Source organism: Muscardinus avellanarius (assembly GCF_963383645.1).
Source record: "Muscardinus avellanarius genome assembly, chromosome: 7".
NCBI classification, from domain to species: domain Eukaryota; kingdom Metazoa; phylum Chordata; class Mammalia; order Rodentia; family Gliridae; genus Muscardinus; species Muscardinus avellanarius.
This window is the reverse complement of record NC_137793.1, coordinates 24,136,485-24,242,976: the sequence shown is the minus strand read 5'-3', so window position 1 is coordinate 24,242,976 and position 106,492 is coordinate 24,136,485. Positions and strand designations below refer to the sequence as shown.

The 106,492-nt window shown below is 49.7% G+C and overlaps 1 protein-coding gene across 1 annotated transcript; it reads right to left on the bottom strand.

The window, feature by feature from the left end:
- Positions 1 to 31,719: 31,719 nt before the first annotated feature.
- ERGIC1 (endoplasmic reticulum-golgi intermediate compartment 1) lies at positions 31,720 to 83,927 on the bottom strand (the record flags this gene model as incomplete). The annotated part of the gene is made up of 10 exons (XM_080698636.1): positions 31,720 to 31,827; positions 42,478 to 42,600; positions 45,754 to 45,854; positions 50,585 to 50,645; positions 52,125 to 52,229; positions 58,715 to 58,839; positions 64,198 to 64,292; positions 73,981 to 74,053; positions 81,345 to 81,406; positions 83,776 to 83,927. 10 exons carry the CDS (start codon positions 83,925 to 83,927, stop codon positions 31,720 to 31,722), a joined length of 1,005 nt encoding a protein of 334 aa, XP_080554762.1.
- Between the last annotated feature and the right edge of the window lie 22,565 nt (positions 83,928 to 106,492).

Genomic DNA, 106,492 nt, shown 5'->3' with positions numbered 1-106,492 from the left:
ATCCACTGTGCTTTACTGTGAGTCAGCTCCCTGTAACGGCCACCGTTTCCTACTTGGTTCCTGTCTTCAGCAAGTAGAATAGGTTCTTGAATTAAATGGGATTTAGACCAACAGTCTTCAACATCTGCACCAACTTTTCAAACATGATTGTACATCTTTGGCTGACCACTGATGCAGGAAACTTGTCTTTATGATCTTATTGCTTAGTGAAAAACTTAGCTCAGCAGAAATACCATTGTCCTTAAATTCCCGTCCAAGAACTACCTTCTCCAAGACCCATTTCTTCCTGTCAACATATCTGAGTTTGTGTGTACAACTTTTTTTTTTTTCAGTACTGATAAGCCCAGGGGCATTCTACCTCCAAGCTATACCCCCAGCTCTATTTTTTTTTATTCGTGTGTGTGTGTGTGTGTGTGTGTGTGTGTGTGTGTGTGTGTTACTGGGGATGGAACTCAGGGGTGTTCTACCTCTGAGCTACACACCCCAGCCCTATTTTTTATTCTTTATTTTGAAACTAAGTCTCACTAAATTGCAGAGGGCCTAACTAAGTAGCTGCGGCTGGCCATGAACCCACCATACTTTTGTCTCGACCTCCCAAGTACTGGGATTACAAGAGTGTGCCACCATGCCTAGCCTTGTGTGCACATTTTACCCAAGCCTCTGCTTCTTGAGGACACTGTTTAACTGTGTTTTGCTTCCAAGAGCACATTATACGTATTATGTGCTCAGTAACCAAACACAGTGGCACATGCCTGTAATCCCGGCGACTCAGTAAGCTGAGGCAGGAGAATCACAAGCTTGAGACCAACCTGGGCAATTTAGTAAAAATAAATAATAAAAGAGCTGGGGATGTACTTCAGTGGTAGAGAATCCCTCGGCTTGATCCCCAGTACCTCAAAAAGAAAAATTTAAAAAGCAAGGTCAGCCAGAACTAAATTAGAGAAAGTTGACTCTTTCTCCCCTCTGTCTCTGTCTCTCTTTCTGTAACGGGAATTGAACTCAGGGCCTTGCATGTGCCAGGCAAGTGCTCTATCATTGAGCTTTTTTGTTTTAGTTTTTTTTTTTTTTTTGGATAGAACCCAGGGGCATTTGACCTCCCAAGCCACACACCCCCCATTTTTTTATTCTTTATTTTGAAACAGAGACTTGTTAAGTTGTGGAGGGCCTCACTAAATGGCTGAGGCTGTGGGCAAACTGAGATCCTCCTTTCTCAGCCTCCCAAAATGCTGGGATTACAAGCTTGTGCCACCACGCCCGGCTTTTTTTGTTTTAATTTTGAGACAAGGTCTTGTTAGGTTACTCAGGCTGTTCTTGAACTTGTGATCTTCCTGCATGACACCTGGCCCAGCCCGTTTTTTATTCACTTAAGTATGGTAAAATACACATAACCATAAAATCTGCCACCTTAACCATGTTTACGTATATAGCTAATTACATATACACGGTTGTGCAATTGATCTCTAGCACATTTGCACACCCACTAAGCAATGGCCTTTCATTTTCCTTAGCCCCAGCAACCACCATTCTACTCTCGAGCTCTATGAGTTTGACACACTATTTGCCCCTCTAAGAAGGGCCACAGCACTCGTCCTTGGTAACTGGCTCATTTCACTCAGCAAGATGTCTTCAAGGTTCATCTGCCTTGTGCTTGTGTCAGTGTCCTGCCCTTTTTTAAAAATTTTTTTGCAGTACTGGGGGTTGAACCCAGGGGCATTCCACCTCTAAGCTACACCCTAGCCCTGTTTATTTTATTCTTTTATTTATTTATCCGTGTGTGTGTGTGTGTGTGTGTGTGTGTGTGTGTATGTGTGTGTGTATGTGTTACTAGGAATGAAATCCAGGGGCATTCTGCCTCCAAGCTACACCTTCAGTCCTATTTTTTAATTCTTTATTTTGAAACAGGGTCTCACTAAATTGCAGAAGGCCTCACTAAGTAACTGAGGCTGTCCGTGACTGTGATCCTCCTGTCTCAGCCTCCCAAATGCCGGGATTACAAGCATGTGCCACTGCACCCGGCCTATTTTTTTATTTTTTATTTTGAAACAGGGTCTGACTAAGTTTCGGAGGGCCTCACTAAGTTGCTGAGGCTGGCTTTGCACCTGTGATCCTCCCGTCTCAGCCTCCCAAGTACTGGGATTATAAGAGTGCACCTCCACGCCCGGTTGTGTCCTTGCCTTTTAAGCTTGAATAATATTCCACTGTATGTACAGACCATATTTTATCTATTCATCTGTCTATAGACCTTTTGGTTCCTTCCACTTTTTGGCTATTGTGAAATATCTTCCACTTCATTGTTGTTGTTATTGTTATTACTATTCATATTATTATTTGTGGTGCTGGGAATTGAACCTAGAGGCATTCTACCTCCAAGATACACCCCCAGCCCTTTTTGTTTGTTGGTTTTGAACAAAGTTGCTGAGGGTCTTTCTAAACTGCTGAAGCTATCCTTGAACCTGTGATCTTCATGTCTTAGCCTTCTAAGCACTGGGATTACAGGAGTCTGCCACCATTCCCAGCTTATTATTATTATTACGGTACTGAGAATTGAGCCCAGGGGCAGTCTATCTCCAAGCTACACCCTCAGCTCTTTCTTTAAAAATAACATTTATTTTGCTGGGCGTGGTGGCGCACGCTTGTAATCCCCGCCCTTGGGAGGTGGAGACAGGAGGATCGCGCAGGTTCGAAGCCAGCCGCACTGATTTAAGAGACCCTGTTTCCAAATAAAAATATAAAATAGGTCTGGAAGTATAGCCCGGAGGTAGATGGGTTTCCAGGAACCCCGGTACCACCAAAACAAAACAAAACAAAACAACAACAAAACCATTTATTTTGAAGCAGAGTCTCACTAAGTTGCCAAATTGCTGAGGCTGGCTTTGACCCTGTGATCCTCCATCTCAACCTCTCAAATACTGGGATTACAGGTGTATGCTGCCTGGCTCCATTTCTTAAATAAATGCAAATATATATTTTTTTTATCTCAAATTGATCTGTGTAAATAGAGTGTCGGAGTGTCTAACCCTAGCTTTGTTTTCTCTTCTTCTTCTTGGCATTTTACCTCTGAGCTAAACCCTTTTTATTTTGAAACGTGGTTTCACTAAGTTGGTGTGTGCTAGCCTCAAACCTGCCATCCTCTTGTCTCAGCCTCTCAAGTACTGGGCTCATAGCCTTCTTCCTTCCTTCCTTCCTTCCTTCCTTCCTTCCTTCCTTCCTTCCTTCTTTCCTTCCTTCCTTCCTTTTTTTAATTCCTTATTTTGAAACAGGGTCTCACTAAGTAGCTGAGGCTGGCCATGAACCTGGATCCTCCAGTCTCAGCTTCCCAAGTACTGAGATTACAAGGGTGCACCACCATGCCAGGGTTCATAGTCTCATTTTCTAGGCAGCCTTTTCAAGAAGATGCCAGGGAGCACAGGGATGGGGCTCTCCAGACACCAGTTCTACCTAAATCTCTGTCCCATCCTCTGTGAAATGAGAAGTCTTTAATCTCACTCAGTATTATATTTATGGGCTAGTATTGGCCAAGAGCTCCCCCTATCAGTTAATCTACCAAAATACTAGATCACACATTCAAAATGGAAACTGGGTAGGGCCGGACATTGCAACCCAGTGACCTACAAAAAGAACAAACACTGCCCTCGAGGTGCTTAAAGTCGTCAGGAACTAAACCAGGCTCTGGGCAGTGGTTCAAGGGCCCCTGGAGAGTCCCCAGACACTGCTGGCAGGTCTGGAGGACTTCCTTTCAAATGATGAATCTGTGTGCTACTCCATCCAAAACAACATACCACAACAGACGAAGGCAAAAGCACTGTGAAATAAAGTCTTCTATTAGGCCAGATATTGAGGACTTGGGCAAAATTGTAGCACACCACCATTCTTCCCACTACATTTTTTTTTTTTTAGAAAAGATACTAATTTTCCATAAAAATGTTATTTATGTTAACATGTTCTGGTTTTACCAGTCCCTCCCACCCCCGGTACTGAGGATGGAACCCAAGGGCATTCTACCTCTGAGCTATACCTCCGGCCCTATTTTTTTATTCTTTATTTTGAAACAGGGTCTCACTGAGTTGCAAAGGGCCTCACTAAGTAGCTGAGGCTTTCTGTAAACTGCAATCCTACTGTCTCAGCCTCCCAATGCTGGGATTACAAGCGTGCGCCACCACACCTGGCTCTACCCACAGTTCTTTTTATTTGTTTATTTGTTTTGTTTTGTTCCAGCATCCAAGAGGCTGAGACAGGAGGATCACGGTTTGTGGACAGCCTCAGCTACTTAGTGAGGTCCCTTGCAACTCAGTGAGACCCTGTTTCAAAATAAGGAATTAAAAAATAGGGCCGGGGGTGTAGCTTGGAGGTAGAATGCCCCTGGGTTCCATCCCCAGCACTGCAAAAATAAAATAAAATAAAATAAAATAAAATAAAATAAAATAAAATAAAAATTTTTTAAAATGAATTTAAGTTGGGCGTGGTGGTGCAAACCTATAATCCTAACACTTGAGAGGCTGAGACAGGAGGATTGCAGGTTTGAAGACAGCCTCAGCAACTTCAAAATAAAAAATAAAATAGGTCTGGGGGTGTAGCTCAGAGGTAAAACATCACTGGGTTCAATCTCCAGTATCACACAACATTAAATTAAATTAAAATGAACTTAAAATAACTTCATCAAATTGGAAATGGATCCACCAAATGATCCAGCCATTCCTGGCTACCTTTCCAATGAGACAGAAATCAGAGAATTACAGTAATAGATGCATACTCATGTTCAGAGCAGCACAATCCACAACAGCCAAACAATGGAATTCTACTCAGCAATAAAGAACAAAATTATGTCATTTGCAGGAAAATGGATGGACCTGGAGAGCCTTGCATTAGGTGAGATTAGCCAGTCACAGAACGTGGAGGGTCCTATGTTTTCTCCAATATGTGGAAGCCAGGGAGCAATGGGGTACCACAGGGACTCCAGATGATGGAGGAGAAACTGCAATGGAGCCAGGGAGGTGGGCAGGGGGAAGAGGAGGGAGAGAAGGGAGGATCATGAAGGAATGACCTCCACTGATATTATTTATTTATTTATTTATTTATTTATTTATTTATTTATTTATTTATTTATTTTTTGGTGGTACTAGGGTTCCTGGAAGCCCTTCTACCTCCAGGCTATACTCCCACGGGCTACACTCCCAGACCTATTTTTTAACTTTATGTGGAAACAGGGTCTCTTAAGCCAGCGAGGCTGGCTCCGAACCAGCGCGATCCTCCTGTCTCTGCCTCCCAAGCAAGGGGATTACAAGCGTGTGCCACCACGCCTGGCGACTTCCACTGATATCATATTTTGTACATGTATGAGAATGCCAATGTCAGTCTCAATACTCTGTATGTATTATGTGCATGTGTGTCACTATAACTGATTTACATATGATGTGAGACTACAATGTACCAATAAAATAACTTCGTCAAAATTTGTTTTAATTTCTGATATGGCAAAAATATATATATTTTTTGGTGTGGTACTAGGTATGGAACCTAGGGGCATTCTATCTCTAAGCTATACCCCCAGCCCTATTTTTTATTTTATTTTTTATTCTTTATTTTGAAACAGGGTCTCACTGAGTTGCAGAGGGCCTCACTAAGTAGTTGAAGCTGTCCGTGAACCGTGATCCTCTTGTCTCAGCCTCCCAAATGCTGGGATTACAAGCGTGCACCACCACGCCAAGATTGGCAAATATTGATAGATATAACCCACATAAATGTAAGCTCCTTGGTCCTCAATAACTTTTAAACGTGCTTGCAGTTCTCAGGACCAAAAAGTTCGAGAAGTGCTACTAGAGGAAAAGACTCAGAAGTAATTCTAATCATGTAGCAGTCAGTTGAAGAGTCCCCCTTCCCTAAGCTAGGTCCTGTCCTATAAGTAAAAATGGGCATGTAATAAATAAATGAAATAAAAATTTAAAAATCCAGGCATGCAAATCACAAAGCAATGGAGGCATAAAGCTCCTTTCCAATAATTTAGAAGATTAGATGTTTCTAGAGACACTGGAAATCTGGGCAGGAGTCACTGCTCATTTGCCTGCAACATGTGTGCGCCACGTGCTCTGTAGACGCCACCACAGCAGCCACCATTTCTTGAGTGACTGCCATGTGACAGACATTGGATGAGGTGCTCTGAATTACCTGTTTCATTGAATGCTCATGATGGTATAAAATAGAGATATTATTAAACCCCACTGGATGAACCAAGAAAGAGAGGCTGTGATCTGCCAGTCGCCAAAGTGTAGCTGCAGTAAACAAAGAGAACCAGAAGATGAATGTGGGTCTTTGTAGCTCCTGTTCTTCCCACCGGGTTCCTCCAACTTCAAACAGTAAGTGAGCATACCCAAAAGCCCAGATTATAGACAGCTTTGCCATACAGACCAGTCTACGGTATAAGGTGAGAGCTTTGTCAGCCTGTTCCAGAATGAGCTGCCCTGGGAGAAACATGCAGGTTCTCAGGCAAGCCTCTTTGAAATCAAGTACCATGACAATCATTCGATATTTGGGGTTCGTAACGTTTCACTTTGGTCACATAGCCCAATGGTAAATCAGCTGTGGGCACACTGTGTAAGTCTCTGAATCAGGTGACATTTAGATTAATTATGTTGTTCTAATTGATCTGGTCTACACGAACACTGGAAGTCTTGTTCACATAACTAAAAGGACAAGCGTGATTGACCATGCATGTACATATGGGTCTCCATCTACTATCTACTAAGAGTCTTTCTTCCTTTCTTCCTGAGAGCCCGCCTATCTTACTACAACTGAGCTACATACCCAGTCCTTATACTACTTATTTTATTTTTTTGAAGTACTAGGGGTGGAACCCAGGGGCTTTTCTACTTCCGGGCTATACTATGCCCAGGCCTCTTTTATACTTTATTTGGAAACAGGGTCTCACTAAGTTGCTGAGAGCCTCACTAAGTAACCGAGGCTGGCTTCGAACCTGTACGGTCCTCCTGTCTCAGCCTCCTAAGCACTGGGATTACAGGCATGTGCCACCATGACTGGCTATACTAATTTTAAAAACACTGATTAAGCCAGGCGTGGTGGCACATGCTTGTAATCCCCGCGCTTGGGAGGTGGAGACAGGAGGATTGCACTGGTTCGGATCCAGCCTCACTGGCTTAAGAGACCCTGTTTCCAAATAAAAAGTATAAAATAGGTCTGGGAGTGTAGCCTGGAGGTAAAAGGGCTTCCACGAACCCCAGTGCCACAAAAAATAAATAAAATAAAATAAAATAAAATAAAATAAAATAAAAACACTGATTAAAAATAACAATGAACAAGCTGGGTATGGTGGTGCATGCTTGTAATCCCAGCATCTGGGAGGCTGAGACAGGAGGATCACGGTTCGGTTCGGTTCATGGGCAACCTCAGCTACTTAGTGAGGCCCTCTGCAACTCAGTGATACCCTGTTTCCAAAAATAAAGAATAAAACATAGGGCTGGGGGTGTAGCTTGGAGGTAGAATGCTCCTGGGTTTCATCCCTATTACCACACACACACACACAAATGAACAAGTTGGGCGTGGTAGTACATGCCTATAATCCTGAGATAAAAATTTTAGTAACACAGAAGGAAAACTGAGCCATTGTTGGAGAAATGCCCCTGTTGGCATGTGGAATGGGCACCTTGTGAGCAACCCTGGAGCCACAGGATCCAAAAGGACAGAAACAAGCCAAGAAGTGCCAGCTGGGGACATGCCTTAAAGTACTCTGTAACTTGTCAGTTCCCTATTTCTGAAATGTAGCAAAGCAGAACAAGACCTCAATAGAGAGGGTGTGTGTGTGTGTGCGTGTGTGCGTGTGCGTGCGTGTGTGTGTCCCTATTTGATGGGATCATGACCCTCTGGCTGGGTCACCTGATTGCCTGACCACCCTCTAGCCAGAGACATTGATAGAAGCTGAGACATACATACCCGAACAGACCCCCTAACCGGGAAACACCCAATCCCAAGGAAGTCCAGCCCCCTTGGATTATACATATTCCACCTAATTGTGTACCTGAATAAAACCCCCGACCTCAAGCAGTGGCGGGTTGTCTTTCTCTCCAGATGGTCCACATTCTGCCCTGAGACTCTGTACCTTTATCTTTCACTATCAACTAGACTCTTTGCTAAAATCTGACACATTCTTGAATTATCTGTAACATGTTCAAAAGCCTGAGGTCAGAGTGGCAGCAGCTCCTGTGTCTGAGAGGTCTCCTTGGAGCCCTTACACTGACAAGTGCAGCCACTCGGCAGGCCCAGGCAGGAGGATTGCAAGCACAAGGCCAGCCTGGGCGGCTTGGTGAGATCTTGTTTCAAAATGAAAATTAAAAAGGGCTGGGATGACGCTGGGCGCGGTGGCGCACGCTGGTAATCCCCGTGCTTGGGAGGCTGAGACAGGAGGATCGTGCAGGTTTGAAGCCGGCCTCACTGGCTTAAGAGACCCTGTTTCCAAATAAAAATATAAAAAACAGGTGTCTCGGAGTGTAGCCTGGAGGTAGAAGGGTTTCCAGAAACCCCAGTACCACCAAAAAAAAAAAAAAAAAAAAAAAAAAAAAAAAAAAAGGGCTGGGATTAGTGGTAGAGAACCCCTGGATTCAATCCCCAGTACTGCAAAAAGTAAAAAATAGACAACTAATAAGTGAAATAAAATGAACAAAGACCCAAGTCAACACCAGATGGGAACTGCCTCGAAGCCTGTAGCATTGGCTAAGAATGGTGGGCGCCTGATTAGTATTGTTTGTTTCCTAGAAGATTGAATTACTTGCCTATCCAACTCATATCAAAAGCTCTGTAGCTGAATATATCATTCCTGAGTGTGATATGAAAAGCAGACATTCAGCCGGTGTGCTGGTGCACACTTGTAATCCCAGTACTTGGGAGGCTGAGACAAGAGGATGGCACAGGTTCAAAGACAGCCTCACTACTTAGTGAGGCTCTCAAAAACTTGGTGAGACTCGTTTCCAAATAAAATATAAATAGGTCTGGAAGTGTGGCCCAGAGGTAGAAGGCCCCTGGGTTCCATCCCCAGGGCCACACACACACACACCAAAAAAAAAAAAAAAAAGGAGGGAGGGAGGGAAGGAGGAAGGGAAGGAAGGGAACAGGCAGACAGGCAGACATTCAGAAGCAGTTATCTACAGTTCAAAAGTTTGGAGTCTTCCCAAAATAGCACAAAGAGGTTCACTCAAGGGAATGGACATTTGCAAATTTGATGAAAAGGGTAACAGGATACTGTTTAAGTCATTCATTCCAGTTAACGAGCTAATACCGCTGAGCATGAAACTTGCCAGGCCCTTCCATCCAGCCAGGTTCTCCAAGACCCCTTTCTAAAATCCTCTGTGCTCCAGGACCAGTATTTGTCTGAACTCCTCTGAGAAAAACTTTCCCCTCTGCTCCTGTGAACAAATTCATTGCCAATCTCCTTTAAAAGACAACAGATATATTTCTCGGAGCTCTCTGGACTTTACCCACAGTACTTTGAGGAATATGCCTGACAACTCCATGAAGTAGGTACTAGTTTTATGTCCATTTTATAAGAGATTAAAATGAGGCCCAGAAAGCCGGGCGTGGTGGCACACGCTTGTAATCCCAGCATTTGGGAGGCTGAGACCGGAAGATCACAGTTCGCGGATAGCTTCAGCTACTTAGTGAGGCCCTTTGCAATTCAGTGAGACCCAGTTTCAAAATAAAGAATTAAAAAATAGGGCAGAGGGTGTAGCTCAGAGGTAGAATGCACCTGGGTTCCATCCCCAGACCCGCAAAAAATCAATCAATCAATCAATCAATCAATACAAATAAAATAAAATGAGGCCCAGAGAGGTTAAGAATTTGCTCGAGAGTAACTTATTTTCAAGTTCCTCCCCTCCGTCCCCTCTGGTGCAGGGCTTCATTAACTCTGTCCCTATCTTTCTTTGTAATAATAAAATTGCTTATGTTTACAGCAAAAAAAGAAAAGAAGAGAATTTGCTCAAAGTCATGCAGCTTGGAACTGACAGACTTGAATTAGAATTGTTTGGGGTTTGTTCCTGCTCTTTGGAGGGGGTTGTGATCACACCCACTGCTCTACACATGCGCAGCAAGTGCTCTACCACTGAAGCACGGCCCTGGGTCCCTGCTCTTGACCAGTACCATTTATTACACACTTGGCTCAGCCTGGTGTGACCTAGATACCTGTGGGGGGATTACAGCTCTCAAAGCTGTTATCTATCACTCCTATCAGAATAAGTTGCTAAAAACCGGCCAAGTCTCATTCCTAGGCGACATGGTAATTCCAATTTACTGATGAGAGTAATGGCTGAACTGAACTCAGACCAGGTTAGGTTTAATCTAATACAAAATCTGACCTTTTTTGCAGCTTTATGGAGGGGAGTTTTTTTTTTTTTAATTTTGTACAGCGCCAGGATTCGAACCCAGGACTCTGCACGTGCTAAGTAGACATGAAATGGCTGAGCTACATTCCCTGCTCCTTTTATGCAACTTTTGGAGTGCTAAACCACATGGGCTAAAAATGAAGACAAAACTCAAATTAGAAAATACAAACTATAGAACTTACTGGTTGACCTACTTATTATACTCAGGCAACATATAGTTTAGCATGTTACAGAGCTGTTGTGTGGTAGGCAACCACTCTTATAAGCATATATGATTTACATACATCCCTTGTTTTTCAAATTTAGATGCCCAGAAGCATTACATAAAGCCCATGTAAGACATGCATATGCATGAGTCTTTCTTGGGGCTTACTGCAGTAGAGACCCTCTAAGCAAGAGGGTGGGGATTAACATTAGCAAGCACTCAAGGGCCTTGTAAAATCAGGCACACCTGGTGGACCCATGCCTCAATTTCCATAACCTCGAATATATGCAATTCTATCTTCTTACATAGACAGGGGACTGATTATCACAAATATGACTTAAAAGTATAGTTTAGTGGTGGAGTGGTTGCCCAACATGCGCAAGGCCCAGGGTTTGATAACCTATACTGCAAGGAAAAGAAAATTTGTATAAGCTGAGTATGATGCCACCTTTTGTAAGCCCAGTACTTGTGAGGCTGACTCAGGAATATAGTGGTTTTGTGGCCAGCTTGAGGTACTTAGTGAGGCCTTCTGCAACTTAGTGAGACCCTGTTTCAAAATAAAGAATAAAAGCCGGGCATGGTGGCGCACGCTTGTAATCCCAGCATTCAGAAGGCTTTGACAGGAGGATTGCGCAGGTTTGAAGCCAGCCTCAGCTACTTAGTGAGGCCCTCTGCAACTCAGTGAGACCCTGTTTCAAAGATTGCGCAGGTTTGAAGCCAGCCTCAGCTACTTAGTGAGGCCCTCTGCAACTCAGTGAGACCCTGTTTCAAAATAAGGAATAAGAAATAGGGCTGGGGTGTCGCTCTGAGGTAGAACGCCCCTGGGTTCAATCCCCAGTTCAGCAAAAACAAACAAAAAACCTTTTGTATAATGCATTTTAATCAATAGACAATCCCTCACAGGGGCAGGGGAGAATTTTAGATGTGATCCAGGAGCTAAATGCTGAAGTTAGACCTGGGGTCTAAAACTCGGATAACAACGGGAGGCTGGCAAGTTAAAGTCGCGTGGAGGCGGCGGCCCTCGGCGCCATTGCAGAACGGGGCTCCCGGCAGCCAGGCAGGCACGTGCTTCTCCGTGGAATCACTCACACCTTAAAAGCTGGTAAATGATGGTAACCATAAAAATAGGAGGACAACCAAGATCGGAGTGAAATCTTGCCTATTTTTCCACGTTGAAGGGCATTTTAGTTTAAACACGGAAGATGTCCTTGTGGAGTGAGGACCTTGGGAAGGGACCCTGGTCAGGGAGCCGTAAGAGGTCTGGTTTGGTGGGCACATGGCAGAGCGGACGTTGAGAAACACAAGTCAGGAGGCCAGAGAGAGACCTGTCCGGCCTGGGGAGGAGCGCGCAGAACAGCACCAGGACCTTGTGTGGCTCCGGTCGGTCACTGCTCTCCTGAGCAGGGCAGACCCTGGCTCAGGGGTCAGAGCCCTGCCCCCCAAGGCCCCGCAGGAGGGCCCAGGCAGGGGCCGGCTATCTTAATCCTGCTCCTATTTTACTGTTCCACAGGCTACACACATGAAAGGCTGACAGAGGAGACAGATTTCATTTATAAAATGATGCAAATACCATTTGGAGTTGGGAAACGGTTCCAATTTTTTTATTCACAAAATTATTCACTGAAATTGCCAAAGGAGGTTTACAGGGCCACAGAGAATAACAAAGCAGGAGGGGAATAAAATGTTCCAGAGCCATCCTGAGAAGTCCCAAGGAATCACACCCCAGGCCAGGCCTCTCCAGCTCCGCCCTGGCTGCGGGCCGGCTGGACTGACTCTAGCATTTTCCCTATGAGCTCTTCCTTGTATTTGCTTTTCTCTTTTCCGACTTGCCTAGACTTGGCTTTGCGTTCAAGAATTTTTTTTTTTTTAATCTTTTTCGAATTTTAGCCTGGTGATAACCACCTGTTAGGCATGCCAAAACAAACATCTTTTTTGTTGCTCAATTTTGGAGTACTGGGGATTGAACCCAGGGCCTTGCATATGCTTGGAGAGTGCTTTACCACTGAGCTATACCCTCAGCATTTTTAAAAATTTTACCTTCAGATACGATCTCACTGAATTGCCCACACTGGCCTCAAATTTGCAATCCTCCTGCTTCAGCCTCCGGAGCAGCTGGAATTACAGCCACCACTGCATGGCATCGTCTTTGGTTTTTAAGTGGAAAGGACTCATAACCACCATCATCCTGAGGAACAGAGCTTCCCTTGACAATCCACAGCAGCTTAAGTTCCTTCTGTTAGCCAGCTTCCCATCCCCTAATTCCTGAGGATCTCAGGAGGCCATTTGCATAGTTTAGTGGTATGTTATTGTGGGAAACAGTTCTAAGTCTAAAAAGCATTGGCTAAGGGAATTATGAGCGTCTTGCTTGCTTTGGCCGCCTTTCTTGAAAGGCAGTGACCTCGATGCATCTCTGCGATCTCCGGTCCTCCACTCTATTCTCTAACTGGGATGGCGTGCTTTGCTGAAGGATGTCAGGCTGCCCTAAGGAGAGAACTGAAGACAGCGATCTCCAACACCTTTGGAAAACTGCCAGACAAAAATTTACCTTTTAAAACATTCCTAACATAATGCTCTAGTTCCATAGCTAGAGACAGACAAGCACAGATGACCTGATCGTAACCTTATAAACATGAAATAAACGGAAGGGCTGAGTTTTGTTTGGTGGTTGGCTCTCTTGCCTTCTCCTCTCTCACCTGTTTGAGACCAAACATAAAATCTCAAGAGTATTTTATTTTTTCCATCACGTTGTCCTGAACACTGCTGACACTGGCTGGCTAGATGTATTGCTCAAAAACAGACAGACAAACAAACAAACACACAAACAACTGCATTCCCACCAGCTATGGGGAACACAGAGATTATAAGGATAAGTAAGGCCCTAACTATTCTATCTTGAAGGATCTGAAACTCAAGGAGAGGAAGAGCCAGGTGTGGGGCCACATACTTGTAATCCCAATACTTGGAGGCTGAGACCTGAGGATCACAGGTTTACAGCCAGCCTGAGCTACTTAGTGTGGCCCTCTGCAATTTAGTGAGGCCCTGTCTCAAAATAAAGAATAAACATGATGGCGCATGCTTGTAATACCAGCATTTGGGCAGCAGAGACAGGAGGATCACAGTTCATGGCCAGCCTCAGCTACTTAGCATAGCCCTTTGCAACTCAGTGAGATCCTGTTTCCAAATAAAGAATAAAAAATAGGGCTGGGGGTGTAGCTCAGAGGTAGAATGCCCCTGAGGGTTCTATCCCCAGTACCGAAACAACAACAACAAAAGAATAAAAAATAGGGCTGGGAGTGTATAGCTCAGAGGTAGAATGCCCCTTGGTTCAATCCTCAGTACTGGAAAAAAAAAAAAAAAAAGATAAAAGGAGAGGAAGACTCTATAACACTATATAAAATTAGTGCAAAGCAGACTGTCATGCCCTTCAGGATGGGTGTGAAGGCCCCAGGAGAGACATTCATTTCTCAACATCACTAGTCCACACTGACTAACAGGGAAGCAATGCTTGGAATGCTGGAGCCCTCCTATCACCAGTCTGTGGCAAAACAGACAAGTCTGGATCCTTGTGCCCTCTAAGCCACTGGAGCAATCGCCCTGCCTGGCCTACCTCTCTGTCCTTACTCTGCCCACCTGTGCAGATAGTACCAACAGGTGGATAACTAATAGCATTGCTGCACTAACCAGGTGCTTCACCACCCACTCGGGACACACCTTGCTTGAGGGAATGCCTGTGGGGACAGTGTGCCATTAGCCTCCTCACACCTGCTCAGTGTAGATTGATGGAGGACATGGACGAAGCCTGAAGAACGGAAGGTTCCTGAAAGAGTTAAAGGAGATTCTATGAAAGGTGGAATTCTCCAAAACTCTGGGCGTGATCATTGTCTTTCCGGAATTTGCCCCCCAGGACCCACCAGCAAGGTCAAGGGGCTGATCTTAGAGACCTGTAATCATGGGGCTAATCACAAGACCTGTGATGTCACAGGCCTTCCTTTTTTCTTGTTTATGATTAGTGATTTACTTGTCTTTCACTTAATGCCTCACTATTGTTCTTTGGTGTTTACACTTTTCTACTAGGAATTTCACTGGTGTAGGGCATAAAATCTTGGTTTTAATAATAAACTGGGTCAGTTGCACGAGAGGCAATTGTCCGAGCCCGTGCATTCATTTCAGGGTAGTTGCTCATAAGGCAATTACATTTCAGTACAGCTACTCATCAGGTAGCTGTTGCTTTCATTTCAGGACAGTTGGTCATCAGCCAACTGTCCGCTGTTCAGGGCAGCTGCCCATCAGGTAGCTGTTGATTTCCCCTCTCAGGTCTCTCCCTCCCAAGTCCCGGAGAAAAATCTCTACAGTAGATGACATTTCTTTCTGTGTGCCTGGACTACCTTGCAGATTTGCTGGCCCTTGCAGTGTCTCTAACCACCTAAGAGAAAGCACACAAAAGACCCCCCCCCCATTTCTAATGCATGAACACCTAAGAGAAAGCACACAAAAGACCCCCCCACCATTTCTAATGCATGAACATCACAACGAGGAACGTAATTATCAGAAACGTGTAGGACAAACATAGCTTTTTATACAACAAAGTAGTGTTGGTAGTAAAATGCCAAAGTATAAATTTGCTTCGTTATGCTAGGTCAGGCAGAAATTCTTCACCTGAACTTTTTCTTTGCTTATCTGAAGAACCACCAAAAACAAATGAAGATCCTTAGACTTTGATGGTCGTCACAAAACTGGTCCTAAGAATATAAGAATATATAACCAATCACAGCCGGGCGTGGTGGCACACGCTTGTAATCCCCGCGCTTGGGAGGCTGAGACAGGAGGATCGTGCAGGTTCAAAGCCAGCCTCAACTACTTAGTGAGGCTCTCAGCAACTTAGTGAGACCCTGTTTCCAAATAAAATATAAAATAGGTCTGGGAGTATAGCCCAGAGGTAGAAAGCACCTGGATTCCACCCGCAGTACCACCAAAAAAAAAAAAAAAAAAAAACCAATCTCAAGATCTAAAAAGAGAATGGTTCAATACCGTCACTACCATGCAACCAGTTAAAATCCATGTTTTCAAAGAAAACATTCCAGGTATGTGCTTTGAAGAAAAAAAATACAGAAATATATACTCACACTCTGAATTGCATATGTACATATATATAAACATACATATGAGACACTTATACGGCATATAATGCAATAGGATGGAAATATATATAAATATTGATAAGGTTGCCATCAGGCAGGAAGTAGGATTATAGGTGACTTATTAAAAACATCTAAATTTTGATACTTCTACAACACAAATAAAAATTAAAATTTGGAGTCAGGCATGGTGGCGCACTCTTGTAATCCCAGCACTTGGGAGGCTGAGACAGGAGGATCACATAGGTTCAAAGCCAGCCTCAGCTACTGAGTGAGGCTCTCAGCAACTTAGTGAGACCCTGTTTCCAAATAAAATATAAAATAGATTGGGAGTATAGCCCAGAGGTAGAAAACCCCTGGGTTCCACCCCCAGTACCACCAGTAAATAAATAAATAAATAAATAAATAAATAAATAAAATGTGATGGGTTGTTTTACTGTACTAAAGATATACTCTATTTTTTTTTTTTTTTTGGTGGTACTGGGGGTGGAACCCAGAGGCTTTCTACCTCTGGGCTATATTCCCAGACCTATTTTATATTTTATTTGGAAACAGGATCTCACTAAGTTGCTGAGAGCCTCACTAAGTAGCTGAGGTTGGCTTTGAACCTGTGCAATCCTCCTGTCTCAGCCTCCCAAGCGGGGATTACAAGCGTGCGCCACTACGCCCGGCTCCAAAGATATACTCTATTTAAAACCGAATTAGCTGGGTACAGTGACACATGGCTGTAATCCTAGACTTGGGAGGCTGAGGCAAGAGGCCTGAAAGGTTGAGGCCAGCCTGGACAACTTAGAGAGACCATGCCTCAGAATAAATAAACAAATAAATAAGTAAACACAGATAAATAAATAAGTAAAAAGGGCTGGGAGTGTAACTCAGTAGTAGAATACTCCTGGGCTCAATCCTAGTAGGGGCGGAGGGTGGCAAATTAGATAATGGTTTTCTTAAAGGTCTATTAAACAGCAGGTAGAGTATAAATGACACTGATGAATAAGCATAGAAGAACGCCTAAATTGTCTACCTAGACTCTTCAGCTTACTTTCCAAAGAGAGTGTTAGGTTGAAAAGACGACAGTCATGCCTTGGGTTGAAAAACAACCCGCGTCTACATGGCCAGAGACTCTCAGGACACACTTGAGTGGCTATGCCTCTCCCAGGGCATGAAGCACAGGAAACAGGTTTTAGGGGAAAATTATTTAACTTGGAACACATCAAATCTGAGGCATCTGAGGACACTGAGATGTTGAATTCAACACACTAGAAGGCCACACGGGCCAACCATGGAGACAGGGAAGTCATCCAGAGATGCAAATGGAACACTCTCTTGGCTCAGGGAGCTGGTAGTTTGGAAAGAGGGCAGCATGTAGAAACGTGAGGAAAGTCAAAACTCTGCAGGAGCTCACAGAAGAGACGGAATGGCCAGAGGGAAAAGGAAGCCACAGGAGTGGCGGTACTATAGCCAGGAGAGGAAGTCCAAGTTCCTTAGACTATGGTCATCACAAAACTGGTCCTAAGAATATAAGAATATATAACCAGTCTCAAGAGCTAAAGAGAATGGTTCAATACTGACCATCAAGCACAGAACAGACGAAACATTTAAAGATCTGACTCCGTGGTCGCTGGTGACATGGCCAAAGTACTGAGGGTGGGGAGGAAGCCCTTTAGAGGACGGTGGCCAGTGCACCACCCTGAAGGGAGAGGCGAGGCCATACCAAGGAGCTGGGCTCTCAAGGCAAGAGGAAAGATGTTTGAGGGGATGTGTGAAGTTAAGGGTAAGTTTTCTGTTTTCTTTTTGGTACTGAGGACTGAACCCAGGGATATTCTACTTCTGAGCTACACCTCTCAGCCCCCTTTTTAATTTTGTTCTTAGCTTATTTTTTTTATTATGGGGGTCTTTTTTTGTTTTGTTTTGTCTTTTTGAACCCAGGGCAGCGCACTTGCCAGGCAAGTGCTTTGCCACTGAGCTACATCCTAGCCCGCCCCCTTTTTTATTTTGCGGGTCTGGGGGTGGAACCCAGGGGCATTTGACCTCCGAGCTACACCCCCTGCCCAATTTTTTATTCTTTATTTTGAAACCGGGTCTCACTGAGTTGCAGAGGGCCTCACTAGGTAGCTGAGGCTGTCCGCGAACCGCGATCCTCCGGTCTCAGCCTCCCAAATGCTGGGATTACAAGCATGCGCCACCACGCCCGGCTCCCCTTTTTTATTTTGAAACAGGGTCTGGCTAAGTAGCTGAGAGTCTTGCTAAATTGCCAAGGTTGGTCTCAAATCTGTGATCCTCCTGTCTCAGTCTGCTAAGTACTGGGATTACAGATGTACACCACCACACCCAGCAAGTTTTTTTTCTTTTCCTTTTGTGTGTGTGTGTGTGTGGGTGGGTGGTACTAGGGATTGAGCCCAGGGGCATTCTACCTCCAAGCTACATCCCTGGCCCTATTTTATTTTTATTTTGAAAAGGGTTCTTGCTAGGTTGATGAGAAGCTCACTACTTGCTGAGGCTGTCCATGAACCTACAATCCTCCTGTCTCAGCCTCCCAAGTACTGGGATTACAGGTGTGCACCACCACACCTGGCTAATTTTTCTTATTGTTAAAGGGTAAGCAAGAATGGGCTTAAATGCTGATGGGAAGGAACAAGTAGGGAGGAGGAAGGTAAAGGACATTATGGAGACAGGAGATAATGGACAGAAAGATCTCCAAGAGGAGAAAATGGAGACGCGTCGTAGCAAAGGGATTGATCAGAGAAAGGTAGGTGAAATTCAGAACACGCCGAGAGAGCCAGTGTGGTGGTGCACGCCTAAAGCCCACTTGGGAGGCTGAGGCGGGAGGATGACTTGGGCCAGGGGTTTATCGCTCTGAAGGAAAAACAAAGGATGCAATGCTGTAATATTGCCTGAGGATCTGGGAAGGTCTCTCTGAGGAACAGCCACTTACGATGAGGGCTGAAAAGTGAGGAGTTGGCCAGGTAAAGGATTCCCACGGAAGAAGAAAAGCTCAAGGGGTGTTTAAGGGCCTGAAGAGCCCAGTGTGGTCCGAGTGCAGAGTGTGTGGGGTCAGTGATTGAGGCTGTAGAGGAGGGACGGTAGTGGATCACACAGGCCTGTGGTCAACATTTTAGATTTCTTTCTTTCTTTTATTTATTTGTTTGTTTAATTTACTTGTTTTTATGTTTGTGGCACTGGGTATTGAACCCATGGGCATGCATTCTACCTCTGAGCTATACTCCCAGCCCTATTTTATTTTTATTTGGAAATAAGGTCTCCCTGAATTGATGAGAGTCTCACTACTTGCTGAGACTGTCCTTGAATCTGCAATCCTCCTGTCTCAGCCTCCAAAGTACTGGGATTACAAATGTGTGCCATCACACTTGGCTTTTTTTTTTTTTTATGGTACTAGGGATTGAACCCTGGGGCATTCTACCCCAAGCCATACCCGCAACCCCTTTTATTTGTTTGGAAATGGGTTCTCGCTAGGTTGCAGAGGCTGTCCTCAAACCTGTGATCCTCCTGAGATTTCTTTAAATTTTATTTTGAGTCAGGGTCTTACTAAATTGCCCAAGTCTAAGCCAGGTGTGATGGCGCACACTTGTAATCCCAGCATTTGGGAGGCTGAGACAAGAGGATCTTTGGAGATGCCAAAGAGTAAATGGGAAAAGAAATGTTGACAACTCTTTTGGGGCCTTCAGCCTACAGAGTCCTAGTGTCTCAGATGATACACCAAACCCCTTCACTTCATCTCATTTAATTCTCTGAAACAGTGGCCCTCAACCGGGGGATGGAGACTCAATTCTATCTGCCAGGGGCACTGGCAGTATCTGGAAATGGTTTTGCTCGTCACGGTGAAATGGGGAGGATGGTGTGTGCTACTGGCGTCTAGTGGGGAGAAGCCAGGGACGCTGCTAACCATTCTGCAATGCACAGGATAGCCCGCCAACAATTACCGGATCCACGCTGCCAACAGTGCTGAGGTTGAGAAGCCCTACTCTAACATGTGAGGTCCAGGAGGACAGAGGCTGCATCAGGCTGTTCCCTGCTCATATCTAGAACAGACCTCAACAATTACTTTCAGGAGTGAACCTGGCCCAGAACTCTTCCCTTCACCCTCATCTCCCTTCCTCCTCCCTCACCTCCTAAGCTCCAGTCACAAAGAACACGGTGTGCGAACTAGTCTTACATAATTTTACACCTCTGACTTGCTGCCGCTTATCCGTTTTCCCTGCTAAACCTAGTACCATCACATGCCAGGCCCCCATCAACTCCTGTCCATCGATCCCGCTAAACTCAAAGATGCCAAAACAATGCCCTGGCAGCAGCACTTTCTCCTCCAAAGACTGGTTCAAAGCGTCGCCCTGAGCGATACCTGGGAAACTACCTGCCACGGGGCTAACTCGAAGAGCAGATTTCTCATTGGCTGGAATATTATTGTATTACTATTACTAAGGAGCTAAGCGTCCTTACGCCGGGCAGGCACCCTCTACTGGCTCAGGGCCCCACCTCTAGTCTAGCACATCTTTAGTTACACTACTTGCCAGGGTCTTGGGCACGAGAGCCTGCGACTCCTCCAGGGCCGACGAAGCTCTCAGACCAGGAGGCGAGCGCCCCGCCAACCGGTACCTCGGTGTCCTAGCGGGTGCGCATGGCGCGGGCGCTGTGCGTCTGCCGCAGCTCCTCGGCGGGCGGGGAAGACGCGACCTTCCTGCGCTCGTGGGCGGGGGCTCTCGAGTGGCGTTTGCAGCTTTGCTGCAGTCCGAGGTCACGAAGGGTTTGAACTTCATGGTTCATGGCGGGAGAGCGCAGAGTGGGGACCGGCACCTCGGCTCCATCCGAGACCCTCCTCCTCTTCCCGCCCCGCTCTGGAAGGGAGGTGGCCTGGAAGGTGACAGTGGGGGGCGACGGGGAGCGAGCGGAGCGAGGGGGCGCACGGCTGAGCTCGTGCAGTGACCTCCGGGGTGGCGCGCGTCCCCGCGGCGTGTGGGAAAGGGTTCCTCGGGCGGTGGGCTTCAGATCCCAAGAAAGACACCTGCATTGACTAAATCACCTGGAGCTGGAGGATCCGGCTGAGCCCCCTGAACCGGAAGTGAGGTTTTCTTTCTTGCGCAAGCGCAAAAAGGTACCAGTGCCTCATTTCTGTCCGCGGGGAGCAAAATGTCGCCCCCTGTGGCTTGGGGTGGGATTGCAGCGCTTCGTTCCACTCTCCTGGGCCCGGTCAGACAGGGGCCCTGGAACCCTAATGAGTTCTTTATCTCGGAGTAAAGGCCTGCTGTGTGTGTGTGTGTGTGTGTGTGTGTGTGTGTGTGTGTGTGTGTGTGTGTGTGTGTGTGTGTGTGTGTGTGTGTGTGTGTTACTGGGGTTCCTGGAAACCCTTCTAATGAGTTCTTTATCTGGGAGTAAAGGCCTGCTGTGTGTGTGTGTGTGTGTGTGTGTGTGTGTGTGTGTGTGTGTGTGTGGTACTGGGGTTCCTGGAAACCCTTCTAACCTCCAGGCTTTTATACGTTTTTATTTGGAAACAGGATCTCTTAAACCAGCGCAGCTGGCTTCCAACCTGCCCGGTCCTCCTGTCTCCGCCTCCCAAGCAAAGGGATTACAAGCGTGCGCCACCACGCCCGGCTAAAGGCCTGCTTTTGGAGGGTCTGCAATAAAGGCTTAGTGATGCTTTTTGTGGGGGGATCTCTGGATTTATCCCAGGACTTTGTTCATATTCTATCACCGAGCTGTACCCCGACCCCTATTAATGCTCCTTCTGGTGGTACCAGAGATTGAACACAGGGGCACTGTACCACTGAATTACATCACAGTTCTTTTTAAAATTTTATTATGACACCAGGTCTTGCTAAATTTCCGAAGCTGGCCTCAAACTTACAATCCTCCTGCCTTGGACTTCCAACTTTGGGATTAAAGGCGTAAGCGACCACACCTAGCTTTCACTGAGTCACTTATCCCAGACTCTTTCTTTGCCTCCTGAGCCTCCCTCCTCCTTCACAGAGGAGACCGCAAAGGTCCTTTAGGTGTAGACCACAGAGTTATCTGGATATTGGTTGAAAACCCCTCGCAGATACCACACTCCACGGATGTTTGAGTCCCTTATGTAAAATGGCACAGTATTTGCATATAACCTACACAATCCTCCCATATACTAAAAATCATCTCTAGATGACTTATCGTACCTAATACAGTGTAAATGCTATGTACGTGGCTGTTATACTGTATTGCTTACAGAATAATGATAATAAAAATAAGTCTGTATGTACATGTTTGATATAGACACACATTTTCCCCAATGTTTCCCATCTGTGGTTGGTTGAATTAGTGGATGTGGAACCTGCCCATACAGAGATCCGACTGTACACTGTGTAGATGCCTCAAACATCACTGTGTCCCCCCCAAACACCAGCTGCAGACTGGCCTCTTTAAAATCATCAAAACAAGCTGGGCATAATGGCGCACGCTTGTAATCCCAGCATTCTGGAGGTGGAGACCTGAGGATCACGGTTTGTGGACAGCCTCAGCTACTTAGTGAGGCCCTCTGCAACTTAGTGAGGCCCTGTTTCAAAATAAAGAATAAAAAACAGAGCAGGGGGTGTAGCTCGAAGGTCGAATGCCCCTGGGTTCCATCCCCAGACTTGCCAAAAAAAAAAAAAATCATCAAAACACCTACTAAAAAAACCACATGTTTTTAGATCCTACTGCAATCTTATAGAACTGGACAGTCTTAGGTTGGGGTCGAATCTGAATTTATTTGAATATTTATTTATAGCGCTGAGGGTTGAACCTAGAGCCTCATGCATATTAAGAAAACACTTAGCCAGGCATGGTGGTGCACGGTTGTAATCTCTGTACTTGGGAGGCTGAGATTGGAAGATTGCAGGTTTGAGGACAGCCTCAGCAAGTAAGAAGACTCTCATCAAACTAGTGAGACCCTGTTTTAAAAAAATAAAAAATTTAAAATTGTTTTAATATTAAATTTTTTTTTTTTTTTTTTGGTGGTACTGGGGTTCCTGGAAGCCCTTCTACCTCCGGGCTACACTCCCATACCTATTTTTACATTTTTACTTGGAAACAGGGTCTCCTAAGCCAGCGCGTGTGGCTGGCTTCGAACCTGCGCCATCCTCCTGTCTCTGCCTCCCAAGCGCGGGGATTACAAGCGTGCGCCACCACGCCCGACTTAAAATTGTTTTTAAAAATTTTTTTTAAATTAAAAAGGGCTCAGCGGTAGAATGCACCTGGGTTAAATCCCTAGTACCCCAAAACACAAATACACACACACACACACACACACATACACACATCACACCCCTACACACACACACAAACACAAAACCACTGAGCTGTATAGCCGGCCTCTCAGATCTGAAAGGAAGCACTTTCTCTCTTCCCGAAGATTTGAATGTTTGAGGATCATTGTGAACCTGGCTTTGTAAAACCCCCCGTTTTTTAGCCCTGTTCAGAAGAATGATGGAGGGGTTGTAGAGCCAAACCTGGATAATCCAGGTGTTTTATCCTATTTCTAGACGTTGGGAGACTGAATCCACATTTTCAGCTCCGTTTTCTCACCTGTAAAATGTGAATTATCGTAGCAGGCACTTCATAGGGCTGTCATGAGGATTAAATGAATTAGTCCATTTAGAGAGCCTGCTCCATGGCTCTTAATTACAATCAGACATTCCTTATAAAAGTAGAGGTCTGTGTGTGGGGGGGGGTATGTCCAGAACAGCCCAGAGGCCAAGTCTCATGTTTACCGGAGTCCTCACATTCAGACTTTTATCCTTAAATCCCAACTGTTAGCTATCTGCATGCGTGTGTGTGTGTGTGTGTGTGTTGAACCCAGCTACATCCCAGCTCTTTTTTTGGAAACAGGGTCTCACTAGGTTAATGAGTCTCACTACTTGCTGAGGCTGTCCTTGAACCCGCGATGCTACTGTCCCAGCTCCCAGTCCCAGCTCCCAAGTACTGGAATTACAAGCGTGCTCCATCAGGCCCGGCTTAGCTTTGTGCATTTGATGTAATCTCAGCACTGGCCAAGCTGGTGCGCAAGGAGCTGGAGCACTATCTTTATCTTTTTGTTTTTGTTTTGTTTTTTGGTACTGAGGATGGAACCCAGAGATATTTTACCTCCAAGCTATACCCCAACCCTATTTTTTATTCTTTATTCTGAGACAGGGTCTCACTGAGTTGCAAGGAGACTCACTAAATAGCTGAGGCTGGCCACGAACTGAGAGCCTCCTGTCTCAGCCTCCCAAATGCTGGGCTTACAAACGCGCGCCCCCACTACCGGCTCTCTCTTTATTTATTTATTTTTTTTATTGATTTATTTTTTAACTGTGCGAGTTCTGGAAAAGGACCAATTGGCGTCTGTGGACGGAGGGCCCTTCGCGGCCCTGGCCCCGCCCCTCGGCCACGCCCTCCCAGCTCCGCGGCTCGCCCGCTGGAAGGCTGCTGGGGCGCGGGCGCCACCCGATGGCTCAGCAGATTGAAGCACCCTTTTTGGCCCCTGGGTGTGAACAGATCCAGGCTGCGCAGGTGCAGGAGACACCCCCTGGCGGGAGACCCCCTCCAGTGTCCTCCAGCGATAATGACTTCTCTCCATGTCCTCCCACCTGCTTTGTGCTAATGCCAGACACGAGTTTGTAGTGCCCAGTTAGCAGCTGGGGATCATAAAATTCAGAAGGGAAGAAGGCTTGCTCAAAGTTCAGTAGGCACGCTGGGGCGGGTGCTGGGTACTCTCCTGGTTTATTAGCATTCCCTAACACGTGGTAGTGAAATTGGTAGTGAAATTGGTGAAATATTTGCTTAGGTCCAACCAGGGCATCTGGAGTGATTCCTGAACTTTCCGGGTCTTAGTTTAGGTTTTACTGCAGGCCCCAGCAGTCAGCATGGGGGACCTTTGGAGGAAGGCAACACCTCGGCTGTTTTTAGGAGGCTGGGCGGCAGAGTAAGGAGTTAAAATTGTTGACACAGTGGTAACTGAAATGCCATTTGCTGTGTGCGTGCCCGGGCTGCAAGGGTTAGGAGGCTGGGTCCACAGAGAGGCAGCCACAGAGAGGGAGTCGTTTTCCACTGGACACAGGAGCAGGTGCCAGGCCCTTCTCAGAGCAGCCCTGGACAAGTTCATTCATCACGGCCTCCGGTGCCGGTGCCCATTCACTCCACCACCCATTCATTGATTAAGTCATTCACCTACACAGTGAGTCACATGTTCATTCACGTGTTCGGGGCTTGCTCAAAGAGATCCCGGGAGGACTGAGATCCGGGCCCTACTCCCAAGAAGCACAGAGACTCATTGGCCAAGGAAGGCCATGCGGGGACAAATCCTGGCAGCCCAGGAGCATCCACCATCAACAGGCAGGGAGGCATTTCTTTGCCAGCGATGAGGCTCAGTAAACTTAAAACAGGGCGATGCTATCACCCGATGGCAGAGCTGGAGGCTCAGTCCTCGTAATGGCTCAGTAAACTTAAAACAGGGCGATGCTATCACCCGATGGCAGAGCTGGAGGCTCAGTCCTCGTAATGGCTCAGTGCGGTTGGCGACTCTCTTGCCTCCAACCCATCCCCGAACACACGCACAGGGCACGGAGAAAATGTCCAGGTTTACAAGTATTACCTCGTGTCATCTGTTTGAAAGCCTTCTTTTTTTTTTTTTTGTGGTGGTGGTACTGGAAGTGGAACCCAGAGGCTTTCTACCTGGGCTATACTCCCAGACCTATTTTTATATTTTATTTGGAAACAGGGTCTCATTAAGTTGCTGAGAGCCTCACTCAGTAGCCGAGGCTGGCTTCGAACCTGCGCGATCCTCCTGTCTCAGCCTCCCAAGCGAGGGGATTACAAGCGTGTGCCACCACGCCTGGCTGTTTGAAAGCCTTCTGGATTGTCTTTTTTTTTTTTCTTCTGATACTGGGGATAGAACCCAGGGGCATTCTGCCTCTGAGCTACACACCTCAGCCCCATTTTTTATCCTTTATTTTTGAAACAGGGTCTCACTGAGTTGCAAAGGGCCTCACTGAGTAGCTGAGGCTGGCCGCTCGAACTGCAGTCCTGCTGTCTCAGCCTCCCGAATGCTGGGGATTACAACGTGTGCCACCACGCCCAGCTACCTGGATTGTCTTTTACAGGTGAGGACACAGGCTGTGAGATGGAAGCAGAGGATGAACATGGTCTGCGTTAGATGCTCACTCTGCTTCTTGTTTGCCATCTGGATGATGAGATCCAGAGCTGGGGAGGGGCTCAGTGGTAGAGTGCTTGCCTCGTGGGTACTAGGTCTAGGTTCCATCCCCAGCACATCCAAGGAGACTGAGAGTCACATTTGCTAACCTGGGAAGAGGTCTATTAAGCTAGGTAAAAAGAAACTACAGAATAATAGGAACAGTATGACTCTATTTTGTTTATAGAAAGGCATCATTAAAATGCAATGATTACCTCTAATTAGCAGGATTATGGGTGACTTTAACTTTCCTTTTTTAACTTTATACTGGTTTCTGATTTTCCTCCAGTGGGCTTATGAATACGTACTATCTGTGTAATTAAAGCTATATTTTAAGGGATGGGGCTATAGCTTAGTAGTGAAGTGCTTGTCTAGCATGAATGAGGTGCTGGATCCCATCCCCAGCATGACACATAAATAAATATATAAATAAAAGCACCTGTTAAGGGTTTAAAAAATTTTTAGAAGGTTTTTCCTGCTACTGTTCAATTTGAGTTTTCTGCATTTGTGTGTGTGTGTGTGTGTGTGTGTGTGTGTGTGTGTGTGTGGTACCGGGGATGGAACCCAGGGGCATTCTACCTCTGAGCAACACCCCCAGCCCTATTTTTTAATTCTTTATTTTTGAAATACTGCCTCACTGAGTTGCAAAGGGCCTCATTAAGTAGCTGAGGCTGGCCTTGAACCACGATCCTCCAGTCTCAGCCTCCCAAGCACTGGGATTACAAGCGTGCCCCACCATGCCTGGCTCCATAGGTTGTTTTAAAGGAAAGGAAAAAAAAAAAAAAAAACCCCAAAGCTCCTCCTGTTCTGATCCCTCCTCCCCCATTTCCAGTTTTCTCACAACTCAGAGGCTATCAGGGCTGAGGCAGGACCACACAATTCTTCCAAACCCTGGACTCAGGCAGACCTGGGCTGGAATTCCACCTGTGCCACCTGCTAGCTGTGTGACCAGGACAAGTACTAAGCGTCTCTGTTCCTTCCTAAAAAGGAGATAGCGTGCACCTCTGAGAAAGGGCAGGCCTGACGAGCAGTGGCTCCGAGCCTGGCATGCGGAGAATGCGTTCATACCACTGAGGGTCAGAATAAAATGCATGACCTCATCACCACAGAGCTGGCAAGAAGCAAGTGCCGGGAGGGCAGGGGCTCCCTGGTGAAGGCTCTCCAGCCACGCCGCCCCTTGCAGTTCTCAACTATCCTGGTCTGTCAGCTGCAGCAACTGATGAGTCTTCTGAAATTAAGAACTAGTTCCTCTCTCTCTCTCTCTCTCTCTCTCTCTCTCTCTCTCGGTTTAGCCTAGTTTTGGGGGCTGGGGCTGGAACCCACAGTCTCCAGCATGAAGCGCACACTACACCCCTGAGCTCCACCTCCAGCCCAATACCCAGTTTCTTAAGAAGGGATCCCCACCTCCAGCGGCCTGCTGCACTGTCTCTGGCATGAAGAATAATTATGCTTGATATATAGTAATGAAGACTAACCACAGCTGCGTTTATGAGCCTCACTGCTACACCCACTTCTTTCCAAACGTCACCTCCATCACCCCAAGCCCAGGCAGTGTGGTTTCATTCCTGATCTCGCCTCATGCCCAGCTCTCTACCAATGCCTCATCAGAAGAGGCCATTTCTGCCCCAGCCCCCAACTCCCAGCCCATGACACCCCGATGGTTTTTTTTTTATCCCTTATTTAGCCTTTCCTTCTTCCTTCCTTCCTTTCTTCCTTCCTTCTTTCCTTCCTTCCTTCCTTCTTTCCTTCTTGTGGTATTGGGGATGGATCCCAGGAACATTCTACCTCTGAGCTACACCCCCAGCCCTATTTTTTATTTTGTTTTGAAACAGGGTCTGAGTTGCAAAGGGCCTCACTAAGTATCTGAGGCTGGCCGCAAACCATGATCCTCCTGTCTCAGCCTCCCAAATGCTGGGATTACAAGCAAGCACCACCACACCTGGCTTATTCTTTTTATTTTTTTATATATTTTTTTAATTTTTGGTGGTACTGGAGGTGGAACCCAGAGGCTTTCTACCTCCGGCCTATACTCCCAGACCTTTTTTATATTTTATTTGGAAATAGGGTCTCACTAAGTTGCTGAGAGCCTCACTAAGTAGCTGAGGCTGGCTTCGAACCTGCGCGATCCTCCTGTCTCAGCCTCCCAAGCGCGGGGATTACAAGCGTGAGCCACCACGCCCGGCTTTATTTTTTTATATTTTAAAAATTAATTAATTATTATTTTTTGGTGGTAGTGGGGATAGAACCATTCTACTTCCAGGCTACACTCCCAGACCTATTTTTATATTTTTTATTGAAATATAAATCAGCAGAGGCTGGCTTCGAACCTGCGCGATCCTCCTGTCTCTGCCTCCCAAGCGTGGGAATTACAAGTGTGCACCACCACACCCGGCCTTTTTATTTTTTTATTTTTATTTATTATTAAAATTTTTTTTTTTTAATTTGGAAACAGTGTCTCTTAAGCCAGTGAGGCTGGCTTCGAACCTACACAATCCTCCTGTCTCTGCCTCCCAAGCACGGGGATTACGGGGATTACAAGCCCGGCTTATCTTTTTTTAAAATATGATCTCACTAAATTGCAAAGGGTCTCACTAAGTTGCCAAGGACGTCCTTGAATCTGTACTCCTCTTGTCTCAGCCGCTCAAGTACTGAGATTACAGGCATGTGCCACCACACCCAGCAACAATGGCCATTTTTGATGATCTACTGTGGAGCAAAAATGCATTTTCCTACAAACACAGACTCTCTTAGATGTAATTTCCTTGCATGTATTATACATGTAAGTCCTTTCCATGGCAGCCCTGTGCGGAAGTTTTTATAACTATCTCCAATTTTACCCAAGGAAACCGAGGCACTGAGAGAATAAGGCTCTGGAATGAGACCACACACCTAGAAACTAGCAGATTCAGGAACATTCTGCAGGAATCCAACAGAGGAACAGCTTAACCCAAGGGGTCTCTTTGTAGTACTAGGATTGAACACTGTGGTGCTCTACTACTGAGATGTACTCCCAGGCCTTTCCACTTGTTATTTTGAAACAGGGTCTTGCTAAATTGCCAAGGGCCTAAGTTGCTGATGCTGGCCTTAAACTTGTGATCCTCCTGTCTCAGCCTCCTAAGTACTGGAATTACAGGCATGTACCACCAGGCCTGGTGGGCAGGGCCCTGGCTTTCCTTTCCGATGGTCTGCACAGGTCTTTTTCCCTCTTGTGCCGTTTTACTGTTTTGCAGCAGAATGCCCAATATAGAACGTAATTATAAGTATTCAGCTGTGCAAGAGAGGAGCTAGCAGGCTGGGGTGTAGCTCGGTGGATGGAGTGCTGGTCTAGCATGTGAGAGGCCTGTACACATCCCCAACACTGTAAAAATAATGAATGAATAAAAACAAATAAACTAATTAAAAGAGGCATTAGTTAGCCGAGCGTGGTGACACACGCTTGTAATCCCAGCATTTGGGAGGCTGAATCTGGAGGATTGTGGTTAGAGGACAGCCTCAGCTACTTCGTGAGACCGTCCACAACTCAGTGAGACCCTGTTTCAAAATAAAGAAAAAAAATAGGGCTGGGGGTGTAGCTCAGAGGTAGAATGCTCCTGGGTTCAATTCCCAGCACCAAAAAACAAACAAACCAAACAAACAAATCAAATGAGAGAACAAATTCCTTTTTTTGATAATACTTAAATACAACTTGGATCTGACAACTGTCTAGACCAGGTGTTTGGTGGAGTAGAGCTGCCTCGCCTATGGACCCTCAACGGTATCCTGGGCCTCTTCTCCCCATCAATCCATACGTGGAATCAGTACCAGTGGCCACACATATACACAAGGAACTTCTTCTCTAGAGCCATGTCTGTAGAGCCTTTTCTCTACAGATACAATCTAGCTAGGGCAAAGATGGCTGGAATTTCTCCACGATCAATGGTCTAAAACCATTAAGTTATTTTATGTGATTCTCTTGGTTCTCAACACATCTTCCTTTCAACATTTTCAGTTTCTAGAATTAAACTCTCTTCTGACTCTCATTCCAGCCTCCCAGCTGCCCAGACACAGCCAAGGAGAAAGAACCACACACACAGCAACATTTCCGAAAATCAGCCTTTTTAATAATCTATTAGGACCCAATGCGTGGGGAAAGAACATTTTTTTCCCCTTGAGATTTTGTTTATAAGAATAACAGGTCAGAGGTGTCTCTTCCATAGGAAACTGACATCCCCTAAGTCCTACAGAGTTTTTTTTATTTTTTCAATGAATAAAAGTGGGATTGTGACTTATGTGCATGCCACACATGTACCGTCCCACCCCACCCTGTCCCACCCTTCTTGGGCGCACCATGGCACCGCGAGCTCACACACCAAAAGGACTCCTTTCTGTAACTGGGGAATGGAATGTTAAAAGAGAGAGAGAGAAAAAAAATCCATCCAAGTGGCTACGGAGACCAGAAATAACCAAAGGCAGTTTACACGCACGCACGACATCAGCCGACTTGTACGCAAATAGGGGAGGCTTTGCTAATTGGAATCCAAAGCCCCAAATTACAAACGGTAGAGTCTTGAGCTAGCCATATGGATAATTTTAAAAATCCTTCTATTGGAAACTCATTACAAAAGTATGCAAACAATCTCCGTGTAAATGAAAAGCAGGCAGCGGGCTCTCTCTGGGACATGAGGGCATAGCTCAAATTCTCTGGGTAGAATTCATGCCTGAACTGTTGTCCCTCCCTTTCAAAAGAAAAAGGAAAGGAGAAGGGGCTGAGCAGGGTAGGAACCCAGGGGCTGGGAACATGTTGGTGTGTGGTCAGTGGGTGGAGGGCTCGATGGCAGGTGGGCCACAACTGTGCTGGGAGCCCGGAGTGGGGAAGTCTATAGAGAGGAGAGGTGCTGCTCTGCTCTGCTCCCCCCAGGTAGGACCTAGGGACCGTGGTGCCATCTGGGAGAAGCACCCAGGGAGGGTTACAGGGAAGGATGCTTCCCGTCTGTGTATAATAGCACAAATCGTGTCTATCTGGTTCTCCAAAGATGACGCCCCAGTCTCATGCCCCCTACCCTCTACCGCTGCAGACCCCGTTGGAGTGGTGGGGGGCCTTGGCAGTGGGAACCAGCCGCTCCACCAAGAACTGCCGTTGTCACACAGCCCAGAGGCCGAGGCACGTTGGTGGGAGGTTCAGAGGAACAAGGACAGGGGAAGGAGGGGACTTTGCCACAATCGCTGCTAGGCAATTAGGCCTCTGCCGCTTAGAAAAACAGGACGGGGTGAGGATAAGGGACAAGAGGCCCGGGCTCTAGGTTGGACAGGGAGGGACGGGGAGAAATGAGTTCCAGCTACAGCGCCAAAGCTCAGGGGCGCACCTGGGTTGAAGACGTGGGGTTGGGTGTAGGAGGGAAGACTTCTGGGCAGCCTGCTCCCAAAGCTGAGAGCCCAGGCCGGCTGCCCAGGGTCACCAAGGATTAGCGTGTCCAAATGGAGGAGGCTGCTCGATTGTCAAAGCCCTGATGACAGCTCTTTGCTGGGGATCCTGGGCTGTTCCCTCAGAGGCAAGGGAATACAGCTTTCCCAGGAGGGGTCCCCAGCGTCCCCAGAGAACCCCTCCTCTGCTCAATTCTGGTTTTGGCGCTCCCCTGGGGAAGGAACACTACAACATCAGGCAGTGTCATTTATCTGAAACTTAAAAGTGGGGAAAAGAGGTAGCTGGGAAACCCTGTGCCGCCCCTTCTCTTCCCACCCCACTCCCGCGCATACTGCCGGCTGCAGCCAGATCCTGGGGTGGAGAGAGGGCACTGGAGGCAGGGCTGGCGTCTCCCCAGGGCCCGGTCAGTGCATTTTCCCCAGCTGGATCTTCTTCCAGGCCTCCGAGGCGGTGAAGATGCACGAGTCCAGAATGCCCGCCACGGTGAAGGTCCCGCCAATGATGGCACAGATCTGAAAGAGGGTGGGAGGGTCAGGGGTCAGTCCTGGGGAAGCAGCCAGAACCCTCCCGTATCACAGGACCACGACCTCTGCACGTGCAGACACGCTGCCCCAAGATGCCGAACATCCTTCCACATGGTCACCACCAGAGACCAGAAGTCCTCAGGCTTAAAGAAAACCCACTTGTTGAACGTTGAATGTAATAATAATAAATGCATTCATCACCAGCCTTGTCTCCTTTACTTCCCATAGGAACCTTCTTAATGAGGAAGGAGATGATCAGACCCATTGCCTGTTGAGGAAACCAGGGCTCAGCCAGGTCACTTCCCAGCACTGGCGAAGTGGCAGAGGTGCTATTGGAACTGAGGTGTGTCTGGACCTGGGAACCTGGGGTCTTAACCTGCATGATAAGCTTACTGGCTAGTTTTCATTCCATTTTCAGAGGAGGAGATGGAGTCTGGAAGCTGCCCCATTGGCCCACAGTCAGGCAGGAGCCTATGCTCCTAACGTGATGCCCCTTCTTCTTAGGCACAGAAAGCACCCTCCCATCAAATCAGATCCCAAGTCTGTGACTTAAGGTGGTCTGACTGTACTGTGAGAGCATGCCCACACCACCAGCCTCTTTTCCACTTCCAGTGGAGGGTGCATTCCATTCCATGAGATGTTCCAATGTTTCCTCATAAAAGTACGATGATTTTTCCCAACTATAGGTTTAAGGTAGGCTGGTTCAAACTGTGGTGTTGGGTAAGTCAGGAGTATTAAATGTAGTTTTGACTTGATATATTTTCAACTTAAGATGGTTTTTCACTGGGATGTGACCCCATCACAAGCCGAGGAGCATCTGTACTAACTTTGCACTGAGGTTGAAATTTCATCTGCAACCTAATCAAACTGTTGCTATGTTGTGGTGTGTGTGTCTGGGGTGGGAGGATGCATGTGTGTGCTGGGATCAAACCAGGGACTCATGCATGATAAACACATATTCCAAATCTATGCCCCCAGGTAAAAATTTAGAAGCCTAAAAACTGCTTTTTCATGACTTGAAAGAATCAGAATGTAGACACTGAAAGGCAAAAGCAGCTCACAGAGGATCGCAAGGTAATATTTTACAGTATCGCGTACTGAACTCAGGGCTTTACTCTTGGAAGCAAAGTGCTCTACCACTGAGCTACATCCCAAGCCTTAATTTTGAGATACGGTCTCCCTGAGTTGCCAAGGCTAGCCTTGAACTTGTAATCCCTCTGTCTCAGCCCCCTTAGGAGCCCTGGCTTACAAGAAAACCTTAAATGTCTTTTCTCCTTACACACCCACTTTATGCCATTCAGAAATACCAACACCACCCTCTATATGCAGCAGGAACATTACAGCTGTTGTTAAGAATTCTAGCTGTTGTCCACTGTTATCCTGGGGCCCTGAGAGGGAGCTCATTTGTCCAAGGTCACGCAGTGTATGTGGCAGGGCCACGTCTGTCTGCCTCCAGAGCTCCCACTCTTTCCCCTGGGGCCACATTTAAGGGCGCTTAAATGACCACAGGACCCAGAAGAAGGCAATGGCTGGAACTACTGACTGGCAACCCCTACAGGGCTCCAGGAGATGGCAGCGCCTTAATAGATCTATGGATGCCAAGGGGTGGGAGGCTGGAGACAGCAAAGGCCAGATTGAACTGGTATTTATTTTTTAAATGATATTTCCATGAGATGAGCTAAGCAGAGGCTTGCAAGGCCCCAGACAGAGCAGGTTTGTGTGGAAGGGTCGTAAGTGGAGCAGCTGCCATTCCAGCAATAGCAGCCCAAGAAAGCGGAGCGGCCCAGGGGAGTGGAGAGGACCAGGATGCTGGGGGATTATGATGAAGTGTTTTTAAGTGGGCAAGGCCCCTCCCCAGCAGCCCGGAGCATGACGCAGAGGTGCTTTTCAGGGAAGATGACGGCAGGGGAGCGGGTTTATTTCGGTAGAGAGGATTAGATGATGGGAGATTTTATACCACAAAATGCTTTTAGAGCTTGGATCAGAGGCTAGGAAAATATGACTTAAGTGCAGGGAGAAAAAAAAACTGCATATACACAAGCCCATGCACACAAACACATCTGTATTCATCTGCCACGGTGTAGAACCTGAGAGCCTCTGAGTCACCTACCCCTGGCACCGGGTCTGAGCCCTTCTTTCATCGGGCTGTCCCAGGGCAGAGAAGACAGCACATACAAGAAAACATAGCCTGTGGGGAAACTGAGGCCCTGGGATCAGGCAAGCTGTTAAGCAACCAGTCAGTCACAGAATGAGTTACTGTCAGCCCTAAGGTTCTGGGGGACCCTGCAGCTAGCTCCCCTGTGCATCTCCTGATGTCCTTCATCTCGGCCATTTGCCCCATCGTCCTGTACCTATTGGCTCTGAGTGACCCAGGAGGAGTGTGTAGGGAACCCTGGTATGTTCCAGGGTGTCCTGCGAAGCTGAGAGGGCTCTAGAGGCCTGTCCCGTGGCCCCGGATTTCATTACTGCATCCTTTGCTTCTCCAAGACCCCGCGGGGCCTGAAACCATGGATAATAACTACACATAGAACTCTGTCTATACTGTGTTCTTTCTATACCTGTGAGCAAATTCAACTTCTTTATTTCTTTCCTTTTTCCTTCCTTCCTTCCTTCCTTTCTGGCACTGGGGATCAAACCCAGGGGCATTCAACCTCTGAGCTACACCCCCAGCCCTATTTTAAAATTTTTATTTTGAAACAGGGTCTTGCTAGGTTGATGAGTTTCACTACTTGCTGGGGCTGTCCTCGAACCTGCGATCCTCCAGTCTCAGCCTCCCAAGTATTGGGATTATAGGTGTGGGCTACCATGCCTGTAATCCTGGTAATCCCTGTCATTTATAAATTAGGCACAGAAAGAAACTGGCAATAACTAATGATATAATAGAACAATTCTAACAATATACCCTAAGTTATTTAAATACTCACAAACTGTTATGGATATTTTCTCTATAATATTTTTGAACTGTGGCTGACTGAAACTATGGAAAGTGAAACTGTGGATGAGTGGAGATAGAAGTTTTCATCTTTTACCCCCTCAGGGCCCTCGGCACATTCATGTCCACAGCAGTGACAGGCACTAGGTGCAGTCAGGTCATGAAGACTGGGCTTGGGGCGGGGGCTCATGGGACACAGAGCTCCCTGTACTTGACATGGGGGAGGACTTGGGAAACCCCAGCACCAGGGCACAACCGCCCCTGGGCTCGTAAGTGGTTGGTCGTGGCTGGCTCTCTTCCCGAGGTCGCTGTGAGGCACCTGCTACACTTTTAGGCAGATCGACACTGGAGGTGGCAGGATGATGGGCCCCGTCACACACAGGTGCCTGGGATGATGTGGGAGAAAAGGAACCGAGCGGGCATGAATCTGAGGCTGGAGGCATGCACGAAAGGCTGTCAAGAGAGGACTGGAGAGAGGATAGGACCAAGAGGCACACGAATGAAAAACACCTACCAAGCCAGGCATGGTGGTGCACGCTTGTAATCCCAGCATTCGGGAGATGGAGACCGGAGGATCATGGTTCGCGGACAGCCTCGGCTACTTAGTGAGGCCCTTCGCAACACTGTGAGACTGTTTCAAAAATAAAAAAAGACTAAAAAAAACAGGGCTGGAGGTATAGCTTGGAGGTAGAATGCCCCTGGGTTCCATCCCCAGTACTGCAAGAAAGAAAGAAAGAAAGAAAGAGAGAAAGAAAGAAAGAGCAAGGCAAGGCAAAGCACCTGCCACACTTAGTTCCATCACGGGCAGCTCTTGAGGCTGCAGAAGAGCTTCTGGGGGTGCAGAAGGTCGGGCAGGGAGGCGGGAGCTGGGGAGTCCACTGGGGCCTGCTGGATGTGGCAGAACCAAGGACTCAGCCTTTGGGGCTCTCTGTGGAAGAGCCTTTCCAGGCCCCAGATTCTTCATCTTCAAAACTGAAAAACCACTACTTCCTTGCTGACTGTCATTCTGCAGAAAATGCCACCGGAGCCCCAGGCACTTGGCAGGCGCTCAGTAAATGACACCCAAACTCAGCTTTCAGTCAGCCAGCCAGCTTCAACCTCACTGCTAAGACTCGGCATTTTCCAGATCTCCCCGAGACCCACTTTAACCAGAAAAATAAGTAAAATATCACTTATTTCCCAGAGGCCCGAGGGTCTGTTTCCATTTTCTTCCTGGCACTTTAAGCAGTGGACAGGCATTTCACAGAAGGACAGGGCAGCAAGGTTGCAGCTGCCTGCCCAATGGTCTTTTGGAATGAGGCGGCAGCCCATCCACGCGTGGGTCCCAAGGCCCTCCCAGGGCATCTCCTTCAGTGAGTGCAGATGAGTGCAGCTCTGGTGAAGCACACCCCGCGGCCACAGCCCTGTGGCCAGAGGTGGTTCTGGTCCTGCTGCCGGCCAGGGGGCTCCCACACCTCAGCCATGTCAGTGCTCGGTCAAGCTCTCCTTTTCCTGAATGCCCGAGGGAGAGGGGAGAGCAGAGGTCACGGCTGGACGCACAGTAGGTCCTCCAGAGGAATTCATTGAGTAAGCAAAGGAGATGTGAGTGTGTGACAAAGAACCACGGAGGAACGACTGGACCCGTTTGAGAGCAAGAGGCAAATGCAAGAACCACCTGGTGTGGAAGGGGAGCGCCATGTCGGGGCCGGACAAGGGGACCACCTGCCATGGTTAGCAGGAGTCAGGGAACAGGGCCAACTCCCAGGTGGGCGAGGAGGGGGAGGCTCTGGACAGACGGACCCTTCCCCACCGATCTGGGTCACCTTCTAGATCCTAAGCCTGGGGTCCAAGGGGCGCCGCGATGCCTGGAGAGAGCCTGGTTTTGTCACTGGCAGGACTTGGCTTGGATCCTTCCCACCCATGAGCCTGTGGGCCTTCTCCACTCCCGTGCCTCGGTTTCCTTACTTTTAAAATCTGAATGACTTCTGCTCCCTTTTTAGGGTTTCTGGGGGCTGGGGGGAGAGGTGGGCGCTCCAATGCCTGCCCACCAGGCCCCCGGGCAGGGGACAAGCTGGGCTGGAGGCGCTCCCTGGGCATGAGGGAGCGGGGCCGCTGAGCCAGGGGCACTACAGCCAGAAATGAAAACAGGGACAATCCAATACCCAGGCCCCAGTGAGTCTGACAGAAGCACATTAGCTGGCTTTCATCAGAAGTCATCAATAATGCCCCTTTGTTCTTGCCCCGCCACTTCCGTTCTGCGGTTCTACCTCTTCCCGACCTTCCCCGTGACTAAGATGAAGTCAGCTTATCTAACTTTCCTTTTTATTTTTATTAAAAAAAAAAAACTTTCTTTTTTTTTTTTTGTAGTGCTGGGGAGGGAACCCAGGGCAAGCGCTAACCACTGAACTACACCCCCGCCTAATTTTAAAAGGTATGTGCGTTTCCTTCTGTTTTAATTACGACTCTCCACTCCTTATAATATGGAAGGATGTGTTCCAACCACACTGGCTGAAGAGCTGAATTCCTGTGTTTTTCCACCAGCACCAACACCTTCCCAGCCCCTCACCCCCTCCCTGGCCCAGCGCCCCCTCCTGGAGAGGCACCACACGGGGAGGGTAGTGGGGGGCAGTGCTGGCCCAGCCTTCCAGGCACAACCCCAGCTCTGGGGCCCAGCTGCGCAGCAGGTTAGGTGTCCGAGCCTCAGTTTCTCCCATCTGTGGATGGAGCCTGGGTTGGCACTGAGCTGGCAGCTGCCCTGCTGCCCGCGGAGCCCTGAGTGCTCAGGAACTGCTCACCCTCTTTCCTCATCGTCAGCGTGGCTTTCAGGACTTGCGGAAAAGGCACGGTCTGAGGAAATAAATAATGAATCTGAGCCCATCAGAGGCCGAGGCGGCAGACAGGCTGGAGCCGGGGATGAGAACACCCAAGTGGCGTGGCAGGCCGGGGCGGGCGGGGGCTGTCGCCAAGGGAAGACTCTGACTGGGCCCAGCAGAGCTCAGAGCTCAGACGGGGCGGGTGTGGTGGTCTCCAGCCAGCCTTTTCATCCTGCCAGAGCCCTTGCCCCTGGCCCAGGGGCCTGGGAAGCAGTGGGGGCCCTTGCTGCCAGTTTTATAATGCCTTCGGCTGCGAAATACCACCCACTGTGTTCTCTACCAAAATCCTGCCTTGGCTGAGCACCTACTGTGTGCTGGACTTGGATGGCCCATTCTTCTGCCTTTTTATTCGGTTCTTGCAACTACAAGAACCTTATTTCACAGATGAGGAGGCAGAGGCTGAGAAGGACTTGTCTGGGGCCACGCGGTTGCCAAAGCAGCAGAAGTCATCAGATCCAGACTGGAGCCTAGAGGGCCTGCCTTTCCTGTTACACTCCCTGGCCATACTCTCACACGAAGGTGCCCTGCGGTGCCCTTCTGCATGTGTGCAGCTTCTACATAGGATACTTGTTTTCCCAATTCTGTTAAAAAGAGGCCTGTGCTGGGCGTGGCGGCGCACGCTTGTAATCCCAGTACTTGGGAGACTGAGACAGGAAGATCACAGTTTGCAGCCAGACTCAGCTACTTAGTGAGGCCCTCCACAACTTAGTGAGACCCTGTTTTAAAATAAAGAATAAAAATAGGGCTGGGGGTGTAGCTTGGAGGTAGAATGCCCCTGGGTTCAATCCCCAGCACTAAAAAAAAAAAAAAGAAGAAGAAGAAGAAAGATAGTCTTATGTATCATATATCTTGAAACAAGGGATGCCTATTTACAGAGCTTATGAAGTCAGCTGAGCAGCTTTAAAACCCAGTTTCATTTGCGCGAAGAGTCTATTCTGTCTTACATTCCTTTTGTCCCTTAGAACTCACACCAGACAAGCAGTTGTTTCTTGTCTGTTTGTATGCACCACATCCAGGCCAGTCTCTTCTGCTAGATGCTGGGGAGACAGGTACATCACACCTGGAGGTCGTAACTGGACCTGGCGAGCCTGAAGTGCAATCTAAAGTTTAGGGGAGCCGGGTGGAGCATGCTTGTAATCCCAGCATTTGGGAGGCAGAGACCGGGGGATCGCGGTTTATAGACAGCCTCAGCTACAGCTACTTAGCGAGGACCTTCGCAACTCAGTGAGACCTTGTTTCAAAAAGTAAAAAGACTGGCTGGGTGTGGTGGCGCACGCTTGAAATCCCTGAGCTTGGGAGGCGGAGACAGGAGGATCGCTCAGGTTCGAAGCCAGCCGCACTGGTGTAAGAGACCCTGTTTCAAAAATATAAAATAGGCCGGGCGTGGTGGCGCACGCTTGTAATCCCCGCGCTTGGGAGGCAGAGACAGGAGGATCGCTGGTTCGGAGCCAGCCTCACTGGCTTAAGAGACCCTGTTTCCACATAAAGTTAAAAAATAGGTCTGGGAGTGTAGCCCGTGGGAGTGTAGCCCGGAGGTAGAAGGACTTCCAGGAACCAGGAACCCCAGTATGACCGCCCACCCAAAAAAAAGTAAAAAGACTAAAAAGTAGGGTCAAAAGTGTAGCTCAGAGGTAGAATACCCCTGGGTTCCATCCCCAGTACTGTAAAAAAAAAAAAAAAAAGTTTGTGGGGAGCCAGGTTGATGGCACACACTTGTAATCCCAGTACTTGGGAGGCTGAGACAGGCGAATCTCATGTTACAGGCCAACTTCAGCATTTTAGCGAGGCCCTCCGTAACTTGTGAGACACTGTTTCAAAATAAAAAATAAAATGGGGCCTGCCGGGCGTGGTGGCACACGCTTGTAATCCCCGCGCTTGGGAGGCAGAGACAGGAGGATCACGCAGGTTCGAAGCCAGCCGCGCTGGCGTAAGAGACCCTGTTTCAAAAATATAAAATAGGTCTGGGAGTGTAGCCCGGAGGTAGAAGGGCTTCCAGGAACCCCAGTACCACCAAAAAAAAAATAAAAATAAAAATAAATAAAAATAAATAAAAAAAAAAAAAAATAAATAAATAAAATGGGGCAGGAGGTATAACTCAGAGGTAGAATGCCTCTGAGTTCAATCCCCAATGCCCGGAGGGGGAAAAAAAGAGCTTTCTTTAGCTGGGTGTAGTGCCTGTAATCCCAGGACTCAAGAGGACAAGACTGGAGGATCTCAGGTTCAAGGTCAGCCTCAGTAACTTAGTGAGAACCTGTTTCAAAAAAAAAAAAAAAAAGGCTCAGAGGTAGACTGCCCCTGGGTTCTAGTATCCCCCCAAATGTTTTGGGGGATAATTTTACTGTTAAGAAAATTTGGTTGAGGGTACTGGAATGGACACTGGTGGGTGGGGTGCCTATAATAAGACCCCTCATTCCCCAGCCCCCAGGCCACTTCAGTGAAGGAGGCTACCGGTTCCAGGAGCATTCCTCGGGAATGTGTCATCTGCACTGGTACTTTTTGGTGGGCCACAACTGTCGCGGCCATACAGGCCCAATTGGGCACCTTATGACTTCTGGATCTTCCCTTTTAGATAAATAAGCCAGGCAAGGAAAGAGATCTGATACCTCCAAAGCCATCCAATCTGTCACCACGGCCCACTTGCAAGCAATCTCAGAAAAGGAGCTTCGGCAAGTGGCGGCGCAGGGGACAAATGTGCACGGGCAGGAGGGGCACTTGCAAGCTGTCAGATGTTCTTCTGGGAGTGGAGTTTTCTCCTAGCGCACAAAGTGTAGGTCTGTGTGAGTTGCCCAGAAAGAGGAGCTGCAGGCAGCCCGGTAGAGGTGCAGGAGGAGCTGTCTAGGCTGGGAATTAATAAGTCCGCTGAGCACTGGAAGACCCTGCAGGGCAGCCCCAAAGAAGGCAGGGGCTTGATACTTGGAGAAGCATCCACGCCTCATCCCGCCCACCCGCAGCTGCTCCCCAGCCCTGCCGCCGCCACCCGACGACAGCCTGCCTAAGCCCCTCTCCATCGGCAGTCCCTCTGAGGGCTATTTGCAGAGTCCCCCACTTGTAGCTCTAAGGCTTTGCACAAGAGTATTTGAGAGGGAGGTGTGGCAGGTGCCTCTGTGTCCCGGAGCCTTGCGTGCATGTTTGAGGGCCAGCATCATCCCGCATCTGCTGCCCCATGACAAGGGCCTTTGAAACTCTGCAGTGATGCCATCTGCTTGGGACAGCCAGCTGCTTCACTCAGCATTGACCCCATGGTTGCTACGGCAACCAAGATGGCAGCCCGGGGCTCCAGGAAGCCCATAGTGGCATGGCCCCCAGGCATGGGGCTTCATTGCCCATATTCAAGTAGAGGTAGACGGTGCTCATGTGGTGGACAGGCTGGTGGCCAAAGAGAGGGGGAGAAGAGTCATGCAGGTGTTTGGTCTCTGGTGTAGAAGAAAGACTCTCCCTGTGGATCCCTGGACCCGCCAGCCCTCAGGAGGTCAATGGCTCACCCTGGCCCAGTGTGGAGCTTGTCACCTGCTAGAGGACCCTGTGTGGCCTTCATCAGACATGCCGTATCAGGCACCTCTGCATGTACTCCTCCCTTTCCATGGCTCCTCTCTCAAGACCCACTGAAAGCATTCCAGACAGAGGCAGGTGGCCTGCTCCCTGCCACGGCTGTCCCTGTGCAGCACCACAGTCCTCTGGGCACACATCTCCTGCCACCCAGGGAATCACAGCAGGAAATTAAAGAGCCAGGGCCAGGTCCCTGCTCTTCAAGCATTATTAAAAGCATGAAGCCAGGTGCAGCAGCATGTGCCTGCAGTCCCAGACGCTCAGGAGGCCGAGATGGGAGGACTGTTTGATCCCAGGAGCTCAGGACCAGACTGGGGAACCCAGAAAGGCTGTCTCTTAAAAAAAAAAAAAAAAAGTGAACCAGGCATGGTGGCACATACTTATAATTCCAATACTTGAGAGGCTGAGACAGGAGGATGGCAGGTTTGCAGCCAGCCTCAGCTACTTAGTGAGGCCCTCTGCAACTTCGTGAGACCCTGTTTCAAAATAAAGAATAAAACACAGGGCTGGAGGTGTAGCTCAGAGGTAGAATGACACTGGGTTGAATCCCCAGTAACACACAAACACACACACACAGAGAACCAAATTATGAAAACATGTTTGAAGAGGTACAGAAGCATAGGGCCTTCCAATGCTGTATTTTTCTTTAGGCCTCAGTTTCCATATCTGTGAGGAGAAATAATCAGACTTTTTTTTCTACCTCAGCTGACTCCAGCTTACCCATCATCTCCTGAGCCTCCTGGCTGAAGCAAGGCACTGTGGCTCTCTTGTTCTGTAACTGAGGACATTTTGAGTGGAAGGCTGGGGAAATTGTATACTTGACAGAAAGAATCAGCACAAAGAAAACTAACAATGGCATGACACTGCCTAGAGAAAACTGGGCAAGGCAGAGTCAGTGATAGAAAAAGAAAGAAAGAGGCAGGAAGGAAAGAAAAAACCACTCCATGAGCTGCTGTGACTGGAAATAAGATGTGGGGGAAAAATGAGTTAAATCTTCACCATAAAATGCACACAGAAAAGGGTAAATGGCACTAAGAATAATTTCTACAAAAACAAAACAACTGCAGAAAATCATTGACATCTCATGGAACTCTATGGAGATTTGCCTCAGGAATTAAATGGACTTGGTGGCCTTCCTCCTGGGAAGTATTTCCTAGAGGAAATGTCATGGATCCCAGTGCATCTCTCCCATCCATGGGACCAACAACACTTGTGTTTGGCTGGAGCCCCGCAGGTTCCTTGGTCTCCAGAGAGAACAGCTGAGGCCGCCAGGTGGCAGGTGGGCAGCAGGTGCACAGGGCCACTCACCGTGGTGATGAATCTGTAGAGGGGCTGCCGGCGCTCCGTGTACTTGACCGTGATGGGGCTGAGGTCATAGCGGAACCAGATGGCTGGGATGATGCGGCCTGTGTGGCTGTAGGCAACATACTCCTGGGGCAGAGAGAGGAGAGATGTGAGAATCAGAGGCACAAACAGCCTCACCATGCAGGGCTGGAGGTAGGGAGGACAGCAGAGGGTCCTGTGTAGCCTGGGAGAAAGGCTTCCTCTCTCTCCCCACACTGCCCCTTCTCCCACACCCCTCTCCCCAGGTCCTCCACTCTACCATCAGCAGCTGGAGGGGCAGCGCGTGCACATGCATGTGTGTGTATGCATGTGCGTGCGTGTGTGTATGCGTGTGTGTGCGTGTGTGTTAGTTACTGGGGATTAAACCTAGGGGCATTCTGCCTCTGAACTATACCATCAGTCCTATATATTTTTTTTATTTTGAAACACGGTCTCACTGAGTTGCTGAGGCTGGCTACAAGCCTATGATCTCCTGTCTCAGTCTCCCAAGTACTGGGATTACAAGCATGCACCACCACACCTGGCTATTTGGCACATTTGACCCTTTCGGCTACTGGGGAATTGACCATGTGAACTGAAAGTAGCACCGGAATCAAAATATGGATCTGAAAGTGCAGATGTAAAAGAGTGATTGATTTTTTATTTTTTTTTTTTTTGGCTTAGTCTCGGTTAAAGCTTCTTTCCCCTTTTAACTTTTGAGCCATGCAAAATCCACTCATTTATTTAGCAGTGGTCCGCTAAGCACCTCTGCTGTGTTGGCTGTTGGGTTCCTGAGGGGAAGAAGCCTCTTTCCCCAGAGGAGGTCACAGCCAAGCAGCCTAGAGAAAGAGGCAGATATGAAAATATCCCCAGCACTCTAGAACTGAAACGCCTGAGGGCCCAGCCCTGCCTCAGGCCTCCTGAGGATGCGCATAGTAAAGACTGAAAGGGTACTCGAAGGTGAATTAACTGTGTCTTTGGATCGGTGTTCCCCTCGTTCAGGGCCTCAGTTTCCCCGTTTCAACTCTTAAGGCCCTGAGAGGATGACCTATAGAATCTCTCCAGTTCGAGTACTTCAGAGTGTTGAGTGCCTCTGGGCTAATCTCACTTGTGTACAACAAGTAGAGACCACTACTGGGGACCCCCAACCCCAAACACTGGGCCCGAGCATCTCAGGCCAATCCTAGGGATGGCACTGAGAGCTGACCTACCAGCCAATAGCTGCTCTTAGTCGTAAGGCAGGCTGGGGCCAAAGCCACAGAGTAGCTGAGGGCACTATACTGGCCCTGGGCCCTCGCCAAAGCCTTGGGAGGAAAGAGGCTGCAGCAGAGACCAGCCTTCTCTGGAGCCAAGGGACTGGTCACCACCGCAGAAGAGGGACAGAGAAAAAGAAAAAAAAAAAAAAAAAAAAAACAGCAAAAAGCCTTTGTAGGCTAAGCATTTTTTAAAATAGCGCCTCTTTTTTTTTTTTTTTCCTTTTTCTACCTCCAGGCTCTGCCCCCAGCCCTTTTTATTCTTTATTTTGAAACAGGGTCTCGCTAAGTTGCTGAGGCCAGCCTCGAACCTGCAATCCTGTCTCAGCTTCCTAGGCTGCATCACCACACCCAGCACTTTGTCTCATTTGACAGTAGTCTTAGGCAGTAGGTGCTACTTCTTCTTACAATGCATAAGCTGAGGCAGAGGGCTTAGATGGTGTGGCCCGGGTCACAGAGCTAGTGATGACTGGATGTGAATGGTGGTGTGGTCCGGCGCATGCACTCTTCCTAGGACCACATCTGTGTTCTCCCATCTGGTAGCTGCCATTGGCACTTGAGGGTCACAGTGAGACTCTGCTAAGCTTTGGATGTGTCCTCTAAAGTCATATGTTAGTGGTAGCTGAAGGTAGGAACTTTGGGAGGTGATTAGGATTAGATGAAGTCACAAGGGTGGGGCTGTGAACGTGGCTTCGGTAGCTTTAATCTGAGTCCACACTTACAAGCAGGAAGATGAGATATAGAAAGAGAGCCCTCATTCGGTGCTGAGCAGATACTAAAGCCATGCTCTTGAACGTTCCCGGCCTGAAGAACTGTTAGCCAAATCAGCTCCTGTTCTTTATCAATCATCTGCTCTCAGGTATTTTGTTATAGCAATAGAAAATGGACCAAGACAGGTGCTCCCCATGAAACAGTGAATACAAGCAAAAGGTCTTGCCTTGGAGAGTTACATTAGAACATTAGGCTAGAGTGGGTCAGATCAGAGGGACCCGAAGTCACCAACTAAGAGCAGCCCCAGGTGGGCAGACTCAACAGTCCCTCATCAAGAGGCCAGGCTCTGGGGCCCAAGGAGAACCCGGTTCTAATCCCCACCTGGCCACTGTATAGCTCTAGGACCACCTTGCAGTACCTTGGTGGTCAAATCTATAAAGTGGAAAATAATAATAGGCCCAGTATCAGAGCTGGCATGATAGTTATAGATGACAGAGGTAGAGAGTTAGCACATCTAGGAGGACACTGAATGACAGCTCCTCCTCCTCCCCCTCCTCCTCTTATTAGTTATTGTGCTAAGCAATGTACCACTTATAAAGGGTTCAGGCAGCCCTGCGTGAGGAGAAGGAGAAGATTCCTGGTGGTAAATGGAGAAACCCACCTATCAGGTGTAGTGTTGGCACTTCACCCACAGGCTTCAGGCATTCATATCCCTCTTGCAGGGCCACCTCCAAGAAGCCCGAGGCTGTCTTGGCTTAAAATCACTACCCATTGGGTCATCCCATTCCACTGACCCTGGCCACACTCTGCTTCCCACCAAGATCCCCTCACTTCTCCATGACTTTGAGCATTGGGGTCCTGGGCTATCCCTGTTGTCCAACCCCAGTTAATCGACAACCATCTTAGAGTGCATCACCAGCCTCATGATTTGGGGTGAAGTGCTTATGCCTCAAAAGCTGGGGCGTCTGTCACAGGTGGCCAACCAGGGACCAGGAACAGAAGAGATGTAGGACCTCAGAGGCATCTACAACTCCTGGGACCTTTCGGGGAGCTCCCCTACCTGCTCTTTTTTAACAGATAACACCCTATCTCTTGGTTAGATTTTTCTTCCCCGGACTCTGAAACCACCACAATCGCAAAGAGTGGGTCTTTCATTGCAACTCAGAGACTGGGCCTGGAAGGAGCACCCATCTCCCTCACCAGATGCAGAAATGGCTGGGCATAGCCGCCTGTCATGTCTGCCCTAAGCCAGCAGAGGGTGCAGCAGCACACGCGTCCAGCCCTGGCCCACGCGCACCTTGTTGGCCACCGTGTACTGGTAGGAGTACCGCTGCTTGCCGCTCTTGTCTTCGTACACCGTGGGCACAATCTTCAGGATGTAGTCATGGGAGGCCAGGGCTGTTGGAAGAACACAGCAAGATGAACCAGGGCACTGGTCCTGTCACTGTAACCCAACCCAGACCCTGGTGGCAAGGGCTCCTTCCCCATTGCCACCACCAAAGAGCCCCTGCACATCTTCCCTCTGGAGGCCAAGAACCGAGAGACGCCTCCTGCCGGGATCTTTATTCTTGGCACTGTACACAATATTAAAATTCTAGAAGCAACCCACATGCTGATCAATCAATAGGGCAACCATTTGAGAGTGGGTTTGGGGAGAGAGGATTGTCTCTGAGAGGTATTAGTAACGGGTTACAGACCAGGATGTGTCACATATTTGTGTGAATTGGGGAAAGGGGGAGGACTCTGGTGTGTGTGAATACACAGAATTATCTAGAAAGATCCCCAGGAAACTGAACAGCTTTCACCTCCAGGGGAGGAAGGTGGGATTTCAGGAAGATCCCATTTCATTGAGGGCACTGTTTGAGCAGTTTTAAAACAGTTCTCATTTTGCAAAGAAAAAGCCCATCAGGAAGAAAAACATCTATGAAGAACTAGTTGATTTCTTCCCCTTTTGTCAGTCTAGCAGATCAGGACTCCTCTGCCCCTACCCTGTGCATTCTCTGAACGTTCCTACCCCCGTCCCCCACCAGCCAGGACTGGGCAGGCTGCTGGGGGCAGGGACCTCGCCTGAGTCATCTCCCTGCACAGGGCCTGGTACGGACCGACCGGACAGAGGCATCTTCTCCCTGAGTGAATGAACGGATGCGGATGACTGGGCCATGCGTGAATGGAAGGCCGATGAGTCAGCTGCTGATAAGCATGAGATAACTGAACCCAATGCTGGGCTGATAGCTGGCTGATACCCAGCTGGCCTGATGCTGCCAGATCTCGGCTGCAAAAGGCCCAGACGCTCCCGGGCCTTCTGAGATGCTGAAGGAGAGTCAATGACCCACCCTCCACCATCTTCCAGAATTTCGGACTGGGGGCCAGACCCAGAACAACACAGGAATGCAGGCCTGGGGGTTCCAGCCCTGGCCCTGGCCCCAACTCAGCCCTGCTCCTGGGCTCATCTGTAAGAGGGGTGGGAACGAGGAGAATGTTCCAGGCTCTCCTTGCCTCTTCCTGACTCTACTGATTCTCTGTAAGGAAGGACAGGGCCTCCAGAACCAAGTTAACTCCTCAGAAAACCTGGGCGAAACCCTGCAGCCTCAAACTAAGTCCAGGAAACCCATACCCCAGTGTCACCCTGCAGTGGCTCTCAGAGGCCAGAACATCAGGACCTTTGAGGAGCCTGCGTCACGGGCCTCGTCATTTAAACCAGAGCCCCAGTCCAACCTTGACACATGGTGCCCAAATACCCTCTGCTCAGGGTTAAATGTGAAGAAAAGAACCACACCTGTGATGTTCTTGTAAAATCACCCTTTTATCCACCACCCAGAGAAAACCACGGTTCACATGCTCATTCATACATAACTGCCAGGTGTACTTTTGTGCATACATTCCTGCTTTCCTCGAATGGGATCATACTGTAACTCCCTATAAGAACAGCAAAAGCCAGGCTTGGGGGCGCACGCTTGTAATCCCAGTACTTGGGAGGCTGAGACAGGAGGATCTCAGGTTCGAAGACAGCCTCAGCAAGTTGGTGAGACTCTTATCAACCTAGCAAGACCCTGTTTCAAAATTTAAAAAAAAAAATAGGGCTGGGGGTATAGCTTGGAGGTAGAACACCCCTAGGTTCAATTCCTAGTACAAAAGAATAAAAATAAAAACAGAAGTGAACATCAAGACCATCTTTTCAAATCCACTGTGTGAAAACTCTTTAGGGAGTTTGTTTTGCTCCCCTCCATACCCCCAGAACTCACACAGTGCCTGGCACATAGTAGGTACTCAATGTGCTTTTGGGGCCTGGCACGTCCTAGTTAGCACCGCACACACTGAGGGCATAGCTGGCGTTCTCAACCATGTGGCTCTGCATTTGACTCTGGTAATCAATGACCCACTGAGCATTATTTTCCTACGTGTTTGTACACCCTTGATTATTTCCTTAGCTTACTCTCCTCTGAGTAGCATTGATGACTCAAAAGCAATGATCATTTTTAAGGCCTTTGATGCAGTTTTCCAAATGGCCCCTGAAGACACAGCACTAAATTATCCCACATGGATCCCAGCTTAGCTGACCATTCCTACAGACTGCTGGCTCCCAGCTGGAGTAGGCAGGTGCCCAGGCTCTCCCTCAGAAGGTCTTATTATGAAATAATTTAAACAGAAACACTAGGGAATGAGATGATAAATTCCCAGCCTCAGCAACTGTCAACACCTGGCCAATCCTGTTTTTGTCTCAACCTCACCAGTGGGATGAGGTTTAAATCTGCATTTTTTTTTTTTAATGCAGTGCTGGGGATTGAAACCAGGGCCTGGCACAATCTAGGCCAGTGCTCTATCAGTGAGCTGCACCTGGCCCTCTAATTTGCATATTCAAATAAGGTGTGTGTGTGTGTGTGTGTGTGTGTGTGTGTGTGTGTTTCAATTCCAATTACACCAATTGGGGTCAGTTATACCAACCAGTTCTAGAATACAAGATACAACTTCATATAAAAAAGTTTCATTCTAGATTTAGTCTTGAAGACCCTGTCCCAAAGATAAGCTGTCAACCACACAAAGAGAATGGTTAAAGCTCGCTGGGCATGCCAATGCTGCCCACGGCCTCTCCCCGCCTCTCAGATATGAGACTGAGGCTCAGAGTCACACGACTTTCCCAGATTCACAGCACTGGTAAATGGGGCAGCAGGACCCTGGAACCCAAGGCCCTTGTCATCACAACACACCGCCACCTGCGTTGCTCCTCCGTGGTGACTTCCAGGTGTACAGCGTGTCGTTCCTTATCACGGCTCATATACCTGCTAGTCACCTGGCCCGGGGTGGGTCCTGGGAACAAAGCAGTGGGTGGGGCAGGGTCCCCGAGTCCAGGGAGCCTGCATTCCAGCTAGAGTGACAGTCAAGAGCAAGAGATGACCGAGAGAGAGCAAGATCATTTCCTTGTGGTATGTGCTAGGAAGAAAAACAGGTTTGCTACCTGGAGCGAGGGCTGATTTAGATAGGGTGGCTGCATTTAAGCTGAGATTTGACTGACAAGCAGCAGTTCCCATGCGAATTGCTGGGTGCAAGGGGACCCGCAAGGGCAAAGGCCAGCAGGCACACTGACCTTGGGAGCTGAGGAATGAAAGCCAGCCCTTGCTCTGGCTGGTTGCCACTGGAGATGGCTTTGTCTTCAGCCCCAGAGCAGGTAGGACACTCCATATCCTACCTGGCTTAAGCCTCTTCCAACATCAAGAGGCAGAGGGGCCCCAGCTGCAATGTACGTGGTGCCCTTATACAAGAGCCCGGTGACTGTTTCTCTACCTGAAGTCCTGGGCCTCCATTAGAGCCAGGCATTTGCATTACAGCAAGGCACGATTCCTCCCAGAGGAAGCAAAGTCTAATACTACTGCAGGCAGCAGGACAGGTTACCCAGCCAGGGGGAAAGCAAGTAGGCAGGACAAGAGGGAACACCCCTCAGATAAAAGTCATGGCCGTCACAGGAAGAGCCTGGAATCACCGATGTCCTGATGGTTAAGACAGAGCCTTACCAAAGCCCAGCAGAGTGCCCCGTGGCACATGCCTCCCTCGATACCAACCAAACAGTATAGAAATCGTGGCTATGTCAGAAGGCTGAGTACACAGCTCGGAAGGTAAACTGTTCTTTATGCTCTGGAAAAATAAAACTGATGTCTGCCCATGGACAGAGACTTCACAGGAACACTAAGAAATGTCAAGTTCGATTTTATTTATTTTTTGGTGGTACTGGGGGTGGAACCCAGGGGTTTTTCTACCTCTGGGCTATACTCCCAGACCTATTTTATACTTTATTTGGAAACAGGGTCTCACTAGTGAGACAGGGAGAGCCTCACTAAGTAGCTGAGGCTGGCTTTGAACCTGTGTGATCCTCCTCTCTCAGCCTCCCAAGCACTGGGATTATAAGCGTGTGCCACCACGCCCGGCTGTCAAGCTTGATTTTCTGGGGGGCAGGCCATAGGGGGTTTTCTTTTGTTTGGATTCCTGACTGTGGGAGATATGTGCAGTTTTGGGAAAAAAGCATATAAATGGAAATGGTGAGCTTGGGTGAAGAAGTAAGAAAAGCCGAGGTCATCTGTCGGGTGGATCTGTTGATAGGCGGGTCTGCTGGAGTAGACCAGCCTCCTGGGCCCGTCGTGTGCACGCAGCACCCATGCAGGCGTGCGCGGAGCATGCACATGCTCCTCTGCTATGCCTGGAGGTGTGGCATTCTCTAGAAAGGGAGGGAAGGGTTCCAGCAGGAGGAGAGGGAAGGCTGGGAGGGTGTCAGATGGCTGCACCTGACCTGGCCACCTGCATGGCTCTTCTCACAGTGCTACCTGGGGCCAGGATGGATTCTGCTCTGCCTTCCCTTGCTGAGGTCACCTCCACTCGGAACAATGGGGCGGCATCAGTGACAACAATAAGGCCCGTAGCTGGCATTGGCCGAGTGCAGATGGTGTGCCATGAGCCTTCCCGGGGGGACAAGTCACCCCTCTTCCCTTGGGCATAAGCTGGGGATAGCTCCGCCATCCTTGCAGGCCAGGCCCTGGGATGGAGCCAGGATAGCTTCCCTGGCTCCAGACAGGGACTAGATGAGCGTCCCCGCCCGCTTTTCCCTGGGCAGGGGAGGGGCTGTTCTGGGCTGGGATACTCACGGTTGGAGGTGAGTCTGTCTGCTCCCCCCAGGGCGTTGAAAGCTCCATGGACATTCTGGACCTATGGAGAAGTACAACAGGGATGGCCCCTTGGAGGTACCACCCACACGCCCAGCCCCAGCCATGCAGGACTGGCTAGGTGCCACCCGGTCCAGGGATCTTACTCAGGTGTAAAAAGGATGCAGCTGGGTTCATCCCAGAGAGAAGCTGTGGGGAGCAAGAGACAGCCGGGCTGGTGTCCAGCAGGCAGTAGCTCGCTTCCTTCTGTAGTACCCAGTGTATGGTATGGCATTATCCTGGCCACTCGGTGCCGTCTCATTTAACACCCCAACAGCGTATCATTAGGCCCATTTTATGGAAGAGAAGCCTTGGAGCGGCACCAAAACTGGTATGGCATCTGGCAGCTGTTAAGCGGCTGAGCCGGTCTGAAGCCAGGTCGGTGTGACTCCAGGCTGAGTAACAGAGAACACTTAGACAAAGGTGGATTCTGAGTCCTTGGGGCCCCACAGCCCTCTGAGAAAGCCCGGCCCAAGGGTGCCCAGAGCTGTGGCCCTCCCAGTGTGTCAACTGCAGGAACTTGGAGAGGCTGGGAAGGGAACCCTCTTCCTGGGAGCAGGCAGGCTGTGTCCCCGGGGCAGAGCTGCCACGGAGTGAGGCCAGCAGCTATATCCCTGCCTCTTAGAGCACGAGGGGCAAACAGGTGAGCCTCAGGATGAGGCACGCCCAGGGCACACAGCCCACCCCTGCACCTGGTTAGCAGGGACACTGGGCTACATGCCCCAGAGGGCTTCCTGGAAGAGGCGGCACTGATGCCAGGATCTGGAGGAAAGCCAGGAGTGGGTCAGGCAGCCCATGGGGTCCTGGGCAGCAGACAGAGGTCACATGGGCCCTGGAAGGGAGGCAGCCAGGCTGGGGAAGAGGGAGAATCAGTGAGGGAGGCGAGGATGGGCTCTGCTGGGGGTCCAAGCCGCAGCGGGCAGCAGAAGGCAACCGGACTCTCCTCCGTGGTCCCTGGTTACTGAGCAAGCCCTTCAAGCGTTGCACACTTAGAGCTTTCCCTTCTATGGGGCGTCACAGCTTCGTCTCAGCTTTGCGTGCAATTACTCCATGAACGTTCACCTTCCCCTCTAGACCAGAAGCTCCACGTGTGCAGGGACCACACCTGGCTCCCAAGTGTGTGCAGGACCCAGCACACAGTAAGTGCTCAATAAATATCTCTTGGGTGGGAGATGGACAGCTGATGGACAGCAGGCCCTGCGCTAAGCTTCACACGTCTAACAAGCGCAGAGCTCCTCCACACTGGTGACGGAGGGTGGGGCGCCTGCTGTGCTTCCGTCTGGCGCCTGCACGTGCGCGTTCATTGCTGGGGACACATAGCTGGTGTATGCATAAAACGATGAAGAGGAGCTGGTTGAGAAGCAGAGCTTCCAACAAGTGGCCCCAAGCGGCAGCATCTCCTCGTGCCCGGAGGACAGAGGTACCAGTGACAACGCCCTGGCACACCCACTCCTGGCTGTGCCGCCTGAGTGTCCCTGCTCACCTGTAGTGTGTCCCCGAAGGACAGCTTGTGGATGATGTGCGTCATGTCCGGGTTCTGTGGCTGGGCTGTGGCACTGTGTGTGGACACATGGAAGTTACCCGGGACCTGGGGAGAAATGCAGGTTTTAGGAATATGGCTGACAGCCCCAGGGGTGGGATGCAGGAGCCGCATAATCCAGGCACTGGGTGGGCACTGGAGTCAGAGCACCTGGGCGTGGGGCCTGATTTGAACTGCTCCAGCTGTGTGGTTTGGAGGAGCCATTCACCTCTCTGAGCTGGGAATTCCTCATCTGTTGAGCGGGTACTAAAAGTAGCTACATGAGGGGGATCTGGGACCAGCTGGTGCCAGAAGAGGCATGAGGTCCCCACGAGGCAGCTGGCATGAAGCCAGGGCTCAGGACCGGGGGGTGGGGGGGGGATTCCCGACAGTCTCCACAGGGTGGGGCTGTGGGCCCCGAGACAGGCTGGGGGTGGGCTTGGAGTACACAGACAAACAGGGTCCCTGTGACCTCCAAGCCAAGGTCACTACCTACCCAAGGTAGCCGCATCGCCATCCACAGGATGCGGTGACCTCTTTTCTCCCCTGGCCTCAAGGCCCCTGCAGAGCCCCACCTGTGGGACACTGGGTGGGCATCTAAGGACCGCGTGACGCTGATGGAGCGAATTGCTATGGGCGGATGATCCTTCTGTCACCCCTGCTGGTCAACAGAAGGCCCCTTCCTCTCAGCACTCCCTCTGGAGCCCTGGGCATCCCAGGATCTCTTCCCCTCTCAGCTAACATCCAGGCCACCTGGAAACCCTCCCTGCCGACCTACCTCCAGCCATCGCTGCCCCTGGTCAAGGCTCCTCTGGACGGAGGGAGAATCATTGCTGGGCCCGGCGCCCACCCTTGCCTCCACCCAGCTTGGCCTTCACCAAGGAGATGGGGAAGAATGTTTTAACTCTGCGTTTGACCTTGTCACACTTGACCCCAAACCCCGCAAGGCTTGGGTTCTCAGCCCACCAAGGCGGGGGTGTGGCTCACCTCCCCAGGACCCGCGTCTTGGAGGCTTTGTCCTGAGTATGGTGCTGTGGGAGGTGTCGGGACCTCTAAGAGGCAGGCCCAGCAGGACCTTAGGTCTCGGGACACTGGCCTCTGAGGGGATGGATGTAGCTGCCGTGGACCCTGCTTAGCTCCTTGGAACACTTCTGTTGGTGTGTTGTAACTATACATCATGGTGAGGTTCCAATGATGTATTCATACCCGCACCCAGCATCTGGCGTGTTTCCCTCCCTGTCCAACTCCCTCCCTCCCTCCTCCTTCCTCCCTCCCTCCGCCAGGTAGTAATGACTTCACATATGAACATAATGTTAAACTGTTCCCTTCCTCAAGCCTCATTTTTTCCCCCTCCCTCTGATTACTTCTTGAAAGAGGGTTATAAAAAGAGCAAAGCCTGGTATGGTGGTACCTGCCTGTAATCCCTGTACTTGGGAGGCAGAGACAGAGGATTTGCAGGTTCAAGGCCAGCCTCAGCATCTTAGTGAGACCCTGTTTCAAAATAACAAGTAAAAGCCAGCCGTGGTGGCACGTGCTTGTAGTCCCAGTACTTGGGAGGATGGCAGGTTTGCAGCCGGCCTTAGCGACTTAGTGAGGTCCTCTGTGACTTAGTGAGACCCTGTTTCAAAATAAAGAATAAAAAAGGGCTGGGGGTATATCTCAGAGGTAGAATGGCTTTCAGTTCAATTATACACACACACACACACACACACACACACACACACCCCCACGTAGAAAGAGCTGGGGGAGTCAGGCGTGGTAGCGAACACTTGTAATTCCAGTACTTGGGAGGCTAAGACAGGAGGATCACAGGTTCGTGACCAGCCTCAGCTACTTAGGGCTGGGGTGTAGTTCAGAGGTAGAACCCCCCTGGGTTCCATCCCAAGTATGTATGTGTGTACACACACACACACACACACACACACACACACACACACACACGACTGACCAGTCCCTCATTCTGTCTCTTGTCTCTCCTGTCTCTTGCACACACGCCCGTCATGGGATGCCGACCACCATGAATCCTCATCTGAAGCTAAATTGATGGGGCTGCCCAATCCAGGGACCCTAGCTTCCAGGCTGAGCTAAACAAACCTCTTTCTCTATAGTGACCCAGCCTCAGGTATTTCAATATAGCAATGGAAAAGCAGGCTCCTAGAGAGTCCAAGTCCATATCCTGTGTGTTATGCCGGCCACTGGCCACTCACTTGGCCCTGGCCTCTCCTCCTCAGCTCCCACCTGTCCACCCTGCTGACCTCTGGCCTGTGCCAGAAACACACCCCAGCACGGCCCTCCTTGGGGCTGTGTGCCTGCCAGCTCTTCCCGGAAGCCTCTTCTGTGAGCCTCTGCGCACCTCCTTTACTCCTTTTACCTCGCAGAAGGGCCCTTCCTGTCTGCCGGCCCTCACCCCAAACCCCATGCCTGCTACAGTGCGCACCTGCGCTCTTCCGCTCATCTCATCCCTGTGTCCTCTCCTGCCAGAATGAGCTCCCTGAGGGCAGGGCCGCGTCTGCTCAATTTCCGGCTGTGCCCCTCGGATTCCGACTCAGCACCCGCTCAATAGATACTTATGGGTGAATGAGTGCCACTTCATGGTTTGACCCGGCATCTGATAATTCCCACTATACAGAAAAGAAAACTGAGGCTTGGAGCTCTGAAGAAACCCACCGGGTCACTGGTTAAGAGCTGCAGCGTGCACTTCTTAACTGCTCCTTCCTTCCTCCCATGGACCCATTTCTCCCTGAACCCTGGGCTGGTGCTGCAAGGAGCCAGCCAGTCCTTCCAGCTAGAAGACCTAGATGTGAACCTGGTTTTGGGGAGCCCCTGCAGGGTCCACCCTGGCCCACAGGGGTGCACAGATCCCCGCTGCTGGGGCTCAAGGGTGTTCAAGGAGGGCTTCCAAGGGGAGAGACTGCCCTGGGATAGGCCCTGAAGACAGGTCTGCCTTCCTCAGGACGACGGAGAGAGGCCTCTGGACGGGGGAGCAGCTTCAGCATGTGAAAGGCCTAGGAGAGTTTGGAATTGTTGAGCCCCAAATACAGAGGGGCAGTGGGGGGTACAGAAGGAAACGAAGAAGCAGTAAGAGGGAGCTGGGCGTGGTGGCGCACGCTTGTAATCCCAGCATTCGGGAGGTTGAGACCGGAGGAATCGCGGTTCGCGGACAGCCTCAGCTACTTAGCGAGGCCCTTTCGCAACCGAGACCCTGTTTCAAAAAATAAAAAGACTTAAAAATAGGGCTGGGGGTATAGCTCAGAGGTAGAATGCCCCTGGGCTCCATCTCCAGTTCTGCAAAAAAATTTTAAAAAATAAAAATAAATAAATAAAAAGGGCTGGGGGTGCAGCTCAGAGGCAAAATGCCTCTGGGTAAATTGTGTTAAACTAATTTCCACTGCTATAAATAACACCTGGATACATTTTTATTTCAAAACCTTTATGAGGTTGGGGTGTAGCTCAGTGGTAAAGCACCTGCCTGGGGTGTATGAGGCCATTCTGAAACACACGCACACACGCACACACGCGCGCGCGCACCCCTCCCCCCTAGACTTTCTCTGGATATAGTTGAAGCGCAAGTCCCAGTTGTAGATCTCCCCAGGGAAAGAAACCCAGGGCCTCCCTGCATGTCCTTGCCGAGCTTTTCTATGCAGCAGGGCAGGAGGGAGGGGCTCAGGCTCCCCGAGCAGGGTGAGGGGTGAGGGCTGGCCCCAGGCACCTGCACCCCCTGCCACCCCCCTCCCCAAGGCTGTGACTCAGTAACCCACTCCCGCTCCACACCAAATCCATCACAGGCCGCTGACTCACCAGCACACGCTGGGCTCAAGAAGGAAAAGACGACGCTGCTGGAGCCTGTGACTTAGGCATCTACGTCAGTGTCTCGGATGATTTTAAAAATATATAGCTGGAGCCTGACCCACTCCCTCCCACATCCTCTGCGGGGCTGGGCGGTGAGACTGGGTGGCGAGTGAGTGCAGTCAGCTGGGGTTTGGGGTGGACAAGACTGCAGGTCAGGTGTGCACCTGGTGCCCAGAGATGGGCAGCTGCTTTCCTGGTCCTCAGGGAGAGCCATCACTGCTGGCTTCCTTTCCTGGCAGGTGGCTCCTGGGGACACGAGCCCTTAATGAGGGAGAGTGGGTGGCTGCAGGCCCCCAAGGGATTGAGGCAGAGGGCAGCCTAGCTGGGCCCTGGAGCTCAGGGGCTCCCTGGTCACAGAATTCATAAAAGGTGTGTTGACAGAGCCGCCACTGGCAGCCCAGCACCAGGCTGCTTGGGTTAGAGGTGGCTGTGTGGCCTGGAGCTGGCCTCTGGCCCCTCTGGGCTTGACTCTGGGGATTCTTACAAGGACCTCATGTGTGCAAAGGGCTTCTGTAAACCCAGTCGGTGGTGTCCAGAGCATGCGGCTGGCGGGACCCTCTGGCCAGAGAACCCCTGCTTCCTGCATGTCCTCCTCAGGCTGGACACTTGGCTGGACACGGGGCCAGCACAGGGGTGCTGCTCACTGCGCAGCCTCTGCTGTGTAACTACTTTACATATTCTGGTTTGGTTCCATCTCACCACCTGTGAGGCTGGAATTAACATTCCCTCTCAGTTTGCAGATGAGGAAACAGAATAAGAAACAAAAATGCTCAGAGGTCTTAATCAGTGCCCGGTGTAGCCAGGACTTTGAACATGGGTCTGCCTGGCCTCAAAAGAGCAAGTTCTGGTTCAGCCAGGTCCAGCTGGTGCCCTAACAGACCACCTGGGAGGCAGACAGCTACCAAGAGGTGGAAGCGTGTGGCCACTTGGCTGTTCCCTAGGCACTGGGCGTGTGAACCCGAATAAGGGGTCTCTTCTTGGACACCCTCTGGGCATGCATATTTTTTTTTTAGCCTAAGCAATAATACCTCCTGAGTGAAGACCCCCCACAGCTAAATGTGCAGGCATCCCCATCCATTTTCAACTGCCCCCCTTGGGGTGGGAATTGCCTAAACCTATTTCTGGGTCTCCTTGATCCTCCATCTCAGCACCCTTCACTTTAAAAATTTTTTTTTTTTTTTTTTTTTTTTTTTTTTTTTTTTTGGTACTAGGGGTTGAACCCAGGGGCATTTTACCTTCAAGCGACACCCACAGCCATTTTTTTTTTTTTTTTTTTTTTTTGGTGGTACTGGAGTTCCTGGAGGCCCTTCTACTTCTGGGCTACACTCCCACACCTATTTCCCATTTTGTACTTTTTTATTTGGAAACAGGGTCTCTTAAGCCAGTGCGGCTGGCTTTGAACCTGCGCGATCCTCCTGTCTCCGCCTCCCAAGCGTGGGGATTACAAGCGTGCGCCGCCACGCCCAGCTGATTTTTTTTACTTTTTACTTAGAAACAGGGTCTCACTAAATTGCTAAGGCTTGAAACTGCAATCCTCCTGGTCTCAGCCTCCCAAGTATGGTGTGCTATGATACCTAGTTACCCCTTCACAGCTGGATTTCCAAATTTACACATGTGCGTGTTTGGAGGTCTGTGTGTCGGCTGTATTTCCATTAGAGACGGTGAGTTCCACCATGTACAGGGACGTGGCTGTTTGTCCCTGCACTGCATCCCAGAGTGGAGCACACAGCAGTCTTCAACAGCACCGAGTTTGTGTAAATTATACAAGGGGGCACCAGGCGGAGGAAGTCTAAAATCCGATCCTCCCCTAGCAAGAGAAGGAGAGAAACAACAGCAGCTGCCCACACATCCTGGGGGATAAGTCGGTGAGAGCAGATGTGGAGGTGGAGCAAGGAGCATGCGCTGCCCAGCTTTCCTCTCCCCTCCAAGGCCACTCACTCCAATGATGGCCTGGATTCCATTTCTGCAGCAGCCAGTCTCTATGTCCTCCCAACCTCAGCTTCCTTGGGTCATTGTCTGTAGTACGCAGGTGCTCGGCCCTCCTCACCTGACCCCTCAACCTGCAGCATGGTGCTCTGGTTTTGCTCATATGGCCCCCCACAGCTCATGTGTTGGAAGCTGGTCCCTAGTGTGGCGAGGTTGGTGTTGGTAGGACCTGTAAGGTGGGGTCCGGTGAGAAAAGTCATAGAATATAAGCTCTAGTAGCCCTAGAACTTTCTCATCTAGTCACTGCATCTCCCCTGAGCCTGTGACAGACTTCAACAAGGAGGGTGGTCCATAAGAAAAAAAAAGTTTAATAAATGTGTATTAGCTCATTTAATCCTCAAAAAACTTAGCAGAGTGGACTCCCTACATTATTATTACCATCATATCCTCTACCTAAAGATGCAAAAACATGGGTCAAATCGCCCTGAGACTGGAGCCCAGAGCTCAGGCTATCAATCCTAAGGTCTTCTCACCAGCCACTGACTCCTCATGAGGGAACAGCAGCCCCTTCCTGAACCAGCCATCAGGGGCACTAAACCCTTGGGGAGCCGGGAACTACCCCCAGATTCTCAGAAGCAATTGCCAAGCCGTGGACCCCAAGGCTCAACTTGCCAGGCCCCCTGTCAAGGTGGAGTTAGGTGGGCACAAAGCCCCTGCCAGTGCCTGGGGTGGAGGGGCAGAGGGTGGGAGCAGGTAGGTGGCCCAGGCAGACTCAGTACCTTGTTGATGCTGAACTGCCCCTCGAAGCGGCAGCCGGCCCCATTGTTGAGCGGGATCTTCATGGAGTTGTCGATGTGGCCCACTTCGTGCCTGCCCATCTCATCCTGGATGTCCAGCCCGACCACTGCGAGGGCAAGAAGAGCAGAGTCACCTGCACTCTGGAGGACTGAGGGTGGGGACCAGTCCTGCCCCTTGACACCTCAGTTGATTTCTCTGGAAAATGGGGCTGATGATAACTAATCCTTCCACAGCCAATTATGAGGATGGAATAGTAAACAGGTGTGAAAATGCTCAGAACAAAAAATCATAGGTAGGAAGAGAAAAATGGTTGAATAAATGTAAGCACGGGGAGCGGTGGTACACGCCTGTCATCCAGGCCTCAGGAGGCTGAGACAGGAGGAGTGAAAGGTTTGAGGCTAGTCTTGGCAAATGAGCAGAAGTCAGCAACCTGATGAGACCCTGTTTCAAAATACAAAATAAAAAGGGCTTAGGGGTGTAGCACAGAGGTAGAATGCCTTTGGGTCAAATCCCCTGTGTAATATATATATATATATCTCCCTTGATCTTTTTATATAATAGTAAATAAATGAATGAGCACTATTAAACGCTCACGCTTAGCCCCTGAATCTCAGACTCCAGTCCCACTGGGTGATGGGGCTCAGTCATTCGCCCATTCATTCACATCCCTTCCTTCACCCGCCGTGTGCTCCCGTGAAAGCCTGTGCCCTGCCTAGGCACCAGGCAGGCATGAAGGGACAAGACAGGCCCTGCCCTGCAGGTGCCTGGGTGCTTTGTAGGCTCCTCGGTACATCAGGTAGGAAGGCTCTGGCCTGAGTCCCGGCCCTGACTCCAATGGGACCCTGTTCCCTCAGTGTGGCGTGGCTTCCCCATCTGTAAACTGGGCTGGCCAACACACCTACTGCACTCCCCCAAGATGGCCAAATGGAAGCAGGGAGAGACAGGATCTCTATAAACTATGGAAACAAGAAAATTTACCTGGCAGGAGTGCTCAAAGGAGGCTGGGACACGGAGAAAGAACTGCTGGAAGTTGATTCTAATGAGAGTCAATCATAGAAGGGAAAAATGGAGACAACCCGAGCCCCTCAGCGGGTGTGGGAGAGCGACGCATGGACGAGGACACTCACAGGTGCACTGAGTGTGGGAATGCTGTTGCTATAAGGCGAGGTCCAGCTCGGCCTGGCTTCAGACACATGCGTACCAACAACACGTGTGCACAAGGCCACTCGGGCGACCTTGTTTGAAATGGCGACAACTGGAAGCAACCCAAGTGCTGGCCAACAGCGCAGTGGTCACCGGGACAGTTCCCTCTGCCACGTCATACAGCAGGTACAAAGAACAGGCTAAGTCCGTCTGCGTGGAGAGGAGGCTCGGAGCCGGGTAGCGAAGCACCAGCCCTGGCACCTTGACAGGTTACCCGACATCTCTGTGTTTCTTCCTCTACTACAGGGTTGCTGTGAGCATTAAAGACACTTAAGGCAGCACTTGCAATGTGCCAGACACTCTTCTCTGTGCTTCAGTAAGAGCACACCCTCTGAATGTCCCTGTGGGGAAGATGATGTCACCAGCACAGAGACCCCACAGCTGTGAAACAAGAGAGCTAGGATTGGGAGCCTTGCTCTAAAGCCCACACCCTCCATGAAGATCCTTTTCACCTTGATGGGTTAACACAGGATGCAGGATGGGCCTGGCCAGAGTGAAGGCCCTGGTTGGAGTGAGGGCTAAATAAATGGCAACTGTTTTTATTTTACTAAGATTGTGAGTAATATAAAAGCAGCTCCAAGATACTAGCTGAAAAAAAAATTTTTTTAACTGCAGAAAAGTCCCATCATGTAGGGTCCCTGTTACATAAAAAATGAAATAACAGCCATGATAGAGTCATACCTCGATCTCCATGGAGGACTGGTTCCAAGATCCCCCTGGCTACCCAAATTTGAGTATGCTCAAGTCCCTTATATAAAGGGGACAGTATTTGAATATAACCCATACAACACATCCTCCTGTACGCTGCAAATCATTTCTAGATGACTTTTAATACCTAATAAAGTGTGAATGGCATATAAATAGCTGTTAAAATTTGGATCTTAAGTGTCCCCCCAAAATGCATGCTTAGTCCCTGGCTTGCTGCTATTGGGAGGTGGTGAAACCTTTGAAGGAGCTGGGGCCTAGTGGGAAGTACACTGGGACTTGCCCTTGAAGGGGATAGTTGTATCCCCATCCCTTCTCCATTTTCTCTTCTGCTTCCTGTCATGAGGTGCACAGCTCCGCTCCACCACACACCCCTCTATGACGTGCCACTGCAGGCCTCAAAGCAATGAGGCCGCTCTATCACAGGCTGCTACCTCCAAACCTGTGAGCTGAAACGTTTTCTCTCTGATATTTTACAGCAGGAGAGCTGACTACCATTTATAGTTTTATGCTGTATTGTTTAAGGAGAAGTAACAAGGAAAGAGTCTGTCAGTGCTCAGTACAGACACAATTTTCCCCAAAATACTTTCAGTCTATGATTGGCTGAATATGTGCATGCAGGTATAGAGGGTCAACAGTGTATATATCCCTCGCGTAGAGGTGGGAAAGGGCCCCCACTGCTGGAAGAGGTTTCCTTAGAAAACCTTGATGGAACACTGGAGAATTGTTGGGGTTGGGGTCTGGAGTGTCCCCCAAAAGCTCATGTGTTGAAGCCTGGAGCCCAATGTGGCAAGGTTCAGAGGTGGGCATGGCTTTGATGACTATATGTGCCTCCCTGTCCCTTCCTCTGTCTCTGTTTCTGGCTGGTGTGACTGTGTGTGTGTGTGTGTGTGTGTGTGTGTGTGTGTGTGTGTATGGTACTGGGGACTGAACCCAGGGGCATTCTACCTCCAAGTTATTCCTCCAGCCCTATTTTTTATTCTTTATTTTGAAACAGGTTCTAAGTTGTGGAGGGCCTCACCAAGTAGCTGAGGCTGGCCATGAACCTGCGAAGCTCCTGTCTCAGCCTCCCAAGTACTGGGATCACACGTGTGTGCCACCACACCTGGCTCTCTTGTTACTTATTTTGATCACAGTGATGAAAACGCTGATGAAAACATAAACAAGAAAAGGGGCACTTTTACGTCTTAACTTTTCTTATGTATTTTTGTATTTGGAATGTATGTCTTTAAAAATATTCTGTGGAAGTTGTGCAAAAAAGAATGTTGTTTTTAAGAGCAAGACAGGGAGGTTATACATGCAGCATGATCTCAGCTGTGCTCCAAGATGCATAAAAGGGAAGCCAAGAGGACGGAGTGATGTCAGCCTGTCTGTCAACAGCGAGTGTCGTCAGGTGGTGGAGTTATGGGTGATTTATTCTCTCTGCTTCTCTGAATTTTCCGAGGTACAATGATGAGTGTGCATTTCTGACTATGATAAAAATAAAATGTTCTTTTTGGTCCTGGGGATGAAACCCAAGGCCTTGTGCATGCAAGGCAAGAACTCTATCATGGAGCTACGCCCTAGCCCTGAAGGTCTTTTAAAGAAAAGTCATGGTGTAGTGGGAGCTGCTTGGGCTGAGGACGCTGGGCCATCCTGGGCCACGGCTCTGAGCTGGGACGGGTCTTGGAACCACAGCCCTTCCCTGTTCTACTGGTCTCTGTTCTCTGGTCTGACTAAAAATTTCCTTGCTCTAGAGACACAATCAGCTCCTGAAGAGGCTGCCAGATGAATTATTTTTCTGAGAGGAAGAGAAAAAATTTGTAAAATAAAAATAAATACAACTGCCCTATTTCAATAGGTTCCTTGGCTCAGGGCCTACTGTGAATCAAAAGTGTGATGTCATTGTCACCAGAAGCAGCAACAGAGCTGAATGTCTCTCTGTCTCTGGCCAGAGGTCAACTCAGCATCCTGCCTCCTGCCGTGCCCTTTATACTCATTCATGTTTTTAAACATGTGCAAAAGAGTTTTATTAATTTGTGAGGAAACCAATAAGGTTACAGTGGGTTTGAAGCAGAAGTTAAAGAGTAGACACGCACGTAGGCAAATGAGAAATGCTGACATGAACTCACTTACCCCAGGCAAGACTGATCAGCCAGGGCATCGACAGTCATGCCTCCAGACAGGCATGAGCATCACTAGGTTTTTTGTTTTTTTCTTTTTCCCCTAGAAGTTAACAAAGCTGAAAAAAAATAGCTTCACAATGATAAGCCACTGAGCCAGCTGGAAGAGTGTGCTAATCTAAAACTTGGTAATACTCCTTTACTTTCCATCCCAATGCCTTTCATAACTTTTCTCTGACATAGTATAGCCAAATCTCAAAGGCAGAGTGAATCTACAAGAGGGGCTGATCACAGAAGGCCAGTGGCCTATTGTGGCAAAATGTTCTGTGGCTCTCAGTGTTACCAAGGAACAATTCAGAAATCAAACTATTTCTACCAAAGAAATGTAGAAAATACGTATTCTTAAAGGAGCGTAATGGTATTTCTGAGGCAGAAAACATTCTCCCAAAGTGGATAAGGATAAAGACATAAATATGGGCTATAGATAAGTTCTGTGCACTTTAATAGAAGGAAGGGGCAGGAAGGGGAGAGGAGACTGCATCAGGCTACGTGTAGGAGGGCAGAGGCCAGCTAGAACCCCAAGCCCCAAGAGGACACCTGGATGCTCCCCAACAAATCTAGGACCATCTCATCAGATCCTCCTGACAATCTCAGACAATTTATATCATTAAGTCCATTTTGTAGAGGAGGAAACTGAGGTCACCTTAGCCAAGGTCACAGCTTTTATGAGCAAAGGAGCCAGGATCTGACTCCAAATCAGACTCTGAGTTTTGTTTTATAGGAACAACTTATTGTCTTGAGTAAAAGAGCCAAACAAAATAAGACTGAAGTAAAGGATAAGTTTCCCAATCCTTCCTATAACAGATGTCTTGGAGCCTTTTTCTGATGGGGCACACCTGGCTGCTGAAGGTGTGGGCTGCTTAGAGCCACACCCTTCTCCCAGCCAGTGCCCGGGGCTACTGGGAAACCTCCTTGCCCTGAGATGTTGGGGAGGTCACGTGACACCCACCATGTCCTTGCAGAACACCCTGCAGCCATTAGCCAAGGACAGGGATCTAACAGCCTGCCCCCATGGCTACCGTGTCCGGCATCACCCACACACCACCGCTCCCCATGGGGTCAGCTGAGGACTTCAGCCGAACACACTTTTGGCTTATTCTCTCGTCCTGGCTTGTCCTGCCTCTCTTCCTCCCTGGTAGTTTCCTGCTGTCAATAAACCATTTGCTAAGAATCTCAGGTTCTGCTACTAAGAAACAAGGCCCAAGAGCTTCTACCCATTTCCGCTAACACGGCCACTGCAGCAGTAAGCAATATGGGGAGTTTATTGTGTGTTTATTTCAGCAAATTTCCAGGCACGTGTGCACTCAACCACACACCCCCAGAAAGTGGGGGATACCACATGCAGCTGGTCCTGTCCTGCCTTTGCTGGAGGTGTGGCCGTGGGGAATACTCACGTTCACAGTGCAGGTTGGGTAAACTGATGTTCAGACTGACGTCAATTTTGCCCCCGCTGTCCTTGTCTGGGTCGTCCACATAGAGCTCGTTCACACTGAGGGAGACACAAGTATGGAAGCCTTTGCTGGAACCCCGGAAAGGTGGAGACACCCATCCTGGCCACAGGAGACAGCAGGGCAACCCCACATGGTGACCGCTGCTCGGATGACAGACCCCACTGGTATGAAGCCTGTGAGCGCTCTGCAAAAGCTACCTCATCGCCCAGAGAGAGGGGAGGCTGCTGGAAGGGAGAGAGTTGGGCGGAGGTGAGAGGGTAGCTTTCAGAGTCAGATTCCAGTTCAAGTCCTGGTTCTGGCACGTTATGCTCACCTCTTCAATGGACCCACCTGTTAGATGGGGATAATACTGCTCATTACTAATGGGTGGTTTGAACACTGAGATAGAACATACACAGTACCTCCCACCCAGCTGAGAAGCCAGGAATCCTGGGAGTGCATCCCTGTAGGACCCTAAGGTTGACTCAGGTTGGTGACACGACCAGATGGCTGTATTAGTTTCCCACAGCTGCTTTAACAAAACACAACAAAGTCAACAGTTTCAAACAACCTTAGAGAAGCCATCAGGCAACGGGGAAATCAGATGGGAGGCTGTGCAGTGGTCCAGGAAAGATGGCAGCATGGACCCCAGGGATGGAGATGGAGAGGAGGTGGGGATGCAAGATACAGTGTAGAACTTGCGGGGCTTGCTGATGGGCGGCACATGAGGTGGGCTGGAGATGCTGGCAGGTAGATGGCCACCTTTCTTTCTGGACCCATTTGTTAGGCTGGGAACCCTTGGAAGTGGAGCAGAGCTGTGGTGGGGAGGGAGGTGCTGAATGTTAGAGGCTGTATAGGGTTGAGATGTCTTAGAGCATCCCTCAGGAGCTGCCAAGTGGGTATTAGACAGCCCTGCCTGAACCCACTTCTGATTCCCAAATAGTTCCCCTCAAGGAGGGGGAAGCAGTCTAAAGGCTGGCCAAGGGCAGTAGAGGGGGTTGTAGTCCGTTTAAACATTTACTAGGATGGGGAAGGGGAGAGATTTGCCAATAGATACAGTCAGTTAACAGAAGTTCTGGTGCTCTATTGCATAGCAAGATGATTACAGTTAATAATAATTGATTCATTATAAATTAGCTAAGAGAAAATTTTAAATGTTCTCACCACAAAGAAATGATAAATATCTGAGGCAAAGGATATGCTAATTAGGCTGCTTTGATCATTCCACCAAGTATCAAAACAGCACCTTGTATCCCATAAACATAAAATAACTGTCAATTAAAAATAAAATAAAACTTAAACACATACTCACGCCCACACCCACACCCACACCCACTCTTATGAGGTCTCTGAGGTTCCATTCATAGGCTGTAAAATAAAAGACTTCCCTCACCAAACAACTAGGCTCCACCAGAGCCTTGTAAATGGCTGTGCCTTCGGGAAAGAATCAGTCCGGCAGGTAAGGGAACTTGGCGTTCACTAAAACCCCTCTTTGGGCCCTGTCACCTGGTGCGGCAGAGCTGGTCCTCAATTAATCAGGAACCATGCCTGAGTGTGTTTCTTTGTAGGGGCCACGAGGATATTCCTGGGGACATGACAGTCACAGATACAGCTTAGCCTTCACACTGTTGGAGCCCTGGCCCCTCAAGCTGGGGCAGCAGCAGGGGCAGGATGCTAATTAGGTAGGCCTACTATGTGCGTTCATGTTATCCTACTACTATCCTACCAGGAAACCAAGGTTCTGAGAGAGTGCATCCCATCTCCAAGGTCACAGAGCAGGAAATGGCTGAGCTAGAATCTTAACCCAGGTGCGTCTACACAACCCTGAGCTCACTACACAACACCTGCCCACCCACTCCTCAGTATCCAGGGCCATGGGAGAAAATGAGGGGGTCGGGGTTTTGGCCCCTGGGAGGCCACAGGATGTGGGAAGCAGAAACAGAGTGTATGCGTGAAAGTGCTCATAATATTGGTTCACACTGCAAAAAGGCAAATTAAAAAGAGGCCCCGGGGGAGGATCCACAGGCCCACAGTGGGAAGCCTGAGGAGCACCGACCTCTCCACTGCCAGGTAAATGCGCCTCCTTGGCCTTCAGGGCCTGATTTCCCCCTGCCTTAATACGCAACCTGGGAGGGTTGTTGAGTAATGAAGTTGCCAGGTGATTAACAGAATGGTCACCAGGGAGAGCCTGGTTTCCCTTCTCAGCTGGTAAGACTCTTTCTCAGAGCCACACCCCCTTCCCACCTGGTGAGGCCAGCCCAGCACCTCGCTGGGGGATTGTGGGATGATGTCACCCCCTGGCACTCCTCTGGACGTGACCTCAGTGGAGAGCGAGGTGAACCCCAGGTGTGGCGCCATAATGAGCTCATCTGTGAGGCCCCAGGAGGCCTCTCCCAGGCGTGGACCCCTGCCCTCCTAACCAGAATAACCAGGATGACCAGCTGCCCAGGGCTGGAGCCCCACCCGGCGCGAAGGAGCCCAGGCGCTAGGCAGGGAGGGCACTCCGGGCCAGTCTGCTTATGTTCTGGCTGCTTCCAGGCCACTTCCTGGAGGGCCCTGGCCATGGGATGGAGGAGTTCAGTCACCTGTGCCACCAATAAGATCCAAATGGCCGCCTTCCACAGAAATGCTCTGGGCCTGCAGCTTCCCGCCATCCCTGGCCAGGCCACAAGTCCACCCACGGCCACCCCCACTGGCCTGCCAAGGCAAACTGGCTTCATTGGTTGGGGCTGAACAAATTTTAAAAAGGGCCAATGGCTGCCAGGAGTCAGCCTACCTGAGAGAAAAATAAGTGCCTGGTAGATTCACTATAGTTCAGGGACTCTCACAGGCTGGGTGTCTCCTGCTACACAGAGTGCAGGCAACGGGAAGGCCCAGGGGCCATGGCAGGCGTGGGGCTTACCTCCTGGGGCACCTGGGCATCTTGCTTCACCTCTCGAAGCCTTACTGTCCCCATCTGAGCAACGGGAGAAGCTTTTGCTGAAGTCTGACAATCGACAAAGTTAATTTATGAATAGGAGTTAGAATCGTGGTGGTGGTGGGATACGGAGAAGGGGTGTGAAGGAGCCTTCTAGGTGGGGGAATGCATTGTGCTGAGATCCTGGTTACATGGTGCCAGCATTGGTGAAGATTCACCTTTCAGATCATACATATCTAGCCAGGCACAGTGGCTAGGCACAGTATCATCCCAGTACTTGTGAGGCTAGATCAGAGAATCAAAGGTTGTGGCCAGGCTCAGCAACTTGGCAAGACCTTGTTTCAAAATTTAAAAAAGTAAAAAAGGGCTAGGGGCCGGGCGTGGTGGCGCACGCTTGTAATCCCAACATTTGAGAGGCTGAGACGGGAGGATCGTGGTTCGCAGACAGCCTCAGCTACTTAGGCTCTTTGCAATGTAGTGAGACCGTGTTTCAAAATAAAGAATAAAAATAGGGCTGAGGGTGTAGCTCAGAGGTAGAATGTCCTGGATTCCATCCCCAGTACTACAAAATAAATAAATAAATAAATAAATAAATAAATAAATAAAATAAAAAGGGCTAGGGGTGTAGCTCAGTGGTAGGACATTCCTGGGTTCAATCCCTAGTTAAAAAAAAAAAAAAAGAGTTACACACATCTCACTACAAAGAAGGAAAGAAAATAAAGAAGGAAGAGAAGGCAGGAGAGAGAAAACTTGGGTAAGAATCCCACAGGGTTGTTGGAAGGCTGGGGGAGGGGGTGCAGGCTGCTGCTGCTGCTTCTTCTTCTTTTTTTTTTTTTTTCTGTCTCATCTCGGGCTCTCTTGGTAAATAGACATCAGCATTGTGGGGGAAGCCTAAGCTGCCAGGGTTCAGATCCTGGCTCCCCCACCTCCTGGCTGATTGGCCTTGGATGGGAGCTTTACCTCGGTCAGCTTTAGTTCCCCTAGATACAAAATGGGACCAGTGCAGCACAGCTGAACCTCCGTGTCTGCACCTCCTTGGGGTCAACCAATAGTGCACAGAGCTGGGGCTTTCGCACATGGCATCTCCTTCCATACTTGAAGCCAGCTGTGTGGGACAGGGAGCTGTGTCTTCCCATAGAGGAGACAGGACTCAGAGGAAGAGACCTGGCCAGCCAAGCCATAACCAGGGAGAGGACGAGGAAGGCTTGAAGCCCCCAGAAACAGAGCCCAGAGCCCTGTTCTGCCCTATATCACACTACCCAGGTAGCCCAGGATGTAGGCAGAGGTAGGCATCTTTGTCTTCCCTGAGGATATAACCCACCACCCAGAGCCCACAGAACACGGGGCAGCTCCCAGGTCCCACAGACGTCCTCCCCCGCGGTTCCTGGGTGGGCAGCAGCACGTGGCCCTCGCTCCACGTCACCTGACCCCCCTCCAAGGCACCCTGAGCCTAGCGGGAAGCATGCTCACAAACTGCTGTGGACCAACATGGAGGGGGAGGAAGGTTTTGGTCAGAAGTCCCAGGCAGGGACGTGTGCTGGCAGGGTGGGGGACACATTCCAGTGTGCCGGAGGAGGTGGTAAGGACTGGCCTTGTAAGGCGAGGGGAGGAAAGGGGCTGGGAGGTCCAGCTGAGGGGGGGTGTAGGTGGAATGTAGCTGAGGGCCCTGAAATTCTGGGCTTAGGCGTGAGCCAGATGACATCTACGGAAAACAATTTTATTTGCTTTTAGAAGAGTCCTTGAATGGCTGGGATTCCTGCCCAAAGTCTCTGACCTCCATGCTTAATAATCTGTGGAAACTTACAGAGTTAACAGTGAGGAGGCTGCGGTCAGGGCGGGGGGAGAGGAGGACGTCGGTTATGTCAGCCAGCACCCCAGACTTTAAGTCCTGACTCTTCCAGCAAGTAAAGGAAGTACGTCTGTTACCTACCAGGTGATGTCCACAAAATATGCCTGGACAGCCAGCCACCAGTCCTGCCCGGCCCTGCTCCAAAGCCATGGTCCCAGCACTGTGTGGTTTGGGGCTGCCCTTACTCCTCCCCAGGCCCTGGCTGCAGCTGCCTGCCCCACACCCACCTTTACCAAGGCGATCGAGCCATCTGAGATATAAACCTGCCACCCCTGCTCAGAAGCCTCTGGCCTTTCACTATTAAGAGAAAAGTCCTCAACTCCTTAACCTTGGCTCATTACCCAGCCCTGGCCTGCTCCCGAGGCCAGGAACAGGTGACCTGGCTCAGAGAGACTGCTCTCCTCTCCCTGCGCTCAGCTTAGCTTCTCCTCCTGGGCCTGTGATGGGGAGTGCCTAAGGACACATTCAAGGTGACCTCTAAAATCCCACTTCCTGGGGCTCCGCCTACCTGCAGCCACTTCACCCCAAAAGTGTGCATCTGAGTCCTGTGGCCAATTGTGACCAAAGAGCAGCAGCTCCCTCACTGCCGAGGACCCCACATGCTCTGGAAAGAGGTGGATGGAACACAGGGTGGGTGCCCGGGCTGGGCTCCGACCTCCAACAGACCCGGCCTTGACTCTGGTCCCATCACTTACCAACTTCCTGGGGTTGAGCCCCCTGGGGCCTCAATTTCCCCAGCTTTAAAGTGGAGGTCACAGTGGAAGCTCCATCAAGGGGTTTTGTGACAATTAATTGAGATGATTATTATATAATGCTAGCTTAGTATGATGTGTGTGTGTGTGTGTGTGTGTGTGTGTGTGTGTGTGTGTGTGCGCGCGCATACATGGTGCTGGGGATGGAGCCCAGGGCCTTGTGCATGCTGGGAGAATGCTCTACCACTGAGCCACACTCCCCCAGCCCCTAAACTAGCAGATGGTCAATTACAATAAATGATAACTGGAAAGCATCATAAGGTATCCTGAGCTGTACGTGACCATTGCAGAGTCCCTGTCGCTACAGTTTATTCTGATAAATTCTCATGAGGTTAATAATTATTTAAAGCCATATGAGCCTGGGCAGGCGAAGGCTGGGGCTTTCTGTGGCCACCAGTTCCAGGGAGCAGGCTGCTCCCCGGAAACACAGATTCTCTGAACATCCTGTGGGGCCACTTTCCCAAGGATAATCACTGGCCTGTCCAAAGCCCAGGTTAGAACTCAACCACCCAAACAAACATGCCTCCTTCCCGCGGGCCAGGCCAGAATAAGCACCTTATGTCACTGATAACCACAGGCTGGGGTTGGAGCAGTGTTGATCCAGCCGGCGGTGACCTCATTTCCTTGGGTTACACTCTCATGGTGAGAGGAGGGCGCTGACCTGCTGCGGTCATAAAACCAGCCACCCAGAAAGAGAAAAAATGGGCACCTTCAGTCCTTCCCAAGCCCAGGGTTTCCAGGGAGCAAGGAGTTTCTATGAATATAAGACCTGAAAGGGACGATCCTTTCTCTTCTGGACTCCTCATTCGGTCCTCAGTCCCTGCCAACTCCCCTGGGGGACCCTGCACCACGGTAAGGAAGCAAGGGGCATAAAGGATAGGGTTGTGGCCTCTTCATGGAAGGAGCCTCCTTCCTCACCCAGCCACTGACGCTGAAGATGAAGGTGGTCAGCCCAGGGCTGCACACAAGGCTGACACTCAGTCAATGGCCCCTGGTGTTTCCACACCTCCCCTGGCTCCTCTTCTTTCTTTCTCTCTAGGGATGTGGGGGATCACAGCGCCCAGGAGGCCTCCACAGCACCCAGGAGCCAGGAAGGTCCTGGATCAGCAGGAACACCTCGTGCTCTGCAGAAAGAAGCCTGCCCTGCCCTTGGTAAAGAGCAGAGCTGTCCGGGCTTGCTGGTGGCACCCAGCCCGCAAGGGCACTGGCAGGAGCTCCATCTCCAGCTCTGACGTCAGTGCTCACTGGTCTCCGCCTACTGCCACTGCACCCTCTGTGAGCTGACTAATGCCACCTCACCTGACAGCTGTGGCCCGGGGCCCCTGCTTAACTCTGAGCAGGAGGAGAGCGCCAGGAAATCAACATTCATTGAGCGCATATTACACACCAGGTACAGGGCTGCCCTGAAACCGGCTTAGAGTTGGATGGGGGGACCCAGCAACAAATAAGTGAACAAAGAAAGATGGACTGGTGATGGTAAAGCTTACCAGGCACTATGCTAAGTGCCTCTCAGCTAAATAATCTTATTTAATTCTCACAAACTATTACTCGAGCCCCACATTCTCTACTTTCTACCCTGATTTATGCTGTTTTTTTTTTTTTCTTTTTTGGTACTGAAGGTTGAAGCGAGGGGTGTCCTACCTTCAAAGATGCACCCCCAGCCCTTTTGATATTTTTATTTTGAAACAGGGTCTTCCTAAGTGGAGGGTCTCGCTAAATTGCTGAATTTAGTCTCCAACCTGCGATCTTCCTGTCTCTGCCTCCCAAGTACTGGGGTTACAGGTGTGCACCACCATGCCTGGCTTCTTACTAACTGATATCCTTGGGTTCCATATCCACAGTTCAGCTTGCCTCAGATTGAAAATACACAAAAGGGCTGGGGGTGTAGCTCAATGGTAGGGCACTTGCCTAGCATATATGAGGTCCTGGGTTCTACCTCCAGCAACACAAAATAGGTAAATAGAAATAAAAGGGGGAAAACTGCCTATTTAACATGTATAGACTTTTTCTTGCCATTAATTCCCTCCATAATCAAATATAACAACTATTTGTTTAGTTTTAATTTTTTTTTTTTTTTTTGCAGTACTGGAGATGGAATCCAGGGGTATTCTTCCTCCGAGCTACACACCCCCAGCCCTATTGTTTTTATTCTTTATTTTGAAACAGCGTATCACTGAGTTGCAAAGGGCCTCACTAAGTAGCTGAGGCTGTCCACAAACAGCAATCCTCCTGTCTCAGCGTCCCGAATGTTGGGATTACAAAAGCATGCGCCACCACACCCAGCTTTATAACAACTATTTATCTAGCCCTTACAGTCTACAGAAAGGCACATGTAGTTTGCAATATGCAAATATCATGCCATTTTATAGCAGGGACTTGAGCATCTGAGAGTTCTGTTACTTCCGGGAGCCTGGAACCGGTACCCCAGGGACACTGAAGGACAACCAGGGTCCGGTGCCATCTGCCTGTTGACTGAGCGTGTCCACAGCTGGCTTTTTCAGCTCTTCAGTGAGTGGACTCACGTGGTGGTGAATGCACAGATCTGACCCAGCGCCCTGGGCCCCGTGGTCAGGGAGCGAGTCCTGCTGACGCTCAACAACATACAGGGCCTGAGTCCCCCTGGCCGCATCCACTCCCTGCTGGCTCACCTTGCTATGACATCCCCACACACCGGGACTTCCTGCGCCTGCTGATGCTCCTCCCGCAGCACATGATGCCACCTGCTAAGGGCTGGTCCCCGAGGCTGTCAGTGCGTGGTACTATCACCGCAGAAAAGGAAAGGTCTGCAGAGTGGCCCCCATCCCAGGCCAGCGGCACACAGTCAGTGTTTCAGAATGCCAGCATGTCTCAGTATCTCACCTCCACCTCGGATTCATGATGGGGTGAGACCCCAGAGTGTACACAGAGGGCCAGGCGCTTGCCTTGGAAGGGTCACCTCCCAACAGGGTTGAGGTGGAGGGCCTATAAAACTCTTTCTTTGATGCCTGTTCCACTGGGGGTCGTGCCATAGAAAGTACACAGTCTTCCCCAGAGACAGAAGAGAGCTTTGACTCTAGTCTATTCTCCTTCAGTTGGTCAGTGAAACTGAGACCAGAGATGTTCAGCAACTTGACCGGGGTCATACTGGAATAAAACAATTGAGCAGACACCTAGATTGGGTTTCCCAATGCCTTGCCAAGCTCTCTCCACCAGTCTATGGGGTCCCCTGGGCTTTGGTACCATCAGGCTTAAGAAGAGGATCTGGGTGCTAGAAAGTGAACTCTCCCTCCTCAGGGGAGGGTGGTAAGCTGTGTTTAAACACAGCTAAGGAGAAGCGACATCAGCTCCTGAGGGACCTCCTAACCCCACAGCCACAGCTCGCCTCTCTGAACCCCAGCTTCCTCTATAAAGAGAGGACAGCCACCTCCCAGGTGGTCTGAAGATTACAGGCCGCAATGTGTCCAACATCAAGAGCCACCAGGGCCAAGGAGTTAGGTTTTTAGCTTCCTATTGTCTTGTGGTGAAGAGGAAACCCAGAAATTCCATGAGTGGAAAAAAAAAAATTCCAACATCAAACGGGAGAGGGGGAGGCCGGGCTCGGCTCTGTGATGGCTTTCTAGGTTGTAAACACAGAATCAAGAGGCTTTGAAGTCCTCAGCTGCTGCCAGGCAGGAAGCCCTGGCTCCCACTCCGTCCCTGAGGGCCCCCCGGGGGTCTGACTGAAGCGCTCCAGCAGCCCTCAGTGATTTGCACGGAGCATTTATGAGGCTCTGGAACAATGGCTGGTTCTAGGAATCAGGGTGGACGGACTCTGCGTCATGAACTGCCAGGAAACCCACACCAACGCCTCCTTCAGCATGGCCCGGGAGCCAGAGGGGTTCAGTGGAGGGGGCCGCCCACGCCGCTAGGAAGCTGCCCCCAGCCCTCCGCCACAACATCAAGTGACCCCGGGATGATTCAAAGTGGAAAAGCCCACTGGCCAAGCAGGGATGAACGCATGACTCCTGTTCATCCATGGAGCCCGGAGGCTCTGTGGGACATGGCCAAAATCTTCTCCTCCTCTCTGACAAAGCGACACTCTCCACCAGTCGCTCTGTGCTCAACACTGTTGTTATAAACTAGGAGAGCCGTGGCGCTGCAGGCCTGGAAACAGATGTCAGCCATAGGGAGGCTTCTCTCCTTCTCAAACGCCTCCCCCTTCTCATCTGGGGTCCCAGAAAACCCCGAATGGCGTGGCGGGAGGGACTTACACTTCCGTCGTGATGAATCCGGTCAGTTCCGAGAGGAAGAGGAAGAGGATGAAGAGGCAGCAGCAAATGGAGACTGCAAGGAAACGGCGAAAGCCAAACGTTAGTGTGGTGGTGCTAACGAAGACCACCTCCCTCCCCAGCCCCGCCCCACCCAGAGAGGAGCTGCTCGAGGTCCCAGGACATAGGTGGGGTGATGCTCCCAAAGACCTCCAAAAGCCCCTTCTTCCTTGGCGCTCAAGATGAAGCAGCCCCACTCCTTAAAAAGGCAGTCTGCCGGTGGTGCTGATCAGACACTGGGGTCAGAGTGGAGCTTCCTTAGGGACAGGTGGCAGGTTGGTGGCCCACAAAGGTGTTCTGTTTGGCTTGAATGATACATGTTTTAAAATTTCGAGTCCACATTGAACATTTGGGAGATTTCACGTGAAAGTCCAGATTTCGGGCCGGGCGTGGTGGCGCACGCTTGTCATCCCCGCGCTTGGGAGGCGGAGACAGGAGGATCGCCCAGGTTCGAAGGCAGCCTCGCTGGCTTAAGAGACCCTGTTTCCAAATAAAAGTATAAAATAGGTCTGGGAGTGTAGCCCGAGGTAGAAGGGTTTCCAGGAACTCCAGTACCACCAAAATAAATAAAATAAAAGTCCAGATTTCTAGCTCTGGCAGAATGCCCAGCCCTTGCTCCCACACAGCATCTGAGACAAGCTGGCCACAGACCCCACATTCCCTCCTGCCTCCCCGATTCCAAGGCCAAGGCACAGCCTTTCCTGCCCTCGGTCTATCAGCAAGTAGTTCCCAGCTCACAATGATGAACAGGGGATTTCTCAGGTCACAATGAGGCAAAAGACCCATGTGTTCCTTAGGAACCAGACTTTAAATTCTGATCTTTTTCCAGACTAGTGATGGCCAGAATCCTCTCTCATGATACTGGCCAGTGGCAGCCACAGCGCCCATCAGCCCACAATCACCAGAATGATGCTCTCGAGCTCACTGCGATGCAACCCCAGGACAGCGCTTAGGTCAGGTGACAGGAGCACATTCTGGCTTATGATGTTTTCAACTTAAGATGTTCATTTGGGCCTTAACCCCAAGGTAAATTGAGGAGCACCTGTATCTATCTACCTACTCACTTATCTATCTACCTATCTTAACAGTGAACAGCCAAAGACATGTTCAAGAGAGAAAATAATGAGGGTTTGTTGAACACCAGCCACATGCTCTGCTGTGGAAGCATCATCAGACTCCTGCACTGTCCTCCTCCACCAGCCCTGACCAGGGCCCTGGACCAGGATGAGGGGATAGAAATGGAGGCTCAGACAGAGGAACAGACTGGCCCTTGTTTACGGCAGGTGTTGCAGGACTGGAAGCCCAAGTTCTACAGCCAGTGTGCTGAGAAAAAGATTCCCAAGAACTTGGCTCCAGGTAAAGGGAGGGATGTCCCCAGACTGCCTGCAAGTCTCCGCAGCCACACCAAGATACGAGGACACCAGAATAGTCTCTACTAGTCTTTCCCAAACTTGAAAAGTTGTTTGATAGCATCATTTGGGATTTTACTTTAAAAAAAAAAGTAATACATGCATATTATAAGAAAAAAATCCAGCTATATATAAAAAAAAAAAAGTGAAGCCAGGCGTGGTGGCACACCCTTGTAATCCCAGCATTTGGGAGGCTGAGACCGGAGGATCGTGGTTCGCGGACAGCCTCAGCTACTTAGTGAGGCCCTCTGTAACTTAGTGAGACCCCGTTTTAAAATAAAGAATAAAAAAAAATAGGGCAGGGGGTGTAGCTCGGAGGTCGAATGCCCATGGGTTCCATCCCCAGACCAGCTTAAAAAAAAAAAAAAAAAAAAAGTGCACTGTGTCTTTCTCCTGATTCTAAGTACCCTTATGGGTCCTCCTATGCTTATCAAGACTATATAAATAATAAGAATTACATAGTATTATACATGATAATTATATATCTTACATAAATTACATATTAAAATACAAATATATGAAAATGTATAAATTACATATAAATATTAAAATACTATATATATATATTTTTTTTATTATTATTATTTTTTTCCCCTGCAGTACTGGATAGAACCCAGGAGCATTCTATCTCTGAACTACACTGCCAGACCTTTTTTTTTTTTAATTCTTTACTTTGAAACAGGGTCTCACTGAATTGCAAAGGGCCTCACTAAGTAGTAGCTGAGGCTGTCTGCGAACCACGATCCTCCTGTCTCGGCCTCCCAAATGCTGGGATTACAAGTGTGCGCCACCTCACTCGGCTTATATTTACATTCACTTTTTAAATTTCTTTTTTCTCTAACTGATCAGCAACGGGACACACCCTTTTCAATTATGCTCTGCTTATTTAGCACTCTATGTATGGACAGGCTCCGCCTCCATCCAGTGGCCAGGGTTTATTTGTTTGCTTGTTTCCAGCATGGAACAATTTCAAAAGACTTCTACGGCTGCCAAACAAATCCGCTGGAGAAGCTCAGTCACCAATCCGCACTTCCTGGGTCCAGGTCTCCCCCTCACCTGCAAACTGCAGCTCTCACCCCGAGGCAGACAGAACACGCCTGGACTCTAACACCTGTTCTGACGAATGCCAGCTAGGTCTGCACTTGAGAGCCACCTTCCCGCCCTCCACATCCCCCCTGGATGCTGGAATGGTGAAGAGGTAACACGTGAGGAGTGTTTCTGAATTTCAGCGCTGACCCACATGACCACATCTTCCAGCTGGAAGTCCAGCCTCTACCACAGGCAGGGAGGCAGGGGTTCGAGGGCTCTGTGTGAGTCCTGCCTGCTTCTTCAAGGCAGCCCAGCCTGCTCTGCCCAGCACTGCACCCCGTACATGCTGAGTCTGCCCAGCTAAGACCTAAGTGCAACAGCCCCAATCACACCTGCTTTACTGTGCGTTCCTCCTGCCCTTGTCCTGCTGAGGTCTTAGTACCACAGAGGCCTCAGGGACCAGTACCACACCTGGCTCAGACAGGGTACAAAGTTTGTTGAATGAATGAGACACATGCAGGTGGGTAGGACTTTAACCAAAAAGACATCGGGCAGCAGGAGGGCAGTGCAGGTTTGCGGTCCATGTTTGGGCATGGCTCGGAGGCACCTCAACTCCGGACTTCTGAAACTGACTCAGGCCTGGGGAGCGGGGATGTGACTTGGGAGAATGCCTGCTGGTAGGACACCAGTGCAGCTGGCTGGAGGGCCATGGACCTGACACCCAGGCCTGTGCGGGAAGGGCAAGGAATCTGTTCAAGGTCACGCTGCAAATTAGAGGGATGACCTCCAAGCCCTGATCTAAGTCCCACCTGGCTCTTCCCATCGGTTATTAATAGCAGTGAGCATGCGTAATGACACGGCGTGCGGGAGCCCTGCCCTGTGCTCAAGGACAAAGCCTGGAGCCCGTTCATCAACTCTGTCCCGGCTCTTGGCATGGGGCCTGGCCCAGGACCTGCTTCATAAACGTCATCCACTAAAATGGTGGCCAGAGGCCGGCTTCCTCCACCTCTGCCTTTCCCGTCCTGTAAGGAAATTCACCATCTCGTGCTGAGGCTGGGAACACACAGCAGGAACACAACCCCGGAGGGCCATTTGGCAGGACTGTCTGAGTGTATCACACATATACCCTCTGACCCAGTAATTCCTCTCTTAGTAGTGTTACAGAAATAACTATATAAGGGTGCAAAAAGATGTGTCAGTCATGGCAACAGGCTGAAATGGGGAAAAACATTCACCCTTAGGGGCTGGTTAGCTAAGCCACAGGCCAGCCAGGTAAGGTACAGACAGCCCTTGGCAGAATGCGGAGCCACTGGTGCTAGGAGAAAAGGTGTCTGGGATGTGCCAACTGAGGAAATGGGGGGTAGTGAGCACAGGCTGTGCCTTTTGGGTGTAAAAGGATGACGTAAGTATATCAAAGCCAGAATGTCATTTATTTGCCATGGTGGAGACTAAACTCAGGGACAGGCCAGCGCTCTACCACTGAGCCACATCCCTGGCCCCACATCTGAATAATTTTCAAGATGTTCTAGAAGCATGCATGCTTGGCAGTTAAGCAAATTACAAAGGGGAGACTGTAGGATTGAGAAAAGGAAGGAGATCTGAGCTGTTGCTGGTGGACGGAGGGGGAGGAGCCTCACCTGAACCTGTGGATAGGCTCATAGGCCAGGCAAGCCCCTCCCTCTCACGTTCCCCTCAATACCTCTCCCTCGGGAGGGGGTACGGCACAGAGCCGCATGCTTCTTGGGTCACTGACCTTCAGAGGCCGCTGGTTTCCTGGGGGGACAGGGACAGACCAATAGACAGTCCGTGTGCTGAGGGCTCTGGGCCCAGCACCGGGCAGGCTCAATCTCACTTAATCTTATCAGGAAACCGAGGCTCAGAGGAGTGGAGGACCTGCCGAGGGTCCCACAGCTGCTCTGCCTGCCCGCACAGCCCATGTGACGTCCGGTCCGCCCCTGGTCTGTGTGCCTCGCCCCCATCCCGAACTCAGAGGCCTCTGCGGCCTCCACCGGCCCAGCGGTGGGCAGCTGAAAGGGCCTCAGGACCACCCTCCCACGCCAACACCACAGAGGCCAGGGGCCACCGTGGCCACCAGGCTCGCCTTGGCTCTACCTTTCCAAGCTGTGAAACTGCCGACAACTTACTTCCCCTCTCTGAGCTCATTTTCTCAGATGAAGGAGGAAGCTAAATTTAGCCACCCCTGCAGGGGGCCGTGGTTTGCTTTTGAGTATGATTTTGTTAACATACGCTTTCTACTGTGGGATAATAATAAATGGCAAAGAGAGCACAGAGTTCCTGCGCCGTCTTCTCCCGGGTTCCTCCAATTCAGTACCTCACGCAATCAGGGGACATCTGTCAGCATGAAGAGACTGAAGGTACTAGAGTAAGCTCGCTCGGCGACAGTCTGTATTCAAGTTTCCCCAGTTTTCCCAACAAATGTTTTGTTTCTGTTCTAGGAATTGATGCAGGATCCACGAGGTACTAACTCATCCTGGGTCTTCTGTATCAACTCCTCCTGGGTTCTTCTCGTCTGTGACAGTTCTCCGTCCTCATCCCTGTGGAAGAGCACTGGCCAGACAGCCCGTAGAATGTCTCCCAGTCTGGGATCGTGACGTTTTCTCCTGACTGGCCTGAGCTTTATTGGGGTGGGGGGAGCTCCCACGGAGGCAAGGTGCCTGCACACAACACGGGGTACCTGGCACGCACACGGTTGTCACGGTGACCCCACCTTCACGGCCTGGTGAGGAGGTGTCTCTAGCTATCCCCAAGGCAAAGCTGCCATTTTAATCTCTGCTCTTTGGCAGCGAGTAGCTACACCCAGGCCCTGCTCTTTGCAGGAGAGGGGTGGTGAGGGGTTGTATTATTATGTGGAATCTTCTGTAAGGAAAATTTGCCCTTCTCCCCGTTTAGTATCAGTGGGGACTCACAGGCTTCTTCACTGGGGTCTAAACCAAGACAGTCATTATATATTTTACTACTTCCCAGCCTTGGTCCTCGGGGCCTCTCTTACTGGGCTGGCTCCTGGGTCCTGACCCAGGCTCCGGGATCTTCAAGTAATTTCCCCACCTCTCCCTGGAATCAGTCATTTTCTAAGGAGCCTTGGTTCCTTTTCCTGAAGAATGGTTTTCAGAAACCAAAATCTGGGTGAGTTTGTAATCCTTCCCCACCGCGTAGTGGTGACAGAACCCAGGGGTATTCTTTTGTTTGTTTGTTTGCAGTATTGGGGATGAAACCCAGGGGCATTCTACTTCTGAGCTTCACCCCCACAGCCCTATTTTTTTTTTTTGGTGGTACTGGGGTTCCAGGAAGCCCTTCTACCTCCAGGCTACACTCCCAGACCTATTTTATACTTTTTTAGTTTTGGAAACAGGGCCTCTTAAGCCAGTGCGGCTGGCTTCGAACCTGCGCGATCCTTGTCTCCGCCTCCCAAGCGCAGGGATTACAAGCGTGCACCACCACGCCCGGCCTTATTCTTTATTTTGAAACAGGGTTTCTCTGGGTTGCAAAGGACCTCACTAAGTAGCTGAGGCTGTCCAGGAACCCAGATCCTCCTGTCTCAGCCTCCCAAATGCTGGGATTACAAGTGTGCGCCACCACTCCTGGCTTCAACCCAGGGGTATTCTACCTCCAAACTACACCCCCACTCTTTATTTTCATTTTGAAACAGGGTTTCGCTAAGTTGCTAAGGGTCTTGCTAACTTACTGAGGTTAAGTAATCTTGTGGTCTTCCTGTCCCAACCTCTCAAGTACTGGGATTACAGAATTCACCCCCACACCTGGCTTGTGATTTATTTAATGGATAAAAAAAATGCTTATGTAAAAAGCTCAGATTATTTCAAAGGTATGAAAATAAAAGTGACTCTCCCTCCCATCCCTGAGCCCATTTCTTCTCCCGGGGTAGCTAACTACAGGTTGGGTGAGTGCTCAGTGTCCAGAATGCCGGGAACCAGAAGCGGTTTGGATTTCAGATTCGTTCAGATTTGGAAGAGTTGAACACACATAATGAGGTATCTTGAGGATGGGACCCGAGGCTCAACATGAAATTCACTTATGCTTCTGGTGCGCCCTATACACATAGCCTGAAGGTTTCACTAATCTACTATGGGTCTTGCTAACTTACTGAGGCTGGCCTCGAACCTGTGATCTTCCTGTCTCAACCTCCCTTATCGTAAAAACATTATACAAGGTTTTTTTTTGTTTTTTTTTTTTTTTTTTTTTTTTTTTGGTGGTACTGGGGTTCCTGGAAGCCCTTCTATCTCCGGGCTACACTCCCAGACCTATTTTTACATTTTTATTTGGAAACAGGGTCTCCTAAGCCAGAGCACACGGCTAGCTTCGAACCTGAGCGATCCTCCTGTCTCTGCCTCCCAAGCGCGGGGATTACAAGCGTGCGCCACCACGCCCGGCTATACAAGGTTTTTAATGCGCCTGTGTTTAGCTGCTGTCACAAGAGGCCAGGTGTGTCTTTTCCACTTGAGGTAGCATGCGGATGCTCTTATGTTTTGGATTTGGGGGCTAAGGGAGTGGCTCAGTAGAAGAGTTAGCAGGCTTACGTCCCTGGGTTCCATCCCTGGCAGGATGCAAAAATACTTTTGGAACATTTCAGATTTTCAGATTAGGGTTCCTCAACCTATACTGATGCTTCTTTGCATCCGTTTAGAAACGGATGATCCTAATCCCTTGTGGGTTCCCAGGAAGGACAGAGATTCAGGAAAGAAATAGGGGAGCGGCCTGGAAGATGCTCAGCATGGTTCCTTCCCTCCTGTCCGTCCTTCCATTCCTTCCTCCCTCCCTGACCCAGGTGTTCTGCGGCACGAGCAGGCGGGTTCCCGGGAGCGTGCGGGGTGGGAGCAGTGGTCAGCTACTCACTAATGGCCCCGGTGTACGTTGGCTGCGTTAGGTCCTTGGGCACCTTCCTGTAGATATCAAACCTGGGAAGAAGAGATGGGAGAGGTGAGGCGGGCGCGGAGGGTGGGTCTCCGGGCAGTGGCTGGGGTGTGGGCGCACCCTGCGGGTCAAGACACCATGGTTCCTTCCCAGACCAGTCCCCTGTGCACCTGCAGGTGACCCCATCCACATGGCCTCGCAAGAGCCCTCTCCAGTGTGATGTGACCCCTGCCCCGACGCCGCCCTCTGACCCAGTCTCATTATCGCCTCTTCATAACACTGAGCGCCTAAGGGCATTACAAATGACCGTGCCCACTCATCTGCTCACACTCCTCACTTCTTTGTGTGGGGTCTTCCCTCCCGGAGGGCAGGGGCCCTGTCAGGTTCTGTCCCGGGCCATGTCCTCAAACACTAGCACGAGCCTGGCACGGGTTGGCACTGGATAAATGACGGCGGAATGCATCAGCAGCTGAGTCTCAGTGACTCCGACACAAAGGGAAACCGGGAAAGGCTGGGGCCCTCCTGACTGCCTTCCTGCTCTCACCTCTCCAACCCTTCCCTTTCCTGCCTCCACTCCGGTCCCGCTCCATCTCCCGCATCCCCAGCCAGCACCTGCCTGTTCCTGGGGTACCATCACGTATCACTTATGAGGTTAGCTGAGATCCAGCCTGGCATCAGCTAGTGGGGCACTGGTGCCCGCCCCGCAGGGTCTCCTCGTGCGTGTGTGTGTGTGTGTGTGTGTGTGTGCGTGCGTGCATGTATGCGTGCGCACATGTGCACGTATATGTTACTGAGGACTGAAACCGGGGTATTCTAACCTCCAAACCATACTCCCAAATCTAGTTTATTTTTTTATTTTGAAACTGTTCTAAGTTGTTGAGAATCGTGCCAAGTTTCTGAGGCTGGCCTCGAACTTGCAATCCTCCTATCTCAGCTTCCCAAGTACTGGGATTACAGTTGTGCACCACTACACCTGGCTTGAGGGTATCCTCTTCACCGTTGCTTTTCCTTCCTGGGAATCATGCAGGAACGCAGAAAATCATGAGGGTGCCAGAAAAATTTGGGGCTTTGTAATGAGAGGATGTTTTATCTATAGCTAATTAGGAGTTAATGCTTGGGAATTAGACTGCCTGACTCAAATCTCAACTGGTCTTCTTCCTTGTTCTGTGACCACTGGCAATGGACTTTACCTCTCTGAGCCTCGGTCGCAACTGTAAAAAGGCACCTGGGAGCCGGGCGTGATGGCACATACTTGTAATCCCAGCATTCGGGAGGCTGAGACAGGAGGATCACAGTTCGCAGACTGCCTCAGCTACTTAGCGAGGCCCTACACAACTCAGTGAAAGCCTGTTTCAAAAATAAAAAGACTAGCTGGGTGTCATGGTACATGCTTGTAATCCCCGCGCGTGGGAGGCGGAGACAGGAGGATCACACAGGTTCAAAGCCAGCCTTGCTGGCTTAAAAGACCCTGTTTCCAAATAAAAATTAAAAAAAAATAGATCTGGGAGTGTAGCCCAGAGGTAGAAGGGTTTCCAAGAACCCCAGTACCACCAAAATAGAAAATAAAAAATAAAAAGACTAAAAAATAGGGCTCGGAGTGTAGCGTGGAGGTACAATGCCCCTGGGTTCTATCCCAAAGTACTGCAAAAAAAAAAAAAAAAAAAAAAAAAAAAAAAAAAAAAGCACTGGGGAGGGTAGAGACGCATCTGTGGGGGCTGTGGCCCGGGGAGTTTGTGGAGGAGCCTCCAGGCATGAAGGATTCTCCCACCGGCCTTGGGGCTTGTAGCGTCCCCATGCTCTCTGCAGAGCTCAGCTTGGTGAACAGGCAGGTGCCTCCTCTCTGGTGATAGGAAAATAAACCAGTGCAAGGCCACTTTCTCCCCTGCACGGGGACCTGGGGCTAGGGGTGTGTTGGGAGACAGAGGCCCATGCAACTCACTCAACTACCCAATCTACTACATTCCCTTGTTCTGAAAATAATAGTCTCCTTTGTCTTAAGGTCCGAGCTTGTGCTGCGGAGCCAGAGTGCCAAGCCTCACTGTGCCTCCTCCACTGTGGGATGCTAGACCTGTTATTTAACCTCTCTGTGCCTCAGTTATTGTATAAAAGGGGAGTGGCAGCACCAACTGCCCCACAGCACGGAGGTGAAGTGACTGAGGGACGGAAAGCGATGAGGGCCCACGTCTCACACAGGAAGAGCCGGAGTCGGCCCCTGGGACTGTTTCTGGTGCTTGTGGGACTAGTCAGGATGCACGTACAGCGTGGTGAGGCCTCTCTCAGGCATTAGGGACACGGAGATAAGATATCGGCCCTTGACCCTGTGAACGTGTGAGACGGAAGGGGATAGGAAAGGTGTGGCGCTGTCTTGTAGGATCCGCTAGAGAGACTGGAGGAGCCCAGAAGGGGTCCCCACGGTGAAGCTCCCTGCCAGGGGGGCAGGAGAAGGGTGGAGGACACGGTGGGCCAGGGCGTGAGGCCAGCAAAGGTCCAGGCCAGCAGCAGAGCACTGGCCTCCAGCAGAGTGACTGGATGGAGGGAGGAGGCCGGAGAGGCAGGAGGGCCCATGATGGGTGTCAGGCGAGCTCCACGCGCCCAGGCAGGTAGCCCACCATGGGACCTTCAGAGGTCAGCGGGTTTGGGGGTTGGAGGGGTGGGGGATGGGAAAATGCTGAGCTCCAGCGGATTAGGGACAGTTCTCAACCTGCGATGGATCGAGGACACCATTCCAGCTGGGTAGGGGTAACTCCCTCCATCTGGACAGAGTCAGGAGCCGTGGCCTCAGGGTGCAAGGTGGGGTGCCTTCAGTCATTTCCACAAGGGATCCAGCAGCCTGTTCTGCAGCTGGGCAGTGGCAGGTGAGTGAGCCCAACTGTGGGCAAAGGGAAGTGTTCTGAGCAGGGGGAGGTCGACAGGCAAAATGCACCAAATGCAGCCCCCACCTCCTCTACTTTTTTTTTTTTTTTTTTTTTTTTTGCAGTACTGGGGATGGAACCCAGGGGCTTCTACCTCTAAGCTATGCCCCCAGCCCTATATTGTGTGTGTATGTGGTACTGGGGGTGGAACCCAGGGCCTTTTCTACCTCCGGGCTACACTCCCAGACCTATTTTATACTTTATTTGGAAACAGGGTCTCACTAAGTTGCCGAGAGCCTCACTAAGTAGCTGAGGCTGGCTTCCAACCTGTGCGATCCTCCTGTCTCAACCTCTCAAGCACTGGGATTACAAGCGTGCGCCACCATGCCCGGCTCCCAGCCCTATTTTTTATTCTTTACTTTGAAACAGGGTCTCACTGAGTTGCAGAGGGCCTCACTAAGTAGCTGAGGCTGGCTGTGAACAGCGATCCTCCTGTCTCAGCCTCCCTAATGCTGGGATTACAAGCGTGCGCCACCATTACCACCTCAACTTTCAGCTCATCCTGGAGTTATGGAGACATGGTTCCATGAGTCCAGGAGCACCTGTCCAGGAACAGGTGGGAGTATGGGCTCGGGGTGGAAGATCTTTTGGATTCTCAAGAGAAGCCTCAAATCTGGAATTTTACACAGAAGTTCCCAATTCTCAAATGTTGGGCTGATAACGCGTAGGACAAACAAGATGTGTCTGTGATCAGACAAGGCTCAGTGGCGCACGCATGGCCCTCTGTGCTGAGAAGCCTGCCAAGCTGGAGGCCACGGTGGCCCCATGTCTTAGAAGGGCCACCTAGGACCAGGGCGGAGGCCCATGGGGTCTCCAAAGGAGACTAGAAGAACCAGTGACAGTGATGTAGGGGGATGGACAGGCCATGGAGGGCCCTCCTCTCACTCTGCCCCAACCTGTTCTCCATCATTCAGAAAATCCCTTGCTGGGCCTCAGTTTCTAGAGTGTAAATGAGGAGTGCAGAGGGGATCTGAAAGGTCCCTTCCAGCTGAGGACAGAACTGGCAGCAGAGCCCTGGTGCTCAAGCTGCCCAGAGGACTAAGGATCAAGCCTTCTTCCAGCCAGGTCACCCCCACCGGCAAACCCTGACCTCATCATACTTAAAAAAATGGAGGAGTCACCAGGTGTGGCGCACGCTTGTAATCCCAGCATTTGGGAGGCTGAGATAGGAGGATGGTGGTTCAAGGGCAGCCTCAGCTACTTAGTGAAGCCCTTTGCAACTCAGTGAGACCCTCTTTCAAAATAAGAATAAAAAATAGGGTTGGGGGTGTATCTTGGAGATAGAATGCCCCTGGGTTCCATCCCTGGTACCACAAAAAAAAAAAAAAAAAAAAAAAGGAGGCGTCATAGCTGGGCGTGGTGGCGCACACTTGTAATCCCAGCGCTTGGGAGGCTGAGACAGGAGGAGGAGGATCGCACAGGTTCAAAGCCAGCCTGAGCTACTTGGTGAGGCTCTCAGCAACTTAGTGAGACCCTGTTTCCAAATAAAATGTAAAACAGGTCTGGAAGTGTAGCCTGGAAGGTAGAAAGCCCCTGGTTTCCATTCTCAGTACCACAAAAAAAAAAAAAAAAAAAAAAAAGGAGGAGTCATTGTTTCAAAGAGAAGGCCCGGCACAGGGTCAGAGTCCAGTAAGGGTGAGAAGGAAAGAAACAGGAAAGAGAGAAACTGATCAAATACGTGTATATGGAAGATACCGGGGTGTGGGCGGCTCACGGTTCTGGAAAGGAGGTGCCAACCCATGGTACAGAGTGGAAAGGGAGGTATCGGCGAGGATTCGTGATTTTCAGTATACACAGATAGATACAGAAATAGAACCGTGTGCACACACGTCACAGATGCGTATATCCCCTGGCTCTTTCCATATGCCGGGTCCAGGAACCGTGATAGCTCTACGGCAGTGAACACAGCGGGCTGCCAAGTCTCGGCTTCTAAATGCTGTTCTCTACTCAAAGGGATCGCGCTCCGGGGAGAAACGGCTAGTTCAGGCCTGGGCAGGAGACAGTGGAGAGAGCCGGGAGCACCGTCCCAGGTCAAAAGGCAGGACAGCTTTTCAAGGAGCAAGGGCACAGTCCACGGGACCAGAAGCTAGCTTGAGGAGACTCCACAGGCCAATGAAGGGGCACCCAGAGCATCACAATAAGCAACGGTGGTTATTGATTATAACCCATCGGGAAGGACCGGCAGTCATGAATCTACACGGATATAAAGAAAGGCATTGCATAAGGCAAAGTTGGACGGAGAGCAGGAGATTGATGTAGCTGCGAAGCACTTTCCCACAAAACACTTGTTGATTACAAAGGGAGAGAAGATTCTTTTCCATGGAGAAATTTGCCGGACGTCATCTGAACAAGCAAAGCATGGAAAGGTCACCGGGAAAGAGACCCGGGAATGTCATCCCTCCTGGTAGGTCACATTCGGGAGGGCATCTCGTCTACAACACAAGACTTCAATCTAATCACGAGGAACGCATCAAGCAGGTGCAAACTGACAACCCCCAGCATTTGCCAACAGTCTCACGGTTACAAGGGAGGAGGACAGGCTGAGAAGCTATCACAGATCAGAGGAGGCTAAAGAGACAAGACAACTAGACCTGATGTGGGATCCTGGCTCAGAAACAGGACATCGGTGGGACATCTGCTGGCATCTGAGTAAGACCTGCGGATTGGCCAACAGTGTTGTATAAGGCTGCTTCCTCAGTTTCAAGAATGGTGTTATGGTTCTGTAATTCGTTAACCCCGGGGGGAGCTTGGGTGAAGGATCTATGGGAACTCTTTGTGTTCTTTTTTGCAATTTGGGAAAGCAAATCTAAAATTTCTTCAAAACGAAAAGATAAAGATACTTTTAAAAATCAAGCCAGACATGGTGGTACACGCTTGTAATCCCAGTACTTGGGAGGCTGAGAAAGGATCGCAGGTTCGTGGCCAGCCTCAGCTACTTACGAGGCCTTCCGCAACTTAGTGAGACCCTATTTCAAAATAAAGAATAAAAAAACAGGGCTGGGGTGTCGCTTGGGGGTAGAATGCCCCAGGGTTTGATCCTCAGTACCTAAAAAAAAAAAAAAAAAAAAAAAACAGAAAAATCAAATAAAAATTAAAAAACATGATGGGGCTGTGCCACCTAAACTCCTATTCACTTAGCCCCCCCCCAACACACACGCAGGTCCTTGCAGGCATCTGATTGGAGGCTCAGTCAACACACTTGCCAAGCCTACCGGGGTCTGTCTGTCAACATTCTGTCTGTTGGGGCAGGGATGAGCAGGGGATAACGTGTAGGAGAGAGGCAGGTACAGCTCAGCGCTTAAGAGGCAATCACAGGTGCCAAGGGCTTCAGAAAGGCCAAACCATGCCACATCATGATATTTCCAGCCCAGGTGTGGCATCCTGGCACACATGCTTACATTTGATTCTCACAAGAGCCCTGGCAGGTACTGATACGCCATTTTCCCAGGGGGTAAACTGAGGCTCGGGTGGGAGCCAGGTCAGTGAAAGGCAGAACTGGGATTCAGAGCCAGTTCTGAGTCTTCAGGCTGTTGTCCTTCTACTGCCCCATCCCGGCGGGAAGCCACTGAGAGCCCCTTTACTGGCCTGTTAGACTAAAGTGTCCAGGGTGTTTTATTCATTTGCTTTTCTGAGCAGGTGAGGTGGAAGACAGGGGGCAGTTCAGCATTCATTAATTCACTGAGATATTCACCAGGCATCTACTGGATCCGGTGGTGTACAGGAGGGCGGGACACTGGAATCCATCACGGCAGACCCACCCCCGCTCTCATGAAGCTGCCTCTAGCAAAGCCCCCCGGCTCCTTGGGAAGGGCCAGCTGGACCCAGTGTACGGGAATGACCAGGTCATTTCTGCGCTGCAGGCCCAAGCCGGGGAGTGGAGGTGGGGAAAGGAAGAGCTCGAAAGGACCCTGGTTTCTGAGCTGACCACAAGCCAAGTGAGTCAGTGGTGAATGCTGCTGAGAAACTGGGGCGCCGGGAGGCTGGTGAGAACCCCGGCGAATCAGGAAGTGAGCCGTGTGTCCCCTCTGGCGCCCATGAGTCAGCCCCTCGCTGTAGCGATGTGATCAGCTGTGGCCAAAGAAGGTGGAGGGAAGGGGACCGAGGGTGGTGGAAGGGAAAGGGCCACTTAGTGCGAACCTACTGTGTGCTGGAGACACGTGCTCGTCCAGTGCTCCTGATCCTTGTGAGTCCGGGATTGTGCCCCACTGTGCAGAAGAGGGCAGAGAGGCTGGTGGCGCAGATACCCTGGTACCCGGGGGACGTGCCATGGCGGGATCTGGGTCCAGGCTTCGTTTACTTTCCTGTTGCTTTCCCCAACAATGCAGGGACAAAGCAGGCCCATTTGGGTGCGAAAATCTTCTTAGGAAGGAAGGTTATAGGACTGGAATTGCTCTGCCTCAGAGAAAGCCAAGGAGGGATTCTATGGCTGTCAAATAAAATGCTTTGTTCCCCCACCACCACCGCCGCCGCCACCTGTGATGCCTCCAGCGCCAGCCCTCCTCTCTGCCAGCCCCGCCTCGCTAAGCCCAGGGCGGACGGAGCCAACGAGGCTGGCACGAGGATGAGGCCCACAGGCTGGCCTCGGGAACAGCGTCGGAACACTACGGCGATGCGTGCACACCCAGGCTCACAGCAGCACAACGCACGGTCGCCACATGATGGAGCCAACCTAGGTGTCCATCAGCAGATGAAGGAATCCCGAGATGGTGGTCCATACACTAGAGTTCTACCCAGCCGTAAAAAAGAATAAAATTATGCCATCTGCAGGAAAGTGGACGGAACCAGAGACGATTGTGCTAAGTGAGATCAGCCGACCTCAGAAAGCCAAGGGTCGCGTGTTTCTCTCTCCTATGAAGAAGCTAGAGAGAAAATGGGAACTATAAGGGACTTGGGGAGAGACACCAGTGGAACAGTGAAAGGGGTGAGGGAGGAGTGCAAGGAGGCTTCAGGAAGGCAGAAGTTCAAACAATGCTAGGTCCACATATGAGTATAACCTTGAATATCACTGCTGTATAACTAAAATGCACCAATAAAAGTATTTTTAAAAACAGCCTGATATGGTGGTGAATGCCTGTAATCCCCATACCTGGAGGCTGAGACAGGAGGATTGCAGGTTCAAAGCCAGCATCAGCAACTTAGAGAGACCCTCAGAAACTTTAGTGAGACCTTGTTTCCAAATACTTTTGGGGGGGGGTGGGTCTGGGATGGAACCCAGGGGCATTCTACCTCCGAGCTACACCCCCTGCCCTATTTTTTTATTCTTTATTTTGAAATAGGGTCTCACTAAGTTGCAGAGGGCCTCACTAAGCAGCAGAGGCTGTCCGTGAACCGTGATCCTCCGGTCTCAGCTTCCCGAATGCTGGGATTACAAGCGTGCGCCACCATGCCTGGCTTCCAAGTAATTTTAAAAATAGGGCTGAGGATGTCACTTATAGGTAGAATGCCCCTGGGTGCAATCCTCAGTGCCACAAAACAAACAACGAACAGGATGAAATTGGGTCATGAGCACCCAGAAGCACCTCGTACAGCACTGTCCTCTCTACTTTGGTGTATATATAGGAATTTTTAAAAAGGCAAAATGCATTTAAACTAAAGCAAAAGATGGAGTGGATTTAAGAAAGACTGAGCCAGGGGCCAGTCAAGAGGATGAGAGTGGAAAGTGAAGCTGGGTGGGCAAGACCCTTACAATGTGCGGATGGATCCAAATGGAGACCCCCACAGGGCCTCCTGCCCTGACACCCTCCACCACCTGCCCTAGAAATGTCCCAGAGATCACTGCGTCCCTCCGTTCATCTCATACAACAGGAAAGAGGAGCCTTCAGAACAGCGCCTGCTGCATCAAGGAATAAATTCAGGAGTACTTAAAATACAGCTGGCCTCCCAGCTGCTCAGGAGCTCAGGAGCTTGAGGCCAACCTGGGCAACAAGATGAGCCCGGTCTCATAACAAAGAAAAAGGAGAGAGACAGGCGCATGGGGCAGGCCCATAATCCCAGCACTCGGGAGGCTGAGATAGGAGGATCACAGGTTTGAAACCAGCCTCAGCAATTTAGTGAGGTGCTACTGCAAAATAAAATAGGGCAGAGGGAGTAGTTCAGAGGTAGAACGCCCCTAAGTTCAAATCCTCAGTACAAAAAAAAAAAAAAAAAAGAAAAAGAAAAAGAACAAAGAAAAGAGATAGAGAGAGAGAATTTAATATAAAAGCAAGCCAGCAAGAAGTTTGGGAATCCTCTATGTCTCTCGTGTCCTTGGAGAGCTCAATGCAAATGCCTGGAGACATTTTGGGTATCACTCTGGGCCAGGGTGCTGCCAGCACTGGGGGGCGGAGGCTGCAGGTGCTGCTGCCCACCCCGCAGGGCCCAGGGCGGGACCACGGATCAGCGGCCGCTAGCATGCACAGCGCTGAGGCCAAGGAAGCCCATTCACTACAAGGGGAGCAAAACTGCCCGTGCGGAAGCTCTTGTCCCCATCTGTCCACTCTGCTCCTGCTGGGGCAGCCGCGGCCGCAGCCTGGTGGTCCCACGAGTCAGGAGCTGAAGGTCAGCATCCCTCGCTGTCCTCTTTTGCTCGGTGCCCAAGAAGGTAGAGCTTAGGTGGAAATACTAGGCAAAGAGCCCCACAGGACTAGATAAATCCGCCTGGGTTTATTTTTTGATAGCAGTGGAGTAAGTACAAATGTCACTGCTCTATGCAACAAGGTGGCAAATTCGCCTTTAACTCTGTCACACCTAAGAATAAAATGGTCCCATGAATTTGTGTGTGGTGGTGCACGCCTATAATCCCAGTACTTGGGAGGCTGAGACAGGGAGATCGCAAGTTCAAGACCAGCCTCAGCAACTTTGTGAGGACCCCCCCCCCACCGCAACCTAGCAAGGCCCCATTTCAAAATGAGAAATACAAAGGGCTAAGGGTTGTAGCTCAGAGGTAGAATGTCCCTGGGTTTAATACCCAGTACTCCCCTCACCCCCCCAAAAAAAACAATGGCCCCAGGAGAACACATGTTGACACTGGCTCTAGGATTCACTGAGGAGAGAATTTGCGGAGCCAGCAAAGGACGAGAGGTGGCTGCGCGGCCTGACCCAACGCAAGCATCCAGGGGGCTGCCGCTGGAAACGCCACACGAACGATGGGATCTGTTTGCTTCTCATAGCGGAATACCTCAGCTTTGCTATTTTCACATTCTATGCCGGGCCCTCTCCACCCTGCGCCAGTGGATGAATCTCAGCCCGCTCCGTAGTCTGCCGCGCGTGGGTGGCCCCGGGGCAGGAGCTTGTGATGTCACTGTTTCCGAGGCTTAGTGAAATTAGACGCCATTTCGGAGCAAGTCATTGGGAGTGGTGGGTCATTTGTCCCAAAAATAGCCAGCGAGGCTCTTGGCTGGACTCCGGCCTGGCCAGCCCTGCCCAGCAGGCTGGCAGAGCCCTCAGTGCGAATGCCAGGGAGTTAGGTGAAAAGCCCCCTTGTCCGCCCTCTCTACAGTCACTCTGCTTCCTGAGGCCCAGCAGCATGGGCGTTGTGTGTGCAGGCACAGGGGCGAGAACACACGTGTACATGTGTGTGCTGGGGGCGGAGAGAAGAAAGCACACGTGTCCGCCGGGAGCAAGGCAAGGAGAATGAGCCCCAGAGTTATTCTGATCAGTCCCCCCGAATCTTGACCTTGACATTCAGACTTCTCAAGGGTGCTCACACCACCCTCTCCTCTGTCAAACAGAATGAAAGTCGGCCTCCGTCTCCATCCCCAATGGAGGAGCTTTGAGAGCGTCTTCCCCCCTCCCCGCCCCCGGGCTTGCCACGCACCTGGCCTGGGACTTGGACTTCACGTTCATTATCTCACAGAACTTTCATAACCCCGTGTGGCTGATTCTACCCTCCTTTCCGTTTTACCTGCCCAAGATGCAGGGCCAGGACTTGAGCTCACAAATTCTGGCTGGAAGACATTTGCTTCTAATCAGGTACCACGTGCCTGCTCGGAGAGGGAGACGGGCGGAGGTGGAGGGGTGCAGGCCTGGATCGATGGGAGGTTCGCGGTGACCACTGCACCCAGCTGGGTAACACTCATGTCACTGATATATACCTGGGTTTCTCCAGCCAGCCCATCCTAGTGGCTTGGCCCCAAACCCTGGTGCCCGTGAGGTGGTCCCGTCCTCTGCACAGACCCCCAGCTCTGGTAGCTTCTGCCCCCTCATCCCTTTTCTGACCATCAAGTCCTGGCCACACCCCTCCCGCTCCTGCCCACAGAGCTAAATCTGGTGAAAGAGGAAGGGGGGTACATCTGACTGGCAGTCTTACAGAAGGCCAGATAAGCCCCTCAGCACCCCTGGCAGCCTCTCATCCCCCCTGGTCTCTGCAGACACATCCCTGACCCAGCCCTGCAACAGTTCCAAGCCTTCCACTCTGGCTGGGCAGGATAGATCCCTGAGTCTTCTGTGGGACACACAGGGCCTGGCCCATTAGCAACATGCAATAAATTCCAGGTGAAAATATAAAATGACGTCTGCAGAAGTTACGGGAGCACCACCTGTACTGACACGTGACCAGAGACTGTCTGGACACCCAGGGAGGAGGGACCAGTGTGTACTCCACGGCTGCCATCCAGCAGTGATACAGCTGGGAAGGGAATGAGGAGAATCTCCATGCACTGACACGCGGAATCTCCAGGACACAGAAAGAGAAAAAAGATGAAGGGCAAATACTGCTTTCAGCTGAGTTTTATGTGCGTGTTTGTGTGGAAGGGACGAGTGATAATGAATTTACAGGCCAGGCACAGCGGTACATGCTTGTGATACTAGTATGAGGGAGGCTGAGACAGGAGGACCGCAGACTCCAGGCCTAACTCAGTGTAAATTATTTGAATTTAGAATGTCCCCCTAGCCCTCATGAAACAAGGTGGCAATGTTAGAGGTGGGGCTTAGTTGCTAAGGAGGGATCCTGGGGGTGTGGCCTTGGGATTATATATTCTTCCTCCTCCCCTTCCTCTCTGCTTCCAGCCTCCTTGATGTGAGGACAGGGGCTACTGCGCCCTCTCTCTCTCTCTCTCTCTCTCTCTCTCTCTCTCTCTCTCTCTCTCCTTCCTGCCACCTTGCCCTGGGCTCTATACATCCACCTAACATGGTCTGAACCTCTAAATCTGTGAGCAAATAAATCTCCCATCCTTTAAATTGTATGGTCAGTTGTTTTGGATTACAGCAGTGAAAATGTTCACTGAGACCCTCAGCAATTTAGCAAGACCCTGATTCCAAATAAAAAATTAAAAAGACTGGGAGTGTAGCTCAGAGGTAGAATGCCCCCGAGTTCAATCCCTAGTACCAAACAAACAAACAAAAATGAACTTACACCCTTGCTTATAGCTTTAAGAGGAAAAAATAGAAGGTGAAACCAAAAATTTATGCAAATGTTGCATCTATGATTCTTAAGAGATGCATAAAATATTAAATATTTAGAGATAACTTTGAAAACAATGTAAGAGCCATATAATGAATTTTTTTGTTGTTGTTGCAGATCTGGAGATGGAACCCAGGGGCATTCGACCTCTGAGCTACACCCCCTGCCCTATTTTTTATTCTTTATTTTGAAACCGGGTCTCACTGAGTTGCAGAGGGCCTTACTAAGTAGCTGAGGCTGGCCACGAACCACGATCCTCCGGTCTCAGCCTCCCGAATGCTGGGATTACAAGCGTGCGCCACCAGCCTGGCTACAATGAAAAAGTTAAAAACACTGCTTAGGGAAATTAAAGAAGGTATAAATAAATGGAGAAATATACCATGGTAATAGGTAAAAAACTTCAATATTGGTAAAATGGGATTTTTCCTCAAATTGATCTAAGGGTCCAACTCAACTCCAATAAGAATCACCAGAGGCATTTTTGTAGAAATTAAGAAGCTGATTCTGAGATTCATATGGAAATAAAAAGGACCTAGAATAGTTAAAGCAACTTTGAAAAGCAATACAGCTGGCTCTGACTACAAGACTTACTGTAAACCTTCTGGAGGAAAATAGGAGAAGATATTTGTGATTTGAAGTTAGGCATAGATTTTTATTTTTTTAGATGAGAGTCCACAAAGTACATTTCCTAAAAGAAAAAGTTGATAAATTAGACTTTTTTTTTTTTTCAGTACTGAGGATGGAACCCAGGAGCATTCTACCTCTGAGCTATACCCCCAACCCTATTTTTTATTCTTTATTTTGAAGCAGGGTCTCACTGAGTTGCAAAGGGCCTCACTAAGTAGCTGAGGCTGGCCACGAACCACGATCCTCCTGTCTCAGCCTCCCGAATGCTGGAATTCCAAGCATGCGCCACCATGCCTGGTGATAAATTAGACTTTATCAAAATAAAAAATTCAGGCCAGGAGTAGTGGTGATAACTTGTAATACTAGTACTTGGGAGGCTGAGACAAGAGGATCGCAGGTTTACTGCTGACCTCAGCTACTTAGTGAGGTCCTATTTCAAAATAAAGAATAAAAGCCGGGTGTGGTGGCGCACGCTTGTAATCCCAGTGCTTGGGAGGCTGAGACAGGAGGATCACACAGGTTCGAAGCCAGCCTCAGCTATTTAGCAAGGCTCTCAGCAACTTAGTGAGACCCTGTTTCCAAATAAAATATAAAAAAAATAGACCTGGGAGTATAGCCTAGAGGTAGAAAAGCCCCTGGATTCTACCCCCAGTACCACACAAAAAAAGAATAGAAAAATGAAAAAAATAATAAAGAATAAAAGCTAAGCACGGTGACACACGCCTGTAATCCCAGCACTTGGGAGGCTGACACAGGAGAAACACAGGTTTGAAGCAAGCCTTGGCAACTTAGTGAGAACTTTTTTTTCAAATAAAAAATAAATGGGGCTGGGGGTGTAGCTTGGAGGTACAATGCCCCCAGGTTCAATCCTCAGTACCACAAAAAGAAAGAGAAAAAAAAAAGGGGGGCTCAGGGTATAGCTTGGATGTAGAACGCCCCTGGGTTCCAGCCCCAGTACTGGAAAAAAATAAATAAATAAAATTTAAAAACTCCTTTCTTTAAGAGGCACTGCCAAAATAATAAAAAGATGAGATGTAGACTGGAAAAATATATGTAAATCACACATCTGATAAAGGATTTAAGTTCAGTCTAAAGCACTTTTAAAACTCAGTATTAAGAAACAAAGGTCCCACGAAAAAGTGGGCAAAATAGTTCAACAGACATTTCTTCAAAGACTCACTGAAGAGACAGACCACATGAAAAGATGCTAATATCAAAGTCACTGGGGAAATGCAAATTGAAACCACAGTGAGATACTCCTCTACACTTGTAAGAATGGCTGAGATTATAGACGGGTTTTATCGAATGTTGGTAAGCAGGCGGAGCAACTGGAACTCCCACACACTGCTGGACGGAGCGTAAGGTTGTGCAGCTATTGTGGGAAAGTTTGGGTAACTTCTTTCTCTTTTTTTATTTTTATTTTTTATTTTTACTTTGAAACAAGGTCTCACTGAGTTGCAGGGCCTCACTAAGTCGCTGAGGCTGTCCACGAACTGTGATCCTCCGGTCTCAGCCTCCCGAATGCTGGGATTACAAGCATGTGCCACCACGCCCAGCTAGTAATTTCTTAAGAAGTCAAACATACACCTTCTCAGTCGGCTTTCTATTGCTATAACCAAATACCAGAGGCTGGGTAATTTACAGAGAAAATTCCAAAGAAAAGAGGTTTATTTAGACTCACAATTCTGTATCTTCTTGGTTGGCCACATCTGAGCCACTTCTGGTGAGGCCGTTGTGCTGTGTTCCATCATGTGGGAAGTGTAGGAGTGGGGGACCAAGGGGGAGGGAAGCGCAACTTCTTTACAATCATCTGCTCTCAATAACTCAACTAGTCCTACGAGACCTAACTCGTTCCCACAAGACTCAACTCACCCCTCAAGACCAAAGGCAGCCTTGAAAGAACTAACTGGCCTCTGGAGAAAAGCGTCAATCCTTTAATGAGGGTGGAGCCCCCTCACCTAATTATCCAAAGGCCCTCACTTCCCGATAACAGCACACTGAGAAATTCAGCCTCAACATGAGTTTCCATGTGAACAGCCATATTTATTTATTATATTTATTTATGTATTTATTTATTTATTTAATTATTTTTTGGTGGTACTGGGTATAGAACACTTCTACCTCTGGGCTACACTCCCAGACCTATTTTATATTTTATTTGGAAACAGGGTCTCTTAAGCCAGCGAGGCTGGCTTTGAACCTATGCGATCCTCCTGTCTCCACCTCCCAAGCGCGGGGGTTACAAGCGTGCGCCACCACACCCAGTGCTAACAGCCATATTTAAACCACAGCGCACATTTACTTCATGATGCGGCCATCCTATCTGGCTATTGGCCCAAGAGAAAGGACAGGCTGTACCTGCAGGAAGGCACGTACAGGAATATTCACGGTGGCTTTACTTATAATAGCCAACAGGGGGAATCAACCCAAATGGCCATCAAGAGGGAGGTGGATAAGCAGAGAACAGCATATCCATACAACGGATTATCACTCAGAACAAGAAGGAACGCGGCACTGATACCTGCAGTAACATGGACGATTTGCTAAAGAATTGCTGAAAAAAGGTAACCTAGGGTACAAATGGTATGACTCCATCTGTGTAAGTAAGCCAAAGTGACAGATTATTGTGTGTGTTTGTGTGTACGCGCACGCGCGCGCAGGGTGAGTTATAGAAAATTCTGGGGAGTGATGGACATTACCTTGATTGTGATGAATGTTATGAGTATAAATATGACAAATTTCTCAAATTGTCCACTCTTAAGTATGGGACATTTATTCTGTGTCAATTACAGTTCATGGTGGTGCACACTAGTAATCCCAGTACTTGGGAGGTTGAGACAGGAGGATCCCAATTTCTCAGCAAGCAGCTATGTAGTGAGGCCCTTCGCAACTTCGTGAGACCTTGTTTCAAAATAAAGACAAAAAAATAGAGCTGGCAGTGTAGCTTGGAGGTAGAATGCCCCTGGGTTCAATCCCTGGTACTGGAGAAAAAATTATACTTCAATAAAGTTGTATGAAAAAAGTTTGTAGTGATGCATGCATGTAATCCCAGCATTTGGGAGGCTGAGACAAGAGGATCACAGTTCACAGCCAGCCTCAGCTACTTAGTGAGGCCCTCTGCAACTCAGTGAGACCCTGTTTCAAGATAAAAAATAAAAAATAGGGCTGGGGTATAGCTTGGAGGTAGAATGACCTGGGTTCCATCCCCAGTGCTAGAAAAAAAAAAGTTTTATAGCAGCCATGATTGCAGCACACCAAATACAGGATGTAACCCAGGCATTCATAAAGATACTTAAAAAAAAAGCCAGGCTGGACACTTAGGGGAGGTGGGCCACTGATTCATTATTCTGAAAATTGGTAAATCCAGGGAAAATATTTCTGACTTTCTTGTACAAAATGTACTTAGAAGTAACCAAAGAGTTGTTGAGGGAAAGGCTTTATTTCATAAGAGAATTTCAAGGAATTAATGTAGGACTAGTAGATTTAGAAAAATTTTCACCGCGAACCCTCTGATGAAATACTGCATCCAGGCAAAAATGGGAAGGGAGCCTCGTGATAGACAGTCAGCCCAGGAGTGGATCTGAGCATCCCAAGGAGACAAGCATCTGCCCTGGACCACCCCGCCCCTCCCCCCAGAAATGCACAGAACTGACCCATGCAGTCAGGTTCCATGGCTACCAATCTAACACAAATTCCAAGTCACATCCATACGGTGAGGAATTCTGCAGAACAAAATGCCCAGCTGCTTGGATAAATAAAGAGTGGAGGGAGGAGGGAAGGCAGGGGAACTGCTCTAGAGTAAAAAAATGTTAGGAAGCATGTTCATCTCTTATACTAGGTAGGGCTCCTTGGACCGCGGCTCAGCACAACCTTAACCACTCACTCGCCCAGCATTCCTTGCGGTGCAGGAGCCACAGCAGCTCGGATCCATGATACGTGAGAGGAAAGCTGCTGGGAGCAGGGAGCTTTGGGTTTCAAGATCAGACATCACTGCCGTGAGCACCCCACCCTCACTCCCGTCTGTCCATCTAGATGCAGATAAACATCTAGGGCTCGGGCAGCTCTTCTGAGACCATAAGGAAGAAGTTTAGCTACCAGCAGAGAGAGAGACTCTGACATCCTTGGGATGCTGGACAATAGCAGCTGCTGCCTAGCCTGGTTGTGTTAGGAGAGAAAAACCACAAGAAATAAACATATTCTTCTCTTGTGTCAGCCCCTTTGGGTGAGGGTTTCTGTGACTTCTGCTAAGAGCATTCCTTTCTTTCTTTCTTTCTTTCTTTTTTTTTTTTTTTGGTGGTACTGGGGTTCCTGGAAGCCCTTCTACCTCCGGGCTACACTCCCAGACCTATTTTTACATTTTTTTATTTGGAAGCAGGGTCTCCTAAGGCAGCGCGCGCGGCTGGCTTCGATCCTCCTGTCTCTGCCTCCCAAGCGCGGGGATTATAAGCGTGCGCCACCACGCCCGGCAGAGCATTCCTTTCATATACAATGTGAAAGAAGATGCAGAGGAGATATGGAAAGGCTTTGGCTTCTTGCTGTTTGTTAGATAAAAAACTTGATCAAATTGCTCTTCTACCCTTATCTGGGAGATATGGTCCAAGATCTCTTGTGAATGCCTGAAACCACAGAGAACACATATATATATGTATGTATGTATGGGTATATGTATATGTATTTGTATAATATATGTACATATATACGTACACAAATCCAATCATATATATGATAATATATATTACTATATAAAATATATTTTGTATATAAAAATATATAATATATGATAAAAATTTCCCTAACTATACCTAGGGTAAAATTTTATTTATAAATTAGGCAGAGATTAACAACAATAATACTATAGAAAAATTATAACAATATAATGCAATAAAATTGCCAACAACACTCTTGTGCTTTAGAGCCATTATTAAATAAAGTAAGGGTAGCTGGGCATGGTGGTACATGCCTGTACTCCCGGTAGTTCACAGGATTGAAGGTTCAAGGCCAGCCTCAGTAATTTAGTGAGCCTTTCAGCAACTTACTGAGACCCTGTTTCAATGTTTAAAAAAAAAAAAAAAAAAAGAGCTGGTGGTTTCAAAATATATAATAAAATGGGCTTGGGGAAGCTGAGTGTGGTAGTGGATACCTGTTATCTCAGTACTTGGGAGGCTGAGACAGGAGGATTGCAGGTTTAAGGCCCTCAGCAACTTAATGAGATCCTGCCTCAAAATTTAAAAAATAATAATAAAATAAGGCTGGGAGTGGAGCTCAGAGGCAGAATGTCCCTGGGTTCAATCCTCAGTACCATTCAATTACCAATAACAAAAGAAATAAATGCATTAATCAATTAAATTAAATAAGGAGCAGAGTATAGTAGCACATGCCTGTAATCCTAGTACTTGGAAAGCTGAGACAGGTGGATTGCAGGTTTGAGGACAACCTCAGCAATGTGGTGAGACTCTTGAGACCGTTTTTTTTTTTTTTTTCTTGTTCTTTTGTTTGTTTTTTTAAGATTCTGGGGATGGAACCCAGGGGCATTCTACCTTGGAGCTACACCCCCAGCCCTATTTTTTATTCTTTATTTTGAAACAGGGTCTCACTGAGTTACAAAGGGCTTCACTAAATAATAGCAGAAGCTGTCCTAGAACTGCAATCCTCCTGTCTCAGCCTCCCAAATGCTAGGATTACGAGCATGCGCCACCACACCCGACCTAGTGAGACTCTGCTGTAATGCAAAAAATAAAAAAGGACTGGGGGTGTAGTATAATCATCAGTATAATGTCTGTGGGTTCAATCACCAGTTTTAAAATTAAGTAAATAATTAACTAATTAATTAAGGGTTACTTGAACATAAGCACTGTGATACTGCAACAGTCAATATAATAGTTGAGATGGCTGCTAAGTGACTCACGAGAGGGTAGTATATACATTGTGGATTCGCTAGGCAAAGAGAAGATTCATGTCGGGGTGGGACAGAGCAGGACAGCACAAGCACTCACCACACTGCTCAGAATGGCACACAATTTAAAACTTATAAATTGTTTATTCTTAGAATTTTCAATTTAATGTTTTGGGATCAGTGCTGACCACATGTAACTAAAACCTCAGCTAAGGGATGTGGGGACTATTGTATCTGGAATGTTCTTCCCACAGGTATCAGTATGGCTCCCTCCCTCTATTTATTTGTTTATTTATTTATTTATTTATTTATTTTGGTGGTACTGGGGTTCCTGGAAGCCCTTCTACCTCCGGGCTACACTCTCAGACCTATTTTTATATTTTTATTTGGAAACAGGGTCTCTTAAGCCAGCGCGGCTGGCTTTGAACCTGCACGATCCTCCTGTCTCCGCCTCCCAAGCGCGGGGATTACAAGCGTGCGCCACCACGCCCAGCTCCCTCACTTTATTTAAAGTCTAAGATCAAATGGAACTTGGAGAAGCCCATCCTGGCCTGAAATACATTCTTACTGCTCTTTCCCTTCCTGGCACTTCTGATCGCTGCCGAGACCACACTGTATGCAGCCGTTCTCTGCCGTTTCTGTCCCTGGAATGTCCACAGCCCTACCTGTCCACTGCCAGGACCTAGAAAAGCGGTTGGCACAGATGAGGGCCACAGGAGTCACGTGGAGTGGACGAAGGAGTCGTGTGGAGTGGGTCGCCGCCTCCGAATCCTCTGGGAAGCCAATTCCACCTGCAGATTCCTGGGCCCTGCTGCAGAACAAACTAAACCACAGCAGGCCGAGGAGGGCGGGAACTTGCATTGCCAAAAAGAGCATTTGGGGAGAGTCCTGGGCATGTCAGAACTCCCCAGCTGTGAGCATGTGTTTATCTCTAACTTCTATTGTACTTCCCGAGACTTTCAGCTTCTTTCCGGTCAACAGAAGGACGGACATTTCTTGGGTTTCTGTTACAAAGACCAAGCACTACGAGACGCCTAACCGACTCTATCCCACTGAAGCCTCCTCACCGCCCAGGAAGCTCTTTCAACATTTGTAGAAATGGAGGCTCAGAGAGGCCAAGACACTTGCCCAGCAAGAGGCAGCATCAGGATTGGATCCCTGGTCAAGGGACCAGAGAGACTATACGGCGTTCCTCCCTGGACTCCAGAAAATTCCAGGCCAGGCCCTGGGCCGTGGGCTGTGCATGCTCAGCACTGCCCTCCTGTGCCTACGCAGGCCGTGGGCACTAGGTGAATTGAGGATAAAGGGTCCACGCAGCTGCAGAGTGCAGAGCACAGGGAGGCTCCCGCCCGCCCCCCAACAGCCAGATGAGCTCCAGCAGAGAAGCAAGAGAGGTGGCCCAATGGGCCTGGAGTCAGGCTTCTGCTTGTTAAGGTCACAGGCAGCACAGGGGTGCTCAGGGGCCCCCAAGTGTTTCCAGGATGTGGCCACCCAACAACACACTGCTGGCCACAACAATACCGTGTGCAGATGTTATAAATAGAAATGCATTCCTTAGAGGGGAAGAACATGAGTAGGGGTTTTCAAAAGTAGCCCATCATTGGATAAAAATACAGACGGCATTTAGATGCTGAGAGGCAGGAGCTATTCCGGGGACTGCTTCTCACTCCTGTGGCTCCCCGCCAGGCGCGGCCTTTCACAGAGGTTTAAAAGGAATAGGCTGTTGGAGTCCATGGTTTTAAGTTTAGGAGGGTGAAGCAGGGGGAAGATGGCCATGCCGAGATACCTCCCCTTCTGGGGAGCCCAAATCTCCCTTGACTCCCATCCCACCTGCCCATTTAGAGAGTTTTACTCTCTGCTAGGAGGATATCTTTGGACAATATTCTCAGCAACCCTGGGAAGCAAATGAAAGCCAGGTTCTGGCCAGGCTTGGGGTAGAGCTGAGCATACGATGGAGATTTTAAGAGGGGAAGGAGAGCCAGGCGTGGTGGCACACCTCTGTAATCCCAGGGCTTGAGAGGCAGGTTCAAGGCTAGCCTTTGCAACGTAGGAAAATCCACAGCAACTTAGTGACATCCTTTTTTCAAAAATTAAAAATAAAATTTAAAAGGCTGGGGGTGAGCTGGGTGTGGTTAGTGTACTCCTATAATCCCGGTATTTGGGAGGCTGAGACAGGAATATCCCAGGTTCAAAGCCAGGCTCAGCACTTAGTAAGGTTTTTCAGCAACTTAGGGAGAGCCTGTTCCAAATAAAAAATAAAACAGGGCCGGGCGTGGTGGCGCACCCTTGTAATCCCTGCACTTGGGAGGCGGAGGCAGGACCTGGCACATGCTGTGTGCTCATTCAACATGCATGTTGAACTGCATTCAAGAATGAGCAGCACAGCCTGCCCCAGGGCGGGAAGCTGCCTCCTACCTCTTGGGAACATGTATCTGGCTTTACAGTCTTAAGGAACATCAGCTTCAAGCAATAAGAATCCCACAAAGTTGCAGAAGATGGGGGTCTTTCTTGAGCCAAAAGCTCAGGTGAGATGTGCAGGTGAGTCCCCAGTGGGAATGAGACACACAGGATGCACACAGGAAGGGTGAGAGAGGAGGGTCCCTTGCCCTTCTCCTCCTCTCCCCTCTGTATTTTCAATATTGGTGTCAGTTTGTACTTTCTTCAACAGTCCATGGCATATGTGTGCCCTAACTGGAAGAAAAGCCCACCCAGGCAAATAAAAATATAGAATCAATTCACTAGAGAAGTGTTATTCACACTTCTCAGACGCCATTCTCAGATGGCAACTCAAACATCCCAAAAGAATGACCAGAGCCCAGCCCTGGTCACTCAGTGTCTCACACCTGCAAACCAGAGACAGCCAGGCGCGGCATCTCCTAGAATACATGCCTCCAGGGTAGAGAGCCACCTCTCGAGGCCGGGCAGGTGCTGGAGGTGGAACAGGAGGCTAAATGGAGAGACCACAGAAAGAACCCCAGCTTGGCCTGTGGATGGAATAAGGGGTCCAGGGTTGCCAGCTGAGAGGCAGCCAAAAATGAGGGTAACTTATGTGAAATCACCAACTTAAAAATAAAATGACATGCAAAGCAAACATTCCACAGGTCAGAACTGGCCTGGAGACAGTTTGTTAACTCGGCCTTGACTCTTGAGCAGGAAATGTATTTGTATTGGAAGAGACAGTAGAACTGAAAAGACAACACAAGGACGGAGGCCTACAAACAAGCCGCGGAGCTAGAAGGGAACTCGGGACCAACCATGAGCTTCCTCGGGGGCTGAGAGGGGACCGCCCTGCTGCTAAGGCCGCGACCTTAGCAGACCTGTCACGGTACAGAGACGGATTAGCAATGTCCGCCAAAAACATCGGAATGGAAACATGAGACACGCTTTCTGGATATTGGTTGAGGCTGTTTTAGTCCAGACCCATTCTGAAGGCAAGACACTGACATCCAGAAAACTGCAGTGAAGTACCTAACATCACAAGCAGGAAATAGATCCCCTCTGGGGCTTTTCTCGGGACATCCAGATGGCCTACACCTATAGGCGTTGGAGTGGTTATCCAAAGAGTCATACTGGAGAGATGCCGCCTGCAAACCAATAATGCAAGTCAATAAGAAAATTTCATTTTTACAGTGATTCATTTTATCCATGACTTCTCAGAGGCAACATATTTTCTGGACAGCGAGGGGTGTAGCCCTGACGAAGCCATCAACGCTGCCGCCCGGGGCACACACGCTGTTCAGCTGGGGCCTCCGGCTGGCTGGGGCCTGGCACAGCAGCCACCCCCCTCCCCTCCCCTGGGTGTGCGTCACCCTGGCCACTCCACTGTGCCGGCTGCAGAGCCTCCAGTTTTACTTGGCTCCTAAGCAAAATGTACTTTTCCAAAGGACATTGATTCAACAGAGCTGGAGCCGGAGTTTTGCAATGTCCTGACAGGGGTGGGCCAGCCTCCCCTGAGCACAGGATGTCCTGAGGAGTGGGGACCAAGGAATGCAGTTATCACCTCCTCACCTCCTCCCTCCTCCAACTGGGAGGACCAGTCCACCGCCTGGTAGACCCACCCATGCCAGCAATCACCAAGCCAGCCAGGACCTCCCTCATGCCCCACCAGTGCACACTGCCGGTAGGACCCTGGGAGTTCACCCTCAGCAGAGAAGCCCCTCCTCTGCGAAGCCACGCCCCTCCCACGTGAAGCCACGCCCCACCTTCACCCAGCCAGGGGTGTGGAGGCTCGGGTGGCCTGCGTCCAAGAACCAACTGCATCCTGGGGCTGTTTTTCTTTCTTTCTTTCTTTCTTTCTCTCTTTCTTTCTTTCTTTCTTTCTTTCTCTTTCTCTCTCTTTCTATTATTATTATTATTATTATTATTATTATTATTTTGCAATACTGGGGATGGAACCCAGGGGCATTCTGCCTCTGAGCTACACCCCCATCCCTATTTTTTATTCTTTATTTTGAAGCAGGGTTTCACTAAATTGTGGAGGCCTCACTAAGTCACTGAGGCTGGCCACAAACCTGCGATTCTCCAGTCTCAGCCTCCCAAGTACTGGGATTACAAGCATGCACCACCATGCCCGGCCTTGTTTTCCTCTTTTAAAATTATATTACTCTTAGCCAGGTGTGGTGACGCATGCCTGTAATTCCAGCATTTAGGAGGCTGAGACAGGACAGCTGCAGGTTAGAGGACAGCCTCAGCATCTTAGCAAGACTCTGATTCAAAGTTAAAAGGGTCTATCCTGGAGGTAGAACACTTCTGGGTTCAATTCCCAGTACCAAATAAATAAGTATAAGTAAAAAGAGTTTCTTCTTTAGAGCAGTTCTAGGTTCACAGTGAAAGTGGGCGGAACGTGGAGCTGCGTGTCCTCCGGCCTCGCTGGCGCTCACACATGCACACACGCATGTCCTCCCTGCTGGAGGGTTCATTTGTTACCACTTAGAAACCATTCTCTATACACCCCAGCACCTGGTCCACGGTCTCCATCAGGGTCACTCCTGGTGCAAACGGACTGATGCATATCCACCATCACAGTCTCACTGTCCTAAAAACCCTTGTCTACCTGTCATCCCTCCACCCCAACCCCATGGCAACCTCTGGTCCTCCCTTCCCTGTCTCCGCAGCTCCACCTTTGCTGCGGTGCCACACAGCTGGAATCACAGCTGCGCATGCAGGCACCTTGCACTTGGTGGCACGCATTTTGGGTTCCTTCAGACCCATAGCTCATTTCTCCTCAGTGCTGAGCCCCGTGCTCTGGGTGCCCTAGCACACCGGTCTCCAATCCCCTTGAGTTTTCAGAGCCAGGGCCTCTTCTGCCTCATGCATCAGCTGCATGGCTTTGGGTAGATTTTTATTTGACCTCTAGCATTTTTCATCTGTAGAGAGGGGATGAAAACACTGCTTATGCCTTGGAAATGAGGAGAAATGCAGAAACTCATGAAGGCACCGTTAACAGTTCCCGGCACAGAGCAAGCGCAAGGCAGGTGTTGGCTGTGCCTATGATGGGACTGCAACCTCTCCTGGGCTTCCTCCTTCCTCTGCAGAGCAGCACAGGGAAATGGAGACAGCCAGGCCTGGGGCTGAAATCCTGACTTTGCTTAAGCAACTGGCTAGACCTCCCCAGGCCTCAGTTTACTTACATATAAAGGGGCAGGAGGTCACAGCTCTCTTCTAGTGGGATTTTGAGAAACAGAGGAGAAAATGGAGAGCCCCTGACATGCAGCAGGCACTCCAAAGGCTCAGTCCTTGCTGCGAGGACAGAGGCCCTTGGCATTCCCTGTGAACTGAGCACGGGAGGCAGGAAGGGCACCTGAGGATGAGGGTGAAGTCTGACCGGAGGCCCACAGCAGGGGCGTGGGACAACTCTGTGGTCAGAACCTGGGCAGGAGGATGGTTTCCAAATGGAGGGGCCAGGGCAGAGATGAGTGGCCAGGGACAGGAGAGCTACTCTGTGGCTGGGCCCAGGTCTGCCTGGCTTCTTCCTGGTATCAAATGACAGCAGGCTGCATTAAGGCCTGGTAGAGGTCACTCTTCTGGTCTCCAAGGGGGAAGTTACTCAGCCGCAGCACACAGATCACAACGCACCCATGTGAGACCTACAGAGCCAGCGAGGCTCAACGAGGACTCTGAGCTTCACCACGAGACATCCTTGGCCTTCTGTCCACCTTGTACGCCCCCACCTGGGAGGCCCTCACCCCTCTGCGCACAGAGGGCTTGGTGACGCGCCCCTACCTGGCCATGCAGTACCAGCACCCCAGCCAGCGTCCGGACTCCCTGTTCCAGATAAGGCAGGCCAGGTGCTTGAGGTGGCCTTTAGAGCTGACACTTC